At 45.6% G+C, this 144179-nt stretch overlaps 1 protein-coding gene across 3 annotated transcripts; it reads left to right on the plus strand.

The window, feature by feature from the left end:
- Positions 1–14386: 14386 nt before the first annotated feature.
- Positions 14387–67899, plus strand: LOC147700338 (uncharacterized). Of its 3 annotated transcripts, XR_015299406.1 has the most exons (5): positions 14387–14528; positions 18363–18442; positions 19289–19346; positions 35656–35828; positions 62118–62566. XR_015299406.1 is itself a non-coding variant. In XM_086935705.1 (4 exons), the coding sequence occupies exon 4, from the start codon at positions 63137–63139 to the stop codon at positions 64808–64810; it is 1674 nt and encodes a 557-aa protein (XP_086791831.1). In that variant the 5' UTR covers positions 14387–14528; positions 18363–18442; positions 19289–19346; positions 62118–63136; the 3' UTR covers positions 64811–67899. The 3 variants fall into 3 exon arrangements, 2 of the variants coding, with proteins under 2 accessions (XP_086791831.1, XP_086791832.1); XM_086935705.1 differs by lacking the exon at positions 35656–35828 and having other exon boundaries at positions 62118–67899; XM_086935706.1 differs by lacking the exons at positions 14387–14528; positions 18363–18442; positions 19289–19346; positions 35656–35828 and adding an exon at positions 57950–58263 and having other exon boundaries at positions 62118–67899.
- Positions 67900–144179: the final 76280 nt, after the last annotated feature.

Below are 144179 nucleotides of genomic sequence, written 5' to 3' on the forward strand. Positions count from 1 at the left end.
ATTGTCTGGTTTGGAGACAGGAAACAAAGGATTGTTCTTTGGTGAGGTGCATGTTTCAATCACCCCTTGGTATTCAAGTTGATTTAAAATCTCCCGACCTGTTTTTTAGCTTCCTGCCTTTGCATTGTTGTTTGAGTTTTCAACTGGATTTTATGGTGAGGGGAATCCTCATCGCATCCTACATGATTTTTGTATAATACTGGGGCCTGGGCCACAGCCCATTTCCTGGCATATGTGTATTTTGTATGTATTGGAATGTGATTTGAGGAGGCTGGGCATAATTATACATTCGAACACGAGGGAACCAGTTTCCGATTCCCATCAAGCTGCACAACCTATTTAAATGAGTCCAATGAATTAAATTCATCATCAACTCTTCATTTATTCCACTGTTTAATCCAATAATGTTGTGCAGCTTGATGGGAATCGGAAAGTGGTTCCCTCGTGTTCATACTAAATTGCAGTGCAAGTGAGCGAGCACGCCGACAAAGTAGAAATTGCAGAGTACATTAAACAAGGAGCACAAGTTATACAAAGGAGTACAAAGGAGTGCATCTCACCACCATTTATTTTTCATAATTATATCTTTGCCAGGTGGGCGCTCCCTAACAAATTCAGGTGGCCAGTCTTGTTCAGCTAGAAGGATGTCATAACCCTTAGAGAGCTTCTCCCAAAAGAGTGCTCTAATTATTCTTGGTTTGTTCCCCTCCATCCGGAGTGTTACTCCATATAACTTATGTGGTACACTAACCCTGGCATCTGCAGTTTCAACTTGGATACTTTCATTCAAGTCCACTGTCTCCAGATGATCCTTTAGGATCTTGCAAGCTACGGTTACCTCTGCTGTGCTGTCTTGCATTGTTTGGGCCCACTCCCCGTTCTTGAGCTGTGTCCTCAAGATCCTCGGCATCTCTGATTTTTAGACTTGCTACCTTCTTTTTGGTGAATTGAGTTTTCTTATTTTTTGGAACATGTTGTTCGTCTTTGGACTTCACTCGTTCTTTTTGTTCTTAACGTCCTCTTCTTTCGGATTTCTGTGAGGAAGTCTGAAAGGTACGAGAGGAACGTGTATCAATATCTTGATATCTATCAGGTTTTCTCAAATTATCCCTATTTCTAAGGTTGTATCTTTTTTCAGAGGGCTCCTGTTGAGGAGACCTTCCTCTGGACTCGGAACGCTTCTCTCTAGGAAGTGTCTGTTTGCTGTTTTCCCACTTTTTCTTTATAGTAGTGAGATTATTTTTGATAAAAACTTTTTCAGGATTTTCGGTTAGTTGGAGTTTTACTGGTTTCCCATCCAAACTATCTCTGCCTAGTTCTTCATAATATTTTTCAATAATTCTGGCAAGCTCATATTGTTGCTCAGTAATATCTGTTTCTTTTAGTTTTTGGCAGATTGCCACTGATGCTGCTTCACCTTTGATGTTTGCTAATAATATAGCTGAGACCTGTTTGAAATCTTTCAGTAATTTCATACCCAGATTTAAGGCCGGTTCTGGACCGTATTAATTTTGAATCTGTCTCAGAACGTCTGGAATTACCGCCATAGACGGTACACCATGTGTTTTAGTGTAGATTGAAGCAAAGACTGTACCCCAATTGTCACAATCCTCTACCTGTGGTGCAATCCCCATTGATAAACAGATTGTTAGATTCCTGTGTTTCTCATGAGGTGTACTATCAGGGAATACTGCATCTATTTGAGTAATTTTTTGTGCTAACCAGAACAGAATTTGTTCTCGTTTTGCTGGTAATTTACCAATGACTAACTGTATAGACTGTGGTGTAATTTTGTTTGTGTTCCCTTGGTGTGGGATGTGCTGTAGAATTGTTACAGCTGGTTGGACTGTTAAAGTCCTCATGACATATTGAACCAACTACCTGTGTATTTTAATGAGCTGTTTTAGCTGAGCTAACAGTTCAAGACCTGTCATTGTTTCAATGTCAGGATGTGGTGTATAGCTGGCTAATACCGGCCATGTTGCTCCTGGTCTACCTAGTGGACCGAGCCTGGTAATGTGATTTTGATGTTGTAGGGCGCCATTAAACCAGAGCTGATGCTCTTGGTAAGTTAGTGGAATTTCAACATCCTCGAAAAGAACATATTCCGCTGGTAGTTTCTCTAATTTATAGTAGTGGAACTTGTGTGTTGCTGCATTTGCTACAGGAAACAGAATCCATGAATAGAATACCTCTGTCTGCCGATATTCATGTGCCTCTATAACAAATATTACTTTACCACCTCTTGGTGATACTCCGTTTCCTATAAGTTTTATAGTTATGGTTTTTCTTATATTTCCCGCAATTATTATTGCAACTGGGTCATTTTGTTAGAGATTTGTGTCATCTAAGACTGCTTGAGATGCTGCTGCAGCTCTCTTCCTCTCGTCGTCAATATCCGTCATTCTGTTATGGTTATGTTTCCTATACCTATATTAGGATATGATATTTTATACCTACATAAGGTAAGGACAAGCAAGGTCCAGTGAAGGTGATAGGACCGAGAAGCAAGGCCCAGGAAGGCACAAGGAGAACATGCACTGCGCACATACCCCAGTGGCTGTCTGAAGTCACCGCTAGCAAGGGCAATGTGTCACACGCCTTGAGTGGCAAACAGCCCCCACTACAAGTAAACCCAAACGCAAGCAGCAACGACAACGACCGCTACCACCAGCAAAGATAAAAGGTGCACAAGATGCTAACTTCTAAAGGTGGCTATCCCTAAAAAAGGGAAAAGAAAAGACTGGTGCAGAGCACGCACCACACATGGCTGCCCAATGCCAGCACCGGAGAAGAGATCGCACTATCCGCTCCAACTGGTGAACAGGCACAACCACAAGCGGCACCACCGGCACCCCAAGTGCCAGAAAAAAAGCATCCAGAAGAAGAGGGAGCGCCCAGCTCTAGATGCGTGCAGAAGGCAGCGCCAGTGGACTGGGCGCACAAGCGAGCGTCCAGGAGATAGACATCGCCACAAAACAGCACTTCTGAACGCAGGTAGGAGAGCATCCACGTCTCCACCACCCCAGCAAAACCCCACAGTGGGCCAAAGGCATCCCAGAGTGTTCTCCCTCCCACTGCCTCAAGACGGAGTCGGAGGTGACCCACGACAGGCAAGAGAGGAGTTGCACACCCCACGTGGGAGGCCGCCAAAGCAACAGGTGGTTCAACAGCACAGCGACACGTGACCAGACGTCACTGCGCACAGCAAGCAAGGAGCCCTTTACGCAGAGTGAACATTCCAGACGAGCGCACTGGAAGACAGAAAGAGCAGCCACCAAGACGGAGCAAGCCCGAAGCTCCTTGAGCAAAGAGAAGAGAAGAGGGACCCTGCGAAATCCCTGAGGAGGGGATGGTGACACAGGAAGTCCCCAAGAGGTACACGCAAGTCCTACCAACAGGGCAGGCCTGCAGTAGGCCGCAATAGAAAAGGAAGACTGTCACAAGAGAGACGTGACCAGTGAAATGTCCATGTGGAGCAACATGAGACAGGTGGCAGGTTGCCACATCCAAAGTAGAGCCTGGTCGGAAGAAGGAGAAGAGCGCGGCACAATGCCATTCCGCAAAGGAAGAAAGAAGAGTGGCATGAGGCCACAGGGCAGACAACCGACACAGGTGCGCAAGATGGGGCAGAGAAGAGCGACAGGACCAAGGACTCGCATCAGTACTGAGGAAGGTGTTCATCCACACAAGCCAGCTACCGGGGTGCAGAGACGTCACTGGAGACAGCTCCGCGGGAGGACCTACTGTAAGCGCTAGTAGCGCAGTCTGCATCCCAGCTCCACGCTCCTTCTCACTCCCTCAAGTCACCCCGACAGAAGATCGCCGCCTGTCTGCCTACTGAAGAAAACTACCATCTTGTTACCACCGTCCAGGTGCATCACCACCAAGGAGCATCACACCACCCGAGTAAATCCACACACCCAGAACAACCGGAGCTCAGAGAACAGGAACAGTCTGTATACACCATAACACCCAAAGCCTGCCGAAGTCGAGCCCACCCGGTGTTGGACAGGCCTCGTGGCCGGCCCGTCCCCTCCCCGCATGGCGCGTCGCGGACCCCTGCTCCTCCTGTTCCCCGGGCAAGAACCACCCCTGCAACCTGCCGGGGCAACCCCCGGCCCTTCCCCGACGGAACCCTGGCTCCTGAACACCACTGTATCGGCTGGCCCGGGTCCCTTCCAGAACCCCTGTCTCCGGCCCAACCGCCATTTTGGACACTACCCAACCAGGCCTCGTGGCCTCGGATCGACCTCGGCCTGGGGCCCAGCCAGGCCCCGACATCGAGGCACCACCATCCACCCAGGGGGTGAAGAGACCACTTGGCAGGTCCATGGGAGAAGGAGTGTCGATGGCTCCCCTCCGCCAGGTGTCGATCGCCCCCAGCCTCCCTGGGCGCTGGCTCCACCCCCCTGCTGGGTGTCTGGACTCCCTCATCCCGGACCTCCCGACCTCCAAGTGCGAGGGTCCGGACATCAAAGGGCGCCAGACCTATAACTGGGGCAGCTCCAGAGCAGGAAGGCAGTTGTATCCTGGAGTCGAGAGACACCGAGACGAACTCATCTTTGGAGGCCTGCTGGCGCTGCCGCGGCTCCTCTTCGTGAACTACCTTTCAAGGCCTGCTGGCGCTGCCACGGGCCTACTCGTCGTGAACCATCTTCAAGGCCTGCTGGCGCTGCCGCGGCCCTCCTCGTCGTGAACCATCTTCAAGGCCTGCTGGCGCTGCCGCGGCCCTCCTCGTCGTGAACCATCCGCAAGGCCTGCTGGCGCTGCCGCGGCCCTCCTCGTCGTCAACCATCTCGAAGGCCTGCTGGCGCTGCCGCGGCCCCTCCTTGCGAACCCTCCAGCTCGAGGATTGTGAGCACCACCTCTGCTGCTCCCGTACCAGACCGGTACTCAGACTGTCCCGCTACCCCTTTTCCCAAAGAGACTAGAATTGTCGAGACCCTCGAATCCGGGTCCCCTCTGTATCGTCAACGTAACCTACTCCAGAATACCTATAAAAGTCTACGTAACCTACCTTGGTGTGGTGTCCATCTGTGGGGGGGAAGTTACTTGTCTGTACGATTACCGGCGAGGGCCCTCATCAGGAGGCCTCTCCCCCTCTACTCGGCCGACCCTCCGGGTCCCCGTCTAACATTGGTGGCCAGCGGCGCGATCCGAGCCGACGCATAATCGTACAGAGAGTTATTCACCCCACGATACACAGCCACCATGACGACAAAGGAGAGTGGAACAACCGAAAAATTTCAGATAGAAAAGCTGGAAGAATACAGCAACAAGGAACTAAAGCAATTCTGCATAGAGCTGGGCATTGCTACCACGGGACTGAGCACGAAAGATGACCTCAAGCACGCCTTGGAATCTTGGGTGGAGACGGAAACATCCCCACCCCAAAATCAAAGCCTCGAGACCACCTGAAACAAGTACCACCCCTGTGGACGAAAGAAGATTGGGCCTCTCGTCCGAAGAGGCCCGAGAATGGGAGAAAAGCCGGCTCCACGAATTGGAGCTGGCTTGACTACGCTTAGAATGAAGAACTCAAACTGGCAGAACAAAAAATAACCCTCGAACACTTACGGCTCAGGGAAGAACGAGAAGAGAAAAAGAGCCAGAGGGAGCTGGAAGAAAAAAGACTAGCATACGAGCATGAGCGCAACTTAAAGGAGCTAGAAATTCGATGGCAGAACAAAGTCCTCGGCGTCTCCGGGCACCAGAGCCCCACTGCCCCTACGGACCCCAAGTTCCACATCCCCAAGGACGTCGTCAGGGAATACTAGCGGAACGATGATATCCAGCAATGGTTTAAAGCCTACGAGGTAGCAATGACCTCCCACCGAATCCCGCGGGGCGACTGGGGAGCCGGATTATGGGGAAAATTCGTCTACGAAGGAAGAGATGCCCTGCTGCAACTCCCCGACCACGAGATGACATCCTACGACCACATGAAGGCTGCCCTCCTCACTCGCTATGGGCTCACGCCCGAGATGTACCGGCAGCGGTTTCGAGACTGCAAACGAATCCCTGGTACAACGTGGGTGGAGTACGTGAACTTTTTTAGCCGAGCCTTCGAGGGATGGGTCAAGGGCAGCCGGGTCACCACCTACGAGCAATTATTCGACCTTATTGTATGGGAGCACCTCTCCAATAATTGCTTCGTCGAACTAAGACAGCACCTCCTTGATAGTAAGCTGACCGAACCTCGGACACTCGCCATCGAAGCAGACCGATGGGAGAGCACCCGAGTCCCTCGGAGCTGGACCAGCGAACAGAACAGAGCCTCCCAAGGGCCCCACCGCCCACGGGGGGAGGAGGAGGCCAGGGTCGGGGCCGGACACCGTCATGGTGCTCTCCGCTAGCAACCCCCCGCCCCCGGCCGGAAGAGGAAGCCCTCCAACGCGACCAGGGTTCTGCTCCAACGTTACCTGCCACAAATGCCAGTGACCCGGCCACTACGCCAAGGATCCCAACTGCCCGAAAAATCAGAGCCCCATGAACCGCCAGATCAACTCCGCCGCCCTGGGAGAAGAACCGGGCCAAGAAGACGCCGAAGAGTACGAGCAGCACCAGCCCGAGTGGGACCCAGCCGCCATGTCCCTGGTCTGTCTAGGGGAGAGGGACATGGTCCCGCGGGCGCCCATCCCCACCAACACGCAGAAATACAGCCAGTGGGTCACCATCAATGGACGCCGGGCTGAAGCCCTCCGTGACACAGGGGCCAGTGTGACCGCAGTCCGCTGCCATCTGGTGACCCCTGACCAGATCCTACCCAATGTACTTTGTCCAGTGCGGTCGGCAGACAACTCCGAAAGCCTGTGCCAGATGGCCCGCGTCCCCTTCGAGTGGGGAGGGTTGTCCGGCATGCTAAAAGTGACTGTCCGCGACGATGCCCCGGTGGACTGCCTTCTGGGGAACGACCTCGAGAGCTCCCCCTGGTCAGCCGCTGAGCGGAGGGAGCACCTGGGGATGCTTGGTCTCCCTGAATGGGTCTGTGTAACGATCCGATCCATGGCCGCCCGCGCCATCTCCAGCCCAGAGGAACAGGAGTGGCCCGAACCTCCTCCGCCAATCGTCACAGAAGAAACCACCCCTGAGCCTGGTCCTCCGGGGTTCGGCAACGAAGAACCGGATCAACTCCAAGACCTCCCGGAGCTGGCCCAGTGGCACCAAGAAGGTGGCCCCACTCAGGAACAGTTCCGCCAGGAACAAAGAGCGTGTCCCTCCCTCGAGGGACTCCGACAACAAGCCATAGCACAGAGCGCAGGGGATGCCTCAGGGGCCCACTGGATCTACTGGGACAACGGGCTGCTCTACAGTGAGCAAAAGATTGCCGAGCTGGGAGCCAGCCGGGTGCTGGTAGTCCCCCTCCGATTCAGAGACTTCCTATTGAACCTGGCACACGATGTGCCTCTTGCCGGGCACCTGGGGCAGGACAAGACGTACAGCCGCCTGGTGACCCACTTCTACTGGCCGAAGATGCGGAACGATGTAGCGAACCACTGCCGGGCCTGCCCCACCTGCGAGGCCAGCGGGAAAAGTGGCCGAAAACTGAAAGTCCCCCTGCAACCCTTTCCCATCGTCACCACCCCCTTTGAGCGGGTGGGAATCGACATTGTGGGGCCCCTGGAGCCCCGAACAGCACAGGGACACCGGTTCATCCTTGTCCTGGTGGACCATGCCACCCGCTATCCCGAGGCCATACCTCTCCGGACCGTGACGGCGGCCGTGGTGGGCCGAGCCTTGATGGGGATCTTCTCGCGGGTGGGCTTCCCCCGAGAAGCCGTCAGTGACAGGGGCACGAACTTTATCTCCAGGTACATGAAGTCACTATGGCAACAGTGCGGGGTCACCTACAAATTCACGACCCCCTATCACCCGCAAGGAAACAGACTAGTAGAACGATTCAACCGCACCCTCATGGGGATGATCATGGGCCTGGAAGAACCCCTACGTCGCCAATAGGACGTGCTGCTCCCGTGCCTCCTGTTCGCTTACAGGGAGGTCCCCCAGAAATCCCTGGGCTTCAGTCCGTTCGAACTCTTGTATGGACACCCCGTCCGGGGCCCCCTCAGCCTGGTCAAAGAAGGGTGGGAGGTGGCCCCTCAGAAGACTCCCCCTGATGTATACAAGTACCTCTTGACCTTCCATAACCAGACCCGGCGGTTCAGGGAACTTGCCAAGGCCAACCTCGAAGCCAGCCAAGAAGACATGAAGCGCTGGTATGATCAGAATGCCTCATCCATCGAGTTCGAGCCGGGACAACAGGTCTGGGTGATGTCCCCGGTTGAACCTTGCGCCCTCCAGGACAAATGGACGGGAGCCTTCAAAGTGGTGGAGCGCAAGGGCCCCGTCACCTACCTGATAGACATGGAGTCACCCCGAAACCCCCTATGTGTCCTCCACGCCAACCGACTCAAGCCCCACTTTGTGCGCTCTGAACTTAGCCTCCTCATGGCTACCGACAGTGGGGCTGAAGAAGACTCCGAGCCCCTCCCCGATCTCCTGAAAACGCTCGAGAAAAACGGCTCCGTGGAGGGAGTCCACCTCTCCGATGCCCTGTCCCCAGCGCAACGCCACGACTGCCAAGAACTGCTACTACAATTTGCCGACCTGTTCTCCCTCATTCCGGGGGTCACGCCCTGGTGCCTCCAGGACGTTGACACCGGGGATAGCCCCCCTATCCGACACAGGGCGTACAGGGTGCCTGATCGAGTACGCGCCTGCATCCAGTCGGAAGTCTCCAAGATGCTAGCTCTGGGAGTGATCGAGCCGTCCGACAGCCCCTGGGCCAGCCTGGTCGTGCTGGTCCCCAAGGCCGCCGCCCCGGGCGTCGCCCCCGAGCTCAGGTTCTGTGTAGACTATCGGGGTCTGAACGCCGTCACCAGGACCGACGCTCACCCCATTCCACGGGCAGATGAACTGATCGACCGCATGGGGGCCGCCCGCTACCCGAGCATCTTCGATTTGACAGCGGGCTATTGGCAGATCGGCTTCACTCCAGGTGCCCAGGAGCGATCCGCCTTCTCCACCCCGGATGGCCACTACCACTTCAAGGTGATGCCATTCGGAATGAAAAACGCACCCGCCACCTTCCAGAGACTAGTGAACAAAGTCTTGGCGGGTCTGGAGGAATTCAGCGCCGCCTATCTGGACGATATTGCTGTGTACAGCCACCACTGGGCAGAACACCTCCACCACCTCCGGGAGGTCCTGAACGCCCTCCGGCAGGCCGGGCTAACCATCAAGGCCAGCAAGTGCCAGATCGGCCAAGGGTCGTGACCTACCTGGGACACCAGGTGGGAAGTGGCCTGGTGGCCCCCCTCCAGCTCAAGATTGCCGCCATCCAGGCCTGGGAGCCCCCGGTCACCCAAACAGAGGTCCAAGCCTTCCTGGGACTCACCGGGTACTACCGGCGCTGCGTAAAAGACTATGGCAGCATTGTGGGGCCCCTCACAGAACTCACGTCCAATATAAACCCCCAGAAAGTCAACTGGACTCCTGAATGTCAGGCGGCCTTTGAGAACCTCAAGTCCGCCATGTGCACCGCCCCCGTGCTCCAAGCCCCCGACTACAGCCGGGAATTCATAGTACAGACGGACGCCTCAGACCATGGTGTGGGGGCCGTCCTCTCCCAACTCAACACCGAGGGAGTCGATCAGCCAGTGGCCTTCATCAGCCGACGCCTGCTGGCCCGAGAACAGCGCTGGAGCACCATCGAGCGGGAGGCCTTCGCCGTAGTGTGGGCCCTCAAGAAGCTCCAGCCCTATCTCTTCGGTACCCACTTCCGGGTGCAAACAGATCACCGACCCCCTGCAATGGCTGATGCAGATGCGGGGAGAAAACCCGAAGATGTTGCGTTGGTCCATCTCCCTGCAGGGGATAGATTTCACTGTGGAGCATCGCCCCGGCCAAGACCACGCTAACGCAGACGGCCTGTCCCGCTTCTTCTGCCTCGGCGAGGAGAGTACCCAAGAGGACGGGTGACTCTCCCTGCCTTCAGCTGGGGGGGACGCATGTTGGACAGGCCTCGTGGCCGGCCCGTCCCCTCCCCGCATGGCGGGTCGCGGACCCCTGCTCCTCCTGTTCCCCGGGCAAGAACCACCCCTGCAACCCTCCGGGGCAACCCCCGGCCCTTCCCCGACGGAACCCTGGCTCCTGAACACCACCGTATCGGCTGGCCCGGGTCCCTTCCAGAACCCCTGTCTCCGGCCCAACCGCCATTTTGGACACTACCCGACCAGGCCTCGTGGCCTCGGATCGGCCTCGGCCTCGGGCCCAGCCAGGCCCCGACATCGAGGCACCACCATCCACCCAGGGGGTGAAGAGACCACTTGGCAGGTCCATGGGAGAAGGAGTGTCGATGGCTCCCCTCCGCCAGGTGTCGATCGCCCCCAGCCTCCCTGGGCGCTGGCTCCACCCCCCTGCTGGGTATCTGGACTCCCTCATCCCGGACCTCCCGACCTCCAAGTGCGAGGGTCCGGACATCAAAGAGCGCCAGACCTATAACTGGTGCAGCTCCAGAGCAGGAAGGCAGTTGTATCCTGGAGTCGAGAGACACCGAGACGAACTCATCCTTGGAGGCCTGCTGGCGCTGCCGCGGCTCCTCTTCGTGAACTACCTTTCAAGGCCTGCTGGCGCTGCCGCGGCCCTACTCATCGTGAACCATCTTCAAGGCCTGCTGGCGCTGCCGTGGCCCTCCTCGTCGTGAACCATCTTCAAGGCCTGCTGGCGCTGCCACGGCCCTCCTCGTCGTGAACCATCAGGAAGGCCTGCTGGCGCTGCCGTGGCCCTCCTCGCCGTCAACCATCTCGAAGGCCTGCTGGCGCTGCCACGGCCCCTCCTTGCGAACCCTCCAGCTCGAGGATTGTGAGCTCCACCTCTGCTGCTCCCGTACCAGACCGGTACTCAGACTGTCCCGCTACCCCTTTTCCCAAAGAGACTAGAATTGTCGAGACCTCGAATCTGGGTCCCCTCTGTATCGTCAACGTAACCTGCTCCAGAATACCTATAAAAGTCTACGTAACCTACCTTGGTGTGGTGTCCATCTGTGGGGGGGAAGTTACTTGTCTGTACGAATACCGGCGAGGGCCCTCATCAGGAGGCCTCTCTTCCTCTACTCGGCCGACCCTCCGGGTCCCCGTCTAACACCCGGCCATTGGGAGATCCACCCTTGGGAACTTCACAAGACTTGACCGTGGCACTGTTGAGAGTTCTGCAGCATCGCTAAGCATGGCCTACGCAACATCCCGCACAGCCCACGCGGTCACATGGCAGTCCAAGGGAGAAGGGGCTCGACGGAGTCCCTGTGCGAAAGGAGTCTGAGTAGGAGAGATGTGTCGGCCGCCGCTGCATGTCAGGCGTAGGAAGCACAAAGGTTACGGCTGAAGACTGGTCACCCACAAGATTGGCAGAGGAAGACGGAGCACCCAAGTCCAGACGGTGAGGACGTCCAGACCATGATACCACCCTCGGAGGCTACATGAGTGACTTGGCCGTGAGTCCGTTTGCAGTTCCTCAGCGACGCTTTTGCACGGCTCATGCGAAGCCCCGCACAGTCCACACGGTCCCATCTTAGCCAGCAGGGAAAGCCCTCCAGGAGGCTCCAGTGGCAGTAGAGTCCAGGCAAGAGAGGCAAGTCGAACGTCGCTCAGCCGTCAGGAGCAGGGGAGTCACCAAGCGCGACACCCCGCAGGAAGGCCTCACTCACCGAGATCGTCTCCGACACCGAAGTCGATTTCACCCCAGCTCCAGATGCATCGACACAAGATTTGTACATATGAACTTCACTACTGCGAGACCAGGCCGGTCTACAAAACGTCGCCTAGGCGAAAAAGGCATCCTGACGATGCTGTCCAGAATTTGAATTTAAAAACATTTGTACAGCGCTCGCATACCCAGCGGTTTCATGGCGCTAGTGGTGATCAGTGGATGGCAGCAACAGAGAGATTAAGGGTACGCTTGTGTAAACAGAAAAGTTTTGAGATTTTTCCGGAACAAGAGGTAGGAAGGTGAGGTGCGTAGAGTAACCGGGAGGGAATTCCAAAATGTTGGAGCCAGGACAGCGAATCTCGCTCCGCCCGCCCTCTGCTTTTTAAAGCGGGGGATGGTAAGGAGGGCCAAATGGGCCGAGCGAAGTTCTCTGCCTGGACAGTATGGCAGACTGCCGCACTGCCCAGCAGACGGCCTGAAGAGACTCATTTGGTGGTGATTTTTGCTTAGTTGTTTTTCTTACAGGTTGGACTTTTGTTTTTTTTGCTTCATTAAAATTTAGGAGGGATGTAGTATCCGGCTGGATACATTCTAGAGGTCTGCCAGTGATGTCACACACTTTACACCCACCCACCACAGGCGTCATCAGTCAGGTGACCCTGTTAATGAAAGGGACTGGAGTGCACGTGCTCCAGGCCAGTGACCAGCACCCCACTCCTGTGTTCGTGTGTGTAATTTTCAGGTATGTGGACCCAGGCCCGGTTCTAGAGGGTGGGCCGGGTGGGCCAGGCCCACCCAAACATGAGCCTGGCCCACCCAAACATGAACCTTGGCCCTCGCCGTGACGACAGGCTGACCCCTTCAGCTGTTTATCAGATCCGGCTGTGGCACAGAGTACGAACAGAGCAGGCAAAAGAATGTGTGGCTATTGCTTCGTGTTTTTTAAAATCTGCAAAGGCCCAGCTAGATATGTACTTTGTGTATGCTTCGAGGATGTGTGTATATTAGTTAATATGCTAAAAGTCTGTGAGGGCCCAGCAAGACATATACTTCGTGTATGCTGCGTATTTTTAATTTATATTGTTGTATCATTATCATGATGGATGCAAGACACAACTACTAAAAAGCAATATTTTGTCTGTTCATAATTTTTAAATGCACATAAACTGTATTTTATGTGGATAGCTCAATGGGTTACTTGCAGAACAGACGTTACAATCCTAAAATAGGACAGTGATCTATAAACTGACATCAAAGAGCTGAGTACAAACCTGAATCATATACTTAGATTTTTTTGTGTGTTTCAATATAGTTAGAATTTCCCTACTCTTTCATTACTCTAATGTTGCTAAAAAGAGTTTGTTTTGGCAGAAATACATTTTAATCAGTAAAGCCAACCCCACAAATACTGGGGTATGCTTTCAATCCTGCTTTTGTGCTTTTCCAGACCAAACCCTCTTAAAACATACTGACCACCAGTATGGATGACATGCGATTCCTACACCTTGTAATCCTCATTGGTATATGTGACATTCCCTATAGGCTGATTTACATACTTTTATAATTTATTTTCAGTGCATAATGTGTGCATGATGTAAAGTACTGTGACACCCTACACTATGAGTAGCGCTATACAACAAATGAAATCTAATATGAGAGAGTGGCATCGGAGAGATGACACAGTTGGAGGGTGGCAATTAGGAAATCCGAGGAGGAGGTCATCAAGGGGAGAGGCTATGGAGTGATGAGGGGCACTGTTAGAGGGTGGCAGTGAGGGAATCCAAGGAGGAGGCCATGAGGGGCTGGGCTAGGGAGCGATGAGGGGCACTGCTGGAGAGTGGCAGTAAGGGATTCCAAGGAGGAGGCCATGGGGGGCTGGGCTACGGAGAGATGAGGGGCACTGGTGGAGGGTGGCAGTGAGGGAATTCGAGGATGAGATCATGAGGGAGAGGGGCTTTGGAGAGATGAAGGGCACTCGTGGAAGGTGGCAATGAGGGAATCCGAGGAGGAGGTCATGGGGGGAGGGTGGGAGATACAGAGAGGTGAGGGGCAATGGTGGAGGGTGGTAGTGAGGGAGTCTGAGGAGGAGGTCATGAGGGGCTACGAGGAGATGGAGTGCACTGTTGGAAGGTTGTAGTAAAGGTATCTACAGAAAAAGAGGTCAGTGGTGGGGCACCAATAAATAACTCTCCACATGTTCTGTATGCACACAGAAGCAATCCTTGTATCCTAGTGACTGTTGGCAAGTAGATATGATGTAATCTATGGCTTGTAGAATACCTCCCGAAGCGAAAAATTGGGACGGTGGTGGCCCGCCCGAATGTACCCTTGGCCCACCCAAATAAAAATTCCTGGAGCCGGGCCTGTGTGGACCTAGCGCCGGCAACTTTACACTATCGACAAGGCCAGGGTGACATTTCTTGCCCCCACCCTCTTTTTGCGAATATCATTCATGGACTCTGCGCGCTTTCAAAAGGAAATCGTTTTTGTAATCGTTTTTACTGTTCCTTTGCCGTTTCTATTCCCTAAATGACGTGCTTGGGCCTGTTACCGCTCTCATCAGATACTGCGGCTCTGTCAGAGCACATGTAGCGCTGTGTTCACTGGGCGCATTGATTCCACACGTTCAGAACTCGATGCTGGGGCGGATGGATATTGTAGTCCTAATGTGTATATCAGGAAGAGGAAGCTGCATTAACACGCGAGGCGCGAGGCCCGGGACCTGCCTGCGTTTTGAGGCGCTAGAAAGAAACTCCCGTGGGAGGAAACCCGCGCCATCAGGCCTCAGAGCGAGAACACGGCGGATGGAAGAAGTGCAGGTATGTTGAGAGGTCAGGGGCAGACTCCATCGCCTCGAGGCGCTACAATGGAACATATTAGTTTTGAACGAGGATCACGGGTGAGCTGCCTCCCGGAGCCGGGATTTCCGGTCCCTGTACTTTTGAAAGTACTTTAACCGCGCATTTGCCCTCACTCAGGAGAACGGGCTTCTTTAATTATACATAAAGACCGAGCAGGGGCGGCCCCGGGGGCTGAGTCATGACACAGGATGCTTCCGCTATTCATACTCGAGTGGAAACACATTCAGAGCGAATACACTTCAAATATAAAACTACGATTTATTATAATTATATATATATATATATATATATATATATATATATATATATATATATATATATATATATATATATATATATTATTAATATAATATATATTTACTATAATCGTTTTTTTTGTTTTCTCTCCCTTTTACCCCCCACATTTCTCACAGGCCTAATTGATTAAAGTCTTGATCTCCAATAATCGAACCTCCAGACTTTAAAATCGAAGCCACGGACGATCGACTTTATAGACAGAAGTTTGTTCTCTTTGAGGCCAGACTTCTTTAGTCTGAGGGTCGGTGTTATTTCTCAAGTGACCTCAGTGGAGGTGCTGAGATGTGGAATTAAATCATCAGTTTGGTCTCATTAAATGTTGTTCTGTCCTGTGGATTCCGTCCTGGACAGGGTTAAACGAACGAGAGGGGCGGACGCCGCCTTTAGGGCCCTGGACAAAGCAGAGTTGAGGGACAGCATCAGGGGTTTGGAGGATAAAGTTTACCCAAGATGAGGAATGAAATACACGAAGAAAGAGATTAGGATGCTTGTACCCCCCCCCCCCTCCTATGTAGAATACCGAGGGGAGAAGGGGGGGGGGTATGCTCTGTACCCACACCGGGGTATAAGGACAGCTGGACCTGGAATATGGTTCAATTACATTCTGTTCCACTTACATATATGGAGGGTGTTAAAGGTTGAATCCATATCTTTAAGTTTGTGAGGCCACCACGGGGCATATGCCGGGGGCTCCTAGTTTTATTAAAACGACCACCAATCAAAAGGAGGTTTCCACCCAGTTAATTATACGGATGAGGTGTCTGTGGACAAAAATCCATCGAAAAACATCCGAGAATAGGATGCTCGTGTCCATTGGAAATAACAATGGGATGATGAGATATGGAGGATGAGAACGGGGGTGATGGATGCTGGCATGTTGTTGGTAAGGAGTCTTGGGTTGTTTGTTTTTGTTTAGGCCCAAAGTTCAAGAAACATATACAGTCTGATATATATAATTTGATGTGTTTGTATGTAGGAAAGATCATAAAGTAATCTATGTAAGCTATTAAGACAGTGGTATATATTTAGTAGTGATGATATGGATATTTATCTATATGTTTTATAAGACAGGTTTAGGACCAACTCTTGGGCACCATAGAAGGCAGAAAAAGAGAAAGGTCGGAAGTTACGTCCCTATGAATGTAGAATAGATGCTCTGTGGGCCCGACCCTGATTCCAGGTCGCCTTGGGTTGGCGTGTCTCGATCTTTTAGTCATTGTCGCTGATAGGGCTATCTTTTTCACTGTCCTTCTCTGATTTTTTTACTTTCTTGATTGTCAAGAGAGAGGTGCTGCAGCAGTGACCCCACTAAGGCTTATGGCACGAGGCAGTCAGACCCTATGCCACGCGGGCGGTGAGAAACATTAGTCTTGCAGCAGTCCCTCTTCAATGTTTAACAGATGGCAGACTGCCTGCTTTGTTGTGATGCAGCCTTCATGGCCATCAGAAACTTCCAGTAAATGCTTCAGGCGTCCTAGAAAAACACACCAGTGAGCACTTTTTACCTTAAATGATGCCAATAGCACTTGCAGTGACTAGATTGATATAAGGCAGTTGTTCAGGATGTATGACATTACAACGCATGCTTTTACCACACATTCCTTTACATCACAGTTTTTACAACGCATGCTGTTACAACGCATAGCGTTAAGGGGTGCTGGATAGTGAATAGTTTAATTTACTATTCCAACTCCAGTCCCTGTGGATAGTAGGGAAGGTATTGGATAGTAAATTAAATCTATTCCCTATCCTAGAGCGCCCCCCAGCGCAATGCGTTGTAATGACATGCGTTGTAATAGTTGCGTCGTAAAGGCACTGCGTGGTAAAAGTTGCGTTGAAAAGGATGTTCCCCGTTCAAAAGTAGTGTAATTAAACAGCCCCCACCCCATTGAAGGTGCAACTAGTTTAATGTTCTAATGAAATTAGTGAAGCTCTTTGTGAAACTGTTGTTATGGATGAGCTAAATTGTGCAGCGCAGGGCGTGTAGTGCTTGCTTATTTCCTGTACTGGCTGGGTGTAGATACATGGTCTCACAATAGTACTTTTTGTGGCAGAAATCTCCCCACCCGAGCCAAACCTTCTTTTTGAGGTTGTAAGTTTTGTTTGCTTACTCACTGCATTTCTACTTAATTTTTTCTGTCCCTTATTTTCAAATTTCACCAGCTACCACTGGTCTGCGAAATGACTCCGGGCTACAGTGACTTGTAGGAGTAAAGCTGCCTTTTCTCTTTTGCCTTGTCTTGGGCCTATCGCCTGTCTGTGTATTAGACAGCGTGGTTTTCTACCTGCTGATAGAGAGAAAATAATAGGCAAGACACTTATAGCGACCGTTTCGCGGTTCACTCCAACCACGATGTTAGGTTTGCCTAGTTCGCTCAGACTCCATAGATCAAATATTAAGCTAGGTGCAACTAAAATGTAACAAGCATCGGTGACTGGAGACGGCGGAGGCAACAAACTACAGGAGGCGTGCGCTGCAAGCAACAACAGGCAAGCAACAACAACAAGGAAGCAACAAAAACAGGATGGAGCAAGGATTAAAAAAAAGTACCTGAATCCAAGCTTCAGCCTTGGCAGACACCAATAAAGCAATTAATCAGTACTTTGTCCATGCTCCATGGAAGGGACAAACATACAATGAAGAAAGTGAAACCGACATAAGCAAGGAAAGGAACAAACAAAAGATCCAGCAAGCGAAACACAGGAGAAAACGAAAAATGACAAAGAGAAGCAGCGTAAGACATGATGGAGATGCACATGGATAGATGTAGGACACAAACACCCCTTCATCAAAAATATCAAACACCAATACTTGCCTCCAGACCAAAGCCTTGAGTGCTCTTATCTTAGCATCCCAGGGGTCTGAGATAAATACAGAGACTGACAGACTAGGCCAGATGCAAAGACAAACCAAACACAAGAAGATGATGGCCTGAGCTCTGAAACTTTTAGACACTCACTCCCAGGTACTATTAGATCAGAGTTGAATCCATCATCGTTCTTTAGCTCACTTCCCCCACCCCACCCCACTTCAAACCCAGCCATATGCAAATCAGTCTTTACCCTGTGACTCATGGGAACTGTCCAGCCCAAACTGCCAAGCCAGGCCTTCCCTGGACCCTAAGCAAGTATCATGGGACCGGTTTCGGGGTAACACCCCTCATCAGCCAGGCTAGCTTAAATCCAGTGGCAAAGTGAGCAAGGTACCACGTCTGGACATACCCTGCCAATTGCAAAGACAGATGGATGTACACACACACTCACGCAAACACTTACACAAACACACTTTAAAAACACACAGACTGTACATGGAACAGAGGCTCTTGGGGCAAAAAGAAGGTGTGTTATGTCGGTTTATTTTTTAACTTAACACAGGCCAACTACAAGCCTCCCTGAGTAATTAAACGTTTTATTGTTCTCCCTTTATCATATAGGCTCAAACTCTTCAAAAAGTCTGTCAGGATCTCACAGAATCATTTCTTTTATTTTCCTTAGGCTTTGGCCCTGCAGGCTCCTTCCTCGCTCCAGAGACTGAATGGGGCTCGACCTCTAGTGTCCTCAGATTAAAGGAAAACGTGAGTGTCTTTTTAACTAGATAAAAAAATCACAAAGTGATTGGCTAGACATTTCCTCTCAAATTCTCATCTATGGCTGTTCTTCCCAGCTCTATTGATCCAGCTATGTTCTACTTTCTAGGTACAGTTATATTACTTTTTCTTTATTTACCCTGTCTGCTTTATTCTTTCTTCTGCTGTGCTCTTATTCCTTCGCACTCTCTTTGCCTGAACCCCCATTACAATTATAAGGCCCTTAGTTAGGCCATCAAGACTTGCTTCTAAAAGAAAATAAACCCAGAAGATTTCAGGGCTCACCCTGTAAGCAGGATTCTATGCACGATTGTCATTGTTCGCCCCCACCCCCCCATGTGTCACTCATGGGCTCTGCGTCAGCCTCGATGCCCGTACTCTCCATGACCCGTACCTTCCCTGTGCTACCGCTGTCACGCACCTGGTCAGTCATAGTCCTCCTATGAACCAAGGTGGGACCACAGCATTTCCAGGTGAGTGCCGGCTCCCGTCTGTGTCGTTTGTCTGTATTTTCAGGTCTGCCTCTTGGCTCTGTGGTCTCTCTCTCCAACAGAGCTCCTTGATTTCGACTCCTCCTGGCTTTCATCCATGCTGTACCTCCTCTGTGTTCCCTGTGCAGCTGGGTATCCTCCCCCATGAGTCGACTCCTCGTTGGTGGTCCTCCGCTTCACAGGTCTTGGGGTCAAAGATTGTCAGAATGGTAACACTTTTCATAGACCTTTGCTAGTTTTCTCTCTCTGAGTCTTTCTTCTCTATTACTCTTTTAATATTCTGTTTTCTTCCTTATTTCCATTGGTCAGTTTTTCTAAGTTATCCTCTGTTTTTCCTTTGCAGATCCTCGGCCACACTACTAGCTGGACGTAATTAAGACCACATGCTGAAAAACAAGCAGGTATTCAACCCAGAAGCTGAAGGCTAGTTTTGCATTTAAATTACTCTTGACACACAAATAATATGAAACAAATATATAGGCATTTGCATTAACACTGAGACTGGTGACTACCATATTTCAGACCCTGAGCAGACTACAAATGGTTTGCATTGCCTGGATGCATGCACTTTTTTCCGGCAAGGCTATGCCAAGAGTTATTTGATAACAAATGACTGCCCGTAGCTAAGAAGCCCTCTAGTGGACTCCCAAGCATTTGCCTTTCTAAATTACCATATTGTCCTTTGTGCAGACCCTCCCTCCTTCTCTCCCCTGGATATTGCGGCACAGAGTGGCACATTTTAAAACACCATAAATGTGGCACAAAACGAGGTGTTTTGTTGGCATTTTACCAGCGCTTTGATGATCCATACCTGGTTGTCCTATACCCCAGAAACACTGCGTAGCCAGTTATTCCAATTAATGTTTTTGCTTGCCCCACCTTCCCTCCCTCCTTTCTGTGTCAGTGTTGCTTGCAGCCCCACCTGCCCTCCCACCTTCTGTTGGCCTTCCTTGTTACTACCCCCAGTTCTCTGTTATCCATGATAGCCTCCCACCATCTATTGTCCGTGTTGCCCCACTCACCTGTACAGCCTCTTTCCTTCGTTCCACCCACCGCAACAAAACAAAGACACTGACACTGGTATCCGCGTCATAGTGGTTTATTTCCTTACACCGTTCGTTTTCCGTGTTGCACCCACACATGCCCTCCCCCATCTTGCCTCGTACCCACCCTCCCGTCTGCCAGTAATATAAAAAGCTTTTTATTTTTGGTGCTGGACTTCGCTTTCACTCTGGCAATGCCAAGTCTGCAAGGAATCAGGCAGATACTTAGGCGGTGGATTGTCAGCTTGGGGTCATTTGTCTCTATGTGGATGCTGTGCTCGGAATGTTCATCAGGCAGATACTTAGCAGTGGATTGTCAGCTTGGGATCATTTGTCTCTGTGTGGATGCTGTGCTTGGAATGTTCTTCAGGCAGATACTTAGCAGTGGATTGTCAGCTTGGGATCATTTGTCTCTATGTGGATGCTGTGCTTGGAATGTTCCTCAGGCAGATACTTAGCAGTGGGTGGTCAGCTGGGGGTCATTTGTTCTTATGTGGATGCTGTGCTCAATATGATCATCAGGTAGATACTTGGGCATTGGATTGTCAGCTGGTGGCCATTTGTCTCTATGTGGATGCCGTGCTTGGAATGTTCATCAGGCAGATACTTAGCAGTGGATTGTCAGCTTGGGGTCATTTGTCTCTATGTGGATGCTGTGCTCGGAATGTTCATCAGGCAGATACTTAGCAGTGGATTGTCAGCTTGGGATCATTTGTCTCTGTGTGGATGCTGTGCTTGGAATGTTCTTCAGGCAGATACTTAGCAGTGGATTGTCAGCTTGGGGTCATTTGTCTCTATGTGGATGCTGTGCTTGGAATGTTCCTCAGGCAGATACTTAGCAGTGGGTGGTCAGCTGGGGGTCATTTGTTCTTATGTGGATGCTGTGCTCAATATGATCATCAGGTAGATACTTGGGCATTGGATTGTCAGCTGGTGGCCATTTGTCTCTATGTGGATGCCGTGCTTGGAATGTTCAGCAGCCTGCTTGGTTCTGGAAGCCACATTAGATTCCCAACAAATTCAGAATCTTACTTTGAAATACACACTTTCAGAGGCATCTCATACACTTCCCAACCCACAAAATCTTTCCAAATACATCGAGCGAAGAGCTTGAATGCCCAGAGTATGTGCACCCCTATAAATGGGCCTTTTACTGAACGTACCTGTTCATGCAGGCTGTAAGGGAGTATTGCATCAGACTACATACTAGAAGAAAATAAGCTTTGGGAATGCCAGTGAATCTCGCTTTTCGGACCCAGTCAACTTGCATTGACAGCCATTCATATTTGCAGAGGAAATGTGTATGTATATTTTATGTGAGCAAGACTTTCCAGGTACATGTGTCTTTGTGTGTTTGTCCATTTGTAGAAAATCATTGAAATTGACACATGAACTGTGGTGTCTTTCCCAAAACAAAATGTCATATGTGTCCTCTCGAGGAAGCTATTCTCAGGATGCTCCTTTCTTTTCTAACTTTCGAAGACTGCCTGCTGATGTCCTGTATCTGTCATTAATTAGTTGAACAAGCTATTGTATTTCTGCATTGCATAAAATGTCAACAAAAGCAAGATGTGTGATGGAGTGATTGAATCAATCTCGGGCAGTGTCCCAACCCACATCCCAATCCATTGCTTTTTTCCCACCATGCAACCTGAGTTTGGACTCAGCCATTTCAAACTTTCTGAATGCATGTTCTTTGTATTTAATAGAGACATGATCCCCCTCAGGCCTGCCGCTAGGCCCCAGGGGTCCTATATTCTATGAAATAGGAGTAATACCGACGATGTTACAGTCAACTCTGTTTACTCCTTTCTACCATTTGCAACATGTATCTTGGGCAAATCCTCTACCGGCTCCTGCATCTAAAAGATTGGTGCTGAGAGTGACATCTCACTCCTCTTTCGGTGCCCAATATCAGTATGACCAACCATCTCTAGACCCCACTTACTGGGGTCTGAAAATGCAAGTGCCTTGGATACAACTCCAGAGGGGGAGCTAATATCTCCGTCAGGCATACCTCATCCAGAGGTCACCTCTCACCATTCTGTCCTAAGGAAAGCTGCTGGTATGTTGGACATAAATCTACCTACAGCATAACTAAGCCCTAACATTTTAACTGAAGTCCTTCATTCCTCTACAGATTCACCTGAGCCTCTTCTACCATTCAGTGAGGTGAGCGCTGAGACCCCTTTGATCACGCTGGCTGAACAACTAGGGGCCAAAATAATAGCTTATGCGGACGACACACAGTTGTTGTTTACTTGGCCCGGCACTGACCTGGACACGGGTATGATTCGGTCCTGTTTGTCCTCAGTTTTCAACTGGCTGGCATCTGCCCAGCTGAAATGTAATGAGGATAAAACGGAAATTCTTCTCTATGGTCAGTTTCCTCCCCGGTTCAGAGAATCGTTATGGCCGGCCGGCTTTCCATTGCCCTGTTCTGTGAATATCCCAGCTAAGAATCCGGGAGTTTGGTTTGGGGAAGATCTTTTATTTGAGGCCCATATCATTAAACTGTCCGGTGGGTCAAAGCTCTATCTTCCAAATGCAGCGAGAGAGACAGTGGCTAGAGCATTGATTCTCTCGCGTCTTGACTATGCCAATGCTCTGCTGTGTGGTTCTCCAGCTTATTTGGTTGGGCGTCTCCAGATAATTCAAAATGCGACAGTGAGGCTTTTATGCAACATCTCTAAGCGAACGAGCGTCCGGGGCCACTTGGGGAACCTGCAGTGAGGTGATCGCTGAATCTATTCTACCAATGTGGGGCAAAGCAGCTATCTCTACTGCTGTCTCCTGATCATTCACAAAAAGATACAACCCAGCACCAGGAGATCCCACATTTCTATCAGCTCACCCTTCTCTTGATAAAACGAAAACAAGAACAACATGTAGGTCCCATTGAGGCATAATAAAAGGAGAAGGAGAGTTTCAATTTGCAAGACCCTTTAGAATTCATTAAGCAATTGGGATTTTAAACAGTAATAGTTGATCCGGTAAGTGTAAGTAAGCCGCTAAGGCAGACAAGTTACCTTTAGCGGTCCCAACTGAAGTGGAGGGCAAACAAGGGAAGTTCAGGTGAATGGGCTTTAATGGGATCTATGGATGGACCTATTAGCACACCATTTTACAAACCTAGACCATCTACCAGAGTACACAGATCTGGTGGACAGATGTCTATAAGAGAGAATGATGTCCACAACCTCAGGCGGTATATAAAAAGGTTTCAGGTTGCCCCACTAAATCTCCAGGCATGCAGGTGGAGGCTCTGGGATAGAACCCCCACCTGTGACTGCGACAGGAGGTCAAACCTGTGAGGGAGAGAGAGCGGAGGGCACAGTGAGAGATAAACATGGTCGCATACCACATCCTTCTCTGTCAGTCCGGGGCAATTACTTGGGCCCGGTCTACGTGAATCTTCCTCAACATTCAAGGAAATAAGTGTATGGGAGGAAATGTAAACAAAAGCGGAGCAGTCGACTTGAGATGAAAGATTAGTGGTTTGGGCCTCACGTCCATCCAAAACAACCCAGAATCATTTCCCTCAACCCCAGTGGATAGAGAATGTACAAAGATGGCGCATATTGCAAATAACTTTTTCTCAGTCTTTATCATGCCACTAAAAACCCTCAATGCCACGTGCTTGCTAGGCAGATATGTGCATCATCTTAGGTATTACTTCTCAGAGTTAGTTGCAAATGGACAAACACATTATCCAGTCAGACCTGAATTTGACTGATTCAGTAGCCAGGGTTACGGGTTCGTCAATATCACTTCATCGCCATACATGGTTCTGGAATTCGGGCTTTTTGCAGGACGTCCAAACATTATTGGAAATACCATTTGATAGCTCCTGACTCTGCTGTGAATGATTTAAGGATAGGAAGGCAACAGCTATATTTTTAGGTTTTCAATCTCAATTAAGATGCTACAATGTAGAGGCGTTAGCCAGGGATCCTCCTTTCAGATCAGTATAGCATGCAACAGTCCAATCTGCTTTACATGCATTGAAGGGGCCCTGGTTGAGGATGAAAGCGAGCTATTCCTCTCCTCTCCTAACCTTCTCTACCTCCACTCCGGAAGTTCTGCAGGGGAGCAGCTCTAGTTCTGTTGTACCAGATCATTTTCAACCACTTGGAGGACGGGTACCCCACTTTCTCCAAAAATGGAAGTCCATCATGTAAGAACTTTGGGTCTACAAATTGTGGAAAGGTGGATACTCCACTTCCAACAACAGCCCCCTCCAATACCGCCCTGAACAGACTCTATGGCTCAAACATTTGCAAATACTCCAACAGGTATTTAATTCCCTTCTATTCAAGGGTGCAGTGGAATTGGTTCTAGAGCAGGAGAGGGACAGGAATGCTATGCCAGATATTTTCTGACCCCGAAAAAGGAAGCTGGTTTATGACTGATCCTAATCCTTAGGATTTGGAACTGGTTGCCCAAAAAGAAGGAGTTCAGAATGCTATCCTTCGCTCAGGTTCGGCTAGTGCTGAATGCCGAAGACTGGATGGTGTCTGTCGATTAGCAGGATACCTATTTTCACACAGGAAGTATTTCCACTTCACTGTAGAATCAGAACACTATCAGTTCAAAGTCCTACCATTTGTCTTCACTTCGGCACCACACGTCTTCTCAAAGGTGATGGCAATGGTATCAGCTCCCTCAGAATGAAGGTACTTTCTATATTCCTGAATCTATCCCAACTTCCTGGCAAGGCTCAATCTTACACCCTATCTATAAACATGTCCTGTGTCTCTCCATAACAGCTATTGGCACATTGCACTGCTGGATGTTGAGGCCAAATACTTTGCATCGCTACTGTTGGAGGATTTTGAAGAATGTGCAGCTACAAATAACATGCTGCATTTTAACCAAACCGGCTTTAGACCACTGTGGCAGTATCGATAGCCTTGTGGCCTTAAGGATGGGTGTAGCAAAACAATTAAGGAAGAAGGAACACCGCTCCACTGCTGTTTTATAGACTATAGCAAGGCTTTCGGTCATGTTAACCGCAAACTACTGTGGTCCAATCTCATAGCCTGACCAATCCCAGAACCACTAGCACGAGGCATTTTGCTGCAATATTCTATTACATTGGCCAGAGTAAAACTAGGATGTCATTCAGCAGTCTCAAGGTGTCAAGCAGGGGTGCGTTTTAGCACCAGCTTAATTCAATTTGTTCATGTGCAATATGGGACCTGCATTCAATTGAGCAATCAGTCATGCACCAAAATTACGAACCCTCATATCCCCTTGCTCGTCTATGTGTACGATGTCCTTTCTATCAAAACTCCGAATGGGCTTCAAAGACTGTTAGAATCTCACACAATCATTGTTGCTCAAACAGCATGATAATCAATTAGGAAAAAACTAACATCGTGATTTTTGGCAGGAAAAAGACAAAACGGGGCTATTGGCACCTTAACAATCATTGTCTGACTATTTTGAACAAATATAAATATCTTGGGTGCTGGCCACTTATTACATCTAAACTCACTAGCGACCCTTGACCCTGTTTACAGACAGGTCGCTCCCCACACCGCACAGCACCACCTGTGTGTCCGTGTCCCTGAGCCCGCTGCTGCCGCTAGCTGTAAGTTCGAGGCCCTCCTCCACCCGCAGGCTACCACCTGCACCTCATCCCTGGTGGCCAGCGGTAGGCCGTAAGCTCCTGCGCTCACTCTGCCCCTTTTTCCCTGTTGTGACTGTGCTTCTCCCCTCACATTGTCATTAGTTGCCCTCGTATTCCTTTTTTATATTGTTGTACTGTTATTGTGCCCTTTTTAGCCTTCTGTATTCTCCGCCCGCTCTACCCTCTTGCTTTTCCCGCCACTGCGTCCTCAGCGGCCCACCCTCCTGCTCACCCATTCACCGCTCTGCTCCCGCCTCCCAGCTTCTTCTCCCTTCCACCTCCCCTTATACGGCGGCCTCGCACAGTGGGCACACCGAAGGCATGCCTAAGGCAAGCCCGTCTGCACCTGGACCATGCCCAGCGCCAGACCCCCTGGTCCCCGCGAACGCCACACCACACGCCGCCAGCACCCTCCACGCACTCCACACCGTACGACTGCACACGTGCTTCCTGGCAGCCCCGAAGCACACCAAAGGACCCTTCTCCTGCTGGAGCTGCAGCTTCACCAACCTCCGAGCCGTCAAACCGCTTACTGCGACAGGGTGCAACCACCTCAGACGCATACCACTGAACACCCGCTCCGCACGCAAACACGACGTCGAACTCTGGGACCTGCTCGACACATCCTTCCCGGACGTCGCCTTCCTGACAGAGACCTGGATGGCCGCCTCCTCGGCACCTGACATCACCATAGCCATCCCCGACGGCTACAAGATCACCTGCAGGGACTGCACCAACAGAGTTGGAGGTTTAATCACCATTGTCCACAAGAACACCCAGGTCACAACCAGCACCGATGGAACCCTCAGCACCGCCAAACACCTGCACCTTCAGATCCACTCTGACCCCAACACCACCCTCAGAGGAACTCTCGCCTACAGACCCCCCGGCCTCAGTTCAGCGACTCCCTCGGCAACATTCGTCAGCATGCACGCCCTTGCCTAAACAGACTACATCCTCCTCAGAGACCCGAACTTCCACCTCTAGAACAACAACAACACCAACTCCACCACCCTGATTGACAACCTCGCCAACCTCGGTCTCAGACAGCTCGTCACAACACCCACCCACAGTGTCAGCCAAACACTTGACCCTATCTTCTCCGCAAGTTCCCACATCACCTTCAGCCACACCACCGAACTCCACTGGACCGACCATTGCTGCATCCACTTCACCTTCCGGAAATCCACCACACACCACCGCACTCAACAGATCCCCGACTGCAGCTGGAGCAAAATCACCAAAGACCAGCTAAACACCACCCTCGCCCGAAGCCCACCCGCCGACACTGCCGTCCGTAACCTCAGGCGCTGGATGGATGACTGCACCAACACTCTCGCCCCGATCAAGAAACCCTCCAACACACTAATAAGAAAGCCAGCTGCTTCACCATGGATCTCTAGGCATCCAAGCAAACCTGTCGAAAACTAGAGAAGAAATGGCACCGAGAACAGACATCGGACAGCCATGCAGCCCACAAGAACGTCATCCGCAGACAGCATCGCCTCATTAGATCCGCCAAGAGGGCCTCCTTCAAGGACCGCCTCGACAACAACACAGACAACAGCAAAGAGCTTTTCCACATTGTGAAGGAACTCTCCAACCCTAGCTCAAACACCAATGACATCCCACCATCGCAAGACGTGTGCAACTCCCTTGCCACCTTCTTCCTTCGCAAGATCGCAGACATCCACGACAGCTTCAACAACCTGACCGCCATGACAACCACCGAGACCTCCGACCCTACGGCCACCACCCACATCAAACCCCTGCTCACCATGACCCACATAAACGGTATGAAATCATCAAAGTCATGAACTGCATCCACTCCGGCTCTCCGTCAAACCCATGCCCGCACCACATCTTCAACAAAGCTAGTGCCACCATCGCACCCCATCTCCGCAAGTCTATCAACATCTCCTTCGATACGGCGACCTTCCCGGAGAGCTGGAAGCACGACAAGATCAATCCTTACTCAAGAAACCCAAGGCAGATCCGAGAGGACCTCAATAACTTCCGGACCATCTCCCTGCTCCCGATCCCGGCGAAGGTCATCGAGAATACCCTCAACAGACAGCTGACCTGCTACCTCGAGGACAACAACATCTTGGACCCGCCCAAGTCCAGGTTCCGCAGCAACCACAGTACCGAAGCTGCCCTCATTTCCCCCACCGATGACATCCGGGCCCTGCTGGACAATGGCAAAACCGCTGCCCTCATCCTCCTGGACCTCTCAGCCGCCTTCGACACAGTCTGCCACCGCACCCTATGCACATGCCTCTACAACGCAGGGATACGAGACAAGGCTCTAGAATGGACCACCTCCTTCCTCTCTGGTAGAACCCAGAGCGTCCACCTCCCCCTTTCTGTTCCAAAGCATCCGAGTGCCCCATGGATCATCCCTCAGCCCAACATTGTTCAACATCTACATGGCACCACTCGCCCACTTCGTCCGACTGCACAACCTCAACATTATCTCTTACGGCGAGGACACCCAGTTGATCCTCTCCCTCACCAAGGAGCCCCTCACTGCCAAAACCAACCTCCACGAAGGAATGAAAGCCGTCACCGAGTGGATGAAGAACAGCTGTCTGAAGCTGAACTCGGACAAAACATAGGTCCTCATCCTCAGCCCCACCCGCTCAGCCTGGCACGGCTCCTAGTGGCCGACTGCACTGGGAGCAGCACCAACAACCACCGATCACACACGCAACCTGGACTCAACACTCTCCATGGCCAAGCAAGTCAATACCGTCTCATCATCCTGCTTCAACACCCTCCGCATGCTCCGCAAGATCTACAGGTGGATCGCCACTGAAACAATAAGAACGGTCACCCAGGCCCTCGTCAGCAGCAGGCTGGACTATGGAAACGCCCTCTACGCAGGAGCCTCGGCCAAACTCCTGAAATGACTACAGGGCATACAGAACGCCTCTGCACACCTGATCATCAACATCCCTCGCCACAGCTACATCAAACCCCAACTGAGAGACTTGCACTGGCTTCCCATCAACAAGATGATCACCTTCAAGCTCCTGACCCAAGCACACAAGGCACTCCACAACACCAGAACAGCATACCTCAACAGACGACTCACCTTCTACACCCCGAACTGCCAGCTCCGCTCCACCGACCTCGCCCTCCACAGTCCCCCGCATCCGAAGAGCGACCACCAGCGGCAGATCGTTCTCCCACCTCGCTGCCAAGACCTGGAACACCCTCCCCTTCCTTCTATGGCAGACCCAGCACCTACTAACCTTCAGTAGGCTACTCAAGACCTGGCTATTCGAGCACTAGCAGCACCCCTCCCCCCAGCGCCTTGAGACCCTCTCGGGTGAGTAGTGCGCTTTACAAATATCTTGATTGATTGATTGGCTACAACCAAAATTAGCTTAATTACAATCTGCCTTTCAAGCAATAGTTAAAAGCAGAAAACAGTACACTTTTGACTGGCTTCTGAAAATAGTTACTGCCAAACTTATTCCAACTCTGGAATATGGGACAGAGGCTTTCCCAATGAAACTTGTCACCTTCTTGAACATCTCACAGAGTGCAGTATTCAGATCACTGTTTAAACTGCAGTATAATATCTCTGCGGCCCAGATCAGAATGGAATTCGCATTGAGTGATTAACTATTCATACAGAAGGCTTGTATCTTAAAGTTTATGCACTCCGCACGTGCAGCAGAATCAGGATCTCTAAAACATTTCAACTGGCATGAAGTCTCACTCGCCAACAGCCTGTGTCAATCAAACGCTTGGGCCCATGCCCTTTCTGACCCTCTGGAGCTAATAGGTGCTGTAGATATGTGGAACTTTACCACATGGACATTTCAAGTAGCCTAAATAGAAAGGTTAAAATGGCATCTTTTGCATTAAACCACCAGACGTTTATCAAAAGAGAACAGGCTGCCTAAGTTCTTATCAGCTATTACAGATGAGGGCTTCAAAAATATGTCACAGAACCATTCTCGTCGTATTATGAAGTGACATGTTGCCAATTCTACTGCCCCCATGGGCATGTCAACCTGACACCAACTCATGCCACTTATGTGGCTTGCTCCAGGAATCTTTATCACACTTTTTCTGCATCTGCCCCACCCTTCTCGAGGAGCTCAGAAGTCTTCTCCGGTATCTGCTGATTAAAGAAGAGATACAGACATTTCCACTGGCTGTTCATTATCTCCTGAACAATGCTCAGCCGCAGGCGATTTCCAGACTTCTAACATTTCTGGACACTGCAGATACATTATTAAGGAAAAAAACATCATTTTAAATGTCTTGGCACCTTAGGGCAAGTATTTAAAGTCACAGTTACAAATTATGTAGTCACAAAGTTTGTTGTAGAGATTACTTCCTTTACTCAAATCACTGCTGCACAGTTAATATAAAAACACGCAGAGACAATAGAAACAATTGACCCACTTAGAGGCTCCATCTGCTAAAGATTTCTACTCTCAGTTATTAGTGATGAGTTTAAATCATATGGCTGCACCAGGAAACTGTATTGATTATCAGGTTATGCTCACCTTAAGAGGGGCCATAATGAACCATTAAGAGTCAAAATATTTTATCTTGTATCTCCTCAAAAAGATATGTTTTAAATACTATGTTATTTTTAATCCAACTTGTGTTTTAATCCACCGGTTGATAGAATCTGTATTAGATGCTGCTATTTGAAGATCACTTTTTAATATAATATGGCTACATTTATGTAATGCGATGTTGTGTTTCTTCTTACCTTTTCTGGCACTTTAAGGGATTTGATTGTCTAAATAAAGTATTTGAAAATTGAATTGATATACGCCCTTACCTGGATGACTGGCTAACCAAAGCCAAGACTCATGATTTGATGATTCACAAGAAAGAGCTCAACTTTTATACAAACTGTGCTCTCCGGTCAACAAATGCTTTTTGGTGCAAGTCTCACCTATTCATAACACAGTATTGGAGTCAAGCCTTTCCTCTACCTCAGAGAATTCAAGACTATCCGGCTATGATTCTAATGTTTCCTACTGGAGCGGTCATTCCAGTTCTGACGGTCTTGCACCTGTTAGGTCTTTTAGTCTCCTACATTCTCTTGGTCACACATGCACTCTGACACATGAGAGCCCTCCAGTGTTGCTTCCACAGGCAGTTCTTTCAATGCGTTGGAGATCTGTAGGCATGCATAAAGATCTGAAGGGACACAACTGAGGGAATACAGCGGTGGAGTGTAAACGACAACATGCATCAAGGAAAAACGTTTCACCCTCTTCTTCCGGTGGCACAGTTATCACAGATGCCTCTACATGCTCAACTGGAGATCAAAGGGTTATATATCAATCTGTTGGGATTACAGGTGATACATCTACCTTTCAAGGCTTTCCTTCATGGCATGTTTGTCTAAATCTTGACAGGCAACACAACTGATGTGGTACACCAACAAACAGGGAGGAGTAGGGTTGTCTTTTCTCTGTAGAAGCTCTGTGGGAGGACGACTATCAGATTTGTGTAGTAGCAAGTCATCTGACCGGAGTTCTCAATGTACGAGCAGACAGTTTCAGCTGACGTCATCCGGCAGACCACGAGTGGGGTCTAAGCACAGAAGTGTTCCAGGATATCTTTCAGTTATGAGGGACTCCTCTTGTGGATCTATTTGCACTCAAGAATATTCTCACTGTCCAGACTTCTGTGCCCTCAAGTATCCGATGCATGGAGCCTTGGGGTACGTGTTTTATCTCAAGTCGACTGCTCCGCTTTTTTTTGCATTTCCTCCCATACACTTATTTCCTTGAGTGTTGAGGAAGATTCAGGTAGACCGGGCCCAAGTAATTGCCCCGGACTGACCGAGAAGGATGTGGTATGCAACCATGTTTATCTCTCAGTGTGCCCTCCACTCTTTCTCACTCACAGATTTGCTCTCCTGTTGCAGTCACAGGTGGGGGTTCTACACTCCAGCCTCCACCTGCATGCCAGGAGATTTAGTGGAGAGACCTAAAATCTTTCTCTGTACCGCCTGAGGTGGTGGACATCATTCTCTCTTTCAGACACCTGTCCACCAGATCTGTGTACTCTGGAAGATGGTCTAGGTTTGTAAAATGGTGTGCTGATAAATCCATTCATAGAGCCCATTAAAGCCCATTCACCTGAACTTCCCTTGTTTGCCCTCCACTTCAGTTGGGACAGTTAAAGGTAACTTGTCTGCCTTAGCGGCTTTCCTCCACTTACCGGATCAACTATTATTGTTTAAAATCCCAATTGTTTAATGAATTCTAAAGGGTCTTACAATTTGATACTCTCCTTCTCCTTTTATTATGCCTCAATGGGACCTACATTTTGTTCTTGTTTTTGTTTAAAAAAAATAGTTTTTATTGGCATTTATCAATGGAGAACAATACAACAACTGTAATCATGTAGGGGAGGGGGCCTGTAGTAGAGGATGGCAATGGTGGAGAAAGAGGGAAAGCAGAGGGAGCCCAAGGGAGGGGAGCTACAGAACTCGCAATCTGAGGTATTGCATGATTCATGTGATAAAGACTCCTATGCAATACACCCAGAAAAGATAAAGAACAAAGGCTAGAATATAAGGACATTGGTTACATGAAACGTGGTTTTAGCGACCTGTTACCATGCATAGTGAGTGTCTGATAGATAGGCTACCCCCCACTCACAGGTCCACAGACAATTGGACAGTGCTGCAGCTCAGTGATGCACTTAGGGCATTAGAGCTGACAGTATTCGTAAAGAAGTATGTTTACCCTCAAAGATCTATAATTTGGCTGGGCAACAGGAATGCATAGGGAATTTCTGCTTTTTGAGAATCCTTTTGGTAGGCAGGAATTTGCAGCAGGCAGCCTGAACTGATAGTGTGAAGTCTGGATAGAAGGAAAGGCTGTTTCCCAGATATTGAATAAATCTGTGCATGTGCACAAGCTGCAGGACCAGATCCCAATTCCTGAAGTTCAATAGGCGTGCAACTATAGGGGCGAGCCGGTGTGCATGGGGGGCCCCGGGCCCAGCGAGTGGTGAGCCCACTCCATGATGAAGCCCATGGACAAGCCCTCCCCAAAGAGGTCGCGAAGCATGGTCTCCACTAGGGGAGGGCGGAAGTCGCCTAAGGGACTTATGCGGAGAGGCACGGAGATTGAACCAATCTCCGTGCCTCTCCGCATATTTCCGTTACGTGACGCCTGCCTCCCGCCCGCCTTCCGCCCGCAATATTAAATGTGATTAAAAAGCCTTAAGATAAGATTTCAAATAAAACTTATCTTATCGTGAGGTCATCCTGGGCCATCTAGCCTTCTTCTTGGAACTGCGCAGGCACGGGAGCCTGTGCATGCGCATTCCTCGCCTGGTCATACAAAACAAGAATGAAGACCTTGAGGCGAGATCGAGAAGGAACCACCATTGTATCCTTGGACTACCCGAATCCATTGTAATCGGCAGTGCTATGTGGAGGAGATGCTGCGAACCAAATTCGGAGACACTCGCTTGGCTATGTTTTGGGTGGAGTACTTCCATCGGTCCCTGGGCAAAGCCTCCCACTGGATCGCCGGCCCGAACTTTCATTGCCCGCTTATTAAATTACAAAGCTACCATATCCGGGTAATCAACTCTCAATATATCCCGAATTCACGATGATGATGCAGGCTGCTAGGCATGACTTTGTGCCTGTGAAGCATGCTCTTCAGCACACAGATGCCAAATACTCTCTGTTGTACCCCGCCAAGTTGCAAATTCACCATTAGAGGAAGGCCCACTACTTTATGGACTCTAAGTTGGTGGTAAAGTTTGTCAAAAACCATCTCGGTTGAGAAGATGAGCACCTGACCCACCTCCCGGCACCAAATACAGATCAACTCAGTGACAATGATTAATCCACTCTCTCCTCTAAATGTGATGTAACTGCCACAAGATCTAGGTTTGTATCCAGAGTGGCATCAACTCTGGGGGCATGGCTGACACTCCCCAAGACACTGGTGCTTTTGGTGGTGCTTCAGTGGTGTAATACTGCATTGCTTCTTCACTTTTTGGTAAGAGGGCCTGAGCCTGTGCTAAAATGATGTCCTACTGACTGCAGTTTGAGCTGTTGCAGTCGGAGGTGAGACTTTGAAGCCCATGCTGTGTCGTCGATGCAGTGGGCTTGGTGTACTTGTGTATTTCTGACTCCAACCCCAAGCGCGTTGAAGCTGGAAGTCCGCTGAACCTCAGGCTTGCCCTCACAGGATGAGTCCCTGTACACATACTACAATTCATGGTTGGGTGTTGCAGAAAGGATGGGTTAGTAATATTTAACCCGAATGTGGGGGTGGTCAAAGTTGGTGATGGGTGGAATGTTTATGAACATTGTAAATTGCAGCACCTTAGATGCTATACTCCCTCCCCCTCCCTTTTCTTTGCCTAAGTCTTCTCAGCTCATTCTTACTATGTGTAGTGATTTCAATGCAGTCGGTTAAGATTATCACCTGGAATATGCAACGGGTACGAGCAGAGACAATTGGTGGATGTTTGCTTCTTGCAAGAAAAGCACCTCACGGAAACTACACAGACATGCCTGCAAGCTGGATGGGTGGGCAAACGTAACATGGCATGCTAGTTCGATTTTGCTTGTGGTGTAGCCATACTTTTTGAAAAAAATTAAGTTTTTTTATAAAGGTTACAACCAAAGAAAAGAAACATAGCAGTACAGTGCAGTGTAAGCAACGTAGATAAAACAAAAAATTACATAGTTTAATGTCCCAGTGTATGCATACCTAGATCTATTCCGCACGGATACACAGTTTAAAATGTATACAATCAGGCCAAGCTCACATTTATATGTACAACGGTCTCTAAAATGATACATGGTCCCCAGATACATCCCCAACCCCTACAGGTCTAGTGAGTGCAATCCACAGTTGTGCAGTGAGGAGGTAGAATTGGAATGGCTGACAAATATCAACGGGCCTAGCAGCAGACGGCTGGAGTTGTGCGTATGTGTCACTGGTGGTGTTGCAGTATGTCATACTGTGGAGTCATGTCTGCAATGTGGGGGCGTACCTACCACCCCAATTAATAGCCGCCTCACGTTTGGTAACTAGGAATGCTATTACAACAAATCGACGCCTGGATTTGGGGAGATCATATGTGTACTCCAGTAATGCCAACAAAGGTGTGGGTGTAACCTACATCTCAACCATACGAGAGATTTCCCCAAAGACCGACCTCTATCTTGGTGCATGTCCAAGTCATGTGTGCAAAGTCTGCCTCCTGGGAGCAACTATGGGGCAACTATGGGTATACGAAGGGTCCATACGATAAATTTTGTTAGGTGTCATGTATGCTCTCTACCAAAATTTTAAACGTGTGCTAGTGGTTAGGGAATACTCTACATGTCTGCGTACAGCACTGACCCCACTGTGCGTCTGTGAGCGGGTGACCAAGGTCGCACTTCCAGGCCACCCTTACCCCCGCATTGCGACAAGGGAGCCGTAATGCTTCACAGTGGGCATGTGTGGAGGACGGCCCCTGGCCGTCCGAAGCCCACCCACTAATTGAAATGCCCGCACAGCGCAAAAATTCACCCCATGCAAGGGGTTAATAGAGCTGCCCAATATCAAGGAGTGGAGCTCCATAAAGAGCCTTTGGACAAGGATGTCCAAATACTGGGTCAGGACACCAGCGCTCACTCTTAGGGGATTCCTGAGTCGGAAAGCCGGGAATCGTAGACGCTATCTGTTTTTAACTTTGTATTTTTAAAATATCTACCTCACTGTTGCACTCGCTTCTCCCTCAACCTAGCGCTCCTCCCCGCACCCGATTAGGAGCTGTCCGGGGACATAGGATCTATTCCCAGCCACACTTCGCCAGGTGCCATCTTGGGGGACTAGAGGTCGGTGGGCTAGTGGTGTGAGCTCCACTGGCCCTTAGAGTACAAATACTGGGTCAGGACGCCAGCGCTCACTCTTAGGGGGATTCTGAGGCAGAAATCGGGAATCGTAGAAGCTATCTGTTTTTAACTTTGTATTTTTAAAATAACCTACCTTTGCACTCGCTTCTCCCTCAACCTAGCGCTCCTCCCCACAGGGGGACGGTCCTTCTCCTACCTCGCCGCCAAGACATGGAACTCCCTCCCCACCCACCTCCGCCTGGCCCAGGACCACATCGCCTTCAGGAAGCAACTCAAGACCTGGCTGTTCGAGCAGTAGCGGACCCCCCTCCCCCAGCGCCTTGAGACCCTCTGGGTGAGTAGTGCGCTATATAAATGCGATGATTGATTGATTGATTGAAGGCCTGATCACATGTAAAATTTGTAAGTTTAATCCCTTCCCAGTAATGGCTTGTCCGAGTGGTCGTGGTATTGATTACTCTACAACACGTAATAGGCCAACTTATATTTTATGCAATACCAGATTCCTACGGAAATTTGGGATATGATCCCCACCTTCACCCCTGATTTATGTTTTTTAACAGAAACATGATTAACCCCCTATAACGGTCCATCTATTAACCTAGCTATACCTGACAACTATAAGTTTATTCACTTAGATAGAATAGGAAAGACCGAAGGAGGTATCGGGCTGGCCTTTGAAGACCATCTTAAAGCCCAATGGCTGTCAACTACCAGCAATGACACTATGGAATTGGGAATTTTTAGGGTCACCATGTCACCAACGGAGACTTGGGATGATGCCCTACTTTATCGGCCACCAGGTTCAAAAGCGAATTTCGTCAACTACTTGACAGAATTCATAGCAAAGCAGGTCCTGACCTCCAGTAAATATATCCTGCTAGGTGATTTTCACTTTTACAGAGAGGACCCTACGAACTCGGACGTTATTCAGTTAACCTCCAGTCTGAGTGACATGGGTTTACTACAACGGGTGGTGGGACCTACTCACTGTGCAGGCCACACGTTGGACTTGATCTTTACCAACATAGGATAGGATAGGATGTACATTTGTAGAGCGCGGATTGCTGCCCGGAGGCGTCCAAGCGCTAAGAGAACCGAATCCCCACACCCAGCCCAAAAGGAGAATTAAGAGTGAAATTAACTAGACTGGATGAAATAGAAAGGTCTTCAGTTGTTTGCGGAAGGTTGAGAGGTTGGGGTTAGCTCTAAGGACCAGTTAAAGGTTCACTCCCCTCTTACCCAGATCTGGACAGATCACTGTATAATCCTATTCACTCTTCAGCCGCTAACAGAGGTGACCTATAAAATATCTGGCAAAACGCCAAAGACACAAAAGCGTAGACCGTGGCAGAAACTCACTTTAGAATTGTTTGAGGAGAAGTTTTTACATCACTATAAAGATATGGAGCAAAGCAATCAGGATAGCTTTGAATTGGTTAAGAAAGCTCGCATGGGAGGCAGGTCCTTTAGGTGCCTAGCGGCAAACTTCTGGAACAAACTCCCAGTGGACGTGCGCCTGGAACCTGAGGAAGCGAGGTTCCGAGCGAAATTAAAAACCTACCTCTACGCGAAATAACTGTCTGCTCGGTTGCTGTGTTCCCTGCTTGCCGCCTCTCCCACTTTTCACCGCGTGGACACGCCGGTGCGCGTAACTCAGCGCTTTATAAATGTCCCTATTATTATTATTATTATTATTATTATTATTATTATTGCTGGCTAACTTCAACTCAGCTTTGAAGAATACCTTAGATATGGTTATATAATCGGCCCCCTGGTATTCGGGTGACCTGAAAACTGACAAATCATCCTGTTAAGCTCTTGAGAGACGATGGAGAAGATCCAAAAGTGGTGGAGATAAACAGAACTTTAGATTAGCTCTATCCCAATACCATCAAAAAATTAAGCTGGCTAGATGTTCGTATATTCACGACCAAATTGAACCAGCCAGCAATTCTTCTAAAGCATTGTTTAATATAGTTAAGGACTTTGCTTCTCCTCAAGCCTGTAAACAGCCACCACTAGAAATGAAGGAACTCTGTGACTCTATAGCAAACTTCTTTCAAAATAAAATTTCACAAATTTATGCTAACTTTGATACCTCGAGTACAGATCATACTAGCCTTACCAAGGAACAGTAGTTCCTGACAAGACCGTGTACTTCTCAATTAAAGCACTTTGAAACGATCTCACTGGAGGATGTAAACAATCAATTGTTGGCAGCAAAGTCTGGATCTCCGGGGGACCTATGCTCTCCTAACACCATGGCGCTCCTGGCCCCGGCCTTCGCTCCGATAGTTCAAAAAATTCTTAACGCCTCCATCCTAATGGGTTCTACCCCGGTCTCTTGGAAAGAGGCCTTTGTCCGGCCATAATGTATGAAGAAAAAGTCAAAGAACATATATTGGACACCAACACATATATGAAATTGGATAACAATCCAACAATGGAATACATGAGAAGCCTGAAGAACATTGTTGAGAATGCTTACGAAATGGGAACAATCAATGAGAAAACTAAGAACTTTTTGATTAAAGCTAATCCCAAGAGTCCGGCATTACGAATGGTACCAAAAATACATCCCCCATTACGTTCGATCGTCTCAACCTGTGGGAGCTTACACGAACCTGTAGGACAACAACTTGACAGATACCTTCAGCCCATTGTTAAAAACATGAAAACTTATGTTAAAGATACCACTGACTTCCTATTAAAGCTAGAAACAGTGTCAATTGAACCAGGAGAAAAACTAATTTTGTGCACAGCTGATGTTCGTTCACTTTATACATCGATACCCCACTCATTGGGAATTGAGGCAGTGGAAAAGGCTCTACTTAACTCGGACCTAGAACTATCATTTCAGATGTTCCTTATGGAGTTGATGCTATTTACTCTGTATCAAAAGTTATTTTCGTTACCAAGAAGACTGGTATCAGCAACTAGTTAGAACAGCCATGGGCAATTCAGCGGCACCGGTATACGAGAATATATTCATGCAGGACTACGAAGAAACACATATTCTTACGAAAACGGAATGGCAGGACAACTTGAAACTCATAATAAGATATATAGATGAAATTTTTATAATTTGGAAGAACACTAGGTAGAAACTGCAAGAAAAACGCCATGCTTTTAACGAAATTGATGACCGCATACAATTAACTTGGGACATATCAGAAACAGAAGTTACATTCTTGGATGTGAAGATTACGATCACAGACAAAGGCTTTGAAACGGACATATACAAAAAAAATACAGACAGAAATAATATGCTTCTTTATCAAAGTTTTCACAACCCGAGTTTAAAAAAACATTTACCTTTTTCTCAAATGGCAAGAGTGAAAAGAATTACTTCTGACATACTCAAATTACAACTGAGAATGGATGAAATGGCCAGGAGATTTTCCAAAAGAGGATATCCTGAACAAATTATTGAAGAGTCACAGAAACGAGTCAATTCAATATAAAGAAGAGAATTATTGAAAACCAAAGAGAAATTAGAAGAAACCAGAATAGTGGCAGTTTCAAAATTCTCAACATTGAGTGAACGTTTTAGAAAAACAATCATGAAAAACTGGCCTGTATTGAACCTCGAACCAGACTTTAATGGAATTTTTGAAAAAATACCATTATTTGCCTATACAAGAGCTCGCAACATAGGGGACATCCTCAAAAACAAGCCAAAAAAAGAGCAAGAATATAAAGGAACAAAACCCGTCTCAATTGCGGAAATTGTAATAATATCATCAAAGGCAATAAGATCAATCATCCCATGAAAGGAAATTAAATTAAACTGAAGACAAACGCTACATGTGATACAGCTAATGTTATCTATGCTCTGAAATGTCCCTGTGGAAAATTATATGTTGGTTAGACAGAAAGACGTATAAAAATCAGACTGACTGAACATAAATCTAATATCCGCACGAAAAATATAAAAATCGATGGTTGCTGTACACTTTTTGAAGAAACAACACAATATATCGCAGTTAAAATTCATTGTGTTAGAAACTGTGAATAAGATGGAAGGGAGAGATAACACGAAATATCTCCTACAGAGAGAGAACTCATGGATTCAGAAATCATGCACACACAAGCCAAATGGGTTTAATGACCGAATAGAACTGTCATGTTACTTGTGAAATCAGGACCTTGCCTTGGTGCTACAAAATTGATTCTAGCGATGCTTATAATGTACATTTACCTTAGTATCTTGCTTTAAAATAACACATGTACGATTCTATTAATATGATGCTACAGCCTCAGGTTTATATGTTCATGTTTATGTGTTTGCAACTGAAGTATTACGCTCATCGTAGCTCAGACCTTTAAACACCCCCAGAGAGATACTTTTGACACCGTAGGGTTCGTATCCCCAGGCTGCTTTATTTGCTTTCAACTCACCCTTAAATTTTCCTAATGTTATTAGAATTTAGACAGAATGGGCAAGTTATTCAGTTGTGTAAATACACGATACGAGCTACAGCCTGTAAGGTTTTCCGGCAAAACAAATGGAGCATTAAGTTATGTTTTTTATTTTCACACCACGTGATCGGAAGGGTAAACAATGATTGCTAGCAAGGATTAAAACAAGATGGACACAAAGGAATGTTGTTTGAAAGTTTGGTCCATACTCGAGAAAGCGGGTTTGCAAGCGAGAACACAACAGGTTAGTTGCGAAAATGGGTTCATGGCAACACATGAATAGAATGATTTTATGCAGTGTTTAGACATCAGAATCTTGCCCCTAACGTTCACGTTTATTGTTTCTACTTTGGATAGCTTTCTATAATACGGTGACAAGTTAGACAGCAGAATCGGCATGTGAGTGGGCCAAACGGCCAAATTTTGGAATTTTCACGGGTTATAAGGTCATAGGAGGTGACAGACTAAAAACACAATACCTGTTACTAGTCTTGCGACACAAACATTTTAGAAGCTCTGAATACGTTGTATTAGGAGGTGATAATAGAATTGATTACAACACTAGGATACTATATTAGAAATATGCAAATCGTACAGTGTTTTCTGATTTCGTTTTATTCTTTTATTTTGTAGTATTATTCCCTGATGAAGGGCAGTGTGTAATGCCCGAAATGCATTGGATCTAAAATAATGCCGTTTGTTACAAATTGAATTGAATGGAATACAACTGATTAAAAAATGAAACTGATTTAAGGAGAACATATAAGAGAAGTGAAATTTCAACTATATGTGAATAAAACATGGAGAATCTCAAATACTAACATTGTCAGGAACCCTCATTGCACATTGAGGGGTGGATGGTGTGCCTACGGGGATGCTCCTAATGTTCCATTAGAAGCACATTTTTTTCTTTTAGTAACAAAAGCGCCTCAGGACATCAGGCGCCACCTGTAGAGCACCCAAAATTCTCGAAATTTAACATAAACTACAACAACCAAGCAGTGCACTTGCCTCAACTATTTATCATGATTGGTGGCCTCCCCAGTTGGGTGCCGCCCCCATCCCATCCTCCTCGGTAAAAGGTCTGGGAATACAGCTGGATGATAAGCTAACGATGAGGGACAATGTCAAAAACATCATGGGCTCTTGCTATTATAGCCTTCGCCTGCTACGTAGAGTGATTCCCTATCTGTCACTGGAACATCGTAGAACGGTGGTCGAGGCGATAGTTATGAGTCGCCTGGACTACGGTAATGCCCTATTGGCAGAGGTGGGAGAGACTATGTTAGCCAAGCTGCAAGGTATCCAGAATACTGCAGCTGGGATGGTGTTAAACCGCCCTCCAGGGACACCATGACTGCCCTTGCTTAGAGAGCTTCACTAGCTTTCAGTTAAAAAGAGATCATTCTTCAAGATATGTAGCCTCACCTTCAAGGCCATCAAGGGTATGAGCCCTGGTTATCTGAAAAATAAGATCTGTAAGCAATCATCCAAGTGTAATCTTAGGTCAAACTCTTTGGCACTGTTGAAGGTCCCACGTATTCGCCTTAGCCGTACAGGGGGCAAAACATTCTCATACGTAGCACCCAGATACTGGAACACGTTTCCTGAGGTTTTACATAAATCCACTTCCGATCTTGTTTTTAGAAAACATCTGAAAGCTTTTCTGTTCTAGTGTACTTTTTCCTGTTCTATGGCTTTTGGTATCTGGCTTCTCCGTCTCGTTGCCCCCCTCTAGGTTTCAGCGATGAGATGCCCCTGGGTGAGTCATGCGCTATATAAAAGGTCACTAACATAACATAACATTTGAGATACTCAGTTATTCACAAAGATCTACTCACACTTTAACCTTGCTAAAAGGCATGCTAAAGCACACGGATGAGGTATTTAAAGACCCAATTAGAGCAAGAATACTGACACCCAGAGTAGACAAATATAAACCCGTTCCTACAGATCCTGCTTATATTCAAGGTGCATATGGACTCTCTCGTAGTCTCTAATGCTTGCATGAGAGCTAACTCTCAAACCACAGGTGAGGCTCCCCCTCCTGACAAGGAGTTCAAGCTCATTGATGCCTCAGGTAATAGAGTGGCTACACAGACTGAAAATTATTGACGTATTGCCAACGCTCAGGCTCTGCTAGCACACTATGACAAGGCTCATTAAGGTAAGTTAGAACAACTCATGCAACACTTACCCTATCAGTACAAAGCAAAAGCTAATGAACGTATCCAGAAAAACAAACTTATCACTAACACTTCCATTAAATGTGAACTCGATGCAGCAGACACAGCAGCTCGTGCAGGAAATACTAGCGTGCTACTGTGCAGACATGCTTGGCTTAGAATTTTGGGATTTAAACAGGAGGTACAATCCTCCATACTAAACCAGCCTTTTGATAAGGAACATCTTTTCGGGCCAGCTGTAGATGCCTCCCTTGAAAAACACTGAGGTTGCAAAGTCCATGGGGGCTTAACAGTTACCAACTAATAGGAGGTCCTTTCGCTGCTGCTTTTACAGGGGTGGTTCAAAAACAGAGTCCACCAAAAATCCCTCCTTCTCTTACAAGGGGAACAACCACCCACCTCTTCCAGAGGCTATTTTCGAGGAGGCTGTAGAGGAAACAATAATAGGGGAAGAGGCAGAGGCAACTCCACAAGCACTTCCCCCGCAAACAGTGACTTCCCTCTGCAGCCCCGATCAATCCACACCTGTCTGGGGACGTCTCTCACAATTCTTGCCTGTCTGGAAGTCAATCACCTCGGACAAGTGGGTACTACAAATTATCCAGTATGGTTATTGCCTGGAGCTTACTAAGCACTCCCCTCAACTATTCTTCCTAGACCACATGCAATGTCACCATAACTTCTCACTCTCTTAAAACAAGAGGTTCTCTCTCTTGGAAAAACATGCAATAGAACCTGTCCCATTTCATCATCAAGGAACAGGAGTATACTCCCTGTACTTCCTAATCCCCATGAAGGACGGCTCTCTCAGGCCTATATTAGACCTCAGAGAGCTAAATCTCTACATTCAATCAGACCACTTCCACTTGGTCACACTCCAAAAGGTGCTCCCACTGCTTCAGCAAGCCAACTTTCTATCCACTCTCGATTTAAAGAACGTCTACTTTTATGTTCCCATTCACAAGGCTCACAGAAAATATCTCAGGTTTGTGGTGGACGGAACACACTATCAATTCAAAGTTCACCCATTCGGGGCAACTACAGCACCCAGAGTCTTTACCAAGTGTCTGGCAGTAGTTGCAGCTCATTTAAGAAGACAACACATTCAGGTCTTCCGTTACTAAGACGATTGGCTAATAAAAGCCAAATTGCAACACAGCTGCCTATTCCACACTCCAGGGAACAGTTCAACTACTTCATTGCTTGGGGTTCACTGTCAACCTCACCAATTCTCATCTCCAGCCATCCAAACACACGCATATCTAGGAGCTGCAATAGATACTTGGAAAGCTCTAGCATACCCCAACCCAGTCAGGATATGCAACATGCAAAATCTAATATCACAATTTCAACCTCAACAATCTCTACCATCCCGAGTGTTCATGCAATTGATCGGAATGATGGCCTCTTGCACTCTAATCGTTCCTTATGCAAGACTCCAAATGCCTCCACTACAGGAATGCTTAGCACGTCAGTGGAACCAGACTCAAGGACAGTTAACAGATCTAGTGTTGGTAGACAGCCGAACCCATCGCTCTTTGCATTGCTGGAATATACAAAACCTTTCCTGGGGACGGCCGTTCATCGACCCGGTTTTACAGATAGTTCTAACAGCAGGCGTACCTCTCACTGGTTGGGGAGGGCATATTTGAAAACATATCATTAAGGGCATGTGGACTGTACAACAAAAACAACTCCACATAAACCATCTAGAACTACTAGCAATTTTTCTTGCTCTCAAAGCTTTTCAACTGCGTCTCCATTTTCAACTGCATCTAGTAGTAGTTGTCTTAGTTCGTACAGACAACATGACAGCAATGTACTTCATACAAAAACAGGGGGTCACACTCCCTACAGCTTTCACAACTAGGTCAAAGCATCTGGATATGGGCCATACCTAAAGAAATATATCTCCTTGAAGAACACCTCCCAGGAGTAAACAACCAGATTGCAGATCTGCTCAGTTGTCAACGACCATAGATCCACGAATGGAAACTTAATCTTGAAGTTCTCCTCCCATTCTTCCAAATGTGGGGCTACCCATAAATAGATCTATTTGCCACACACCTCAATGCAAGCTGCCCAAGCTTTGGGTCCAGGTATCCAAACCCATTATCCAAAGACAATGCGATATGGATGAATTGGTCAGGAAGATTTGCTGATACTTTTCCACTTCTCCCGCTAATTCCATTAGTGGTTCGGAAACCCAAACAGCATTTCCTGACACTCATCCTAGTTGCGCCAACACATGCTTGACAGCCATGGTTCACAACCCATTTGGAACTATCAGTAGTTCCTCACCAAAAACTACACCTCTCACCCAAGCTTCTCACTCAAAGCCATGGAGAGATAAGACACCCAGATCCCAGTCATCTCAACCTTCCAATCTGGCACCTGAAATCTAGAGTTTGGCTACCTTAACACGCCAGACTGCATGAACATCATTAAAGAGGATAGACGCCCTACCACAAGAGCATGCTACGCAGCAAGGTGTAAGCAATTTGTAGTTTACTGTACCAACAATCAAATCAATACACTAGATGCTTCAATCCAAAACATAATTTGATACCTATTACATCTACAGCATTCTAATTTGGAGTATACATCCATACTCTTACATCTTGGGACAACAGCTGCTTACTTACAAAACAGACAACATTTGCCTCTGTTTAGAGTACCCACTATCAAAGCTTTTATGGAAGGACTCAAAAGAATCATTCCTCCTAAACTTCCACCTTCTCCAGTGTGGAATCTCAATATAGTTCTTACTAGGCTCATGGGTCCACTATTTAAACCTTTATACAAATGTGAACTACAGTTTCTCACCTGGAAGGTAGCCTTCCTTATAGCCATCACATCTCTTAGAAGAGTGGGTGAGCTTCAGGCATTAACTATGGGTGGGCGGAATTTGCGTAATTGCGTTACGTAAATCTTCGCGAAACAGTAGAAAATCTCCGCGAACACGCGGAAGTGCTTGTTCGCGATACTTTTTTCCTGTTCGCAATTGCTGTTTGCGTGCTCGGGATGAAATATCTCAAAAACACGCATTTTGAGAACACGAACAAGCAAAAAATGTTGCGAAGTTGCGGAACGCAGAATTGTGGGCAATTTTGCGTTCTCCGCGGAACGCCAAATTACCCAAATATCGTAAAATTCCGCGAGCGGAACGGATTTACTGCCCAGGCCTAGCATTAACTATACAAGAACCATTTTTACAATCACCCCTAAATAAAGTGCTTTTTAGGACTAATCCCAAATTTTTACCCAAAGTCGTATCTGTCTTTCATATCAACCAGTCTGTTGAGTTGCCTGTGTTATTCCCTCAACCAGATTCAGTGGTAGAGCGTGCTCTTCACTAATTAGATGTCAAAAGAGCCATACTATGTTATATAGAAAGAGCAAAACCTTTTAGGACAACAAACCAAGTTTGTGTTGTTTTTGCGCCACCGCATAAAGGCAATACCAAATCAAAAGCAGGTATTGCACAATGGATAGTTAAGTGCATTCAAATATGCTACATTAAAGCTAAACGCACATTAACAATTCCCCCTAGAGTGCACTCTACATGCAAACTGGGGCTTTCTTTTGCATTCTTAGGGAACATACCCTTAGATGACATCTGCAGACCTGCAACATGGTCTACACCACACACATTCACAAAGCACCATAGTGTAGATGTGTTAGCAAGACAGCAAACTAGTGTGGGCTAGGCAGTTTTACGAACATTATTGCAAACCACTGCAACAGCTACAGGTTAGCCACCGCTTGGGAGATAACTGCTGTGTGGTCTATGTTAAAGCATATGATCTACAGCTCAAATGCCTCGAACGGAAAATGCTACTTACCCAGTATGCACCTGTTATTGGCATATAGAGTTGTAGAGTAATATGCGCTCACCCGCCTCCCCAGGTACCTCTAACTGTTGCAGTGTTATCTTATTTAGATACATTATACATGGACATCTATCTTTACTACTTTACTAACTCCATCATCACCCTTTGTGGCAAAACAATCTAAGGATGGAGCCGATGCCCATGCGCACTATCACCGAAAGGAGGAGTCACCTACCTCATGACTTTAAAGACTTAGAAAAACAATAAAGTGCAAACATCTGGACCCAACACTAGATGGCAATCTATGCTAAAGGATATAACTCTAAAGCTCTATATGTCAAGAACAACTGCTTACTGGGTAAGTAACATTTTCTTTTTTTGCGTCTTTATGCCACTTTGTAAGTTTTACTATTAAGTTGTTTTCATCTTCCGGATTATTCATTTCTATTTCGGGTTGTAGTGCAATTGCTACAAATGTGGCGAAACCTCCCTTTGGATGACAAGCTTTGTTCATTTTCATAGCCGGAGAGAAAAAACCTACGTAGCTGTTGATTGGGAATGATTGTAATGCCCAAGTCTCTTGGAGGAATATTATATGATTATTTTCCAGGAGTTGTATAAAATGTTTAGTCTGACTTTAGGGTAATACATCATTGATATTCCAAGAGCAAATTGTTAATACACCTACTTCGTTAGCAAATTTAGATCCTTCTATTTCGATACTCTTCTTCCCATGCAGGGCATCAGTTAGGCAACTTATATTTTGAATTTATCTTTCCCATTTGATCTGATGTTCTCTTGTTTTTTTTGATGCAGGAGGAGATGCTTGAAGTACTCCCTACTAGGTTTGTCAAACTTGAGTAATGTTGTCTGACATTTCTGTGATTATTCCTCATTGGTACCGGGTTTACTGAGGCAAATAGTGCTGGATAGGAAGGAGAAGGGGCCATTTGACTTGGATACCCCTGGACTATAGACTGTCCTATTTCTGAAGTACCATTTTAGCAGTAGGGCTACATGCCTACATAATTAGGATTTGTTCTTGGGCCTTATCATCTCGTGTTTTGATAAATTCAAGGACATCTATGTCGGCTGATGTAATTTCCGCTAGAGAAGGCACTGCCTGCAGAAGTTTAAGAATATTGTCTCTGTTCAGAATTTCATACCTTCATCTTGATTGATATGTAGGCGTAAACATTATTTTGGAGCTTGTACTACCCTCGTCTTCATTTTGGATTTGGTTAACCCCACTCCTGCAACCCTGTCCTTGCGGGTTAGTACATTCTGTTTGGGCTCCGTCTCCTTTTGTTCCTTTTCTTTACCTAGTTGTTTACTTTTAGTACTATCCTTTTTAAGAGGGGATGATATTGCTTGATTTCTCTCATAGTCCAGATTTTCATTTATCTCCTTCTCTTTTTGAAATCCTTTTAGTTTATCAAAGATTGGGAATGGCTCAATATTTTTTACCAAGGCTTTGTCATTTTCACGTTTTACATCCGATTCCTCTTGCATTGTTGCACTTTTATTACTTTGCTGGATTATTGTAGTGACGCCTTGTGCATTACACTGTTTGCTGTTTGTATATTTCTTGCTTTGCACAATTTTTTCTGTTTCTTAGAATGTTTTGGGTTCAGATTGAGTTAGAAGCACTGATGAGATTCATTGATATCCTGCTCAGTGGCGAGGGCAGGAGAGAGATGCTGCTTTTAGTTGGGATTTGGCTTCAATATTCTCTGTGGTTTGAAGAGGAATTTCATCTGTAGTGGTTATTGTTTTGGGTGTGTGCCCGTCCTGCATGGGAGGAGGGTTGTTTCTTTCTTCATCTTTCTATCCTTTTATTTCCTGGGAAGATGGACATTTTTCTACTGGGTGATTTTGTTGACTGTCCTGGAGATGGACTTTGCTGTTTCATGGAGATATTAGATTTGGTTTTAGATCGTCTATTAATGCATACATTGCCTCAGGAATTATAACAAGTTTGTTTACCACTGGAGTATATGTGCAGTCTATTGTGCCTGAGGCTGCACATTTTGTGTATGTTTTATCAAAATTTTTAATTTGGCCATGTTCCAGTCAATTCCAGATACTGAAGCTGCCATTATGTTTAATAAATCAATGTGAGCATTAATTTTCCCTGACTGATAAGAAAGGGCGTCCAGTGTTAGCTGCGATGTTCTAAACAAAATGTCCCATACAGAAGCTAGATTTTTCATTTCCGATGAATCTTACTGGGGGGCAGGGGGTTATTGTTTTCTCTTCGCTCCTCTCAGTTTTTTTGAGTTGTTGGAGGGCCATCCCATACAAGTTTAAGATTTACATGTTCGGGTTCTATTTGCTCGGGACCTTAGTAGGTCGTTAGTTCTACTGAAATTGTTCCTCTACTTACTTCTAGAGTCAGAGTCAGAGTCAAAACCACTTTATTCGATTATTAAAAATCATAAAAGCATGCTATACAAAAGATAAAAACAGTTGCTCAGATTTACTTCTACTTTAACTTCTATTGGAAGTCGGTTTCCATTTGTTAGAAACTGTGTTGTCAGATCCACATATACGTTGGACCTGGCTGTTCCCTAAATAGTGAATGCCTGTAATTAAGTGCTATGCTGAGGTTTCTTCCCGCTTGTAGGCAATAACTGCTCTTAGCGCCAAGATACCTGTCTGGTCACAGTGCACTCTACAAATATTTATAATCCATACTAATATTATAAAGAGAGAGCCTAAACCTTTGAGGTGGGTAATGTCAGTAACCACAGCACCAATCACAACACCCAATACGGCATTGGTAAGGCCAGTTGCAGCAGAAGGATATAGGCTATGCAGACTTCCACCATATTTCTTTTTTGCAGAGTTTTATATAGCGCGAACTTGAGCCGAACTGAATCAGGTATCAGAGCGCTTTACATAGCACCAGTGACGTTACATGAGGACACACATTCATTTTTGTTAGGCACTGGGAGATTAAGTGATTTGCCCAGAATCACAGGATGTTTGGCGTCGTTACCAAGACTCGAACCCAGATCCCCAGGTCCGAGGTTGAGCGCCTTAGCCGTTAGGCCAACTCTTCTATACATTTAAAAGGTAAATGAACCGTGCCAGCAAAGTAGTCTCTTGTGAGCGTGTCTGCGTTGTGCTGTGGACGTGGACTGGGGGCGTGACTAACGCTGGGGGCGTGTGGTACGGCCATCACATTGTGGGCTGTGGGCGTGTGCTGGGGGTGTGACAAGCGCTGGGGGTGTGACAAACGCTGGGGGCGTGTGTCTGCCCTTCATGCCATGTGAGTCGTACATACAAGCGCCAATTACGTTGCTGCGCAGCATCAAGGGGCATGCTGGGGGCGTGACACGCTGGGGCGTGACACGCTGGGGGCGTGAGAAACGCTGGGGGTGTGTGTCCGGCCTTCATGCCATGTGAACACAATTGCGCAGCATCAAGGGGCACGCTGGGGGCGTGTGCTACGTTCCGCCCTTCATGCCAAGTGGGTCGTACATTAATCAGAAGATCGTCTGCTGTGGCCGTGTGCTGTGGGCGTGACAAACGCGTTCACCTGGAGGCCTGGTAAGTAACTTTACTGCAGCCTCTCCTGCGCGCTGTTACTGAACTCTCTCATTCAACGAAATTACACGCGCCTGCTACCATCAACCAGGGCTCTAGCCGGGCTCAGGCGGCGGATCAGAACACTAATTACACGCGCCTGATAACATCAACCAGGGCTGCAGCTGGGCCTCAAGCAGGGGAACACATGCCTACTAACATCAAACAGGCCTGCATCTGGGCCTCAAGCGGGGGAACATGCAAATGAGCGTGTCTGCGGGGACAATTACTGCAGCCTCTCCTACTCGCTGTCACTCAACTCTCTCATTAAACGGATTTTCCCGCGGCTGATAACTCTCTCATTAAACAACATTACACGCGTCTGCTAACATCAACCAGGGCTGTAGCCGTGCTCAGGCGGCGGATCACTACACCAATTACACGCGCCTATTAACATCAACCAGGGCTGCAGCTGGGCCTTCTCCATCCCTATTCTAATGAAACAAAAAAATGTGTCTACCGCAAGATTTTAAAATACATTTCCCTTGCCACACATTCTATTTCATACCCGGACAACGTCAGGCCTGGCTGCTAGTATAATATTAATACAATGATATGAATATAAAGTATATATAAATAATAAATAATATAATAAAATAAATCTCATCTTCCACAGCCTGTTTCATGTGATTTTGGCCCTATGTATGTATTTCATATGTATGATCCTAATCTGTGATTCAGTCACTACTACCTGGGGGAACGCCCATGCCTCCCTTGATTCGTCTTACATTAGGGAACCCTTTCCCCATACCAACTCCTCCTACAATTGGACAAAAGAGTCGGGTGAGCAATTTGCTAAAGAGCTATAGGCTTCTGAGATTTTATGACCTCAATTCCTCCATTAAAACTTCTCTTGCCTTATTTGGGGAGCTTCTCCAGGTCTTTTATGTGAGGAATAAGAGCACACGGGCGGTTCGGAAGTCTAATGAATTGACTACAGTGGAGGTTATATTCACTATTGAGCTCTGTAAATAATTTCAGTGTAACTGGACATGACATTCCCAATCTTAGAGATTGCGTCTCTCCACCGGAGTCCCTGTAACCCAGACATCTGCCCTAGCCAACACCCCACCTGCAGGAGTGTCTTGCTTGTCATGCAACATATCCAGAGACCTAATAGCTTCATTCCAAACCGGAAACGCCACTCTTGTGGCAAGAGGGAGGGAAGGGGGTCTATCCCTAAAAAAACGATTCCCCTTTGTCCTCCACATCAGCCCTTTGTCAGAGGCAAAGGCAGGGTACCCACCAGATATCAAACCACCATTCATTTCTAATAATGAAATGGGTTTACCTATGATATGAGGTCATTATAGCCTCTATACGTCCCTCATACATGGATTTGAAGCATTTTGACATTGTAATTCTGGGGCGGAGGGAACCGGAAGTAGTGCCCCAGAACATCTAACAAGGGAGCGTCCATTCAAGTGAAGAGGTAGCAGGGAATAATATATGGATAATTATGTAGTTGGTATAATAAGTGGAGCAAGATTACCATCTTAACGATTGAGGAGAATCCCAAAAAGGACAGGGGGAGTCCTGTCCTGAGCCCCAGGCTGGGTCAGGCGATCTAGCTGCAGTTAAATGTTGGTTCCAGGCCCTCTGCACAGTCTCCATAAAGTATACCCTGAGCTTTTTAAATCTGTTAGGACCTGAAAGCGCTTTCCAACAGTGAAGGGTGGTACCTGATGAGATACACAGAGGATTTATCTTTCTTGAGAGGAAGCAGAGAATTTCCCAAAGATCTGAAGGCCCCAGAGAGCTGACTGCTGAGGTTCATCAAGGAATGTCCGGACCTCATCAGCATACAATGCCAGTCTGTCTGACACCCCATACAAGACTCCCAAAACGTGCATCAACACTGAGCTAATTGGCCATTAACCTTGATATCAGTGTACTTTTTTTCCTCTCTTTTGGTCACATGGGACCAGCAGCCACCCTGCGCAGCACGCACCGACCCACCAACTCATCAAGAATGGAGCGATCTTACCTCTGTCTGGTTTGCGCTCAGCAAACCCAGCGCACTGCATTTTGATGATATTTACTTTCTAAAGCAAATCAGGATTTTCATTGGAAAGTTGACCAAAGTGATAAAAAGCAGCACTATGCGCTACTTTGCTTCGAAGGGTTGTTCCATGGGTGTTTTCATGCAACCATTCATGGGTATTGATGCGAATACTTCTCTATTAGCAGTTTTATAAAAAGGTTTAAAGCAAAACATTATGCTTCCTGGAGGCAGGCGTAACGGAGGAGAAACATTTTAGTTTGTCAATACTTTGCATGTGTGCTGCATTATACAGCAGACAAACCAAGTGGGTAAAATATTAAAACATAATTTTTGAGCAGGAAAACGATCCTATCAGTATTTAAACTATTCTTGATGGAATGCACACCCTCTTGCACCATGGTGCACAAGTGTGTTTCGGGAATGGCAGCCTGAAGTTCACCAGCGCTGGGGGGGATGAAAAGCAGCGCCATATCATGGTAGAAATACCACCGTTTTTCACACTCCCCTTGACGCAACGAAGTGCTGAAATTTTGGTGCTGCATTGCGTAAACATTTTGCACATTTCTCCCGTAGGTTTGAGTTTTCAGACTCTCGCAGATATATCTTTCAAGCCAATTGGAAAGTCGTACTTTGACAGCACATCTATTAGTTCAAATATATGATATGTCATCTTTATCCGGTGCATATTTATGCACATCTTGGAGGTCAGCTTGCCATTGATGATTAAGGACTCGATATATAATTTGGAAGAGGGGCTTTTACTCCCTCAGGGCAACAGAGTAAATTACTCCATCCCCGCTATCCAAATTTAGAAATGACCACCAACCCAGTGTATTGTAACAAGTACAGTGAATTCAACAGTAGAAAAACGCTGGATAGCGTAGGGGTAAAAATTACTATTCCCACTCCAGTGGGTGCAACAGTAGGGAAAGCGTTGGATAGCGTAGGGGGTTAAAATTACTATTCCCACTCCAGTGGGTGCAACAGTAGGGAAAGCGCTGGATAGCGTAGGGGTTAAAAAGTCTATTAATTAATTAACAATTAACAATTTTAATTAATTTACATAATTAATTAATTATTATTAAATAACTTCCCACCCTATCCCCACAACCCACTACAGAAAATAAATTACTAAATATTAATTATTTATCAATTAAATATTTATTATTAAATACCAATTATATTTTAATTAATTACCAATTAATAATTATTTACCAATTATTATTAATTAACATGATTAATTAATTATTATTAAATTACTTCCCACCCTATCCCACCCTATCCCCCAATAAACCCACAACCCGCTACAGAATATAATTTACTAAATATTAATTATTTATCAATTAAATGTTTATAATTAATTACCAATTATATTTTAATTAATTACCTATTAATAATGAATTAACAATTAAACGCCTTTCTTTTCTTTTTACTTAACCCGCAAAATGAGGATAAAAAAAGGGAAAAAAAATATATATATATTATTAATGTACATAATTAATTAATTATAATAAAATTACTTCCCACCCTATTCCCCTATAAACCCACAACCCGCTACAAAAAATAATTTACTAAATATTAATTATTTATTATTTATTAGTTTTTTACCAATTATATTTTAATTATTTACCAATTAATAATTAATTAACAATTAATAATAATTTACATAATTAATTAATTATAATTAAATTACTTCCCACGCTATTCCCCTATAAACCCACAACCCGCTACAGAAAATAATTTACTAAAAATGAATTATTTATTATTTATTATTTTTTACAAATTATATTCATTATTTACCAATTAATAATTAATTAACAATTAATAATTATTTACATAATTAATTAATTATAAATAAATTACTTCCCACCCTATTCCCCTATAAACCCACAACCCGCTACAGATTTATATTACACAATTATTAAAAATTATTAATAACTACCTTATTTTCGATTTTTTTTTCTATATTCTATCTAGTCGATATTATGTCTAGTCTATATTTTTGTTTCGATATTTTGGCTATTAATATCGATATTACTCGATATTTTTGTAGTCTATATTATGTCTAGTCGATATTTTGGCTAGTCTATATTTTTTACTCGATATTTTGTCCAAACGATATTTTGCAATCGATATTATGTCTGTTTACCATTGAGAACACCTTTTAGGCTGGCATTGTAACATTCAGTGCTGGCTCCTGGTTTTCCTTTGTATTGTCAAGTAGTATGTGCACATTTGTGGCTACCTTCATCATTATGGTCATAGACTCTCCTAGAGGTCTGGTGTTTACACTATTACAAGCCATTCTTAACCTTTTCGATGCTGATGACGAGCTCAGCTCATCATCAGCCACGGGTGGCCTGTGCTGATGACGAGCTGAGCTCGTCATGTATCGCGGGAAAAGGAAAACAGCCGCACAGCGCAATAATCACAGCAGCAGCGATGCGGTTAAAGAGGTCTAAAGTGTTTACTTTCTTATCTATAAAGTTAGAATTTCACACTTGCATCTATGGTGACCATACTTGTCATGCAGAGATCTGTGTAGAAAGCGTTGTTCACGGTTTACAATTGTATGTGTAGATACGTGAATTAATGCACCTAGGGTAATGTGGTCAATGTTTAACTTTTGTTTCACAAGTTGTAATTCAAGAGGAATACTCCCTCCCCATAGTTTACTCATAGAATGAGCTCCAAGTCATCAGAGTCCTACGATACTTAAAACATGTGTTTATAAAATGCACTGGCATCCAAAGACCTCCTCAAATTCCTCCTAGCCCCAGACTTGTGCAAGAGCATACAATGTGAGCATTGTTTTGCAAAAGGACACAGCCGGTACTACAGCGATCAGGTAATTCTAAAACATAAAAATACTTTTCTGTGCTGTTAATCCCCTTTTAAAGACTGTGCCAAGGACACCGCAAGATATTTACGGATCAGGGCTGTAGCTCCAATGTCTCTGCTTGTCAATTGATTTGAAAAGCGACAACACCCATTATTTGCACCCCTGCTGTAAAAGGAACAAATATACATACACAGACTACATAATTTAGTGTTTCAGGCCAGTTCCTGCATACATAACGCAGGTAAACTGGACGTCCTGAGAAAGAAGGTGCTCTCAGTCCCCACCCCAGTACCAAGGCCATCCTTTGCCACTAGATTTAGAAGTGTCATCCATCATAAGCACTGACTGATACAGCCATTGTTTTGTTTTTAAATGTATTTTATTTGCATTTCAAAACAAACATAACATAACAGTCAAACAATTAAATAATTGCACAGATATTTGCACGTTTACAATTCCCTAACCCAAGTGGTGAATGAATAGTTCCACTCTGTTCAGAATGGAGAATCTGTATCGCAATAAGACTGGGGGGTGAAGGGGTTGAGCACCATCTTAGCGGTCCATAATCTCCATTAGCACTGCTCTGTCCCTGTCTCTACTCTGGGCCCAGCTGGTCACCCATGCAATCCGGTATACCAATCACCCCAAATGGTCCCTCCCAATCTCCCCAAATGTTCTCAGATTTCATCTCCACACCCTTTCACTTGTATACCAGCTTTTCCTTGGCACAGTATATGTTCACTTCCCTTTCCCAGTTCCACACCTGCTGGTTAGTTGGGTTCCCCCATAGCCATGCACTCTCCCTTTTTGCCAGCTGGAAGTCCAACTTAACCAGCGATTGTTTTTATAAGAGGAGACATCCGAGTCCTGCCATATCCCCAGCAAGCCTAGGGCTGCCTGTCTGTCAGCGGGTGCACCTGCGGTGCTTTCCAGCCTCTCAGTAACTCCCTCCCAGAAAGGGCGTAGCTTGGAGCCATGTATGAATGTACCCTCCTGGATGCAGGTGCGCAGGCACGTTTTGTCACTGGCCATCCGTATTTTATGTAAAAATAACTTACTGTTAAAGCTTCTTTGTTGTATTTTCAGCTGAATCAGCTAGAAATGTGCCTGAATCTCTACTGCACACTAGTTCCCACACATCAGTTTGCCAACGGGACCTCAATCGATCACGCTCCTTTTGCATGTTAGTCAGTAAAGTGTCATATCTAAGGGACATTGCCTTCGTGGTCCAGTGGAAGTTCAGCAACCTCCTCTCCAGCAGTAATTTAGTTTCCTCCCTAGATGATATCTGGGCTTTCAGTGTGTGGCACAGTTGTCCCTTGTTAAATACCTGTGTGGGTGCACTGTTATACTGTATCCTTAGATGTGCAAAAGGTACATTACCATTTGCATCCACACATCTTCCAAGGTGGAGAGGCTGATGTCGCCCCATTTTGTTAAGCCTGGTAATGTAGTCACCCAGCCCAGTCTTGTGCCCAGCCACAGTGGTGTCTTTGAAGTCAATCTCCTCTCCCATTCCATTTCACTTGGTTATCTATGCCACGTAGTTGCCAATTTTGCATGGGGGCATCAGCTAAGCATTCTCCACTGTGCAGTGCATGCAGATAGCCCCTCATGCCCAGTCAGACAATCCAGTAGGAAGGCGGGATACTCTAGCGGTACGTAGCCCATTTGTTGTCAACACTGATCTGTGCCACTTCAGCCAAGCCTAGTATTTGCATATGTTAGATAGTGCTATACCCCATCATAGGAAGACCGTTGAATTGTTTGGAGTGCTATTTGTGGTGGGCTGTCTAGCCAGAATAGGAATCTCAGGAGCCTATTTATTGCGAGGAAGAAAGTGTTGGGCAAGGCACATGTGCTATTCTGCAGTATAAAGGTGAATCCAACAGTGGTAGTGCCCTCCAGTGTTTTACATCTTTGTCTAGCTTACTAATCAGTGGGATCAGATTATCCTCATAGTGGGTATCATCTTTGTTTGAGATCCACAGACCCAGTTTTTTAAAGCGCTGGGTGGCAACATTGGTGGCCCTTGGCTTCCCAGCCGCCCATCGGAACTATTAGGGAATTCTCCCAGATTATCCCAAAGCCGGAGTTCCCATAAATAGTGACGATGTCACCTATATGCAACAACAAAATCCGGGTTTGCTAGGTGCAATATTGAGTATCATCCGCATCAATGGATAGACGTTCCTCCCATGGGTGATCTCATCGCCAGCCCAAGATTTGGGCATCAACACGAATCAATGCCACCATCACCTCTATCGCTAGGGCAAATAGCACTAGTGATAGGGGGCAGCCCTTCCTCGTGCCGCTCTTTTATGGTGAATTCCCGAGAGAGGACACCATTGACTTTTAGCTGCGCCCTAGAGTTAGTGTAGAGCGACCGGACCCATTTCAAGAAGTTGGGCCAATTCCCATCTTGTTCAAATATATATAGGAAGGGCTAGTCCACTGAATCGAACGCCTTATTGGTGTCCAGTGAGGCTACCGCCAACAGGACCGCAACTTCTTCTATTGCAGCAATGTTATTATAGAGACAACAAAGGTTAACTTTTGTTGATCTATATGGCATAAATCATATCCAAGATTACCCTTCTGAGTCAGTTTGCCAGTACTTTAGCCTGTATTTTGGTGTCCGAATTAAGCAAAGCTATCAGCCTGTAGGAGGCCCACTAATCTGCACGTTTCCAAACACTGGGTATTAGGACACTTGTTGCTATGCACATATGGTCAAGGAGCGCCCCCAGCCATTGATAATGCAATATTTTCAGAGCAGCCTGTCCAGTTACATGGGCTGCATCTTGCCTTGTGTTCTGTGATTACCAAGCTACCTGAAATTACCTTTTACAGAGCATTTATGTTAGATGGTAGCATGTTTTGCACAGACAAGAATAATACCACTTTCTATTACAAAATGTTTTGTTTTAGCATTGTTGCAAAGCATTTCATTTGAGCTGGTTTTATTAAAACAAAAGTGAAATCTATTAACGTTTTTTTGCACAAACATATAATTAATTTAGTGAGTAGATTTGAGTAATACATTTCTATATAAGACCCAATATGTTTCACTAGCATTTTGCCCTTTGGATACGTTTATTGTGTAAATAACGCCATTCACAGCAAGTTTGATGGAGTGTGTGGACACATATTGATAATGACTGCCGTATGACTAGGAGCGGGACAGCCGAGCACTCACCAGGGGCAGGGAGAGGAAGCCCCACAACGAAGCCGCCACCGCCACGAGTTATCACCTGCTGGGATCAGCGCCGCCACCCCGGGACCACAACTCCCGGCTGTCACAGCGGCGGCGCAGCTTCAGTGACGCAACGCTGCGCCAGGAGGCGCCATAAACAGCGCTCTGCCCGGCGGAGCGGGGGGGACAGCCGAGCACTCACCAGGGGCAGGGAGAGGAAGCCCCACAACGAAGCCGCCACCGCCACGAGTCATCACCTGCTGGGATCAGCGCCGCCACCCCGGGACCACAACTCCCGGCTGTCACAGCGGCGGCGCAGCTTCAGTGACGCAACGCTGCGCCAGGAGGCGCCATAAACAGCGCTCTGCCCGGCGGAGCGGGGGGGACAGCCGAGCACTCACCAGGGGCAGGGAGAGGAAGCCCCACAACGAAGCCGCCACCGCCATGAGTCATCACCTGCTGGGATCAGCGCCGCCGCCCCGGGACCACAACTCCCGGCTGCCACAGCGGCGGCACAGCTTCAGTGACACAACGCTGCGCCAGGAGGCGCCATAAACAGCGCTCTGCACCGCTTCGCGGGACGCGAGCGGGACGCCGAGCGAAGCCCGGGCAAAGGGTGGGCCCTCTGTGGCCCTCAGAGGCACGAAGAGGCCGGGTCGGGCCACCCCACTTGGCTGTTACGAAGTTGGAGGTATTGTATCTCTTCATTATCGATTCTGACACTGCAATGTTCCCACATCATGTCCATCTGGTAGGAGCTGAATGCCCTGTGTGGTACGAACTATGTCCAGGACGTATCTACCCCCCCTATAGTGGGTAGAGATGCTGATAAGGTAAATGATAAAGACACCGAGAATACCGACAAAATGTGCACTAGTCCCTCACTACAACCCTCCAATCCACCGACAATATTGCCGACTGAGGTGGTGAACAAAACATCTGACCCAACATCACCACTGCAATTGACCCTACTGGCCCAGATCGAGCAATTGTTAATTACTGCACTATCACCCCTGATTACTAAAATCAACAATCTGGTAGATAGGTTGACCAGTATCGAAAATAAACTATTAAGGAACCATATTTCAACTGCCACACCCATTCACCATATTTTCCCCAGCAACAATGACAACTTCAAACCCACAACACTCATGAAAGCTCAAACTCCTGTACCCCTCATCTCTCTACCTAATCCAAGAGGCCGGAACATTACTTTTAACTCCGTACCTGTACCCCATAGAGTTCCCAGGATTGTACATGAAAGCAGGAATCGGATCAACCTACCTCCAGAAGCTGCCCCTTATGTGACTGTTCTTTCTGGGGTCCCTGCATCTAGTCAGGGCAAATTTGAAACTCACCAAGACTTGTTAAACAAAACCATCTCCTGGCTAAAACAACACAGACCATTGCCACCTGCTTTAGATGGCGGCATCTTGAGTGTCAGGAGGGTGGGGTGGCTAGGCACATCGCCCAAAGACATCCCGGGCGATCTCATTCTAATTAAATTCAAGTCTATGAACATTGTCCCCTATTTGCGATCCTCCCAACCCAAAGAGGAAGATGGCCCCATTCGCATCTGGGACTTGCACGATTTTTATCCCGGCCCCCGACCCTATCCGTCCCTAAGGCAAACAACATGGAACCATAATTCTTGGTAAAAGGGGATGCCATGAACCTTGTGCTACCAACTCACTACCCTTTTTTCCTGATTTTTGTACGTACCTTTTTACTCAGCTGAATGGACAAACTGATTTTAGTTTGCTTTTAATAGTTGTTTTTTCTTTTTTACTTTGCAAATGATATGTTGAGTCATTTATATATGTTTTGTATTTCTTTGCTGCTTTTATGGTTTTAAACAAAAACCGAATAAAGCTTATTTTGATTGATTGATTGACTAGGAGCGGGGAATACTGGGCATATAACCAAGACTAGCACATGATGGGTATGACAGGGTAGGATACAGAAGTGGACAGAAGAGCACAATGTAATCTTGAATTTACAAAATGGTTTTAGAGCAGGTAAAGGAACCATTGAACAAGGCTTAAACCTAGCCCTAATAATAGCCAAATATACTCAGGCAAAAAAAGGAAACTTCTTCGTGACCTTCGTGGACTTAAGTTCCGCATTTGATTGCATAGACCTTGAGCTTCTCTGGGCGACACTTTCTGAGATCGGCTTAGATAAACATATCCTCTTGTTCATAAAAGAACTTTACAGGGGGGCAGGAGCACGAGTCAGATATGGAAGGGGGGGGTGAGTGCTCTGATAAGTTTCAGATCCACAGAGGAGTAAGACAGGGGTGCATCTTAGCACCCCTGCTCTTTACCCTATATATAAATGCAGTTGGTCAACATCTTAACAGAGCATACCCCACCATCATATGCGGATGCTGCTGCTATAATGTCATAAACAAGGGTAGGACTACAAAGGGCAGTAGGGAAGTTCACCGAGTTTATGAAAAATAGAGGTCTACATGTAAATGTCTCCAAAACCTTCACCTGTGGAACTGGGACTAGAAAGAAACAATGTCCAATCTTCCTGGACGGTAGAAAGGCGGAGAACACAGATAGGTTTTCATACCTTGGCATCAATTTTGATAAGAGATGCACTTGGCAGGCAGCCGTAATGGCAAGAGGCATAGCGTTCTCTAGGGCTACGGGCGCACTGATTAATTTTGCGAAAAAATTGGGAGGAAGGCCAGTTAGGGCCCTCTTACAGATCTATAAAGCCAAATGTATATCAACTGGCACTTATGGAGCTGGGATCTGGGGGATCGAGCACGTAGATAGTCTGCAACGCTCCTAGAACTCTTTCCTTCGTTATCTACTGGCTGCCCCTTGGGGCACAGCAACATAGGTTGTCCACAGTGAATTAGGTCTCACATATATCATGGACATCATCAATTCCTCACCTATCTTACTGTGGCATAATGTCTAGGCAAAGCAGGAGACTAGCTTGAACAGGGAAGTTATAAAACATTGCCTTAGCTTGGCCGGTGCTGATAATATCAAGTGGCTTAAATACGTGAGAAATACACTCAATGACATTGGGCATCCGGAATTCTTCTCTACTCCGGCAACCATGAACACCTTGCCCAGAGCTACTCTTAAAAAAACTGGTCTTACAGTACCTGGACAGCAACAGATGGTCTGTAGAAAAGGGTAAGAGTATGGTTGCAGAGCACCAATTGACCATTAACACTGAAGGGGTACAACAGTATTTAACCCTAGAACCATCCCCCTTCATTCGTATGCTCTTGACCCGCTTTCCAGTGCTGCTATTTTTACCTATGCTTTTTATGCTTCTGGCCCAAAGGTATTGTGTCTGTAAATCACTGCGTGTTGCCGTCTGGGCTGTTGCGATTTATCTCACAACATGTCTTGGAGGTTGCATCTTGAACCTCATATCAGCCCCTGCATTTTAGGATGTTTGGTTTGTGGTTGGAGATGGTTGTGTCCGTGCTCCTGAATCTGCAGGTTACTTTTCAAATGTAGTATGATGCCCTTTGGTCTTGTATGGTGATCCGTGTCTGTGGCATCATTGTGGTTAGTTGTTTCTTGGATTAATACCTCTCACTAGCTGCTGCTGTTTTAGACTTGTAGGTTGGGTTGGGTGGAAGTCCGTAGTTAGCAATAGATTTATTAATAGGTGATAATTTTAGTTGGACTGGATGCACAGTTAGAATGTGCTTGGTTCCCTTAAAGTACTAGACATTTCTTTAAGTATTCTGAGTTTTGTTTGATGATCTTTAAGTTCTCAATTTCTGATGCAGAGACATATGTCTTATGTTTTATTGATCTTTAAATACAAACAGCAAATATAGTATGAAGTTTGTGATCTATGAACCCGACGAGCCATCAGTTATAGCCTAATGAATACTTACAAAGTGTAATAGTTCTAAATTAGTCACTCTAATTGTGAACAACAATACTCTATAGAAAGACTGACAGGGACATAATCGAGCTCTGTTCTGTTTCAGGAAGGCAACATTTCCTATGCATACAGCACCTTAGACAGCATTTTGTATCATCTTCCCAGGTGCTGATTAAGTTTAGGGGCATTTCCTGTGCGCCTCATGCGAGTTTCTTCAGCAACTGTCCTATGAGCAGCAGCTTTAAGCCACTTGCTGAGCCTGATCAATGACTTTCATTGTAACGCTATTCTTTCCTAAGTTATGAACAGGATGAGGTGAAATGTATTAATTGATAGTCTTGCTTTACCATAGGACATACGCCACAACTCACTGGCCTAGGCCAACTCTGTAATTTCCATTATGCATGGTTGCCTATGTTACTCTTCAGATCCAGGTAAACTCTGGTACATACTTGGTTGTTCATTTTGGAGCAAGATCAATGCTGAATTCCACAAGAATGATTATTGTCTATAGTGGCACAGTGAGCTAAAAATATAGACTGGATTGCTATCTAGAGTAATAACCTGTGGTTGGAATTTATTCGTGTTAATTGTTTGACATTTCATCGGAGACATAGTGTACACTTGGCTGCTTATAGATTTTGACATTACATTCTTGTATCCCCCAAATAGGAGATTCCTGAACACATAATAAGACGAAGAGTAATGAAGAAAATGTGACTTGAAAGCTATCTGATACTCAAGAAGAACCAGAAATTATGCCAAACTGTAATTCGAAATAGAACATCTCTGTTGGAAACAATGACACTCGTACATGAACAGACAAATCCTGCAAGAAAATAAAGTGCAATCTGTCTACTTCAAGAGGCTGAGGACATACATGCTGCTGGACTCTAATGATTGAATTAAATTAAAATCCCAAAAATTAAACTGGCAGAACACAACCATTATTAAAATATGCTAGATACCACCCTTTATCTTAGATAATTATCAGGTAGTTACAACAATGCTAGCCTCTCTAACATGATAATATAAAGGCTGTGATGTTAGTCCATCATAAACACTGTTTGGCTGGCCCCTACAATCCATACATTAATCTAGAACATAAAGACTTGGTAATGAGTTTGTTTCTTTGTGTGTTTATTTTATAAATACCGTGCAGGAAATAGACTTTGCAGTTCTACCTGAATGTTCTTAACACAGTTTGAAGACACAGCTCCTTATAGGAAGACCATGCATATGTTATCAGTCTTGCAAGAATAACAGTAACTATTCAACATTATTATTAAGAACAGATACACTGCAAATAGTATACATATCTAGTGACTATTAAAATATAGTTAGTGGTTCAGAAAACACAATGGTCAGTCAGCAAACACATTAATATGATTTATGCCAAAATATAGCCAACACTTTGACTTTAAACCCCAAAGTAAAACACATACAATGGAAGACAAGCTTTAGCTTCTCCTCCGTGTTATAGTAGCATCACCAATCATGCACAGGGGGAAACCCATGAGGACCCAGTTAATATGGCAATCGATTTCAGCATCAATTCACAACTAAGAGTTAATTATTAAGAGAAGAAATAACATAAAGGTTCTGTGTTTGTGAGAAGAGTTTTAATAACTTCTCATCGAAACACCGACACCAACTCAACAGAACTTTTATTTTGGTGCAATGAATGTAAGATGACCTTTAACGAGTCATCGACTCTGTGGGGCAAATATCACACACATAACGCAGAAAACACAGAGAGAAGTAGTGAAAATGGAAAGAGCTTTACTCACACAGCGAGCCTAAAGATCCATCAGCAAACACACACAGAGGAAAAATCATACACATGCAGTGAATGTGGAAAGAGCTTTACTCGTGCATCAAACCTAACAATCCATCTGCGAAGGCACACAGGAGAAAAACCATACACATTCAGTGAATGTGGAAAGAGCTTTACTAAAGCATCAGAACTAACAATCCATCTGCGGCTACATACAGGAGAAAAACCATACACATGCAATGAATGTGGAAAGAGCTTTCGTTTATCTGCAACTCTAAAGCGCCACTGGCTAACCCACACAGGGGAAAAACCATACAGATGCAGTGAACGTGGAAAGAGTTTTACTCGAAAATCACAGTCAAGGAGCACCCAGCGAATGCACGCAGGGGAAAAACCATACACATGCAGTGAATGTGGAAAGGGCTTCACTCAGGCAAGACACCTAGCAGTCCATCTGCGATGGCATATAGGAGAAAAACCATACACATGCAGTGAATGTGAAAAGAGCTTTACTGAAGCATCAGCTTTAAAGAGCCACAAGCGAACACATACAGGAGAAAAGCCATACACATGCAGTGAATGTGGAAAGAGCTTTACTGAAGCAGCAGCTTTAACGATCCACAAGCGAAGACACACAGGAGAAAAACCATACACCTCCAATGAATGTGCAAAGAGCTTTCGTATATCTGCAACTCTAAAGAGTCACCGGTTAACAAACACGGGGGAAAAACCATACAGATGTAGTGAATGTGCAAAAAGGTTTACTCAAGCATCAAATTTAAGGAGACATCTGCGAATTCACACAGGGGAAAAACCTTACGCTTGCAGTGAATGGGGAAAGAGCTTTAGTACATCTACACATCTAAACAGATGCCAGCTAACACACACTGGGGACAAACCATACCCATGCAGCAAATGTGGCAAGAGCTTTACTGATGCATCAGCTTTAAAGATCCACAAGCGAAGACACGCAGGAGAAAAAACACACACATGCAGTGAATGTGAAAAGAGCTTTACTAAGGCATCAGAACTAACAATCCATCTGCGTCGGCATACAGGAGAAAAACCATACACATGCAATGAATGTGGAAAGAGCTTTCATAGATCTGCATATCTAAAGAGACACCGGCTAACACACACAGGGGAAAAACCATACAGATGCAGTGAATGTGGAAAGGGCTTTACTGAAGCATCAGCTTTAAAGATCCACAAGCGAACACACATAGGAGAAAAACCATACACATGCAGTGAATGTGGAAAGAGCTTCACTGCGGCAACAACCCTAGCAGTCCATCTGCGAAGGCATACAGGGGAAAAACCATACACATGCAGTGAATGTGGAAAGAGCTTTGTTAAAGCATCAGACCTAAACATCCATCTGCGATGGCATACAGGAGAAAAACCATACACATGCAGCGAATGTGGAAAGAGCTTTACTGAAGGATCAGCTTCAAAGAAACACAAGCGAATACACACAGGAGAAAAACCTTACACTTGCTGCGAATGTGGAAAGAGCTTTGCTCAAGCATCAGCTTTAAAGATCCACAAGCGAACACAAGAAAGAGCTTTACTCGCGCATCAACCCTAACAATCCATCTGCGAAGGCACACAGGAGAAAAACCATACACATGCAGTGAATGTGGAAAGAGCTTTACTAAAGCATCAGAACTAACAATCCATCTGCGGCTACATACAGGAGAAAAACCATACACATGCAATGAATGTGGAAAGAGCTTTCGTTTATCTGCAACTCTAAAGCGCCACTGGCTAACCCACACAGGGGAAAAACCATACAGATGCAGTGAATGTGGAAAGAGTTTTACTCGACAATCACAGGCAAGGAGACACCAGCGAATGCACACAGGGGAAAAACCATACACATGCAGTGAATGTGGAAAGGGCTTCACTCAGGCAAGATACCTAGCAGTCCATCTGCTATGGCATATAGGAGAAAAACCATACTCATGCAGTGAATGTGAAAAGAGCTTTACTGAAGCATCAGCTTTAAAGAGCCACAAGCGAACACATACAGGAGAAAAGCCATACACATGCAGTGAATGTGGAAAGAGCTTTACTGGAGCAGCAGCTTTAAAGATCCACAAGCGAAGACACACAGGAGAAAAAACATACACCTGCAATGAATGTGCAAAGAGCTTTCGTATATCTGCAACTCTAAAGAGTCACCGGTTAACACACACAGGGGAAAAACCATACAGATGTAGTGAATGTGGAAAAAGGTTTACTCAAGCATCAAATGTAAGGAGACATCAGCGAATTCACACAGGGGAAAAACCTTACACTTGCAGTGAATGTGGAAAGAGCTTTAGTACATCTACACATCTAAACAGACACCAGCTAACACACACTGGGGACAAACCATACACATGCAGCAAATGTGGAAAGAGCTTTCGTTTATCTGCAACTCTAAAGCGCCACTGGCTAACCCACACAGGGGAAAAACCATACAAATGCAGTGAATGTGGAAAGAGTTTTACGGAAGCATCAGCTTTAAAGATCCACAAGCGAAGACACACAGGAGAAAAACCTTACACTTGCTTCGAATGTGGAAAGAGCTTTGCTCAAGCATCAGCTTTAAAGATCCACAAGCGAACACACACAGGAGAAAAACCATACATATGCAGTGAATGTTGAAAAAGCTTTACTATTGCATCAGAACTAACCATCCATCTGCGTCGGAATACAGGAGAAAAACCATACACATGCAATGAATGTGGAATGAGCTTTCGTATATCTGCTTTTCTAAAGAGTCACCAGCTAACACACACAGGGGAAAAAACCATACAGATGCAGTGAATGTGGAAAGGGTTTCACTCAAGCAACACACCTAGCAGTCCATTTGCGAAGGCATATAGGAGAAAAACCATACACATGCAGTGAATGTGGAAAGAGCTTTACTAATGCATCAGAACTAACAATCCATCTGTGCCTGCATACAGGAGAAAAACCATACACATGCAATGAATGTGGAAAGAGCTTTAATATATCTGCAACTCTAAAGAGACACCGGCTAACACACACAGGGGAAAAAACAGATGCAGTGAATGTGGAAAGAGCTTTAGTAGATCCTCAAATCTAAAGAGCCACCAGTTAACACACACAATGGAAAAACCATACACATGAAGGGAATGTGAATTGAGCTTTACACGTTTATCAACTATATCCATCAATGCATGCACACAGGAAAAACCATACACATGGACTGAATCTGGAAATGTCTTCACTTGAGGGTCAATCCTAACCATCCATCTGCAAAGACATGTAGCAGAGAAACCATGCACTTGCAGTGAATTGTGAATACATTTTGTAAATCCATGCATCCCAAGAGCCACCATCTAACATGCAGGGGAAATAAACATACAAAAGCAGAGAATGTTGAAAGAGATGTACACAAGCATCAGACCTAACCATCCATCTGTGATGTCATACAGAAGAAAAAGCATAGAAATGCAATGAATGTTGAAAGAGCTTTAGTAAATCCATACATCTTAATAGTCGGCAGCTAACATAGAAATGAAAAAAACACACATGCGGTGGATGTGGAAAGAGCTTTACTGTAGCATAAGTCCTAACCATCTATCTGTGAAGGCATTCAGAAGATTACCCATACAAATGCATTGGAGGTGAAATGGGCTTGCCTAGCTCAACATACCTAAAATGCCACCAGCAATTACACATAGGAAAAAAACCATGAAATATGCAGGATGTTTCAGTTATTAATAAAATGTAAGACGCCTCGTGTAAACCCCCAGGTGTAGTTAGTGAGGGAAGAACTTTCATGATTTATTATGTCTAATGGTCAATTAGTAAACACACACAAAGTGTAAATAACATTCTGTTGCAATGGGTGTGGGAAGAGCTTCCATGTTTTTCCCATATATGCATCGGCAAGTTTACACACGATTCTCATACAGGAGCATCGTATAGGTTGTGTTTCAGTTTTTCATTAAATTATAAGTTGCTGTCAGCAACACATCTAAGAACATAATTTTGGCTACAGTAAATGTGGGAGGCCTCCTGTATTGTCATTGTTATGTAATATAAAGAACATCAATTGCACGTTCGTAAAACAGGGAAACGCTTTGTCTAATTTATGCATGGTATTTTAGCTCAATAGTTGCTAAAAAGGGTTTGAGTTGTCAAGTAATTTAAACAGTCTCCTGTATTTTCGTTGTTATATATTATAAGCAAAAGAAACACTTGATGGACGGAATGCTGGACAATGCAAACATTCACCCCCAGTCACAAGGATCTGGGTTTAATCCATCATACTTATATATTATAAAGCATACCAGCTGCACATTCTTAAAACAGGCAAAGTGCAGTTATCTAGCAGCATTCGGGTTATGATTTCAATGGTGCAGCAGATGCAGTGGCACCGGGATTTATTATTACAAAAACCTTGAAAAAATGCAGTATTTGTTACAACATACAAACTTAAAAGAATATAGCATAACAATTGAAAATGTCACATTGTACTGTTTAAATAAAGAAAAATTGTAAACCATAAGTATCACAATGCTAATGACACTGCAAGTTTATATTCATGTTTTAAGTTTTTTTGCAATAGTACAAATTTGTGCAGTGCAAAATAAAAAAACTTTATAAGAGAAATCTGTAATAAATTTAAAAAAAAACTGGCGCATCCCAATAAAACAATATCACTTTCAGTTTGTTTCTTTCAAACATCGAACAACTGCGCAAATGCTCCTTTGAAAAATGAAAAATGTAAAGTTAAATGTCATTTGTTTATCTTAACAATGGACAATAACCAAACAAAACCTTTCATCTAGTTTTTGTAATTTTGTATTTTTGGATGTACAATAACAGCGCTTACGATTTACTTTCATGTTTTTTTATCCACCCTTTACCTACTCTCCCCATAGCTGCACCACTTTCAAGCCTACTTATCAGGTACATGGTTATTTTTATCTTTGTCCTCCACCATTTACTTAATCTCCCCAATTTATGATACCCCTAGTAACAGAACAATATATTGCCTTCTTGTACTAAAACAAGTCTTAACACTTTAGCAGTCTTTTTGTTACTTATATTGTACAAATACTCAGTAAGCTATAACTTGCAACAAAATCAGCTTCTTATTAATCGCCTAGGCAAAAGGTAATGCATTTACTACTGCGTGTTGTTCTTTCATATGGCTTTCTTGGATGATTGAGTGTTTGCTGACCAATTGGAGGTAGTGTGGGTGGGGGAGGGATGCTTTGGGCATAGTTTTATTCACTAGCTGAACAAGCATTAGCAGATTGTGAAGCATGTCACATGATCAACATGGTATTACCACACTCGTACATGGTACCCATACTCACATGCCAAAGATTTTGCAGTGTAGGAAACAGTTGCTTACAACTCATATAAAGCTCCTTTCATGGAATGTAAAGAGACTTTTCTGATAGAGACTTCTAGCTGTGTTATATTCCAGGGTTAGGCCCATGTAGCGAGGCAGCTTATTCCGTACAATGTCCTAGAAAATAACATTTCAGCAGTGAACTTTTGCTCACAAACATGCACGAGGCTATTGCTTCTGGCCCACCCTCATACATAGCCAGCCCTCTTGACAACAGGTCTATCGCGGCTCCTATTGTTCCCTCACCTCACACATCACCTCTTCCCCAGATCCCATCTCCGCGGGTCCATAGGAAAAGGAAAAGGGGAATCAACACTAGGAGGGGGAATTATTCCATGCTTCATAAGCGTTCCAGGACAAAACTAAACAGGGGCACTACACACCAAGGCACTGGGGAGTTGGAACCCCTTAGGTCTATAGGCCCCTTCCAGCATGCAGTCGAGCCCCCGACACCGTCCCCCCTGCCCCCAGCCACACCGGTTCTTGCTAATCAGGTCACTTCTCTCGAGTCTCTCGAGAATTTGTTAAAATCTCTGTTTAACCCGTTACTTGACCAAGTTAGGAACCTGGGGGTTAGACTTGACAATTTTGAACAGGCAACTAGGGACAACTTTTTCTCCTTGAAAACCCTGCTGAAAGTGCAATCTAAACCTTCTGAAGTCATCCCAGATAGGAATGTGGCTAGGGAGGCCCCTGTTGGCCAAACAACTAGAGCCCAGCCGTCATTGCCGGCTAAAACACCGGCCTCAGGGAAAGCCCTTGCCTCTGTCCCTCCGGCCGGTGCGAAGCGGCCGACGACCAGTGAACTCACCCATGTAGCTCAGGTGCACGTCACTACCCCCTCAGCAGTAACGGCACCTGTGCCGAACCCTGCCCAAAAGAGTCAACAGAAGAAAGGGACTGGCCTAAGTGCCCACTCGGCAAATGCTGCGTCTGATAAAACTATCGGAGCAGCACCTACCGCTAGGGCTACTAAACCAACCTTCCCTCCCAAAAATCCGCCTGTGTCTAAAACCCCCTCTTTGCCAAAAAATCCTCCCCTAGCGGCCCCGGAGCATATTCCGCCACGCAAGTGCCCTCCGGTAAACCTCCCACCAGAATGTCACCCTTATGTGGTTGTCCTCACCAAAGTCCCCCTTTTAAAAGAATCTCAACAGGAAACACCCCAGGCGCTGAAAAACAAAGTCATTCACTGGATGAAAACTAATAGACCTCTTCCAGTGGGTGTAGATGGCCTGATCCTTGGGGTGCGCAGGGTGAGCTGGATCGGCCACGGGAAAAAACTCTTTGAGGGCGATTGCGTGGTGGTTAATTTCCAAGATATAAGAGCTGCCCACGCAATATGCTCCCAAGGCCGTACGGCTGGAACGGGGGTCGATGTTGTCGACCTATCCTTCTTTTACCCAAGAACGTTCCCGACCACTCCACTATGCCCTGTCGGGCCCCCTCCTCTAAACATCGCCCACGGCCTTCCCTCCCCGGGAGTCTTCGCGCAGCATCTCTATCCAGCGCCAGTGATGCAGAACTGGGGCTTCTGGGGCTGCTGACTCCTTGACGTTCCCGGGGATGATCTTGAGGTCCTAAACCCTGTTGCTGAGCCCATCCCCTCCCCAAAAACCTGCTGCCCCTCGACTGCACTACAATCCCAGGATACCGCCAAGCATGCCCCAGAGCAAGGGGAAATTGGGGAAGTTCCCGGCTTACTGGTTGACCCTCCCGTTGTGGGGGCTGCGGAGACGCTGCCCCCCGTCGAGAACCGTAGCATTGCAGCTGTGACGGACCCCTCGTTTAGGGTTTTCAGCTGGAATGTGGCGGGTCTCGAGAGGAAGTTAGCGCTCCCAGACTGGAACTCGCTGGTGGAGCAATACTCCATATGCTTGTTCCAGGAAACCTGGAGCGGGGTGCCCCTGCATAAGGCAGGTTACTCCACCCACTTTCTGCCAGCAGCCCCTAGTGCAACCGGCAGGGGCCGCCCTTCGGGTGGCCTCCTAATTTGGGTGGCTTCAGAACTCAACTGCAGGGTGGTGGAGCGGGACACTAAATGCCCTGATCTCCTGAACATAGTGCTGAAAAACTCCCAAGGCCGAGTTATTTTAAATATTTTTAACATTTATGCCCGAGGCACAAAGGGGGGCAGAGAATCTCCAATAATATCTTGCTTAGAAACCCAGCTCCGCTTATCACCTCATAGGTCTGAGGAAATATAGATTTTTTGGTCAAGTAATGTTCCCTAACGCGTACCCCACCGTCTCCATGTACTAGCTTGAAGTGCATGTAATTTCCCTCCTGTGCCAGCTATGAAGACGCAAATACATTTGCGTCCATCTTTAACATGTCCTCTTTCAGATCCGCCATGAACGGATTGAATATTCAGTTTCTAAATATGCTATGCCAACGTCTTTTTGTGGTATACCTTACACGTTTTTCAGCTCTGGCGAAGTAGGCCCTGATTCTGCCATCGAGCCTCTTTTTCCTGCCTTCTGACTCTGAGGGCCTCAACCCAGACTGCTTCTGTACCAGTGACCCCTGCCTTACTTCTTGCGCGGCTCACGGCGCTTGGCTCAGCCTGCTGCCTGCCAAGACTGTATTCAACCTTCGATTTATCTGCTCCACTCCTCGAAAATACATTCCTGTCTCGTCGTTCAAGTAAACATCCTCCCAGCTGCAGGAGCAATGGGCCCGGCCTTTCTGTCTCCGTGCAAGTAATTCATAGACTCCGTTGCCATGGTAGGCCCATGCCCCCTCACCTCTCATGCAGACACGTAGACACAAGACGCTTATACACGCACTCACAACCAGTATAGAATAGCCCCCGTCCGAGAGACCTTTCCCTTCCAGATACTACAGTTCCTTAAACATAAGATATCAGATACGATTTGGGATTAGGTTGGTCTGACATCCCAGACTTATGTCTGCACTTGTAGGACCAAATGTCAAGTCCCCTTCACCCTCCAGTTACACGTCAGCCACACGTCATGCTGCTGCGCGCGCATCTCTGCCATGTAATTCTGCTGACACTGCAGGATTCTCTTATGGATCCACCTACTTGTGACATCATGATAAATGACGCCTTCATGCACGCCTATTGCAACGCCTTTTTCTGTTACGTATGAGTATTTTATCTCTTTTCTCAGCTGTTACGCCTTCTGCATATGTCTTACTGTAATGCATTGACTATATATATGAATAACTGTCAATAAAATGTTGTCTGTCAGTCCCTTCCCGAACCTATGTGGTGACGGAATGGTATGCCACCTTGGCTCGAGCCAAATACCCAATTCCTTTTTAAGGAATAAAACCCTTTTGAGTAAACCTCAATATCACGGATTTTGCCTCTTATTTATCTGAGTTATTCTTATTGATTTTACCGCATAAATTAAGCATGGGTAATTAGATTTTACCACAGAACTGGCGCCCGAATAGGGACCCCTCCCCCATCTCACGCGCCGGCGGTGCGTTACAGGCCTGGCCCCCTGCCACAGCCGGACGGACAACTACGCGTACCCGCAGGATTTCCTGTATCTCCCTCAGGCCAACGGAGGTGACTGAGGCTGCGATCGACACCCAGACGAGGCGGTGAGGAGTGCGGAGGATCCCGACCAGAGACTAGCTGAGAGAGCAAGATCCGAGGTATACGGAGGCCCACCAGGTTCCGAAGTTCCGAAGTATCTGCGTCACGAGTCGAGTCCGAGTCCAGTCCAGGGTTTCCGAGGCCTTCTGTTTCCGTGCTTCCCGGTGAGTACCGTTGCTAGGGTTGCATCTAGACGTGCGCATTAGTTTGTGCCGGTCGAGACGGGCTTGGGTACACAAGCCTGGTCTGCACTGTTTAGCAGTGTATCTGTACTGTTTAGCAGTATATCTAGTTTGCACTGTTTACGGTGTATCTGAACCGTTTAGCGGTACATCCAGTTTTTCTCAGTTAGTAGTTTTGTTATAATTATCGTTGTTCTTTTTGAAATGTTTTAATGTGTCATTCAAATGTCGTGGTATGAGTGAATGTTCGATCTTCTTTATTGTGATTATTATGTTCATGTTCAGTGTGTTCATATCTGAGTGAGAACCAAGTAGTCAGGTTTCAGAATGCAGTTATTCTCCAAATTAAGACAAATAAAAACTAGAAAAGGGGTACTAGAAGAAGCCGTCCCCATTCCACCTAGGGACACTCCAGGGTACTTTATGTACCACAAGCATGGCCTAGATGCCGTTTTATTTCTCGACTTATGGGTGGATTACACTAAAGACCTATCAGAGAATCAGAGATGGCCCGCTGCTGGGACATGGGATGCAGATTGCATCATGAGAGTAGAAGAAGCATTATGGAAAAAGAAAGCCAGGCAGTCACAGAAAGATGCCATTGAACTATGGCGTAAAGAATCGCATAGGCGCACAGAAAAAGCACACAGATTAGAAGAGAAACATAAGGAGGAGCCTGAAAAGACTCGAGAAAACGCATTAGTTGAGGAAGGTATTCGAGTAGAATTAGAACAAGTAGACAGACAGCGAAACACACTCATGAATGGCATGTATCCCCTCTTGATTGAGGGTTTGCCTAAGGCCACCCCGGAAGTCCCGAAAAACCTACCACCTCCACTGCTCCCGACTAAAAAGCACCAGAAAACAGCAAAGGACGTTTTCCTTTCTTCCTATCTAGATGATGTAGCTCCTGCATATGTTAATACCGTACCGCCACGCACACCTCCGCCTGGCGGCCAAGATGGTCAGCTCCTACCTCCCCGACAAGCTACTCCTCCTCCCGCTGTTCTTCCTGGTCTTCCAATCCTCCTTCCACCTCTTCCTGGACCTGCACCCCTTGATATGGCCCCAACTAACCCCTTCGGAGCCGGCGCCTCAGGTGGCGCGTCCGGAGGAGCGGTAGGTTTCCAGACCCCGCCACCCACCCATCGGATGACTTTTAGAGAACAAGCACAACAACGTACACCTAGAACAGGCGATATTACCATCTATGGAGATCGTCTTGGAGATTGTAGATATGATCCAGTACCTGGTAAAAAGAATGATGAAAGAATGTTGCTCGCATCAGTACGATTGCGGAGAGTCACGAACTTCTTATTAACACTACCTGGAATGATAGATCATCTAGATCGAATATATCGGTTTGTCCAGACAGGAGTAGGGCCTGAAAGTATTAAGGAGGCCATGGCCTACCAGAAAGTAGATACTCAAGCCAAGATATTACGGTTTCTTATAAACTGTTTCATAAGAGAAGTGGATAGGCCGGGTATGAACCCGGATGACGTAAAGGCACTCCACAGGTGGGGCCAGAATATAGCGGACGGGAATCATGATAAACAGGCCTGTATAGAAAATATGTACCGAAGAATCCGAACTGCAATAAATAAAATGCATGAGAAAAGACAGCCACTACCGGAAGTAGATTCAGACAAGCATGAATCCTCGGAGGAGGAGGAGGACGAACAAACAGAGACACCAGAGCACACACAGACACCGGCTAGAGAAATGGTAGCTTATGTAGGTAAAGGAAGACAGTTCAATAATTCAATGCGCCCAGTGCGTCCAGAAAGTAAAAGGATTTTTCAGGAAGCCATGTGTAATCCGAAAACCCCCGAACACTTATTCCAGGCCACTGATAAAGTACTTCAAGAACGAATGGGGTACCATGTACTCGATTCTATGGACGAACAAGAATTAGCTAGGTCAGCCGTGCAATGGGCTGACAAGCCTGAGAAATATGGTGATGATGCGTTAGCACATACGTTTTTGAACCTGACACCGAGTGAACAGCGTTTAGCTGGTATATACATGATACAACACCTGCTCTTATTGTATAGAAGCCAACATTCCGATCCAGGCCCTCTTCCTGATATATTAATAGAACTGCTCATGAACAGATGGAGTGGTCTGGGTACTGATCTAATTAAAGTAATTCTAGAACATCGTCACAAGTATAGTACCTTCTTATGTCCACAGATCAACCCAACACATGTCATGGAAAGAAAAATGTATTATATGGACAGACAGAATCCGTTGCGAGAAGTGCACCCAGTACAGAACGCAGACAATACGCTTAGGCGCGTGTTTGTGTACACACCCATAACTAAAATGGAATTATTGGAGATGAAGAAATTAGTACCTAGTCATGACAAAGATCCCGCAGGTTTTCACCGTGAAATAAAGGATATGTTATTAATGGGCGATTACACTTTTCCAGACCTTATGAAAATATTGAAAGTATTACTGCCTCCAGGTATATACGAGAAACTGAAAGAAAAAGAGTGGGAGGTGGGAGACGCAAAGATTGAATGGGCTGCATTAGAAGATGAAGAAAATACTCGAGTTCCAGGCCTAGGGCTTGGAAACAAAGTCAAGGCGTTACCAGGGTTGTTAGTACAGGTATTGCCACGTTTATTGAGTACGAAAAAGGAAGATTGGGGTGCAATCTCAGCCTGCAAACAGAAACCCGATGAAGACACTAGTGATTTCTACACCCGATTTGAGAAATGTTTTGGTATTAATAGCGGTCTGAAAGCAAGTAGCGATTCATATCCACATCTTTTTGTAACGAAATTAGTCGAGAATTCCCTGCCCCAGGTCAAGAATAGAGTACTGAAAGTAGAAAGCACTTGGCAAGCTAATACTCCTTCACAAATGTTACAAATGTTACAGTACCATCAGAATAGACTTAGAGAAGAACAAGAACACGAACAAAGACGTATGAAAGATACAAAAATGAAAATGTTAGTTGCTCAGTCGGTTCCTGCCGACGGTCACAAAAAGGGTGCGACCCAGCCCAGTAATTCAACGGCTCCTGTTAAAGGGGTATGTAACTATTGTAAACAGCCAGGTCATTACATAAACGATTGTGCAGTTCTGAAACACAATATCTCCACGGGTAAGACCAAGGAGAGACCGCGTCCACCTAGACAAGATCAGGTTCAACAACAAGTACCCCAGAATATACAACATATTCCGCCTATGCCAGCTTCATCACAGACCGTAGCGATACCACAACAACAGCCTATCACCGCAACACAAAACACGACACAGCAGATGTACCAGTATGCACAAAATGATTACCCCGATTATCAACGATACACATGAAACAGCCTAGAGAGGGAGTTCCGCTTGCCTTTTTTTGAGGTTCCTGTAGATCAAAGAGGTCCTTATGTACACAGTCAAGTATTAGGAAAAGACAGAAGGTTTCTCATTGATACAGGGGCAAGCAGAACCACGATAAGTCACAATGAAGTACCAGGGGCACCCCTCTCAGGCTCACAGAACGTGTCCCTTGGATTTTCAGGAAAACCCATTATTAATGAGATATCATTACCTCTTCCTCTTGCAGTTGGTCCTTTGACACGAACTACAGATTGATTGCTTACGAAATCATGTCCAGAAAACCTGTTAGGCATAAAGACATTGAAAGCTCTAGGAGCTATTATATGCTGTTCTCCGGAAGGAGTACGATTGTTTTTGCGAGATTTCAAAGGCCATTATGTATTGAGAGACATGGATCGCAGATTACAGGATGTCCCTGCACACTTGTGGGCGCAAGGCCCCACTGATGTAGGTTGTATGCGTATTACACCATATCGAGTCACACTCAAAGCAGGAGTGATATTACCACGTATTCGACAATACAAGTTACCCCCGGATGCTGTAGTGGCTTTACTGAGAATCATTGACGAGCTCATTGCACAAGGAGTGGTTGTGGAAACTGACTCCAATGTATGTAATTCTCCTATTATTCCAGTTCTTAAACGTACTGACCCAAATGCACCTCCTGTTTATCGATTAGTTATTGATCTGCGCGAATTGAATAAATGCATTGTACCACAGTATCCTGTGGTCCCAGATATCTCTTCATTACTGACAGCTATTGATTCAGAAGCGACGTTCTTCACTGTAATTGACCTCAAGAACGCCTTCTTCAGTGTCCCGATCGATCCGGAAAGCCAATACTTGTTCGGATTCAGTTTAAATGGACGATCTTTCAAATTTGCACGCGCACCTCAAGGATTCACAGAAAGCCCCAGCATTTATAGTCAAGCATTGAAAAAACAACTCGACAGTATCCACATGCCAGTTAACACTGCCCTGCTTCAATATGTCGATGATCTGCTGATCACCGCTCGAAGCGTACCTGAATGTGAACATGCCTCACTGACTGTTTTGAACTTCCTGGCTGGCAAGGGGCACAAGGTGTCCCCTTCGAAGCTGCAATTCTGTGTTCAGCAAGTTGTGTACCTGGGTCACTTGCTGTCCAAAGTGGGGAGACAGCTCACTCCTGATCGCATTCAGTTAATTGTAAACATGTCACCACCCAGAACACAAAAGGAGGTGCGGGCTTTCATAGGCCTCACTTCATACTGCAGACAATGGATTCCCCAATATGCATTTCTAGCAAAACCATTCAGTTGACAACACAGGAGGCAGCGACTTCGACTGTCCTCCCTTGGACTCAGGAACATACACAAGCTTTTGAAGACTTGAAGAAAGCCTTATGTCAAGCACCTGTTTTAGCGACACCATGTTACAGTAAACCTTTTACACTTTTTGTCACAGAACGTGAGGGTACTGCCTTGTCAGTCCTCACTCAGGAACAAGCAGGTTCACACAAACCGTGTGCTTACTTTTCTAGCACATTAGATCCAGTAGCACAGGCCCTTCCGGCGTGTTTGAAATCAGTTGCAGCAACAGCTTTAGCAATCAGACAGAGTGATTCCATCGTATTAGGGCATCCATTGACAGTACAGGTTCCACATTCCGTGGAAGTCCTTTTAAATCGAACTCAGACTCAACACCTGACCATAGCAAGATTGACAGGTTACGAACTGACATTGTTTCAACCACACATAGAAATCAGACGCTGCAACACATTAAATCCTGCCACGTTATTGCCACTCAATGGAGTAGATCCATTGGCACATGATTGTATTGAAGTCATTACTATTACAACAAAACCCAGACAAGACTTGACAGATGTTCCATTATCAGATCCAGACCTGACACTTTATGTGGACGGTTCATGTATGAGAACAAAGACAGGTGAATTAGTGGCAGCCTACGCAGTCACGACAGACACCGAAGTTATTGAAACCAATTGTATCGACACCTTGTCAGCTCAAGCAGCAGAGCTCATCGCTCTGACACAAGCATGTATCCAAGCCAAGAATAAGAAAGTCAATATATACACTGATTCACGTTATGCATTCGGAGTCGTTCACGACTTTGGAGTCCTCTGGCGAGAGAGAGGTTACTTAACTTCTCACGGTGCCAACATCCAACATGGTCCCCTCATTCAAGCTCTGTTAGATGCAATACATCTACCCACTGAAATTTCTATTATGAAATGTAAGGCACATACAAAAGTTACTGATACCATCTCCCATGGTAACGACCTGGCAGACCGAACAGCAAAGCAAACTGCTCAAAACCGAACTCATGTAACTGACCAGACACAAATAGCAGTACCGACACACTGCATGACAGTCAGGGATCCCGCACATGATGTAATTGACATACAAACACATGCCACGCCAGATGAAATTAAGAAATGGACTGAATTAGGAGGGATCCAAACAGACCAGGGATGGATGACGAAGGGAAAATCTACATGGTTTCTCCCCGACTCTATGGTTCAGGTTATCATTAACACGATACATAGTCCTGCACACCTAGGAGAGAAAGCAATGCTAGACAGTATTCAACACATATGGTTCAATAATAACTTACGAGCAGCAGCCAAGCAGAAAGTGCGTACTTGCATGATTTGTGGTCAGTTTAATCCAGGTAAAAGCATCCCCGTAGAGAAAGGTGGATTTCAGCCTCCCGAACACCCTTTTGAAGTCCTCCAGATGGATTATATCCAGATGGAACGTTGTCGAGGATTTAAATATGTCCTCGTAGTCGTATGTGCTCTTTCCCGATGGACAGAAGCATACCCGGTCCCAGATTATACTGCTCCGACCACTGCCAAGCAGCTGGTTCGTGAATTCTTCCCACGGTATGGTTTGCCCCGTATCGTGTACTCAGATAACGGTCAGCCATTCTCATCCGAGCTTGTGAAACACATTACACTCCTGTTAGGCTATCAGTGGAAGTTCCACTGTGTCCGGCATCCCGAGGCAGCAGGTCTCGTGGAGCGCCATAATCAGACTTTAAAAATCCGACTTTCCAAGATCTGTAGAGAGAAGGGTGTTGACTGGATAGTTGCTCTGCCGGTTGCCCTCTTCTATATGAGGATGGTGGCCCATTCTCGAACTGGGCTATCCCCGTATGAAGTGGTCTTTGGTAGGCCACCGAATATGTGGGGGACGCCTATTCCACGTAAAATTACAGATGTTGACTGTATTATGCTGACAGATTACCTTGCCTCCTTGATGTCTGCACTACAATCTTGTCGTTCACAGGTAGCTGCAGCCTTTCCCGACAACACTGAGGTGAAACCCCGAAATTGGTCCTTCTAACAACCAGGACAGCTATCAAGGTAGAGGGCAGGAAAGGGTGGCTGCATTCCAGCCACGTCAAGAAATTCCACGGACTTCCTTCGGACTTGGACTCTAAGCCCTGCCCTCCTACACAAACTGATTCAAAACTCCCTTTGGTTGAAAAAACCGCCTCTGAAGAATATAGACTGAAATTACGATCTAGCAAGTCAGACAGTTTAATTGTTTAAGTCCTCCCCTAGGTGAATCGGTTAAATTAGTTTCTGACATGTATCCCCTAGATCGAGATAGAGAGAGAGATAGACAAAGACAACAAAAGAAGCGTGCATATTGTAAATCACTTCGTAGTCACTGTATAGTGACGTTACTGATTATGTTTTTCTTAAGCCTTCTGATTATTGCTGCAAGTATCTTGCTACACATATATTACCCTATTTTCAAGTATGCACAATCTGCTTATAACGTCACTGCTGAACATTCTTTTAGTGAATTACCGCCCCATGAATTGTCTTACAGACTTGCGCTGCGCAACAACACTTTCATTAGTATGTTACATCACTCCCATCAGACTAATAACGCCACCAATTGTTGGATATGTGGCCGACTCCCTCCCTACCAGAAATACAAGGGAGTTCTGCCCCTCTTTCCGTATCCGTTCACTCACAATGGCTCATGTGGCGCGTGGTTTAAATTAATAAATGCCCTAGATCCTGATACTGCTGTATATAAAGGAAGCTGGGTTTGGGGAAACCTGAACTTAGTCTTGCTTAAAGCCTGTTACCCTGACAAGGAGGGACTTCCCGTTGGGACAGGAACTGATCTAGAAAATGAAGTGTATGGGTTAGGTAATTACACCGTTAATTTCATGATTCTAACTATTGAATCTGAAGCTGCACCAGTCTTACCAGCTATGTCAGTATTACCAGTCACAGGCGAATTATGTGTCCGGAAAAATGGTTCAGTACATTTAGGTCATAGCAAATGCACTACTGTGGTCGAATTCAGTGACCAAGGCAAATCTTCATTCAGAGCTTCACGTCATTCCTATTTTGTTTGCGGCCATACCGCATACATACGCTTACCTCTAGATTGGGATGGTACCTGTTACATTGCATTCCTTTTGCCACCTGTCTTCCTAGCCCCTCCTGATTATCATAGAAATACTAATCTAGTGAACCATCGACTCCGAAGAGATCTCCCGCTTGTCGACTACACTGAAACGGCATGGGAGCAATATACAGACTTCAATAAAGGTTTCTTCCCCTATCTAGGTGCTGTTTTTAATAGTAAACTGATACGTAGACTAACCAGAACTCTCGAAGCAGTAGTGAATGAGACTACTTCAGCTCTAGGTAACCTAACGGAGGAGCAGTCCGCCATGCGGGTTGTTGTTCTTCAAAATCGTCTTGTAATCGACGTCATCTTGGCAGATAGGGGTGGAGCTTGTAAGGTCATCGGGTCAAGTTGTTGTGTTTTCATTCCAGAAAACGCGCCAACTGTATATAAAGCTATCACACGTCTTCATAAAATTGCAAATTTGATACACCAAAATCCAGGCACCTGGACTTGGTCCGGTTGGTTTTGGACAACGTTAACTGCTTGGGGATGGAAGATCCTATCCTTCCTAGGCATTGCCCTTCTCATAGTATTCAGTTGCTGCCTATGTCTACAATGTGGGCCGGCGATTTGTGGCCTGTGCGCCACATCATGCATTCCGCATTCAAATTCTCATTCAAAACGCGAAAAGAAGAAAGAAGAGCAAATGATGTTACGTGAACAGATTGATCGATTCATGAGGATTGATGTATCATGAAGGGTCCGTAGGGAACAAGGAGGGAATGAGGAAATATAGATTTTTTGGTCAAGTAATGTTCCCTAACGCGTACCCCACCGTCTCCATGTACTAGCTTGAAGTGCATGTAATTTCCCTCCTGTGCCAGCTATGAAGACGCAAATACATTTGCGTCCATCTTTAACATGTCCTCTTTCAGATCCGCCATGAACGGATTGAATATTCAGTTTCTAAATATGCTATGCCAACGTCTTTTTGTGGTATACCTTACACGTTTTTCAGCTCTGGCGAAGTAGGCCCTGATTCTGCCATCGAGCCTCTTTTTCCTGCCTTCTGACTCTGAGGGCCTCAACCCAGACTGCTTCTGTACCAGTGACCCCTGCCTTACTTCTTGCGCGGCTCACGGCGCTTGGCTCAGCCTGCTGCCTGCCAAGACTGTATTCAACCTTCGATTTATCTGCTCCACTCCTCGAAAATACATTCCTGTCTCGTCGTTCAAGTAAACATCCTCCCAGCTGCAGGAGCAATGGGCCTGGCCTTTCTGTCTCCGTGCAAGTAATTCATAGACTCCGTTGCCATGGTAGGCCCATGCCCCCTCACCTCTCATGCAGACACGTAGACACAAGACGCTTATACACGCACTCACAACCAGTATAGAATAGCCCCCGTCCGAGAGACCTTTCCCTTCCAGATACTACAGTTCCTTAAACATAAGATATCAGATACGATTTGGGATTAGGTTGGTCTGACATCCCAGACTTATGTCTGCACTTGTAGGGCCAAATGTCAAGTCCCCTTCACCCTCCAGTTACACGTCAGCCACACGTCATGCTGCTGCGCGCGCATCTCTGCCATGTAATTCTGCTGACACTGCAGGATTCTCTTATGGATCCACCTACTTGTGACATCATGATAAATGACGCCTTCATGCACGCCTATTGCAACGCCTTTTTCTGTTACGTATGAGTATTTTATCTCTTTTCTCAGCTGTTACGCCTTCTGCATATGTCTTACTGTAATGCATTGACTATATATATGAATAACTGTCAATAAAATGTTGTCTGTCAGTCCCTTCCCGAACCTATGTGGTGACGGAATGGTATGCCACCTTGGCTCGAGCCAAATACCCAATTCCTTTTTAAGGAATAAAACCCTTTTGAGTAAACCTCAATATCACGGATTTTGCCTCTTATTTATCTGAGTTATTCTTATTGATTTTACCGCATAAATTAAGCATGGGTAATTAGATTTTACCACAGGTCCTGCACCCTGGTGGGGGGCGATTTTAACTGCACTTTTGAGCCCCTGGACCTTGAAATCTTATCTGATCAAGAGGAACTCGATGCCAGGTGGGGGATCCCATCTCTTGAACTGAATCCCATTAAAAGGTGGTCAGAAGTGGCCCTCCAGATCAATTCGATAGCCATGGAGTTTGGCCTGAGGGCCGCTAATGGCAGGACCGGGTCTGACAAAGCCGGGGTCCACACTTACAATAGGCCAGGGCACACGTCACGGATCGATTACCTTCTCCTTGACATTCATCTGTGGAGCTTGGTGGAGGACATGGTGGTTATACCATCTGTCGAGAGTGATCACAATCTTCTCTCTCTCACCATGTCTCACAGGTGGATATCCTGCCCCGTGACTAGAACTCCCTGTAACCCCCCCCCGGACCTGTCAGTAGTTGCCAACTGTGGTCGGCGGCTAAAGTGGGCAAAGTTAGCACTCTCTGAGGAGAAAACCTCTGCCATTAGGCAGCTTCTTGCTTCAGCCCTAACAAACTTGGACATCCAGGTGGACGGGTTGTCGGAGGTGACCCTGAGGTTCTGCACTATAACCCAGGCTATTGGCGATCTTTTCGTAGTGCCAGTCAATACAAATAGAAGGAAACCTAGCCCACAAGGCAGATTGGGCTGGTTCAATCAGAAGTGCAGGGAGGCGAAGTCACTTCTCACTGAAGCAGTAAAGTCCAAATTACCATCTAGGACTAGGGTGGCCAGGAGGCACTACGCACTCTGTCAAAAAAATGCCAAAATAGAGTGGGAGGATAACTTCTGGCAGGACCTTCTGACCGCCAGTCGAGGGAAAGACGCAAAACGTTTTTGGGACCTGGTGGGCATTAGGAACCGTCCTGACGATACTTTGAGGCCCTGTACCATCAATGCCCAAACTTGGTTCTCCCACTTCCAAAAACTCTATTCTGCCATTGAAGGCCCACTAAATGACCCCTTTGTCACCCCGCCCTCTAGTCTGGACCAAGACCTGGAACCCTTTACAGTTTTGGAGGTCACAAAACAGATCAAAACTCTGGTCCCACTTAAAGCAGCTGGCCCGGATGGCCTCCCAGGCGATCTCCTTCGAGCATACTCGGAAGAGTGGGGGGTAATAGTTTCTGCACTCCTCAACGCAATTGTCGCTGGAGGTCCGGTGCCAGATTCGTGGAGAGGTGCTGAGGTGGTCCCCATTTATAAGAAGGGCAGTAGGGACCTACCAGGGAACTATAGGCCTATAAGCCTAATAGATTTGTCCCAGAAATTGGCGGGGAAAGTGATTTTGGGGAGGATTTCGCAATGGGTGGATGAAAACCACATCCTGTCCGACATGCAAGCCGGGTTCCGCTCAGGTACCGGAACCATCGAACAGGTATTTAGGCTCCTGCTACTACACTGGAAGGTGGTGGAGCTAGGCAAAGGCAGTCTTTATTTGGCCTTCATTGACCTAAAGACTGCCTTTGACCTGGTTCCCAGGGAGGAACTCTGGAGGGTGTTACACAATCTAGGGATGCCCCGGTATTTATTAAACCTCCTTATCAAACTGCACAATAACACCTATGCTCAGGTTAGATGGGGGTTGAACGGGGAAAAGACCGATAAGATCAGGGTCGAGAGGGGAGTAAGGCAGGGCTGTGTTCTGGCTCCTACCTTATTTTCCCTCTATATCAATGGGGTGGTAGACCACCTACTCGGCGAACCAGCAGACGCTCCCAATCTGGGAGGCGTAAAAATTCCAACCTTGCTGTTCGCCGATGACACCCTCCTCATCTCTAAAACCCCCCAAGGTCTCCAGACATTGCTAAATCGCTTCCAGGACTTCTGCACCTCCAGGGGCCTTGTCATCAATGTGGAAAAGACTAAGTATTTAGTTTTGCACCCGCCCCGCAAGCTTGGTCGTCCCCCTATTTTGAATTCGATACCCCTAGAAAGAGTGGCAGAATTCGATTATTTGGGAATTCGACTCAACGACGTGATGAACTGGAACGCCCATATCAACAAAATGGTATTGACCCATAAAAGGGTGGGGGGGGCTCTTCTCAAAGAGTTTAACAACTCAACTAAACATTGTGTTGCCCCTCTACTTGATATTTACAAAGCTCGTGCGGTCCCTGGGTCACTGTATGGAGCCGAATTATGGGGTCTGGGTAAAGTGGATCTACTGTGCAAGGCGGAAAACAAATTCATCAAAGATCTCCTTGCCATACCATCAAGTAGTCCGACTATCCCAGTGCTCATGGATGCTGGCTGTAAAGCAATAGGGGACCAGGCTCGCCTTCGACCCCTCTTGCTCTGGGCCCGTCTGTGGAGGGTACCGGAGCTAAAACCCTACGCTGACGGCCTCGCTGAGGTGATGCACTCCGACGGCTGGCACAGAATCAAATGGCTGAAGAACATCAAACACCTTCTAGGGGATCTAGGCTTGGACTTTTGTTGGGATAGTCACTCCGCTCCCCCGAAGGAGACCCTAAAAAGACTGTTCTGGGAGTGGGTCCGCATGAAGCGCAACAGTAATCAGCACCACTGCAAAGCCACCGCAGCTTTTCTGCTGATAAAAGATGTTGTTGCCTACGAGCCATACATGGACCTAATAACAATTGCCATGGACCGGTCCCTGTATATCAAATTTCGGCTGGGGCTGTTACCCTTGGCTGATCTTTGTTCCAGGTGGAATAACTCCCAGCCCTCTTCACGATACTGTGCTCTCTGTCCCGACAAACCAGAGACTGTGCCACATTTTCTCTTTGAATGCCCTGATTACGGCCGACCAAGAACACGCTGGCTCGGCCCTATCTGCAGAGAATTGGGTACTCGCCAGCACTCTGTTGCCCTTCGGATTCTTTTAACTGACACAGCCCCCCCGATTGTTTGTGCCGTTGCCAAGTTTTTAAAATGGGCCTGGTTGATTAGACTCAGAAGACTGTCCATATCAATTTAATCTTCTTTTAACTAATTTATGATGGTCTAATGTGTTTTAATGTTTTTACTTATTGTACAGTCATACTCTTTTCGACATGCTGTTTTAACTTTTTGTATCGCTTTTATGATATATGCATATCGAAATAAAGCAATCAACCAACCAACCAACATGCACGACAATGTTGGACTAGTTTCACCGAAGCTACTTGTTTTACACATCCAGCTTCGCACAACATTATCATGATGCCTTGAACATCATGTACTAGGCCTCTCTACCCACTAGGTATAAAAGTCATCGCTCTCAGCCATCGGGTAACTTCACTGATGTAACTTCACTGATGTCCTGCTCGGAGCCAAAGCCAAGCCCTGCACAGAAGTGACTGTGCAGAGGACAGTTGCCCCTGACCGCCCCACTCCTAGAGACCCAGCTTTCCCCACACAGCACACAACCCCAGAAAGTTGGGTTGTCCAGTCCTCCATAACCAAGATCAACCCTGGTACGTTCCGTACCAAAGCTCCAGATAGGGAATCCAAGAGGATGTTCTCTTTCACCAGCCTTTCACTGTGGTCGGTGAACACTGTGTGCCTTTTGGGCTTATATAACCACATGGTTTGGGATTCAGTTGCAATTGTGTTCCTCTTGGCTTGGAACGAGGCCCAGCCCACACAGGCTATTACCAATGGCAGAAATGAAGCAAAGTTCATTATTTTGCTGTGAACTGTATATGACTGACTCCTCGCTAGGCAGATTGATTGTGTTATCATCATCAAAACTTTTATTACAATCACCAAGATCCAAAAGAGTACATAGCCCAGGCATAAAAACAAAGACGTAAAACAGACTTTGTGTTTGTTCACCCCTTGCAAATGCTAATGAGTATATTTACCTACTTTACCTAACAGAGTAACAGCTCATTGTTGGGGCTGTGTCCACGGTGCTGGGGCTAGAGTAGGAGGACCGGTTGTTTGCCACAGGATTATAATATGCCTAATCGAAAGCAAGATCAAACTACTGAACTTAACGTTGCCAGACTCTTGGATGTTGTGTTTAGCATCAATATCAACTAAGAGCCTCAAAGCCTGGTTATGAGTGGATCGCTTAATTCCGACCCAATGGTAAACCACTGATTATGCACTGGTTAGAATTATGATCTAAAAGCTATTTATTGTATCTGATAATTATCAGTTGTATTAAATACCTCAAGCTTTATTAAATTTCGGCAGGTCAAACCTCCCAAAATTAACTGTGGAAATATGTATGTTATTTACCATACCGTGTGGATTTTGGTGTACTAAACACCAAAAGGTGCAAGTTATTCTCCACAAACTCTTAATAGGTGCTATTTATTGCACCTGATAAATAACGCACCCAGTGGTATAATTATTTATCAGGTGTGATAAATAGCACCTACACTCATAATCAGGGCTTTAGAATATTAACACAGACCTGCAAATTCACCCTCATAATGGCGTGGGTCTCCATGATCACAAATGAGCACCATCTTACTTGAACATTATAAACAGATTCTGAGGACCTGCGAGTCCTAGCACTCAAAAAACCCACTAGTCACAGGAAAACGACTACCACACCCCATGCAGATGGGGGATAGCAGAGTCTCATCTAATCAGATGCTGAATCCAGTGGATCTTCTGAAACCAAACATGGGTAAACCAGATCAGTGCCAATCCAAAGTGTTCTACAAGCAAATGGGTAAGATGAAGCAAGAAAACACAGATACAGGGGTGGGAGGTTACAGCATTGGACACAGTCTGTAGCAAAGCTCTTCTATTGGACCTGGAAACTGCCCATCTATCATGGATGGGAAAAACAACTCATTGTGCATGTAGAGCATGTAAAGGCGAGAATGGGCAAATGGTGAGGAAGAATTGAAATGGTTGAGCAATGGATGCCTGACTGTGAGGACAAAGTGGTAGTACATAACATCCAACTAACCAAACAAAGTAACTGACTGAAATCAAAACTAAAAATAAAAAGATTTGGAAGTCCGCTCAAGAAGAAATAACCTCTGGCACTGGGTATCCCCAAGACAAAAGTAACCCATAGCGTAAAACATCATTGTAATAAAAGCTGTATCCAGGGGCAAGGCCAAGCCGGCAACCAAAATGGCCGCTCGGCTGTGAAACTCTGGAGAATTTGTCCTGATAAACGAATGCCTGCCGGCACTGCTAAGTGCTCTCTGTTTCCGCATAATGCATGTTTGCAATGCTCTGAGTGAAAGGGGTCTTGATTATATGACCTAGTGCTGCTTGAGGTCACCAATCTGCACCTTGTCAGCAGTCGCGGCATGACACAGCCCTCGGAGGCCTTGTGGTGACATGCACTGTGGCTATGATTTCAGTAAAGCAGCAGGTGCATTGGCACCGGGACCAAAAGCTCCAGGCATCCCACTAAACACAGATTACTGCTGTATTTTACAACTAAACAGGCAGTCACAAGTGCAGTTATCCCCCAGGCACTAGGTTCATGATTTGAATGGTGCAGCGGCACCAGGCCCAAAAATAGTGGAAATCTTTTTCTTACATTAAGGCTGTTTACTGATATTTATCGTACCCTGGCTGCATGTATTTAAAACGTGGTTGTTTAACTCTACTTTAGTGGGTGGAACTTTTAACCAATATTGTTCCACTAATACATTTTTTTTTCTGTCATGTGTTTGTCGCTAATAAAAAAAAAAATCTGTGTCATGTGTTTGTTGTTGGCGCATTATGTAGCATAAAACCGAATTAAGAGATTGCAGTGCTTTACATGAGCACGCTCCGTAATGCTCTGTAGGGATGTTTTAACGTACTTTATCCGTAGGGACAGTTTCAGTATAAAATTACAACTCCAGCCAACTACCTACAGTCTTGAATTGTAAACACAATCATGTGTCTGTTCTAAAAGTATTCCTTGAGTTTTGTGAATGCACCCTGTTCCGTCAACTGGCTGGGAAGGGAGGCTTTGTAGTTTCTAGACCAGTGAATTTGAAGATTCCAGCTGCTGGGCATTGTTTTCACATTGCGTCGAAGCTTGTCTTTGTGATCTAGCATGTTTGGTAACTGTATGGGATTTGTGCTGCTGTTCTATTTTCAGAAGATATCTTATTTTGGAATAATAAAAAAATATGTTTTTTCTTCTTTGGTGTTGGTGCTCTACTTTTTTAACACAGAGCGTTTTAGCTTAGTAAGCAAGTAAGTCACGCATCGGCTGCAGAACGGTGTTGAAATCCCCCCTACCACCGTAAGTCCCTGCGGGATGGAGGAGATTACCTGTGTAAGATGGTGAAGTGTTGGAGGCAGGAGTGCAGAGGGAATGTAAAGGCTTAGGGGCGCCCTTCAATTGTTCCCAAGACGGCCACATAGCGGCCCTGTACATCTGTCTCGGCTTTATCCAGGGTAAAGGGAAGGCCTTTCCCCAGTAAAATAGCCACCCCCCGGGAGCCCCGTGTAAAGCCAGAGTGCCAGACCCTGTCAAATCCATAGCGAGCTAGGAAGTTGCATTGTGTACCTAGGAGGTGCGTCTCTTGGAGGAAGAGAATGTCCGGTGTGTGGCGGTGAGCAACGCGGACGACAGCCGTGTGCTTGATGTGGTCTAAGAGGCCATTGACATTCCAGGAATGGATTTGGATAGGTCTAGTGAGGGCGTAAGTCATCTAAGGGAATGGAATATGGAGGGGTGGATATCTACATGGGACCATGCCCAGCCTGAGGAGAGCACCCACCCGAATTCAAGCTCAGAAAAGGGGCCATGGAGATTGGTGATCTACTCATCAACTGTGGAGGCCAAGAGAGGAGGGAACACAACTATCAACGGCAGCCCCCAATGGCAGCCCGTAGGCGGCCAAAAATAACAAACCGGTGGAAGATGTGATCTGCGTGTCAGCTGTGGACCAATCTGAGAGACATCGCTATCAAGAAGAACTGCAACCAGCGGCCCGTAGGCTGCTAAACAAAACAAACTGTCGAGGAACAACGGTCCCCCGTCCCTCCCGTCCCCCCAACTCCCCCCACCCTACACTTCTGAAGTGGAAGCAACTGTCGCCCCAAAACCCCAACTACTAACTACTCCACAAAGAGGTGATTCGCTACTCTAAAACATTTAGCAACAATCAGTCAGGAGCATGACTGAGTTGGACCCTCCTCCATGTATACGAATGTATGCCGTCAGTAGATAAACATGGAGTGGATAACAAAGAAGTCACAAAATGTTTCAGATTCAGGATGGCAATGAGAAGGTAACTCCTGGCCGGGTCATCCAGAAGAGCCAGGGGAGAGCCCCGTCCGCGGGGCCGGGGACAGGCCAGAAAAGGTAGAGTGGAGGCAGGCAACTTGTAACATGTATCACACCCCCTCCTCCCCACAGGAGCCATGGATCACGGGGCTCCCAGACAGGTCCAAGTCCGACATGGCCCTCCGTCGAGTGACGTCTGATCGCGGGACCCATGTCGATAAGTGAAGACACCAGAGCAGGGGAGGAGGCCCTTTGGCTTGAGGTCTGAATCGGAGAGTGTCGGGACCGTGCCTCCGGCGACAAAGAGTTCCCCCACCCCCGGCGGTTGCCTCATCTTCTGGATCCAATTTGGCACCGCTGTGCCTTGGGTATCTCCTGGCCGGGTTGGGTCGTTGTTTTCCGGGCAGGGGAGGGGGCCGCACAAGATAGGAGGGGCCGCTCTTCCGTAAGCCAGGTCCATGCCGCCTGTGGGGTGTCGAAGAAGAAGGTTTTGTCCTGGAAAAGCACCTTAAGGAGAGCTGGGAAAAGGAGTCCATAGCGGAGGCCCTTGGCCCTGAGTTGTTGCTTGACCTCGTCGTAAGACCGGCATTGAGTTTGCACCACCCTAGAATAATCCAGGAAGACCATAATTTTGGAGTTTTGGAAGTGCAGTGGACCTAGCTCCGTGGCGGCCTCCAGAATCGCATTCCTGTCCCGGATTTGAAGATACGGAGGATAATGGGGCAAGCGGGAGCTCCAAGAGGGGGTTTGGGAGCGGTGAGCTCGCTCCACAGCAAACCAGGGGGAGAGTTTCTCTTTGGGGATCCAGGACCAGCCCCACGCCTCGATAAAGGTGTCAGTACGTCCCTTCTCCACTCCCTCCGGAAAACCCAGGAGGTGCAGGTTGTTCCTCTGGGCCCTATTTTCTGCGTCCCTGGCCCTTCGATGCAGCTCCGCGGTATGTGTCTGCAGGCGGGCAACTTGAGATTTGAGAGTGAACACGTCATCCTCCATCGTGATAAGATGAGACTCCGCCTCTGTATTACGGGGCGTGGCATTAGGGAGGTCTTGCCGAATCAGTGCCACATCAACCCTCACCTCCCCGATCTTGGTTTCTACCGAGGCCTTTGATGCACTAATCGCTTGCAGGATAGTGGATAGGTCACCTCCAGCCGCCCCAGGCACAGCCATGGACCCAACTGCTGGGTCACGGTCAGGCTTGGTGTATTGGTCCATTCTTGTTTGGGTGGAGGGAGTGGTGGCCTGAGTAGCGTGGTTTCTGCCCATGGTCCCAAAGAGTCAGGTGGAGGTGCTTGATGGGGGACAGGGGGGGGGGGGAACGCATCAGCGCCTCTGTCACAGCCCCCGCCAACCAGTATGGTGGCCAATCCTCCTCTCACTCCCCTACGAGGAAGGGAGGCGGCAGCTCTCCAAGGCAACACCACTCTTCGCAGCAATGGCGGCCCCCAAGGCAGCCTCGGTGGGCCCACATCCCCAGGGCCCCTCCCCAGGCCTCAATCGCAAGGTCCTGGGACTCCAAGGGAGAAGAAGGAGGGGACAGGCACACAAGTGCGCCACCCGACACAGCAGCCGATCTGTCCCTCACCAAGTCTTAGTGTACCTCACAGCCCACAGCTAGTGGATAAAAACGGGCCTCTCAGACCGCAAGTCAAAGGCAGGCCAGGGAGCCTGCCGGGCCCCCGGAGTCGGGCACTCCATCTCCCTAGCAGCAGGGCAGGTAAAGAAGGTGGCCCATGTCACTACAGACCCTGCCGTCAGCAGATGACTGCCCCCAATGCAGGAAGAAAGACTGCAGAAAGTCTCGGGTCACCCGCCCCACCCCCGCTGCGGGTCCCCCAGCACTTATCTCCCCCTCGCCCCCCAAAGGAGCAGGGGGCACGAAGAATCACCACAGGCCAGAGGGGGGAGAAGAGCGCACCAGCGGGGTCATATAGTGAGTTTCAATGGGGGCTCCACGCAGGTCTCAGAGCAAATCCAGGCCCTAGTGGCGGCCCGACCAGCCCGCCAGCACTGCAGCGCAGAGTCCCGCTGTCCGCCTCGGTCACAGTCCCACCGGTCCACGTCACCGCAGCCCGGCACAGCCGCCGAAGGGTTCAGGGGGAAGGAGGCCCACACAGCAAAACCCCGCCTCCTCACCTCCTCCGACCGCAACACCAGACAACCCCGGCTCCAAGCACCTCCGCAGTCGCTCCGGTGGCCACGCCACCCAGTGCCCGGTGACCACTCCTCACCAGCAAGGCGGCAAGGCTCAGACGTGGCGCGGCGATCGGGAAGCGCCACATCCGGCACCGCTCAGCCGCAACCTCCTCCGGTCACCTCTGCCGCTGGGAGGCCACGGGCACCGCTCCGTTCCCTCAAGCACCTCAACTGCACCCCGGAGCCGGCCCACTCCACTCTGCAGGCACCGGGGCAGAAGGTCTGTCTGCTTATCCAGACCGCTGTCACCAAGGGGGCAAAGCGGATGAGGAGCAGCCGGGGCTCCCGGCTGAGAAATCAGGCCCAGAGAGCTGCCATCTTGAGGGAGGAAGGCCGCCCAGAGCAGAGGACCAGCGAAGACGGCACGGGCATCAGGCAGGCCACCAGAAGGGTCAAGGCGATGCAGGTAGGGTGCAGGATTCGCCCCTGAGACTCTGGGGCATCAATGGCTGGAAATAGTGGGCTGATGCGAGGTGGATGATGGAGGGGGTCCGGAGCACTCTTAAAGTGCGAACGCCATTATGACGCCTCAAGCCACGCGTCCCCAATGGGCTTATTTTAAAAAGTAAAAAGTCTTTGGTCAACTTAGTCGTTGGTTCTGACAAGTCCAATGCCATCATTTTTACCAAAACAGTTCCTGCAGCTTCACCCTCGAGATTTGCACCATACATTCAGGATCAGTCCAAAAGATCTCCATCCCCAACTTCCCTCGCAATTCTCTAAGGGAGATGAACCACCTAATCAAAAACATTACGTTTGGGAACTTCAGGAGGTCCTTCAAAGACTCATGACAGGTTTCTAACTCTTCGACTGACCATAGCCTATATGAGAACATTAGCAACTTACAATTCAATTTATATTTCAGCTGCCTGTGGGCAAGGTCCAGGTGCAAAGGTTTCAAAGGGAAGCTAACAGGGAGATCGACCAACGATCTTTAAAAGCAATTCTCCACAGTTGTTAGGGAGGATTGGATGCCCATGCCCCATAGCTCAGCACCTTAAAGTACACATCCCAAAACCTTGGTGTTCTAAATTTCAAGTGCTGGGGCAATTTGACGGGACACCAACTTCCTGTGTATTTGACTAATATGGGCACATTGATAAGTTAATTGTAGCTTTGCTTTTTCCATCTGTGCTCCCCAATCAATCGAAGACGTCCGACGAATGCCCAAGTAGTCAAAGACTTCTACTTGCTCCATCTAAACACTAACCTCCCACACAGATCTGGAAGTTTGGTTTATGTACTATGTGTTTTTGCCTCATTTAAAATCAGGCCCCTGTCATCACAGAACCTTATAAAATCATTCAAGAGTTGTTGAAGACCCTGCTGTGATTTAGATATTAAGAGAGTGTTGTCTGCAAACAACAGTGCAGGCATTCTTCCTGCACCAATCTTGGAATCATCACAGCTCTCCCTATCTGTGGTCAGTGAACACGGAGTGCCTTTTGGGCTTCTATAACCACAAGGTTTATAATTCAGTTGCAATTGTGTTCCCCTGGGATGAAGCCCAGCCCAAACAGGCTATTGTCAATGGCAGAAATTAAGCAAAGTTCACGATTTTGCTGTGAACTGTATATGACTGACTCGCTAGCCAGAATTGTTGTGTTTTCAGTGGGACTCAGATACCACTCCTAGCTGAGGTCTACTGGCTTTTCGGTGGACATACAGGTATCCCTTATAGACATGCCCTTCGATGATGCCCACATCTTCGGCAACAAAGCAGATTTAGCACTGGAGCTCATTAAGGACAGCTGGGCCACTGCCAGGCCCTTGGGCCTCTCCATGCTCCATGCCAACCCTATTCTGCCTTTCACCCTATTTGTGGATATGGTAGGGGTTACCAGCCACGTCCATTCCTGCCCAGCCACCAAGGCCCAGACGCGCCCCAGTCCTTTTGTGGCCTCCACGGACATACAGCTAGAGGTCCACCCAGTCTGCCACCCCTCCGACCCCTCAGCAACCGCACCCTCCAAACTACTTTAGTTTGCCCTCAAACTATCATGATTTGCAACGTGAGGGCACTCAATTGTGCCCTCAACCATGGCACAGTTGCAACTGCAAATGCGTCTTTTAAACCAATGTTCATCATTTTAAACTTTTTTTTCTTTTTTTTATCCATGTTTATCACTTGTTACTTTCTTGTTGGTTCATGAATCGTTTATTCTCCACATGTAGAGCAATGCTAATTTTCTATGTTTCCAGTATTTCTGATGGGCCATCCGAACCTCTTCGTTCAAAAATACGCGCTGAAGCTGATTTCATTAAAAAGCAGTTTATTTTTCAAACCCAATGCATTTCGGGCCTCCGAGGGCCCTTCGTCAGGGGTAACTAGAAAAACAATTAATTAACAAGTATTACTAAACATTCCGCCATTACATGTAAACATTTTCCATATTTTACAATAAGTGCCTTGTCTACTGGCATCTTAACCGAGTTCCCTATCGCAAAAAATGTTAAACTTTTAACCTCAAATACTTCATCTCGTGAAAGACTAGCATTAAACACTGGTTACATGTTCACTCAATATCTGTTAATAACGTGCACCTAATCACCGTTCTTCCTCAATGATAAAACCATCATTCTTCCCCCTCCCCACATGACTTCTACCCCATTGTTTATAGCGGTGCTCCGTTTGCTTATGCCCTATTTTCCATGGCTTGCTTAGCTTTTCAATACCGCCAAATCAGATACCCGCCCCTGTCAGATGTTGTAAATATCCATACTAAACATTTTATTTCGTACTGCGCTGTATTATTATTCTCGCCTTTGCTTCCTGAAACAAGTTTCCTCAACAAATAATAATATCACATTCCCCCCGCAATGTAGTCTCACACATCTAAACTGCGTAATTCACCTCCTCTCTTCCCACTTATCAACCAGGAGCTGCTACACGTACCTGCTGGCTCATTGTCGAGCGTTTCTTTCAAATAACAAAACAGGACTCCCAAGCTCTCACCCCACACCGGATCTTTAAAGCCAGCTCTTGCCACACCCCTCACTCTACCCCTCCCACTCAAGTGATTAGTACACCACCTGTAGCGTGCTGATACTGCTATTTGGTCTCACACACTACATTGCCCAGGGTACACCATAAAAAAACATCGTTACATGTCATTTTGTTTAGCAAAATCGTTTTGTTACTGCACATTCGTTATACATTACTACAGTTTCAGTGTCCCAGTAATGTGCTTTTTAAACCTAATCCCGTGTGTGATTGTCGAATTCCAGTTACTTCTAACACTTCGTGGAAAGATAAATGAATAAACCTCTCTCCATGAAATCTGATATTCCGCCTAACATGTGGTACGAGACTTCCTTTGCATTATTTCTTTATTTTCCATTCTTGGTGATCCGTTCTTTGTGGGTGCATACCCGGAGGGGCCGCAACAGTGAAAGCTCATTAGGTTATGGGCTGCACTCCATAAGTATTCCATATAATCATGCTCATCCTTCAGATGAAATAAGCGTGCTTATTGGTATCGTGCCCAGCCCCCGTGGCACGTTTAAACAATAATTCGCAACGTGAGGGCACTCAGTTACAGTACCACTGGGAAACCCTTTTAACAGAGCTTTCTGATCACTCTAAGGTTTTCTGGGGCTGGATGGAGGCTCCCGGTTCAATATGTTTCTACATAACAGATTAAAAGCTTCACTAAAATAGAAACTGCCCAACTTCTGGAACTAACTCAACGTTCATAACTTATAGCGGCACCAGGTTCGAAACAAATTGTTTCAAAACTATATCAAAATGTCCATGCTAGCCAAGCCAAAAGGCCAGTTAAAGTTACGCAAAGGTGGAACAGGTGTCTTCGTAAAGAGCTGATAGATGAACAATGTAAGTACTGTTGTCATCAACCACAAAAAGTTTCAATGAATGGTCACCACAGAGTTTTTGTTCCCCGCATCCGGGATCTGGACGCTTTCTCATTTTTTATTCATTTGTCTCCAGATTTTAGTTATGTGTTTTCTGGACTGAGAACCCTGGGGATTACTCCCTTACAGGTATCTTGTTTTATTATATTTTCTTCACTTTGGTCTTTATATAAAAAAATTCTGTCCATTTATTGTAGTTTGTTTACGTCTTTTTTCACCTGTCTCGCATTCTGTTCTCTGTTTCGTTGGCCCCTAGACTTACTTTGGAAATAGTCCTTGTTCAGCTACATTTACTTGCCGGAGTAACTTCTATTGGATTCTTCATTAGAGTATTGGCTCACGTCCTTCGCCATGTTTTTTTTCTTTTTTCATTACAGCAGGCTTTTCTTATGGTACTTGGTCCCACTTCATTTTATGTACAGATATTTGTTCGTGCCTGGATTCATACTCCTTGGTCTCCTGATTTTACAAATGGATTTCCATCTCTAGCCCTGTTTGGACTTCCTTTTGACCGTGGTGTATATCTTTTATCATGTCTCTTTGTTTCAGCATTTGCCAACCACTACTGGCTGTGTGTTGTCTTTCATCTTATCTGTTTTATTTGATTGTTCCTATATTTTTTATTTTTAGATAACTAAGCCACCAGTGACGATTGATTGTAGCTACATGTTGTATTCTTTACCTCATTTTGGATTTCGAGGTTTGTTTATTTAATCTATATTTTCTCTATTTATATTTCCACTTTTGGATCTATGCTTTCTATTACACCTTGGGGCTGTAAGGTTGACCTTAGTCTCACATTATGCACATTTAGGAGGTACAGTGTTTCACAAATTGTTGATGGCTTATGTTTTTGATTCTAGCTGAATCTCTTGCTCAGGTTGACTATTTGTAGCCTCTGTAGTTTTATCTTATGTAATCTCCTTAAAATTATTTATTTTCCCCACAGACAGTTCGTTTAGCCCTGCCTTTACACTATACATTGTGTATTGTTTTGATTGAAGACTGCCTTCTGGCCACTAAAAATTAAAACTATGAAGTCTGCGCCCTGATGAAGGAAACTTGAAGCAGTGGCATTTCCGAAACACGCGTCAGCGCTTTTCACCCTTGTTGTCTTATTTGTGTTCATGTATTTCATTGTTTTTCATTGTTCTATGTTGGTGCCTAGTTTTATATTGATGCATTAATGTCATTTGTGCCTGGTCTATTTGTTAGTTAGTTGGTCTTCTGTATAGTGTGGTTAAATTGTATTTCTCCTTTGGCTTTCTCCTGTCTTGTGATTATAGTTTTTTTGCATAATTGACTGTTATTTATTATGTTTTCATATTTATATATTTAATATACTTATGTATAAAAAAAATTCTACCTAAAGAAAATAATGATGATAAATAAATGGTGAATTGTCAAGCTATTCTATGGGTGATTACGTGCATATTTGGAGCTACTGCCCATTTCATTTATCTCAGTGTGGGAATCCGTTCATGTTCTCCTTTTGCATTTACCCTGGTTTGGATGTTCACCTAGAACTAGTTTCTCAGGGTCCCTCTTATGTTTCTTTAGTACTATTGTCATCAACTACAAATAATTTCAATGAATGGTCACCACTGAGCAATCCAGGATAAATGATTGCTCATGCCGTGCTTTAACCCAGCCAGGGCATCTGTAACTGTGTGCGGAAGCAACTTGTAAGCGATGCGGTCACCCTGAGGCAGGCGTCTTCCACATGGCCTGGTACTTTCTGAATATATTGCAATACTGAAGAAAAATCTTTTAAGATGTATCCATCATGATAGAGTTGAAATTGGCACTGGAGCCTGTGTTGGTGCTTCTGGAATATTGTAAAGCTTTATCAAAACCTGTGCGTAGGTTCCTTACCTTAGCGCTGCTACAAGCCCAAAAACTAGTGGCATAAAGATTTATTTACAGTAACAAAAATACTGAATTATACACACAACTACAGCTTCCCAGCACTCACCCTAGAAACCTTTGGTTCCCAATACGCCATTTTATGGCTAATAGGATATGATCATAGAACATATATGCCGCATTAACTATATGATGTGCCTATCCAGGTCCTAAGCTACATAGCAGTATAGATGTTTACTGAATATTCATATGTAGACCTGCCTATGATTTACACAGATAGACACAACATAACCCCATGTAGCACAACCAGCAGAATTTGTATACTGGGCATAAATGTGCAAATGTAACTATAATTTATTTGAATTTAACTCTCCTACATTGCCCTATTGTTATCATTGGACTGTTTGACACAATTCTCGAATGGCAAGAGACCTATTTGTGTATGTTTTTGTTTCTTTTCCTTTTTGTTGTACGCCAAAGTTCAAATAATAAAGTTGAAAAAAAAGGAATACGTATGGTAAATAGGCTTGTGTGTAGGGCCAAGTTGATATTTTTTGTAAATTAATTTTAGAATGGACTTACTAAGCAATAATCATTGCTTCCTCAATGCAGTAAAACTGCAACATAATTTAGTTGTGCATTCTTCCCATTACCCTAGTAGCCCTGATAAAGATAATCTGCAGAGTGGTTTCTGGGGTTTCAATATGTTTAGAAAGCTATATTTCACAGTGAAAAATAAAATATTTTCCGTATTTCACAGTTCTCTTACAAATATTGATTTGAATAGGAACAAGAATACAGGTTTCGAACCACCCGTTATCCAGAAAACTTTTCCTTTGGATGAACCTTGCTTAGAAGGATCGTTGGTGACATTTGAACAATCTGAGTGTACTAAGGATTCCGAGACAAGTTTGCAGGGTCTCTATAAAGTATATTTCCAGCGACTGTTGTAGAATTATTCATGAGCCTTGAAAAAGTCATATCAAACAACGAAACATGTGTCGGCTGTCCGCTCTTCGAGTCAACTTCATCAAGACTCATGACTTTCAAACATTCTGTCAAAATTGCTGTTGATACTTGTTTTTTACAAATTGTGACGTACTTTATATCTGAATTTGGGTCTATTAAAATCATACTGACTACTAAGTCAGATAAAAGATATATAAGTGGTTGTGCTCTGTAATTCTTATTATGCTTATATTGAATATGGGAAGGAGTTCTCTTTTCTGCGCATAGGACAGACACTGATAAATGGCACTGTGTCCTACATAGAGCACACCTAATAAGGGCATACTGTTAAAATACTGGGGCAAAACTGTGACAGAGGTGCTGACTGTTCTTATAACCACTGCCATTTTTTTCTATATAATAGTTACAATATTAACACCTGGCGCATATAATGAAATTGAGTATGTACTTTAGACTATCTTTTGGAATCTGCTTTATATTAGTAGATGTTATGTATAGATGGTGCCCATAATATGAACAAAATCAATTTAAATTGGTGATTTTATCTGATTTCACTCAGAAGGAGAGCTATAGCAATCGTTTTTTTTTTGTTATGTTCTACATTTTATTAAGATCATTGCTACCAATACAGGGGTGCTGGCGCTAAGAAACACATCTGAATGTAACATGGAGTTAGAGCCGCTGCCAATAAAGGCAGTTCTCCAAGGATTTCCTAAAATGCAACAGATCTTGCTTCCTGAGCAGAGTTACTGGAAGAGTGTTCCACAGTTTGGTGGCAACCACTGAAAAAGCTGTACCACTTGTACAAGTAGAATTGACTCTAGGTATAAGAAGAAATGTGTCAGTGGAATGTTGGGTTTGACCTGGAACATAACTGGTAAAGTTATTCCTGAGATAAATTGGCTGTACGCAGTGCAAGGCTTTATGAAATCGAAAAGGGATTTAAAAGCAAAGTCCAAGAGATCTAACTAATTTCACTAAAGGTCGGATGTGCATATTGAACAAGGTGAGGCTTGGTGCATACCCTTATGGGACTACCTGGTGCAGAGTTTTACATTCTGACATAAAAGGTGGAAGGTACACGCGGCCTGAGAGCCACCGATACCGGCCTCAGACAGTCTGGACAGAAGTGTGTGATTTGACACAAAAGCAGCAGACAAATTCAATAGCACTAAGGCCACTAGACTAACCGTATCCGCTGATAAATGCAGATCATCCAGGACAGACTGCAAAGCTTTGTCTGCACAGTGTCTTGTTCTGAACCCACCTGTGCAGTCTTTGGAGACTAATTTTCTTCCAGGAAGATGGAGTTTGACCTAGTCACATGCTTCTCCAGGATTTTAACTGCAAAGGATAGCAGAAAGATTGGGATAATGTTGGAAAGGAAAGTTTTATCTGCATTAAGTGTTTTTAAAAAGGCAACAATCAGTGCCTTTTTCCAATCTGGCGGAACCCGGGTATTATCTAAAGAGCTATTGCGGACATCAAGTACAGGACTGGCAAGTTTGGAAATAGTTGCTTTCCACATATCTGGTGGAATCGGCCCCAAAGGCAATCCTGGTGAATTGTTCCAAACAAAATGAATCAAAGTGGCCCAAGTAATGGACTAATGACACCTCTCTAGACACTGCATCCCTACCAGGTGTAGGTGGGACTTCAGCAGCATAGACTAGACCGAGGTTGGACGGCCCACATTACGACACATTGAGAACCTGAGGGCATGATTAACAAAGGCCTCGGTATAGGACTGCATATTCTGTGTCAGAGACCCCTGCGAGTTACAAATAATGTTTCCTCAAATAAATGTGAAAGCTTAACTGCTAGTCTCTTGAACGTTCAGCAGCAGATAATGCACACCTTGGGATAAACAAGGATCAGACTTAAAAACATTTATGAGAAGTTTTTAGCTGCTAATATCTTTTTAACTTCGTATTCAGCTTTAGCTGCTACTAGCATCCAATTATAGTGAATTATGTTTTTTTTTAAGCTCCAACTCGGTGGAAGAAGAGTAGAGATGCCAGATTCTTTGCAATTCCTTACAGGCACACTTGGCCTGTTTTAGTGAGGAAGTATACCATGGGTCTGAAGGCCTGCCGCTTTTGGTACTAGCCTTTTATAAAGGTAAAACTGCATCTTAGGCTATATCATCCAAGTGGCCATAGCTGTTATAATCCTCAGGAGTGAAGCCCGGTCTATCGTACTGAGTTCAATGGACAAAGTCTGGAATGGATAACCTATCCCAGGGATGTGCCAGCATAGTCACATTGGGTCCACCTGTGTAGGAGCGACGTACGTCTTCGACTTGATAGCAAACCTGACCAAACAATGAACAGATCACACTTGGGGCACATTTTTCCCCACACTTCACTGTCTCAATTGGACCAAAAATTAGGTCTAGCATATAGCCTTTTCCATTCTTATTCCTCAGAACAGTTACATAGCTCTAAGGAACCCATCCCATTAATACATTTAGAATCCAGTTGACTTTACAGGGATTCCACTCCTATAGTAAGAGTCCCAAAGTGCTATGAAGTTGGTATGGAATAGTGACACAGGAAGAAGATCTATGAAGGAATCTAAAAAGGTCTCCACCCTAGTGTGTGGACGGTGAAATTATTTGACATTAACTTTCAGAATAGCCCGGATTTTACGTTTGTGGTTCAGAAGGCCAGAGCCATGTTCCAAGAAGTTAAGAAGAAACTGAGAACGCACAATTTGCAATATGCCTTACTCTTTCCGGCCAGATTGAAGGTGATACATGGACAAAAGTCAATTTTTTTGAGAACCCGGAGGAGGTAGCAGACTGGCTAGAGATCACTTTCACCCCCCCTGCCACGCAGGACTCCCTTCCACGGGGTGGCTCTATGCGTTCCCCGCCGAGACGGGGAGCTACATCAGCTTTGGAAGTTACTGAACACAGGGGGACGGATCCTGGGATGACTCCATCTGTGGAACAGATCACAAACAGCCAGAGGGATGCTCTACTGACAGCGGCAGCACTGGCGGAACATGATGCCAGGACCCGAGCTGTATCTACTCACTCGTTGGATGGAGCAACGGCCCGCTCGGAGTCCGAATCCAGCTTAACATCGTTCCCTTTAGTCACAGCGCAAACAGCGGACAACTATTGAACTGATGAAGGGGGCCCGACAAGAGTGGTATCATATAATGTACTGCCTAAGTAGATTGTTCTGCTGTTGATGTAATACGTTTCCCTGTTCGGTATGTCATCGCATTGGCGTATGAAGGGTTTGTGATGGAGCAATGCAGGTATGGTACACGACCAAGGTAAATAACATATACTACTATGGCGGTTGCCTCCCCCCCCTTGGTGACTGCTTTGTGGTATGATTTCAGTAGAGTTCTGGTTGGACTGTTAGTTCTGGTTTGGTCCTCTGCTGTTCATTAGGGGACCAGAGTATTGGGGTGTTTTATTGGTTTTGTGGGCTCAGCGTTTGCTAATATGACTCTGTTCAGACTCAGTAGTTCCTGTGGTCCTGGGTGGCCACCTTGCATAAGACCTGATGGCACACCCTGATACTTATAAATACAACTCCTGGTATGTTCAGAGCCTCGGCTCAATACAGAAAAGACATATACTGTTAGCCCAATTGAATAGGTGGAAAGTGAACGTGGCGTTTTTACAGGAGACTCATTTAAACCATGATGAGGCAGTGAAGCTAAACAAGAAGTGGAGGGGGCAATTATTCTTCACATCATATTCGGCCTTCTCTCGGGGGGGCCGCGATATGGCTTAGACATGGCACACCCTTTAAGCTGATAGAGCAAAAGATTGATAAGGATGGCAGATATGTGCTAATACATGGGTTACTCCATGGGGAACACATTGTACTGGGGAGAACACTCCAAATACAGAGCAGGACAAGTTCTGTGAGGTTTTGAACACATTGCTGGAATATTGGGTAGGATATCCGTGGGTGATAGGGGGTGATTTTAATGTGGTGCTAGATATTGAACTAGACAGGTCACACCCGCCGCTGCATACCGCAATCAGTAAGAAGCTTGCGGTGGTACTGTGAAACTGGGCACATGGTTGGGGGATAGTAGACACGTGGAGGGCAACGCACCCGAGGGACAGGGAATATTCTACTCTCCAATGCACAAATTACATACCCGAATTGACAGGATATTCTGCTCGGCCACGTTGGTGGATGCAGTCCGTGACTCCACTCTCCTGGGGAAAACCTTATTGGATCATAACCCGGTGGAGATTACGCTGCAATGGGGAAAAATTCTGACCCCAGTGCCGACATGGAGACAACAACCGCAGCTGTTAGAAGACTCAGTTGTTAAAACAACACAAGCTACTGCTATAGACGCTGGACAGTGACAGTGCACATGACCTGCTGTCGCTCAGCCCGTTCCCAGAGCATGTTGCAGGAGGTGCACTTTGTTTAATTTGCTTAAAGATACCGTCGGCCAAGTAAAACACTGGAAAAACAAACACAGGATTCGCCATTGCAGCAGCGCTGGTTCGATAAGGAAACCTAGCTGTCTTATCAACTCCATTTGTGTTTTATGGGATAGGGGAAGGAGAAGACCCAAGCTGCTTGCAAGACACCGTTCAGAAACAATCTTAAATATTACTGTGGTCAATCCATCGGAGCACAGGAGTATCAGTGCCGGTCCCGGACTCTGCATTCCCCACCCGCCTCCCTCCGTGACACCTGGCGGGGGAGCCTCATCTCGGACCGCAGCGCTTGCACGGACATCAGAGGCTACAAGGGATCAGATGCGCAGCCTGGACTTGGAGCGGCCGCTGCTGAAATGGTGAGTGCCAGCCAAGCTGGACACTTCTAGAACTGTACGCTCGGCGCACATTACCACTACCAAACAGGCCGGGACCTGACAGCGCACTTTTTCCTGTCTGGCCCCTCCACATCTGCATGACTTACCTGCCCGGGCAAGGGTAGAGTGGGAATAATAAGGGCAGCTGAGCAGGGACGCAAGGGAACGGCAAACTGTGAAGAAGAAGGGCTGGGAGGCCGCTTGGGAGGCCGCCCTCTACGTTTGACTCGGGACGCGCCGAAACCTGGTTCTTCTGCCGTGAGGGAAACAGCTTCTACATTTACCCTTCCAGCTTGTCCAGACCTCACCTGCTTTCTCTGGGGGCCATCTGCTTCGCTGTGCTGCACCACACTGCCGTGAGAGAAACGGCCAGGCAGGTGCAGACTACATCATCCAATAGGCATTGTGGGGACGCTCAGAGAGGACGTCATCAGATGGCGCCGGAGGCCCTCTTAGGCAGCATCATCACAAGGCAGAGGCAGGGCAGGGCCATCCCTCTAATGACCAGGACCCCATGTGGAAAACTGGAGTTGAGGAAATGAACTGTGTCTGTGAGTGACTAGAGTTTTGAAATCCCATATTTGTCGTACTCCAGTGTTAAGTGAATATTAAGTGAATATTATTTTGAATTGCTTTTTGCATTTTAACCCTATTTTTAATGAACAATACTTCTGGACCTATTACCCCGGATCCATGCTAACTTTTAATACTGCGTGCCGTGGAACAATTGTATGCCATATTTGCATTGTGTAGCACATGCCACTTTATTTAAGGACAAACTTAATTAGTATTCTATTCTTAGTGGGCCACCTAAAGCGTTCAGCTTAGTGAGGACCCTCCCACTGCAAAATGTAGCAGTTTAACAATAAGTACAATAAGTACAAGTTATAAACACGATGGGGAAAAGGAAACAGGCTGCAAATTATACTCCAAAAGGACCTAGTAAACATAGGAAAGTTACTATGACCCTATTGAACTACCTAACAGGGGCTGTTGGAGAACTAGAAAGACAGATTAACATGGTAGAAGAGGCACTAAATAATGACACGACAGGCCCGTCACTATCGCATCAAAAGCCTACAGATATTATAGAGATACGTGAAGAAAGTGGCGCAAGTGTGTGTGAGAAAAACCCACCCAAAAACGTCATTTGTATTCAAGCAAATAATGGATGTGCGCAGATAATTTCGGACGACATCTCCGAAGGGTGACCAAATAGTGATCAATCTTCATTAGAAAGTCAGCAAAACCCCCCTAAATTTGTGGCATCCTGTAAAACTTTACTAGATATTATCCAAATCCATCCGACCCCGGCTACCATGTTGAAAGCAACCAAAATTCAATCAAGAAAGGTCACGGGGAACCAGCAGGGAGCCAAAGGGAATACACAGAAGGAAGCGTTTACTACACGCACTTCAAGGGGGAAGAAAACGTGTCCTGATTCCTTGAATGTTATGAGCAACCTGCAATCTGAGCTCAATGAGCTTAAGGTGCTCATGACACAGTTCATTAATACTTTAGCGAGCAGGCTTGATAAAATTGAGTTGGGCATAGATAAAATCTTAGCGGAGCGCCACAAATCTGTAAAAGATTGTGGTGCTCCGCTTCAGGCGCCACTGAATAAGCAGACGCGTCTAGAAAAACCAGCTCTGAACACTATCCCAGTATCTTTAAACAGTTTACATACTTCTAAAGAACAGGGTGGGAGTCAGGCTTCCGGTCAAAATACCCCTGCGATTTTAGGAACAGCCACCTTCAAAGAAGTAAAGGGAATTAGATCCAATGAACGGGGTGGGGAAGGTCTGGCACTAATGGACGATTCGTAGCAGGGGGTTGATTATTGACTGTATTCAAAAATTATACCAGATTAAAACATAACACACAAACACTTAGCCTCCCACCAGCAGCCACTCCATACACATTCATTTTAACAAACGTCCCTCGGCTACCTGCATCAACCACGGAATCCTGGCAAGCCCTTAGAAATAAAGCTATCCACTGTTTGGGAAATAGGTCAGGCCTAACTAGTGCCCTTTTTAGGGAATTTAAGATGGCGAGAAGAATAGGCTGGGTGGGTGAAAATAGAAAACTATACGGAGGCGATTGCATAGTTCTCTCGCTGGGCTCACCAGCGTTGTCGAGGGAAACTCTAACAAGAACTCATAACCTGAACTCACTAAATGCCGGTATTCAAGTTTACCCACGGGGATTTTCGTATCAACCAGTAATTACAAACTTGGGCATGTCCAGACACACATGGAACAGCCGACGTTATAATTTACCTGTGTCAAATAGCTTTGAATTTCTAACCACTCTGGATGAGAATGATTGACAATCAAAAAGGGTACACTTATGCCGGAGCAGTAATATCGCCCCTACTGAAATTATTGATCGACCTCCCTCAAATATTCTGACCCCCGACAAACGCATCGAAGTAGGTGTGAGTATCTTAAATGCCCATGAAGTCGCACAGGGGGTTCCTAGCAAAATTAACATACAACAGCTGGGGGCATGTAAAATTCTATTCTGGAACGTTGCAGGACTAAAAAGCAACGTGACTGATTGGCCTGGCAGAACTTTATCTGTAAATTTGACATCTTATGTCTGCAAGAGACCTGGGTCACGGACTGTATACATATTAATGGGTATAAAACATATCAAACCCCCACAGTAAAATCACTCAGCAGGAGGCCAAAAGGGGGTCTATGCATTTATATTTCAAATCTGTTGGGGGCATATACCATCATGGTTAGTTCAGAAACCTATTATCAAATTGTCCGTATACATATGGGAGGTTCCTGTACGCTAGCTGTGATCAACTTTTACAATAACGCAGAAAGTGCGCAGCTGGGTGACATACTTGAGAAATTAAGTGGGGACATACCCAGCCTAAACTTAAATGGGCAATCGGAGATAATTCCTATTTGGGGTGGTGATTTTAACATAAGCTTGTGCCCGCTAGTTGAAATAGGGAAATGCGGCCTTACTCTAGATAAAGAGGATCCACCAATCTGAAGAACCGGGTATTTTAAACCCAGCGGCGCCAGGGGAAACGCCCTAGTCTTCTTGGTTCACCTGTCTTAGAGTAGAGAGACACGGGATACTTCTTGATGACATCAAAGATCAAATTTATTGGCTGCAGCCAGTAACAGAGGTCCTAGAAGTACAACAGCATGTAGGTTCTCAGGAGACTGCTCAATCTTACAAAGCCAGCCTTCCCTTTTTATACAAAATATTATGCTTCAGGCAAACATTCCTTATTTTACAGTTGACCATTCACATATTTTCACTACAAAGAAAAAGCGGAGTCATGATGACAAGCCCATATTTCAGTTTGTCCAACCCATAATCAATTACCCGGCAAGGTCCAGTGTAGTGTAGTTCCTAGTTTCCCACTAGGCCCTGCGCATTGGAATAACATAAACAGTAGTATCGACGTGGAACTGCGGATATTCCAGGCCTCCACTGACTATGCTAAACTTAATTGGGTTGTGTTACCAACTAGCTCAGAGGTCACTGGAAACTTTCTTCTCTGCATAGGAAGTGATCAGCTTCCTTGGCACAGACAAGAAGGGATTCAGCTTTCCAACAACCGTGCAACATGACAACTTTGCTCCTCAGATCAAGAGTCAATCTCTAGGGTCGTGTGAAACAATAGACATGTATTTCACTCAGTCAGTCTAGTGCAGTTTACTTTCACGAGATGTAGAGAATAGAGAGACGGGCGTTTGTCAATAAAGGGTTAACATTTATTGAACAGTCTTTCTTCTCGTACAAGAGAAATGTATTGCCACAATTGCAAGACTTGTTATGGAGTGGAGAAGTGTGGCTAGTGGAGAAGTGTGGCTCAGGGGTTAGAGGCGGCAGGCCCGGTATCTGAGATCGATCATGGACCAGGGTTCAATTCCCCGCCCCGGCGGGTCTTGGGCTAAAAATTCCACGGACTCGATAATTCTCGTCCCGGTGCCTCCTAGACTCATGGGTTCACACTCTGCGACTCTGGGCAATAGCTTGCTTAATCTCCACAACGGCCCCTCGCGGCGGGATGCCTGACTTTCACCCTGTGGACACCCTGTCGGGACTTCTCACAGGGGAATACCAGGACGGGTTCCCTAGGCAAGCGCCAGGATGCCCTTTGTGGTGACAGGTTGCGCTATATAAGTATACCTACATTTACATTTACATTTACATAAAAAGTACGTACAGTAAGATAAGTATTGCGAAATAGAACTGTAAAAGCATTGATATGGTTTCTTAGCCATACAATGGTTTAAAAGTAATAAAACATATATACAGTCATATATACATTAGGCTAACATACTCAACTGGTGCTTCTAACTAAGCCTACCCCAGTGTGCCTGACCTAAGCCTAACACGTGGAAGGGGAGTAAGTAAGTAGCTTTAAGTTAAGTTGGTTTTGCCAAGGTTTGTTTCAAGAATTCTCGTCTAAGGGTTTAGTCAACACCATACCTCTGAATAGAATGATGGAGGATTGGTATCTCCTTCAGGGGTCACCCTCGATATCCCAGTCACCCGCGAGGGCAGACCGGAAACGCCGGAGCTGGATTTCTCTGCACGAGAAAGGCAGCGGGCCTCTTCAGCGCGTCGAGGAAGGAGGGGGGACAGCGTCCGCGGGCAGCTGGAATCTGCTGGATGTCTTCACAGAAGGACGGCTGTTCAGCTCCTAAGCGTACTGCACCATAGTTCGCGCTTTAGCAGCGATAATGGTATCAGTAGCTTCACCACCACAGGGACAGCAGGCTGCAGCGACAGAGTGCTAGATTTACCAACACGGGGTCTTGCAGGCAGCTGGCATCAGCAACAGTAGCTCGCATTGCTTAAGGCAACGTTGGTAATATTTATACCTGACAGGTGCCGGGTTTGACGCAAGTTTGCTGGACATAAGACGTCAATTAAAGATGTCACTAGGAAGTGATAGTTATCAGTTGCTCATTAGAGTTCCATTACTAATCAAAACACAGCAATCAGGGTTTTCCAGGTTTGCTGAGTTTTTATCTTGTTGAAGAACTCGGAGTGTTAATCTAGGAATATCAGATAGTGACTTCTGCTCTGTCATTGCACTAATTGGTCGCAAAGGAAGTGGCAGAGAACTATGCTGGAATGTGGCTCTGTTCGTGTGAGGCCAGAGATGACTTTTCTGAAAATCGCACTCGAACGGTTATGCCAATATAGGGAATAAATGGATTTATAGCCGAATAGGGGCATAAGGTCACAGTATCGATCAGGAACCTAGATAAACACGCAACACCCACTCCACGTATTCATGTCCATCAAATTACTAAAACTAAAGCAATTAGATGTATGTGTAACATTGCCCACCCCTAAATACATAAATGCATTCGAAATAGGCGTACTTGAAATACATGAAATTTAGGTACTGTACGTTTTTTAAAGCATAGAAATCATTCAAAAATTATTGCATATGAAATCAATGAACGATTATGCATAAACAATTACACATGAAGTATCTCTGACAGAAGAAGGGCGAGATAAATCATCACATAAAAATGCATTGTAATAACATGTGCTAGAGGCTGGTGTAATATTGTTATGTCTCTAGATGTGTTTAGAAATAGGAGTGTGAAGCTTCTGTTCTCTAAGAATAGTTTTTACGTTAAGCAAAGAATTGTTCGTGCCAAAAAAAAGTCAATATTAAAAAATGTCCAATTCAAAGAATTATTGCTTGAACGGGGAGAAATAGATTTCCAAAGCTCTTGGCAGTTTTTGTTGATCAAAACTGAAGGCCGAATTCAGAGTTCATGGGAACGCTGTGTGTCGGAAAGGCTTCTAAAAGTTATTGTTTCTGTAGGGGTGAGAACATCGTATCAGACAGGCTCTCAAAGAATTGGTCTACAAATTCAGGTGATAGTTCAACCAAATTAGATAGCGCTGTAACTTGGCAGGTGTGAGAATGATTGCTGTCATCATAGTCGGGAGCAGCAATGCTCACAGAACATTGTACCTGGATGATGTTGCTTTTGTCACTCGCTCCACTGTTACCACTTGGTTGTAGCACAGGAGTCTCCACGAATGCCGTCATCAGGATTGGTAGCCGCTGGGGACAACACAATGCGTGAGCCGTTATTGGACTGAGCAAAGTATCGACGTCCATTGGTACTGCTGATGGAAGTGAAAGACAGATGTCCAACACGCATTCATCGCCGCAAAGCATACACCGTAGCACAGGTAAAATGCCACTTTGCCATATCGGTCTGAATGAAAGGAACCAGGTCATGTTTAGATCTCTCAGCCTGGCCAATCCAAGGACGTTAGTTATCCTGTCCCGGTAGCGCATTGCTAGGATTGTCTCTTCCATTCCCATGGGAGCTATGTCTGAGCCGAGGCTTGCCATAACGAAGCAGGAGGGTCAAAAATAAAATCCCTGCTACGAGTCCCAAAAATAATGGTATGCCGCCAAAAACAGAGTGTACAAAATTAGGAACGATTCTCAAAATTGCCTGGAAGGGTGTTAGCAGTCCCGTAAAGACTGTCTTAAATATGCCTGGGATGCTTGTTGCACTAGACATGTTAAGGAGTTGGCTGAACATTTCTACGAAATGCACGGGGCAATTTGTTGATAAAAGGTCATGAACTTCAGTAGCTGTCCTTGCAACTAGAAGATCATACGTCTCTTTAGATGACGTTATAGGCACTGTTGTCTGTAAAAGTACAGATTTCATTTTGCTTAATGTATCAATTCGTATAGAATAGAGATTCAGACGAGGCCAGATGGGAGTCACTGTGTCTGCAGGCCCACTCGGAAACAATGCTTGCATACAGCATTTGACCATGGATGTTACTTCTACTAGATAACTTTTCCCTGGCACGAGGCCACAACATCTGTGATCCGTTCTAAGAATGTAACTCCCGTTCGAAAGTTGCATAAAGAAGGGCTCTATCTGAGTTGCAGGTGTGACTAGCTGGTGGCATGAAAGGTTGTTTGAATTTCCATCACATGCTCCGTGTAAATTAATACCCTGACACAAAAGTATACCGCTTAGTGAATGTTTACAGTTCTCACCACTAAGAAATACATTTCTGTCACTGTCACTATAGCAAGAATGAGTGTATGGTAATTTCCATTCAGATTTTACATATCCTATACCCAATTTTTCATATTGGCCAGCAGGTATGTACTCAAGGCACTTTTTAAATCGGAAAGTTGTTATCGGAATTGTGATAATTCCGTGTATTATCCATTCAATGACAGGACTCTCTGACATTGTCAATGGTAATCTCTCGAGTTTTTCGATGCTCAGGATTGTATAGTCTGCTCCTTTCTGTGCCAAACTGATCTGTTTATCAGTAAGGTTAAAAATGGAAAATAATGACGTTGTGTTGATTAAACGCCAAGGCACATAGCCTGAACGAAGATTTTGCAGCGTCCAGCCCAATTCTATAATAGAGCGTAATTGAGACTGGCCATGTTGTAACATTAGCAAGTCTCTGTCTATCACATCAAAGGCAGAGAATACAATATTGTCCAACGAATATATTCTGGAAGACAGAGTCATTAACCCATTGTCTACTACAGAAAGTGATTTCTCCAAATTAATACGATCAATTTCTCGTATTTTCTCAGCAGTTTCAATTTGCTTTACTTTCCAAGCCTCGTTGTAAGCAGCATAGATACTGGTCGCTATGAAACGCTTTTGACGCTGTTTGCGTGGTCCAAGAATGAACTTGCGCAAATCAGCACCATCTTTTAGTAAAGACAAGTGTTGCTTAATTTCAGCCAGTGTGGATGTTTTTAGCCATTCAAGGCAGAGTTTCCCTACACTGTATGTTGTTATAATCCCTGGATGTTGTCTCTGGGAATATCTTGAGTCTAATCTGGTCATTTTTAACCCCTGTGTTTTATTCAGGAATCTATCTTGACAGCTGTTTGTGTCAGTAGGCCAGATTAACCACTTTTTCCAATCAGGATGTGTTCTATTGAACTGTAAAATTTGTGACACGTCTAACTCAATATCTGCAGTTATATTTTCAGGTATTGGCTTCGGTATAGACGGTGTTTTAAGGTCTTTGTTTGGTGTATTGTGTCATTTAAAAATAACATTTGTTTTGGTATCATGCAGGTTCTAAATAGTGCTTCAATGCCTTGCACCTGCCAATCTTTTGTACCCCAAATTGTTTTCGTTTCAATATTATTTTTCCAATAATCAAAACCAAATGTCATCATTTTGTCATAAAATGCTTCTGAATATATCAATTTAGAATTTGTCAGCATTGTTTTCATTCCTGTTTTATCTAACAGTTTGTAATAAAACGTTTCTGCATCACTGGTGTTAAACCCTGAGAAGTATTTGAATTTCTCAAAAAATGCTTTAGAACTGCTTTTAGGTGGTGTAGAACAATGTTCCCATTGATTATACATAAAACATTTCTAGGCTGTGCAGATTTATGCAAGTAATGATCCCCATAGTGGGTGTAACAGAATAACTGCTCATAACTAGATGAACCTTGTAAATAATCATGATCTGTGAATCTAGCTGACATTACTAAATCAGACATCATGTCATTAATACTGTTAAAGTCCCAATCATCAGAGAATGTACTAGGTGTTACAAAGTCACTTAAGGAAACCTTTAGTTGATGAGGATACTTCAGGATTTCGACCAGACCATATATCTCATAGTCTGTTTTCTCCCATACTACCCCACCAGGTATTGGAATTGCCGTGACATTTACTGTTGACAGTTCTCTTTTCTTCACATGGGATGATCTGTGTGGTTTCAGGACTAGGTTGATGTTCTGACTTGCTGTGTCCATTCAACTGTAATAAACTTTCCTAAAATCAAAACTAAAATTAGGCATAGTAGGAGTATGAATACCCCTGAAATAATCCAATGCTCAATCAACGGTGAATCCAGATATAATTCTTTGATTTGTTGAAGGAGTCCTGTTGTATTTTCTTTAGAATACTTTTTTGTTTCTGGCATCACTTCGGGGTCGTTTTGATCTTCAGAGAAGTTGTCGAAGTTGATGAAATAAACAGAGGCAGTTCTGTCAATTGATGGGATTGTTCTTTCAATCTGTCTCTCGGTAGCACTTTCTGATGCCACATCATTGTAGACTGGTGTTGTTTCTTGACGAACTGTTTCAATCTGTGTTTCAAGAGGCACGAGTTCCATGGCATTATTGCATAGTCCTTCATTGTGCACTGCAGGCTGATCGAATGTGATTAGTCTTTCAGTTTGAACCTCTTGGATTGTTGCCAGTTTGGGTATTCTGTTGTTTCTTGGGAGTCCACTGGGCCTACTGTTGATTATAGGCCACATGCTTGTGGTTTTACCAGATCGATAGACACGACTCTATTCTCCTTTTTACCAGCAAGGGGCGGTAGCACAACTGATCTTGTTCCGGTGACTGCCAAGACAGGTACTGCTTTTCTGTAAGAAGGCCCAAATTCCTTCTTAACCGCGATCTTTTCTCTGACTAGATCCCCAATCTTTGGAATCCAGACAGGCCTTGCTGGGGCTGTTGCTGGTGGTGCCTCGTCAGTGGTACTTGGCTGTTGCTTTAACTTTATGTTGCTTAATGATTTTCTTGTTTCATTCAGTTCCTGTAAAACAGCCAAACGATCCTTTACATCAAAGTGCGTTGTTTCTTCTTGTACCACTGACATCTGACTATCGAGGTCCTGAACAGGCATTCTAATTCCGAACAATAGTTCGTATGGGCTGAAACCTTTTAGAGAATTTCTTGGCATGTTATTAAGACTAGTCTGGACACTTATTAAATGTTTGACCCACCCAGCGCCTGAACCTAATACCGTCGCTGTTATAGATTGCTTTATGTCACGGTTTTTTCTTTCTACCACACTGTTCCCTTCCGGGGTATGACGGACAAGAATACCGCAACCCAATTCCCATGCTAGCCATGGCCTCCTTATAAGCTCGAGAGCTGAAAGCAGGACCCTGGTCAGAATGGAACGTGGTAATTGCGTATGTGCCGATAAAGACTCGCAAATCTTTTATAACCGTTCTAGCGTCAGCCGAGCGCTGGGGGCCTCATTTTTTTTAAGTGCTTTTCGTCTTAATGGTGTACACTGGGACGCGCTTCTCTTCTTTGATTGCGCAGATAGACCGCCTTATGCTGTCTAGAAGGGATCCTGAAACTACACTGGCCTGTTCATTACTGCGTTCTCTGTTGCAGTTTTCACAATTTTGAGCAAAACATTGAATATCTATACTCATTCCTGGCCACCAGTACTCTGATTGTAATTCTTTCAGAGAAACCTTAATTGTTTGGTGTCTCAGACCCAACCCCATGTGTGCTTCCAGTAAGAGGAAGCCCCTCCTGCTCCTGTTTGGAATTACTCTGTCCCCCACTCCAGGGATTCGAGCAAAAGGAACGGAGTTTGCATCGATTATGTATGCATTATTGAGTGGATAGTTTACGGGTAGTGCTGCACAGTCGCCTTTTACGGTCGTTTTTACTGCCAGCATGGTTTCCCCGTCTATGTATTTATCTGTACTCTTTTTTGTGGCTACGGAAGCCGGTTTAGTTGCTTCCGCTTTGGCTGTATTAGCCAATTAATTCCCTGCAACGTGAACGCCATCACGTTGAAGACTCTGTGCGTGAATCACGTGAGTCTTTTGTAGTTCTTTGTGTAAAAGAGCTACCTCGTTCCAGAGCAATTTATGCTTTATTGTGGCACCTGTGTCATCTTTGTAGTCGTTTTCGATCCAACTCTGCAGTTTATTGTTGTAAGAGTTGACGCAAAAATGAGAATCGCACACGATAAGTGTCGGGAATTCACGTTCTGCATTTTCGAGCGCCATCTTTAAAGATCTGATTTCAGTTCTTTGAACCGAACAGTTTCTTACAGATTCAGTTTTTGTTACTTTCGGTCTGAATTTACCGCACAGCCAATGACCTTTAATGATCGCACATGCTGCATCGTAGGATTTTCTCTCTACGTTGAAATGCTGTACAAATCTATCTGTATAGATTATACAGGCGTATTGTGGGAGAGGCAGAATTTCGATTGGCAGAGGATATTCTTCTTCATATCCTAAATCATTCAGTTCTTCAAATTGCGCGGCGAAATAGTATTTCACGTCTTCCGCTCCTAGAGAACCTATGCACTGTATCCATTTCGGATCCAGTGACACTCTAGGCAGGTTTACTGGGCTGAATAGCGCCTCGAAGGCGGATTCCGCTGTAAGGATATTAATCCGTTTGCCGTGTGCTAGTTCTCGTTCATTTGCTAATGCGATTTGCACTGCTTTCACAGTTCTTTCTGTGGGACTGAATGTTTTTTCTGCTTGTGTGTACAAGTGAGATTTAATTGAAATAGGTACCTTTTCTCCCTCATTAGAGGTCAGGTACGTGAATCCGCATCTTCCTGGGATGACTCGGATTACAAGATCACGTGTGTTGTCACGTGTATCTAATTTTGTTTTTGCTAACATGTCTGTTTGCAGTGATCTCAAAATTTCTGTGTGTTTTTGAGTCCAATTGATTTGTTTAACATCAGGTTTAATTAGTTCGTAGAGAGGTTTAACCCTCTCTGCGTAATTTAGTATGTAAGTTCTCCCGAAATTCAGAAAACCTAGTATGGATTGTAAATTCTTCAGCGTTTTTGGAGCTTGGAGTACAGCGCACTTCTCTAAGAAGTTGTCCGCTAGGCTTTTCCCTTCACTTGATAATTCGTACCCTAAAAATAGTACTGTCAGATGGGCAATTCGGGACTTTTTAAAGTTGAATTTGTAACCCTCTGCTGCGAACCCAAGTATAATGGTGTTCACTCTTTTCAAGTGAGCATCCAAGTCGTCGTCCGTGAGATAAATATCATCTACGTAAGATAATGCTTCATCATCATAGATTTGTAGTAACTCTGTTACCCTAGCTGAGAATAGTCCTGGGCTGTTCTTGAACCTCTGTGGGAGTCGACAGAATTTTTCTGCGACCCAAATGCAGAGAAAGCGGTCAAATATCTGCTTTCTGGTGCAATGTTTTGAAAAAGAAACCATTAGATATGTCTAATGTCGTTTTATATTTTTTCCTAACTATGTTATTCATTAGGGCTGCACTATGCGAGTTTTGTACTGCAAAAGTTTTGCAACATGTATTAAGATGTCTGTAGTCCAAAACTAGACGATATGAATTGTCTGGCTTGGAGACAGGAAACAAAGGATTGTTCATTTGAGAGGTGCATGTTTCAATCACCCCCTGGTACTCAAGTTGATCTAAGATCTCCCTGACTTGTTTTTTAGCTTCTTGCTTTATGGGATACTGCCGTTGGGCAGTTGGTTCACTTTTTAATTGGATTTTGTGAGGCGGTGAGTCCTCATCCCATCCTACATGATTTTTATATAATGCAGGTGCCTGGGCTACTGCCCATTTCCTTGCATAAGTATATTTTTTGTGAATCGGAATGTGATTCGAGAAGGCAGGCATAATCACTTCTTCGCCACGAGGGCACTCCCTGACAAACTCTGGGGGCCAATCTTTTTCAGCTAACAGAATATCATAGCCTTTTGAGAGCTTATCCCAAAATAGACCCTTAATTTTCCTAGTCTTATCACCCTCTATACGCAATGTTATTTCGTATATTTTATGGGGCTCGCTAAGTCTGGCGTCGGCAGTTTCAACCTGAATGTATTCATTCGTGTCCACTGTCTCCAGATGACTCATCAAGATCTTGCGCGCTATACTGATTTCTGCTGCACTGTCCAACATTGTCAATGCCCACTCCCCGTTTTTCAACTGTGTCCTCAGTATTCTCAGCATGTTCGATTACTCTAATACTGGCTACCTTCTTTTTCTGAAATTGAGATTTCTTATTTTGAGCAGGTTCCTTGTCTTTGGACTTGGTGTGCTCTCCTGGGTCTGACCGTCCTCTTCTTTCCGAATTCTGTGGAAAAGATCGAGAGGGACGTGTATCAATACTTTGATATCTATCAGGTTTTTTTAGATTATCCCTATTTCTAAGGTTATATCTTTTCTCAGAGCGCTCCCTCTGGGGAGACTGGCGTTCTCGAGTCGGAGTTCTTTCCCTCCGTCGAGGAGACCTTCCTCTGGACTGGAAATCTTTTTCCTTGGGAGTGGATTGTTTATTTCCATCCCAGCTCTTTTTAGGAGTGTTTAAATTATTTTTAATAAATATTTTTTCAGGATTTTCGAGCAGTTGGGGTTTTACCGGTTTCCCACCCAAGCTGTCTCTACCTAATTCTTCATAGCATTTTTCTATGATTTTGGCAAGCTCAACAGGATCTTTTATATCTGTTTCCTTCAACTTCTGGCGGATCGCCACAGATGCTGCTTCTCCTCTTATATTGGCTAATAATATAGCCGAGACCTGCTTGAAGTCTTTCAGTAATTTCATACCTAGATTTAAAGCAGGCTCTGGACCGAATTCATTTTGAATCTGTTTTAGCACTTCTAGTATTACCGCCATAGACGGAACACCGTGTGTTTTTGTGTAAATGGAAGCAAAGACTGTACCCCAAGTGTCACAGTCCTCCACGTGTGGTGCGATTCCCATAGGATGGCAGATGGTCAAGATTCTGTGTTTCTCAATAGGGGTAGTATCAGGAAATACTGCCTCTATTTGAGTGATTTTCTGTGCTAACCAGAAAGGAATTTGTTCCCGTTTTACGGGTGTTTTACCAAGACATGACTGTATGTTCTGTGGTGTAATTTTATTTGTGTTCCCCTGATGAGGGGTCAGCTGTGGTGTATTAACAGCTGGTTGGACTGTTGCAGTCCGCATTACATATTGTACTAATAGCCTATGTATTTTTATTAATGTGTTTAGCTGTACTAACAGCTCTTCTCTAGACATTTTTACAATGTCAGGATGTGGTGTGTAGCTGGCTAGAACCGGCCACGTGGCTCCTGGTCTACCTTTGTGGACCGAGCCTGGTAATGTGATCATTGTGTTTTAGGGCGCCATTAAACCAGAGCAGGTGCTCTTGAAATTTAAGTGGAATTTCAATCTCCTCGAAAGGAGCGTACTCTTCCGGAGGTTTCTCTATTTTGTAATAGTGAAACTCTTTTGTTCTAGCGTTTACCGCTGGAAAGTTTATCCATGAATAGAATACCTCTGTCTGCCGATACTCGTGAGCCTCTATCACGAAAATTACTGTACCACCTTGAGGTGTCAGTCCGTTTTCTATAAGTTTTAAAGTTATAGATCTTCTTAAGTGGACCGGGATGATTATAGCATCCGGGTCTGTGTATTCGGGACCTTGCTGAGTCGCATCTGCTGCGGCCCCAGTGGTTCCGTTATTCTCTGGCATTGTAAAAATGCAAGGTTTGCAGAGTAGGTCTCCAAGGAGACAAAGATTAGGTGCACAATATTTTGGAACACTGTATCCTTCAACGTTGAATAAACCAGAGCTTTACATAGGAATCTCTTCCTACTGAGTTCGGGCGGATTTTAACCTTTCACCCTCTCCAGACGTCTATTGGAGTATTTACGGGAGAAAGGGGTCTGTGAAATATGCACGACTGAGTTACTCTAACTGTCTTGCGTTAGTTTATCGCCTTACCAAACGTTGGGCGCCATGTAGTGTAGTTCCTAGTTTCCCACTAGGCCCTGCGCATTGGAATAACATAAACAGTAGTATCGACGTGGAACTGCGGATATTCCAGGCCTCCACTGACTATGCTAAACTTAATTGGGTTGTGTTACCAACTAGCTCAGAGGTCACTGGAAACTTTCTTCTCTGCATAGGAAGTGATCAGCTTCCTTGGCACAGACAAGAAGGGATTCAGCTTTCCAACAACCGTGCAACATGACAACTTTGCTCCTCAGATCAAGAGTCAATCTCTAGGGTCGTGTGAAACAATAGACATGTATTTCACTCAGTCAGTCTAGTGCAGTTTACTTTCACGAGATGTAGAGAATAGAGAGACGGGCGTTTGTCAATAAAGGGTTAACATTTATTGAACAGTCTTTCGTCTCGTACAAGAGAAATGTATTGCCACAATTGCAAGACTTGTTATTATAAAAAGTACGTACAGTAAGATAAGTATTGCGAAATAGAACTGTAAAAGCATTGATATGGTTTCTTAGCCATACAATGGTTTAAAAGTAATAAAACATATATACAGTCATATATACATTAGGCTAACATACTCAACTGGTGCTTCTAACTAAGCCTACCCCAGTGTGCCTGACCTAAGTCTAACACGTGGAAGGGGAGTAAGTAAGTAGCTTTAAGTTAAGTTGGTTTTGCCAAGGTTTGTTTCAAGAATTCTCGTCTAAGGGTGTAGTCAACACCATACCTCTGAATAGAATGATGGAGGATTGGTATCTCCTTCAGGGGTCACCCTCGATATCCCAGTCACCCGCGAGGGCAGACCGGAAACGCCGGAGCTGGATTTCTCTGCACGAGAAAGGCAGCGGGTCTCTTCAGCGCGTCCAGGAAGTAGGGGGGACAGCGTCCGCGGGCAGATGGAATCTGCTGGATGTCTTCGCAGAAGGACGGCTGTTCAGCTCCTAAGCATACTGCACCATAGTTCGCGCTTTAGCAGCGATAATGGTATCAGTAGCTTCACCACCACAGGGACAGCAGGCTGCAGCGACAGAGTGCTAGATTTACCAACACGGGGTCTTGCAGGCAGCTGGCATCAGCAACAGTAGCTCGCATTGCTTAAGGCAACGTTGGTAATATTTATACCTGACAGGTGCCGGGTTTGACGCAAGTTTGCTGGACATAAGACGTCAATTAAAGATGTCACTAGGAAGTGATAGTTATCAGTTGCTCATTAGAGTTCCCTTACTAATCAAAACACAGCAAGCGGGGATTTCCAGGTTTGCTGAGTTTTTATCTTGTTGAAGAACTCGGAGTGTTAATCTAGGAATATCAGATAGTGACTTCTGCTCTGTCATTGCACTAATTGGTCGCAAAGGAAGTGGCAGAGAACTATGCTGGAATGTGGCTCTGTTCGTGTGAGGCCAGAGATGACTTTTCTGAAAATCGCACTTGAACGGTTATGCCAATATAGGGAATAAATGGATTTATAGCCGAATAGGGGCATAAGGTCACAGTATCGATCAGGAACCTAGATAAACACGCAACACCAGTATTTCCATCAGATATCGGCAGACCCTAATAAAAATGGGCACCTCCTCCTCGTAAAGCTAGTCATAAAGAAAGAAACAAGGACAGGGGTGTGTAAGATTAGACATAGTTTGTGTGCGATGAAAGGTTTATGACATGTTGCGCCTTGATACTAATCTCATTCGGCCACTGGGAAAGGAACTGGCCGAACAGGTTTGGCTTCAGGCAGTGGAGTCAGCTTGCCCAGGTCACACAAAAGTCAGCTAAAGGTGTACGTGTCCCAAGGACTTGCACGGACACAATCATCCTGCAGTTCTCAGTCTAATGTGAGAGCAACCACAAAATGGCTGCCGCACACAAAATGGAACCCAAGGGTTCATGGCGAAATCGTCAACTGCATAGTGAATCCATCGGTGTAACATGACGAAAACACTCATTCATACCGCATTCGTCATTTGCGGTTCGCTGATACCAAAATCGTCATGATACGATAACCTTTATTGAACGGGTTCGTGATTCACGGAACCTCAAATCCACTTCCAACACACAGTAAATGGGGAATTATTCAACGAGATCAAGTTTAAACATGATCTGGGATTTACTAACTGTTTGTGTGGACCGATAGTTGAGTTTGGACCCACCTTCATTTGAAGAGGTGCTAAATCAACCATCGACTTTATTATTATGCCAAATCGCCACGCAACCCTTATAAAGGCATACGAAATCCATCACTATGTCATGAGTGACCACATGGCACTAAGCGTGAGTATAGCTACTCCAAACCTTGCTCCCGGCAAACAACACAATAAGATCTTGGGGGGTAAGAATATCGAGTTGGCCAGAAAAAAACTGATATACTATCCGCTGGGCGAGTCGGGATACGACGGATTTAAATAAAGCCATTATTAGTAAAGCATTAGATCAAATTCTCATTTGCCTAAGCGACAACCCCACCCATGATGAAGTTTTAAGTTCTTTTAACAATATTACTGAGGTGGTTAAAACTGTATTAACCTCAGTCAGCAAAGGTCCGCATAACCCTAGGAAGGGCTGGTTTAATAAAGAGTGTACTAAAAGCTACTCAGATCTAAAGAAAGCCCTGAATAGGTAGGTAAGGGATAACCAGGCGATTAGGACTTCCAGGAAGATATATAACGTAGCAACGAAAATAGGATGGCCGAGTTAAAAGAAAAGGCATGGAAGAACCTTACCGAAGCAGCAGAGCATACAGATGTTCGCAACTTCTGGATGGCAGTAAACGCCCCTTTTCTTAATAGTAATACAGTTGCACCTTCAATTGATGTGGCTATTGAGGAAAGAGTATGGGTTGACTTTTTTAGTAGCGTTTACTCAACACAGAGGGTAAATGGAGCTACAACCCAAACCCATGATCCTGATGGGGAAGACCAGTCTTTTTTTCCCATTGAGTTTAATATTTCACTTCATGATATTAAGACTGCGGTTAATAAAAGCAAGAGTGGTAAGGCTGCTGGCCCCGACGGGATACCTATTGATTTATATAAATCCAGTTTAGAGGTCTGGGGCCCAATCTTAACTAGAGTCCTACAAGCATGCTGCGCAAAAGGTTTTAGAAACACCTGGTCCGAATCAATTATTGTTCCTATTTTTAAAAAAGGTGAAGTGAAAATCCTGCGTGCTACCGACCAATATCATTGTTGGACTCCTTAATGAAGGCAGCAGGCAGGATAATTTTAGACAGATTACAGACATGGATTAATGATGAGGCATTTTAAGTGATGTTCAGGATGGTTTTAGAGCCGGGGTAGGAACAAACGAGCAGATTTTAAACCTTAATAATTTAATAGGTGAATACACGTAGGCCAAAAAAAGGGAAAATCTATTTGGCCATCGTAGACCTCACACCTGCTTTCGATTGCGTTGTACATAACAAACTGAGGGGGGTTCTTAATGAACTAAAGGTTGATCCTGTTTTAATTCAGTTTTTAAAGGAGTAATATTCTGGAGCTACAGCAAAAGTCAGTTATGGAATAGAGGGTGAGTGCACATCCCCATTCAAGGTAGAACGGGGCGTGAGGCAGGGGTGTGTCTTGGCACCTCTCTTGTTCTTATTATATACTAACGCCCTGGAGCAGGAGCTGGTGTCACACACCAGGGACCCCCAATAGTAAATTCGCGACCAATATCATCCTTATTATATGCTGACGACGCGGTATTAATGGCCCGTACCCAGATCGGCTTGCAGAGGGCGCTTTCCTTTTATACCTGTTTCATGGATAAGCTGGGCTTAAAACTGAATGCTAGGATAAGTTTTGTAATGTCGGATGGGAGGGGAGAGATAACGAACAAAAGCAATCGGGCAGGAGGGTATAAGTTGGAAACAACCAATTCGTTCAGCTACTTGGGCATTTTATTTGATCGATCCAGCTCCTGGGCCCAGCAGTTAAAGCCAGGAGCTTACTTTTTATGAAGTCTACTGCGGCCCTAGCAAACTTCCTAAAGAAACTGGGGAAAAAGGCCACCAGAAATTTTAATAAAAATCTATCAAGCAAAAAGTGTAAGTGTAGCTGTGTATGGGGCTGGTATTTGGGGTTTTCAAAACAGTATTTCAATTCAATGCATAGAAAATGCCTTTTTAAGATTTTCCTTATCAGTCGCAACAAGTGCCCCGGTTTTTAACTGTCACGCTGAACTACGGCTGGCTTATATTTCCGATTTAATCAAGGCCCAACCTCCACTTCTTTGGCACAGAATATGGTCTACATAGAGTACGGGCCTGAACAGAGAAATAATAAAAGACGCAATGAGCCTAGAAAATGCCCACAAAATTACATGGCTAAATTATATAAAAATATGTATGCACTATATTGGTTACCCGGAACATTACACATCTCCTGATATCATGAGGTCTATAAGTCGAAAAGAGTTTAAAAAGCTTTGTATGAACCATCTGGAAGAAATTAGGCAAACCCTCGAGTTGGTTAAACCTACGGTGGCTTTACATCAAATCATCGTTATCACGTGCGATATTCAACCCTATCTGATACATGTTACGGATAGGTATGGCAGAGATCTATTGAACAGATTTAGATTCGGTACCTTCCATCGTTTGATTTCCCTCCCTGTCATAAACGATTGGTCAAAGGAACTCTGCTGCTGTCCTTGCGATAACGTTTCTGTGCAGAGTACCATACACACAACTCTGTTCTGTAAGTTCTATAGCAGTAAAAGGCACAGATGGTTAATACCCCTATTGAAACAGGAAGGGTGGAGGCAATGCCGCCCAGACTTTATGCACTTACAGATGCTGGGTAATTTTCACTGTATTGGATCAATGGTGGGCTACTTAAAGAGTGTGATGAGGGCCAGGAAAGTTTGTTAATAGTTAAATCGATGTATTCAAAGTGTGTTGGCCCTCCTTCTTGTGAAATGGATTTATTAGGCCAGTTCTGGCTTAACAGGGAATTATTGCACTTGTACTTTCTAAAGGTTTGATAAATCGACTGCAATAACTATGTACAAATGAATTCTGTTTCTTTTTAATGTGATGATGTATTTTTATATGTATGCTTTTATGATTTTAAATCTTAAAATCGACTAAAGCTTGTTTCTTCTTCTTCTACTGCTATAGATACTTACAGAAAATGCAAATACAGCTTCCTCCAGACAGATAGAGTGGGACGCATTCAAGACTGTACTGAGAGGAGTAGCGATCGGCACAAGAGTAGGAATGAGACATACCCTTGCCACTCAACTTACTGACATAGAAAATACACTAGGGAGGTTGGAGCAGATGACTGCACTGGACGAGGCACATAGGGCACAGCTTCAAGAAGCTCACATACATTACGCTGAACTGTTGGAAGATTTGAGGTTGTTGGATTATAGGCTATATGTGCAGAAACAACATGCGGTAGAGGACAGAGCGGGATAGTTACTGGCTAGGATTATTAAGGATGCCCCACCGGTTGTCCCCATATTAGAGGTTAAGAATATAAAGGGTGACCTGGTGTGTACGCAATTAGACATAAAGGAGGCCTTTAGGGAATAATATGAAACGTTATATACAAGACCGGACGCCATAAGAGGAGCGGACCTGGATGCTTTTTTTGACGATCTGCATCTTCCCCAATTGCTACAGGCGCACAAGGAGGTGCTCGGACTCCCAGTGACTGCGATAGAAATTAAAACAGTGATTCATAGCATTCCCTGTAATAAATCACCTGGTGGGGATGGGCTGCCCATGGAATTTTATGCAGCGTTTGCTGATAGGTTGATACCCCACCTGCAGCGACTATATCACTCGTCCTTAGAGGTAGGCACCCTTCCACATACCATGCTGCAGGTCACTGTGGTTACACTGTGAAAGCCAGAACAGGATAGTACTGACATGGCAGGGTATAGGCCCCTCTCACTATTAAATGTAGATTATAAAATACTACACAAGATACTGGCGGTTTGGCTTTGTCAATACATACCGCAGTTGATACATAATGACCAGTGTGGGTTTGGCCCAGGCAGGAACACAGCCCTTACTCTCAGGCGGCTGCATCAGATAATGACCCATACCCTACAGCGAGCCGGTGCAATAGTTTGTATCTCGTTAGATCTACACCGGGCCTTTGATTCTCTGCAATGGGAGTATATGTTTTATGCTCTGTCTAAATATGGTATACCTGAAGAATACATACAAAGGTTAATGTTGTTGTATAAAGACCCTACATCACGGGCAAGAACAGGCAGGCACCTCTCGAGGTAATATGTGGTTGCGCGAGGTACCAGACAGGGATGCCCACTGTCGCCTCTGCTGTTTATACTGGCATTAGAAACCTTGCTACTGAAATTGCGCGCTACTAAAAGATCACAGGGGGATAGCGTTGGGTCCCACTACACATATTGTATCTGCATATGCAGATGATTTAATACTATATTTTAGGGACTTGGATAATGATTGTGAGCCTGTACCTTCGGTCTTTGCCGCATTTCAAACACTGTCGGGGCTATCTATCAACAAAAACAAATCCTATGTTTATTATTTTACAGAAGCGGCACGTACTGGTGCGCTGGCTTTTGGGGACTGGTCATTCCAGATCGCATCTAGCACTTTCAAGTACCTAGGAATCAATATATATAGGGATACAACAGACCTTCTAGAGGGCAACCTGAATCGTGCTATCACCTCACTCAGGTCCCAAATCAAATTCTGGGTCACCTTGCCCATATCTGTGGCAAGCAAAGTGGCAATTGCCAAAATGGTGGTGCTCCCTAGACTATTGTACTTTTTCACCAATTTCCCCATAATGGTGCATCCAAGACGTTTAAATTGCTCTCCTCTTTACTGATTGAACTGATCTGGTGTAAGAGCAGGCGGCATATAGGGCTCACAAAACTGGATCTAGATACTAAACAAGGGGGAATGGGGGTCCCTGATCTGAAAACCTACTGCTAAACAAGTCAATTGCAATGGTTGGCATATTGGCTGGCAGGGCAGAATTTTCCAGAAATAGATATAACACACTTAGAATGGCAAAGAGGTGAAGTACATACACTTCCACCGATGGCGCCACATCTTTTGAAAATTGCATTACTATACTGGAGACATTCTCTTAGATACACCAGGTCAGCGACTCCGTATGCCCCAACTATACCTCTGCTGGGGATCCCCACTCAGATGGGCAGGATTACTATGCGGAGAATAAGAACGTGGGAAGATGTGAGTATAACCACAGTGGGTGATTTCTTTAGGGAGGGTACCATGATGCCACATGATGTGTTCGTACGGGAACACGGAGCGCCTGACACATTGTTCCTCTTACATGCAAGTTTATACCACTACATCCTTACTAAATGGGCACCTGGGGGTGTAGAACCAGCCACGCACACATTGATCACAATGCAACATCTGATGGGTAATGGTCGACACCTTACGAGGTGGCTATACAAAGGTATCCGTACAGTGGCAGCCGTGTCTCTCCAGACTCTTCATGACAAGTGGGAAGTAGACATACGCTGGGCGCTCAGTGACAAGGAATGGAGTGTGTTGGTGGAATATCCTAGAAAGGTGTCGAGAAACCCGAAATTCAAGTTCATACAACTAATGCTCCTACATCGAGCCTATCTGACACCGTGCAAGTTGAAAGCCATGCTCCCTCATATATCGGATGCGTGCCCACGTTGCCAGCTGCAGGCGGCAGATTTGATGCACATGCTGTGGAACTGCCCAAGACTACGACACTACTGGGTGACAGTCTGTGAGATTCTAACAAATATAGCTCCGGTAAGGAATAACGACAGTCTGGAATACTGTTTGCTGGGGCTGGGTCCCAAAGGGAAGAAAGGTAGTCCGGTCAGTAAATTTAATATCCTTGCGCTCATTCTGGCCAAACGTAATATTACAATTAAATGTAAAGCTGCTAGACCACTGGCATTGAAAGATTGGTATGAAGAACGAATGAGGTGGGGCAGAGCTGAAGGGGTGGAATTGAAAAGGGAGGATTGCATAAGACGCCTATATCTATGGAATGCAATATGTTGATAGAGGAGCTTGGCGCTGTAGACACACTAGAATATTGTCCCTAGAGTGTGATTTGATGGAGCTTGGGATGTGTAGAAAAGAGGAGGCGCTAGGGCCTTGTGGAATGAAATGGGGGTTGCTGGGGGCAGCATACAAATGTATGTATATAACAAAAGGACAATATGCTGAACTGGACTATGTATACGATTGCACAATTTCTTATTCGCTGAGCCTACAAGTGAGAGAGTGGGTTTGAAAGCTGAGATGTTTTTGTTCTCTCTAAATATTTCACACTATGTCACATGTTGATGTAGCATAGTCTGGGTATGGTCCCTTATTCCAATATGTATCCTGTCTGAGAGGTATAAAAATTGGATATAGACAGGGGGGGATGTTTTTCTTAAAGATAAAATGAAAGTAGGAATGATACTGGGTATGTTTAGAGGTGTATACATGCTAAGATGCGGTAAATGGTGTAAATAATGGTTTAACATTTTATCTTCACTATCACGAGAAATGTGACTCGCATTGTTGGGATACTACACCCAGCGATGTACTGTATTGCAACCTTCTAATAAAAGTATGTTTTAAAAAAAAAAACTTTCAGAATAGGAGCCAGACCGTAAACCTTCTCTTTAACTCCTAGAGACAGATGTACAAAGCTATTTTCAATTCTTAAAATGATAGTATTTGCAACTCTGGTGTGGGGTTCAAAGAGGGCAGCAACAGATTTGAAAAGGACAGCTTCCCCTTTCTGAATAGTGTCGGGCGGAGTGAGGCTCAGGGGGATATGAACAACAGGCAGTGGTCAAATGAACCAATGGTGGTTCTGCCCCGAGGTTTAACAAAACAGGAAAACTTTCCTTTTTTTGTAAATTAGTATTAAATGAAAACGCTGCTGATAAAAGAAAAATAAATTCTAGTGTGGGAATGCACACACAGAGATGGTGTTTTCCTGTTTGTTCATAACAATCCCTGTGTTTATATCCACATATCACAGGAGGTCACAGATCGTAACCTGCCCAAATAATATACATTAGACAGCTCGCTCTGCAACTAGAGATATTGTGACCAATTACTACAAAGGATGCATCCAAAGAGATGATGCACAAATTGCAATCACTATTCGAAACTTGTCTAGTAATTCAGGACATTAATCTCTTAATAAAATGAAAACAAATACCCACGTTTATGCCTCAGTGAGCCAGCTGTATTGACTTACTAGGCTACATTGGTTTCAAGTACTCAACTCAAATATAATGTTTACAGAAGGGGTCAAATATATGGGAATCAGTTTTTTAACAAAACAAAATGAACAATAGATCATACTGCATCAGTCCTCATGGTGGGGCACAGTGCCAGATTACCACATCGCTAGCGCTATGGCCAACAGACTCAATATCTACCAAGTGATGTCATGGAACATACATGGCATGGGCTCTGCAACCAGACGCCATAAAATCCTGATGTATCTTTAAAGACGTGGTGTGCATGTTGCCCTGCTTCATGAGTCGCACCTCACGTTGGCTGAGGCTGATCGCCTCCGAAGGTGATGGATTGTTCAACTTTATGCTACTGCAAATTCAACATTTGCAAGGGGGGTGCTACTCTGGGTGCAGGCAGGAGTTCCTTGTGAATCAACTGCAATAGATAAAGAGCTACGACTTTGCAGGAGACCCCTGGTGCCGGGCAGTATTTAAGCACCAAATCATGATCAGGCCTTATTTCTTCATACCCTGTCGTGGCGAGTAGCTCACCTGACAGGGGGGCGATGCCTCAATGGAGGCGTTTTTCATTGTGTTTTAGCCACATCTTTGGACAGTTCGACTGTGCCGCTCTCTGGAGCATCAGCCCATAGAACAGCTGCTGGTTTGTCCTTTTGAATTACTCACTGGGATATGGAGGACCCCTGGCGTACACACATCCCACAGACAGGGATTACTCTTTCTTCTTGAGTCTTTATCAAGTTCCCTAGAGAATTGATTGCTTTGTTTGCTCTAAGTCCCTTAACAGTTGTATATTACGCACAGAATACCTGGGTCATGCACTGTCAGAGCATAGCCCTCTCCTCTTGATGCTGAAACCAGTGGATGAATGTCCACTTATAACATAAATAAGTAAATAAAGAAGCACAGCTGAAGCGGACTGCGCTGAAAAGGAAAATGAATGTGTGCTTACAGACTTATAATGGAGACCGTGTAACTCCGCCAATAAACGATCGAGTCCGGATGGGTGGGGCCAGAAGGAGACAGGGCAGCAGCAAGGAGGGACTAAAAAGCCTCACGTGCAATGAAAAGCCAGCGTTTTGCATGCACAATGATGCAAGTCAATGAAAAGAAGGGGCCGAGCCTACACTCACTTCTAACATTGTATCGATTACAAGAAGCCTCGAAGAGCGATCAGCACATGCGCGCTGCCACACTAGGCGAGACCTAAAACCTAAAACAAGTACCCACGTTTATGCCTCAGTGAGCTAGCAGTATTGACTTACTATGCTACATTGGTTTCAAGTACTCGACTCACATATAATTTTTCACAAAAGGGGGCAAATATATGAGAATCAGATTTTTAACAAAAACAAATAAACATTACGTCCTACTGCCATCAGTTGCATATTACACACAGAATACTGTCAGACCATAGCCCTCTCCTCTTGATGCTGAAACCAGGGGATGAATGTCCACTTATACCATCATGGCGGTTATGCTCAACTTCACTGGAGGATGCTGTTTTTAGAGACTCCTTAAACACCAGAATCGCTGAATTCTTCACCACTAACCTGGGTTTGGTGTTCAGTCGAAGCCTAGAATGGGAGACATTTAAGGTTGTGCTGCGGCAGCACTGCCTGGGACACTCAGTGGGTACCTGATGTGACCTGGAGAGATTCCTCCAGAGGTTTGAGGCTGATCTGCATCAGCGGGATAATGAGCTGGGTGGTAGACTGGGTGCCATTCCACAGTTGATAAAGACATGTGAACTATAATGTGGCTCTGAGTGGCTGCGATGCCATCACTATGCAAATTGTGTAATTAGAGTAAAGAGAATGGGAGGTCAGAACAGATCCTTGCCTGGTTGGTTTGTGCAGAGAGTAGGGATACCCCTATTACTCGCCTAACACCGACTGGGGAACGGGGAGTCCCCTTTCAGATGAAAGATATTAATGAGGCATTCAGGTCTTACTAGGTGACCCTCTATCGTCTGCTGGAGGTGGGCCTCCAGACAGCTTTGGAATCCTTCTTGGAGGGACTCCTACTTCGGTCTCTCCCTCAGGCAGAACAAGAGTCATTAAGAACCCGAGCATCAGACATGGAAGTCACAAACGATATCAAAGACATTGTGATAGGTAAGACGCCTGGCGCAGATGGTCTCTCTTTAGAGTTTTACAAGACGTTTGTGAGTGAACTGGCATCTAAATCGACAGAAATGTACGCCGAAGTCTAGGAAACGGGTATCCATCCCTCAACAACGAGGGAGGCTCTGGAGGTACCCCGCCCAAATCTAGTGAGCAGGATGTGGCGCCTTTCGACTTTCGATTCGACCCCTCTCTATGTTGAACTCTGACTTAAAAATACTCAGTAAAATATTAGCGTCTAGGTTACTACCCCATATGCAGGCCCTGATTCGCGGAGACCAAAACAGTTTCATACCAACTCGTAACACATATCACATCTGCCATAGACTTTATTCTACACTGTATTCCTATGGCTAGTTACCCAAATCCGCTGCAGTGATTTTGTTGGTGGACCTTGAGAAGGCCTTTGATACAGTGTGTTGGGACTTTTTGGAGACCACTATACATCACATGGAACCTGGTGCTAATTGGATAAGATGGGTCAGGCTATTCTACACTCACCCAATGGCTAAGGTTAAAACAGCCAGCATCATAAACAGGTTGCACAATTTCAGAAGCCTATGGAGAGATGTGGCTCACTGGTTAGTTGCGGCAGACCTGTAAGCAGAGAACGGCCCGGGACCAGGGTTCAATTCCCAACGCAGCAGGGTCGTGGACCAGGGGTCAACGGACTCGATAATTCTCGCCTCAGTGCCTACTCTAACCAGGGAACACACTCGGTAACTCTGGGCATTAAGCTTGCCTCATCTCTACAACGGCCCCCCACAGCCGCCGGGGATGCCTGGTTTCACCCTGGAGATACCAAGTAAGGGACCATCTCACAGGGAAAACCAGGATGGGTACCCCAGCGGTCTACAGCGCCAGGACACTCGGGTAGAGTAACAGTGTGCTTTACAAGAATCCCACATGAAATATTCAGGGGCATTAAAAAAGGTTGTCTCCTGTCACCCCTCTTATTCACCCTGGCCATGGAACTGCTGGCAGAAAGGTTTCAAACTAAGGGAATAGATTGGGGTATTAAACTAGATGGTTTGAACTATGTCATTGCATTATTTGCAGATGACTTGCTTATTTACCTCCGGGATGGTGTGAATGGCAATAACCAGAGTAAAATGTGTATTCCCAGTAGTCACTGGATCGGGTCGTCCTATTTCTTGTCCACCTGATTTACTTTGGGATCTGCAAACCTTTAAATGCTTGGGCATCCAGGTCTTCGATGATCGACAATGGACGATCTCTGTGAGGGAAATCTGGGGGGAGGGAGTGCATTCGGTCTCTGAAGTCCTGTGCCTCAATTTGGTGCTTGTTTGAAGCCAATTATGGCACGTATTGCGCTTTCAAAAATGTCATGCTCCTGAGGCTTTTTTTCTTATTCGTAAACCTCCTGGTGAAAATTACAGTATCCTGTTTTGGAGGTTTGATGCACTCCTGCGGGAATTGATTTGGAATGTTGGGCACCAGAGAGTTGCATTGGCTACCCTCCACCGCCCCCCACTTGAGCGTGGCCTGGGAGTACGAGACTTTGAATGGTATTTTCTCGCAGCTCAGCTTCAGTGGATTACGAAATGGCTGGATGGTAAGGGTTTACAGGAACTCGTCAGTTGGGTGCTAAGCCCTCCCAGGAACTCCTGCTGGTGAAGCAGTTGCGCCCAACACTCTGGATTACCTTTCCGGGCATCCTTTTGTTCACTGCCCTGCTGGTGATATTGACTGTGGCGTACTGGTACGGTGACCCCCTATACCCATGAACTCCCGCTGGTGGGCCTCCCTCACGGGGACCCACTGACTTTCTTTTCTGCAGGACAAATGGTCTCTTGGGTGGAGGTGAGTTTGGTGACCCTGGTGACTGATTTTAGTTAAATGTCTTATTCCCCTTTAGAGAGAGAGTTTGTAGATTGTGCACATCAATTGTTTGTGCTATTTAAGGCACTCAGGGAACGAAAGAGAACAATCAGTGTGCTGCGACTTCTGGTTGCTGCCTGGCACGCAATGTATAAACACGAAGGCCAAGCTGCATCAAACACCTAGGGCAAGGCATGCACCACTTTCAATAATCTATTAATGATATGTCAATATTTCAAACATTAATGATTATGATCAATCACATTTATTATAACCAGTTATTTACTTATTGTTTATCAATGGAATTTTTAACAATGAACATTACTCAGATTAAAAAATGTATGTACTTTCAATATAAAGAATCAAAATCATAACATTCTATGTATTCTTTTTTTTAAAACAACTTCAGATCGTAAGCCTAATGCATTTTGGGACTTGGGTCCCTTCTTCAGGGGAAAACTTGTAATGAAAAGAAAAATGACCATTTCAATATGTCAGAGTGGCCGAAAAGCTCCTTGTGTTCATGCATGTGTTCCAAATGGATTGAACAGTGCGTCTATCAGTGTATTTGCTGGCAGTAGAAAAGCTTGTTGTGGATGAATCCTAATACACCCCAGTGCGAAAGGTGTCAACACTGTGGTGGGCTTCTATCCCGGTTGCTACCCAGGACTTATCTATGCCAAACTCAAATCATTGTCTTAAACAATACATTGCAATTGTTTGCCATCAAACACGCGGAGAAACAAGTGAGCAACCATAAAATCGCATCCCGATAGTGCCCAGGTGAATCAGTAACACTCAATACTCACAATAGACACATAATTCTTCACATTCTAACTGAAAGGCAAGTCTGTGACAAAACCTTTTATATGGAAGAAAAGACCCAGGAGATGAATGACGTTCAATAACGTAGTGATCTATGACAATACACATGGGGTACAATCATCAATATTTGAAATATTGACGTATCATTAATAGATTATTGAAAGTGGTGCGTGACTTGGCCAGGTTGTTTGATGCAACTTGGCCTTCTTGTATATTTATTGCCCTTTGGGAACATAGTGGAGCAGACCGGCCTGCCAGTGGGCCAATTTCTTACCTAAGAAGTGCTTACTTATGCTCTACGGGGCCTTTGGGGTTTTGTTAGAGCAGAATCTCCCACGCATGCAGTACTACAGCTGGTCACCCTTCAGGCTCGCTAGGTGGTAGACTTGGTTCGGAACATGACTGATGATGAATGGGGAAGGGTGCTTGCATATCCACAGAAAGTCTTTCAAAATTTGCTTCTTAAATATATACAATTCAATTACACTGCAGGACCTACTACAGACTATGTATGGTGGGAAGCCTAGAGTAAGCATGGGCTGAAAATCCGTTCCGCTCGCGGAATTTGGGAATTTTTGACAATTTTGCAGTCTGCGAATCGTGCAAAATTGTCAAAGAATTCGCAATTTGCGAGTTGCCAAATTTTTTTTGCTTGGTCGCGCTTCAAAAATACAATCTTGTGCGTGCGGCGTTGACTTACCGTGATTCTGAGTTTGCCGAGTTGTTTCCTCCCAGTTTGCGTGCGCTGCCCCATTTTCGATCTTGCTGCATGATCGTGCGAGACTTTTCAACTGCGACAATGTATTAGCGTCCTGCCATCTTGCACTGCGAGACTTTGAGAACGCGAATACGTCATAAGGGCCCGTGATCACGCATCGATTGACATTTGGCTGCCATTTTTTGTGGAAGGAGTCCATTTTGGGGGGGGGTGGGTGTCAGGTTTTCGCTGTCTATGGCCGCTGTTCGCATAATGCGTGACAATGAGCGACCGTATAGGCCGAACTACATTACCCAGAAAGACTGGAGACGACGTCACGTTCTGATGCTAAGCAAGCAAAATCCCGGAAATAAGACTCAGCCATTATTCACTTGCGGTGCCGATAATTCAAGCCAAATCAATGGACTGGTCGGTAAGATGGAGTAGCTGTAAGCTCCTGTTTGGGGAATTGTTATCCGGCTGTGTCCCGTTTCACCCGAGCTGGTTGGGTGGAAGAACTTTAGATCCGAGTATTTAGTGCACACGGCTGTGTGCATTTGTCAGGTACATTGGTGGAACCTTGTGATTTAACAAAGGTTCTCTTTCTCTCCCTGTTCGACGAGACGTGGTTTCAAGTACTCATTGCGGGGAGAGGTTTGTTTCCTGTTTGTTTAGATTGGAACAATACTTCTAGGTCAACGGACATATTGGACAGTATTGACTTACATAAGGAAATCGAAACAGGGCAAACTGTCATTGTTTGTTGAAGGAATTGTCTTGGGTCCAGACACGGAGCGTGTCAAGAATCAGATAATATCCTCTGTTGGATAAAGCACCTCAGCCGACAGGAATTCGTATGAAAGGGTGATTTAACCTTGCCTGCCGCTTTTTTCTTTGTGATTCCTTTCATCTCATCATCTATTCTTCACCTTTTATTTGAACTACAGGGGAGACGATTCGGGGGTACGTGATCAAGGGGATTGGTTTAGCCTATAGAGGAACACCAGAATAGAGTGGTAGGTAGCATGCGTGTATGGTAATTAAGATAGAATCTTGTGATACCATAATCCCATTGTGTTCATATGTGTTTGTTTTTACAGTTGGCTTGCTTCCCAGATCTCGACCCTCATCCTTCCTCCCCGAAATACAAAGCCATTTACATTTTTCTTTTCAGGTAGGGGCATAGATTAATGTTGTGAATCATAAGGAAGGATTGTAGATATATTCCTTTGTGGTGTCCTAGGGGGGGTGTTTTCTAATTCCTTGTCCTTGTCGTTTCAGGTCTCCTTCCCCGCTGTCCCCTTCCTTTCCCGCCCTCAGGGGACGATCTTAGTAGTCTGTGTTTTATACGTCAGACTCTGGGAGAGTCGTGTGGGGGAGGTTATAGGATATTCAACACAGCCCCGAAGAGAACCAGCGCCAAGCCTGACAGAATTATCGGCCCACAATTGTTTTTCTCTTCTTGGCTGTGTTGAAGACGCCATGGCTACTATAGATGACGTTCTGGCAGCTCTGGTTTTGGTGCAGAATGAGCTAGCAGCCTCTAACAGAGAAGTGGCGGCCTCTAGAGCTGAGAACGCACAGTTAAAAGCTAGAATGGACAGAATACAGGGGAATCCCTTTGATGCAGGTTCGGGTCCTCCTCCTCCTTCCCCCTCCGTTGTGGTGGAAATGCCCACACAAATACCCTTGGCTCCTCCTGAGCAATTCTAATGGGACAACAAGAAAGGGCAAGTGTTTATGACACAGGTGTTATTACACTTTGTGTGCAAACCCAAGATGTTCGCCACCAACCAGACCATGGTTGCTTTTCTTATTTCCTATCTAGGGGGGGAGGCGGCACAATGGGCAGTCCCTGTGGTCCGGCGGGACGATCCACTACTCTACGATTGGGATGAATTCAGGTCGGAATTCGAAAAAACCTTTGACCGTAGAGCTGAAACATTCACCGCCGATCGGGAGCTGCTGGTTCTGAAACAAGGCACCACAGATCTAGTAACCTATTTGAATAGCTTTCGTCGTTTGGTAGCCAAGACTGATTGGCCAGAAATAAAACAATCGGCCTTGTTTTATCAAGGCCTCAATGATGAGATGAAGGATGTTTTGGCCCATATAGATCCACAACCTCGCTCCTGCACCGCTCTTATCGAGTTGGCATTGCGGTTGGATCACAGAATGAGAGAGAGAGAAAGGGGGACAGCAAGAAAAAAGAATAGCCAGTTATGCCCTATGATAAAGGAGGTTTGGGGGAGAAATCAGGTACCTCTTCAGAGTCTATGGAAATTGGAGCAGTAAGGGCAGCTCTAACGTTACATGAAAAAGAACACCGACTTTGTGTATACTGCGGTAAATGGGACACTATTTGAGAGATTGTCCAGTGAAGCCTAAAACAGGAAAGGCCAGGGCAGGGCAAACTGCAGCGGGAACCAGTGAAAAGAAGTCGGAAAACTCCAGTGCTTGAAGGCGAGCGAAGGGAACCTATCAAGCATGAATATCATCCCTTCAGTAACGCCAGGCTGTGACCAAGAATGTAATCATTTGTTTTTGGCTATGACATTGGTTGTTGATTCGGAAGAAAAAGACTTTAAAGCTATGGTGGATTCGGGTGCAACGGGATGTTTCATTGATTACACTGAAGCGAAAAGATTGGGGGTTCGGTTTATTCCAAAAAACCAACCAGAAATGGTGTATGCTGTGGACGGGAGTGAATTAATAGCAGGACCTATTAAGTTCCATACCCTCGAATACGTCCTCACATACAAAGGGAGCCAGCATGAACTATTGTCCTTCAATATAATTCAAGCACCCCAATATGGTATTATTCTGGGGCTTCCCTGGTTACAAAAACATGAACCAACCATACACTGGACCACCAAGACAGTACAATTTGCATCTGAGTATTGTCAGACCCAGTGTATGCTTAACTCGGAGGGTCCCTCCAAGGCTTTGGCTGCAATGCACGGAATAGCCACGGCTGCTGAGAAAGAGGTAGCTTTGCCATCCTGCTACGAAGCATTTAAGGAGGTTTTCAGTGATGTACAGGCAGAAGAGCTTCCACCACACAGAGCCTACGACTGCCGTATAGACCTCCTTCCAGAATCGGTGGTACCCAATGGAAGGCTCTACGCCCTCACGGTGCCTGAAAATGAATATCTGCGGACATACCTGGACAAATATTTGGCCATTGGGTATATACGGCCGTCAAGATCGCCTGCAGCTTCGCCTCTGTTTTTTATACCCAAGGCCAATGGAGAGAAGAGGTGCTGTATTGACTATCGAGCCTTGAACACCATCACGATTAAAAACCAATATCCTCTGCCATTGATTCCAGTGTTGTTGGAACAAGTTCGATCCGCCACCGTTTATACCAAACTTGATTTGCGTGGTGCATATCATCTTGTCCGGATACGGCAAGGCGATGAATGGAAGACGGCCTTTAAGACGTGGTACGGGCTCTTTGAATACCTGGTTATGCCCTTTGGGCTATGTAACGCCCCGGCCGCCTTCCAGTTCTTTCTTAACAAAGTACTGCAGGAGTACCTTGATCGTTTTGTTGACATGTGTATAGACGACATTGTGGTATATTCCAACACCAACGAAGAACACCCGAGTCATGTGTGCCAAGTACTCCAGGCCTTGCAGCAACATCGGTTGTATTGCAAAATCACGAAATGTGAATTTCACGTGACCACGGTGGAATTCCTAATGGTGATGCTAACTCCCTCTGGTCAACTCATGGCCGAGAGAAAAGTGAAAGCGATAAAGGAGTGGCCTCGTCCGAACACTATAAAGGACATCCAGTGTCTATTAGGATTCGCCAATTTTTACCGGCGGTTTATTCGTGGATTCTCTGCTGTAGTGACACCCTTGACCCGCCTTACAAGAAAAAATGTTCCATTTGTCTGGGACATAAAAGCACAAGGAGCGTTTGATGAGTTGAAGGAAGCTTTTTCCACAGCTCCCGTTCTGACGCACGCCAATCCTGACCTGCCTTTTTTGGAGGAAGCTGATGCATCTAAAGTGGCTTTAGGAGCTGTGTTGTCTCAAAGGGAGAATCCACCGGACAGTTACACCCCTTTGCCTTCATGTCAAGAAAGCTCAGTCCCGCTGAGGTGAATTATACAATAGCGGAAAAAGAACTGTTGGCTATACGGGATGCGTTTGTGGAATGGAAACGTTGGTTGCTGGGTGCTGTTCATCAGGTGACGGTCTACACAGACCATCGGAACCTTCAGTTTTTACGAGCAGCTCGTCATCTTACACCTAGACAGCTGCGCTGGATGTTATTCTTTGAGGAATATAGATTTATCGTCACGTTCAGGCCTGGCAGAGAGAACAAAAAGGCTGATGCTCTAACGAGACAAGAGAATCCGGCCATGCACGCATTGACCCCTAGCAGATCCATCATTGATCCCGCCAAGGTTGTGGGTGTAACTCAAATGGGGGATTTTCTGCAGGGTGTACGCAAGGGTATACAGACTTGTGTGTGGAGAACATGGCTTCGACATCATCCGGAATGGAGGATGAAACACGGGGTGCCTATGAGGGGATCTCAAGTACTCGTGCCTACAAAGACTCTGCAAAAGACAGTATTTGCTTGGTGTCATGAAGCACCTTGTGCTGGTCACATGGGTTTGGTAAAGACACTTGAAAAAGCCTTGAGACAGTTTTGGTGGCCATCGATAAGACTCGACCTGACTCAATGGGAAAAGGAGTGCATGACGTGCGCCCAAATGAAATCAGTTCATCAACAACCACAGGGACTCTTAAGACCCTTGCCTACCCCCGAAACGCCCTGGGAGAGGTTTTCAGTTGACTTCATTGTCGGGCTCCCCAAGGATCAAGGAAAGACAACTATCCTGGTGGTGGTGGACTATTTGACCAAGATGGGGCATTTTATTGCCTGCAATCAGGTACCTACAGCTGGTCATTTGGCACACCTCTTTTTGGTGAATGTAGTTAGGTTGCATGGTCTCCCGAGGGTAATAGTGTCAGACAGAGGGGCCCAATTCACTGCCCGGTTCTGGAAAACTTGGTGAGCTGCCTTAGATGTCTCCTCTTCCTTGTCTACCAGCTTCCACCCCCAGACGGATGGCCAGACTGAAAGACTTAATCAGACCTTAAAGCAATATTTGCGTTGCTATGTTCAGACCAACACAGATGCGTGGGTGGATTGGTTGTGGGTGGCGGAAGTGGCGTATAACAGCACGCAACATTCCTCGACACTACATTCACCTTTTTTCTGTTCTTATGGTCATCATCCCAGAATCAGTCCTTTGTTGCTCCCTAGTGACAATGTAAAGCTGCCAGACGTCAGGGCCAGGTTGTTGCACATACGCCGAATGCTCACGGATACGTGCAGGAATCTTGTCAAGGCTAAGAGTAAGTACAAGGCAAAGGCAGATAAACACCGCAGGCCTTGCCCTGTGTATGTGTAGTTTGCCTGCTCATATGAGAATCCACCCTGTTTTTCATGTGTCCCTGTTGAAACCCTCTCTTTGTCCGGTTCGGCGTGCCCCGTTACCAATCTGGGTGCAGCAGGACCGTGAATACGAAGTGCAGAGGGTTCTTGACTCCAGATGGGTGAGGGGACATCTGCAGTACCTGATCTCCTGGAAAGGCTATGGCCAGGAGGAGAACTCATGGGAGCCTGCGCGTTTAGTTCATGCTCCTCGGTTGGTGGCGAAGTTTCATCGGTTGTTTCCTGGGAAACAAGCTGCTGGCCAGCGCCCCTTGTGAGGGGGGATGTACTGTCAGGTTTTCGCCATGTATGGCCGCTGTCCGCATACTGGGGGACAATGAGCGACCGTTTAGGCTGAACTACATTACCCAGAAAGACTGGAGACGACTTCACGTTCTGACGCTAAGCACGCAAAATCCCGGAAATAAGACTCAGCCATTATTCACTTGTGATGCTGATAATTCAAGCCAAATCAATAGACTGGTCGGTAAGATGGAGTAGCGGTAAGCTCCTGTTTGGGGAATTGTTATCCGTCTGTGTCCCGTTTCACCCCGAGCTGGTTGGGTGGAAGAACTTTGGATCCGAGTATTTAGTGCACACGGCTGTGTGCATTTGTCAGGTACTTTGGTGGAACCTTGCGATTTAACAAAGGTTCTCTTTCTCTCCCTGTTCGACGAGACGTGGTTTCAAGTACTCATTACGGGGAGAGGTTTGTTTCCTGTTTGTTTAGATTGGAACAATACTTCTAGGTCAACGGACATATTGGACAGTATTGACTTACATAAGGAAATCGAAACAGGGCAAACTGTCATTGTTTGTTGAAGGAATTGTCTTGGGTCCAGACACGGAGAGTGTCAAGAATCAATTAATATCCTCTGTTGGATAAAGCAACTCAGCTGGCAGGGATTCGTATGAAAGGGTGATTTAACCTTGCCTGCCGCTTTTTTCTTTGTGATTCCTTTCTTCTCATCATCTATTCTTCACCTTTCATTTGAACTACAAGGGAGACGATTCGGGGGTACGTGATCTAGGGGATTGGTTTAGCCTATAGAGGAACACCAGAATAGAGTGGTAGGTAGCATGTGTGAATGGTAATTAAGATAGAATCTTGTGATACCATAAGCTCATTGTGTTCATATGTGTTTGTTGTTACAGTTGGCTTGCTTCCCAGATCTCGACCCTCATCCTTCCTCCCCGAAATACAAAGCCATTTACATTTTTCTTTTCAGGTAGGGGCATAGATTAATGTTGTGAATCATAAGGAAGGATTGTAGATATACAGCTTGATTCATCAACGGGCCGTTTTGCGAGCCCCTAATAGCGAATCATAGCGATTCGCTATTAAGGACTCGCAAAACGGTAATCATGTAGGAATCGCATAATAAAATGCGATTCCTACTGATTCCTTATTTGCGATTAGCAAATTGCTAATCGCAAATAAGTAATAACTCGCCATTCATTCCTATGGGCCAAAAGGCCCATAGGAATGAATGGGGAGTATTCCTTATTTGCGATTAGCAATTAGCTAATCGCAAATAAGATTGCGATTTGAAGGGTCCCAGGGGTGTCCACAGGACACCCTGTAGCACCCCTCAAATGAAATTTCACACAGGTTTGCACACACACATGTCCAAAGGACATGTGTGTGTGTAACATGCAACTCAGAAAAATGCATTTAAATGCATTTTTCTGAGTTTTCGCAATTTACCGCGAGGTCTGACCTCGCGGTAAATTGCGGCAAGAAATTGCGAATTTGCAAATTTAAATTGGATGTTGAATTGCATTTAAGGAATCTCTAAAAGAGATTCCTTAAATGTAATTCCTCGCACATTTGCGACATCGCAATTAGCGATTTTTGCATTTGGGATACTGAATCCCAAATGCAAAAATCGCTCTCGCAAAGGGCCGGATTCTCAGAATCCGGCCCCTTGCGAGCGCAATTTAGGTTCATGAATCGGGCGGATATTCCTTTGTAAGGTCCTGGGGGGCTGTTTTCTAATTCCTTGTCCTTGTTGTTTCAGGTCTCCTTCCCCGCTGTCCCCTTCCTTTCCCACCCTCACGGGACGATCTTAGTAGTCTGTGTTTTATACGTCAGACTCTGGGAGAGTCGTGTGGGGGAGGTTATAGGATATTCAACACAGCCCCGAAGAGAACCAGCGCGGAGCCTGACAGTGGGAGGGAGGAAGTGCCCCACAGTCTCCAACTTCCTGTTCCTGTCCAGCAGGCTCCTCCCAGTGCTTTGTCCATGTCCTGGTCACTTTTCATTTGGATCTGGAGCTGGAAGGATTACTCTTTGTGGCTGCTGCTGGAAATTTGTATTTGAGGACTTTTTTTTGGGATCACTTTTGGATTTGAGATTTTACAAGTAAGTTGGTGTTGTTTGTTTGGGGATAGTATCCAGTAGGCCCAGGGTTAGTCATGGGTGTGTGATAAACTGTTTCTGTGAGTTTTGTTGAACTTACATATCATTTATGGCATGTTATTGAGTTGCTCACTGTTATATGTGGAAGTTTTTCTAAATTTTGGGGTGCGTGTTAAAGCCACACTAGCCAGTAGGCCAAGGGGTAGTCAGTGGTGCATGGACCAAGTCTTTCTTGGGGTCTCTTGAATTTAAACATCATTTAGGGCATGGATGGCATTGGATTGGGATGATTTTTGTGTGTATTTCAATTTTTTGGGTGTTGTTCGGGCCTGGTCCAGGGCCTGGCCATGTGGGTGGGGGCCATTTTGATGCCTGGTCCAGGGCCTTGCCATGTGGGTGGGGGTCTTGGTCTCAGTTTCACCATGCCAAGTTAGGCCCAAGCCCATGATTGCCGCAGAGGCAGCCACTTCAATTGTTCTTTCACCATCAACCAGTGATGTTGGCGTTGACTCATCGCAAACTAGCATCCAATCAATGCAGGGTGTAACTCATCTGGTGAGTGTTCAACCACAGCCGCAAGGACAACCATAGGTGCAACAAGGAGAGGCGCAAGGAGAGGTGCAAGGAGAGGCGCAAGGAGAGTCGCAAGGAAAGGCGCAAGGAGAGTTGCAAGGAGAGTTGCAAGGAGAGTTGCAAGGAGAGTTGCATGGAGAGTTGCAAGGAAAGGCGCAAGGAGAGGCACAACTGCCCACAATGCTTGTTCCTCCAAAAGTAGTGGCACATGAGGAAATCGAGATTCTTGCGGAGGTATCAGCCGAGCAAGCCACTCTGAGTCCTGATGATCCATTGTTTCCAGATCCCCAGCAAGGAAAAGGAGGGCTAGTACAAGTTCTTCTTCAAGCCCCCTTCCTTCTGATGATCTAGATCTTGATTGGCACTCACCAATTCAGTCTGAGAGGGAGGCACGCCATGAGCTGACAAATCTAGGTAAAAGGAAGGTTCCAGGAAGGCTTCCACTTATGGGTGATGACGAAGAAGCAGTAGAAGTGGTGTATTCTGCTGCTGATGAAGAGTCTGACGATGACAACCCAGTCATCACATTTGTACCCTATCCCGAAATGCTGCTGTGTGGGATGTGGGCGGTGTGGCCCTGGTACCACCACCAACACAGGTAACTACTACACCAACATGACCTACAGCTGCCATATTTTCTCATCAGAAGGGCTGGCAGGGACCTCCATCCAGCTCGACTTCTGTTACCTCAAGTAGTGGTGCTGTAACTGTAAGTGCACAACAGAGTCAAATTCGGCCACGCCCATCCTCCACTTCATCTGGCATTGAAAGTGGCACCTCCACCACCACAAGAAATCTCAACTCCCCAGTTTGGGACTTCTTTAGTATTAGCAAAAAGGTGGAAAACCTAGTTATGTGTTCGATTTGTAAAAAAGTAGTTAGTCGGGGTAAGCTTGGTACCTACTATGGTACCGGAGGCTAGAGAGGTCATCTCAAAAAACACCATATTATCCAGTGGGAGGCACACCTGAGTAAGATCCGGGAAGCCAAAAGTACAAATCCAAATGTATCCATTGATATTGCATCTGATGATAACGAGGGGCTGATCGTGCAGGTGGGCGGTGAAGAAGCGACAGGCATTTTTTCTGGTACACACAGTACCCCTGGCAGCAGCACTGCAGTGGTAGCGCCCACACCCTCTACCCAAGCAACATCTATGAGGCACAGTAAGAGTCTGGTAGATACACCAATGTGAAAAAGTACATCAATGAGCCTAACTGGGTTGAAGAAGTCTGGATCATCATCACATATGAAAACGGTCCAGACCACCATCATGTTTTGGTTAGAGGCGCCATTTTAACGCAACCACCCAACGGCACCTCTGTATAATGCAATGCTGGCTAAAATGCTAGCGCTGGACCTTCTCCTGTTTTCTTTAGTGGAAGGGGTGGGTTTTCTAGAATTTTTGGCAACAGTCTGCCCTAAATGGAAGGTTCCTAGCCGGTCCTATTTTGCCAAAGTTGCGGTTCCAGCACTACATGAAGATGAGCTGGAAGTGATTGGGGCAGCTTTGCAGAAGAGTGCTGTTCACACTATTCACCTAACAACAGACAAGTGGACCCGTTGCCAAGCCGTTGATTACATGTGCATCACTGCTCACTTGGTCTCTTTTGCGGGGTTAGAGATAAGATAGCGGCAGGTGTTGACAGTGTCACGATTTTTCAAGCTACTCGGAAACATGCAACAGTAGGTATGTTTGCCATGGAGAAATCTCATACTGTAGTAAACATTTTGGAGGAGTTTAACAGTAAGGTCTTTAAATGGCTGCTGCCAAGAAGGCACATGATTGGTTATGTTTCCACGGATAATGGCAGTAATATTGTTAAGGCCATGAATGATGGTGGCTATTTCAGAGTGCCGTGTTTGGCGCACCGCATTAACATTATTGTTCAAGATTTCTTGAAAAAAGAAAACACTGTCAGCAAGTTACTGACCACCTGCCGAAGAATCAGCACACATTTCAGCCATTCTTTTAAGGCCCGGAAGCAGCTGAGGATCATTCAACCTAACAGTAGAGTGCCAGTCAGAGGACTCATCCAGGAGGTGGCAACACGTTGGAACTGAACCTTCTACATGCTTGAGCGTCTGTTTGAGCAGTACTTGGTAATAAATGAGTATGTCTTTAATGCACGGGCTGCTGCTATGAAAGACATGAGGCTAGAGGTGGAGGAATGGGACCTAGTTAAAAGCCTGAAAGACATGCTTTGTCCTTTTGAGTTGTTCACCCCTGAAGTCAGCAGGGAGGACTGTAGTTTGGGCAAAGCTATCCCATTGTTGCGCATGCTAGAGCACCAACTGAAGGCGGTGTCTTCAACGTTCCGAGTTGATGCTGAAAATCAAGAAGCATATCTGTTGGTGGAGAACTTGATAAGCCGCCTAGTTGACAATGCAAGGCTTAAAGGCATACAATCACAACAGCATTACATTTGTGCCACTATTCTGGATCCACAGTACAAAAAGGCACTGGCTAGCAATACATTCATTCCTTTTAATGAAGAAGATGTTTCAAAGTACAAACATTGGCTAACTCTGTCAGCCACTCGGTTCACACACACGTCCAATCGGTCACCATAACAACGCGAGGGCTTGTATTCCAAGACTCGTTCTCGTGCGTGCTTGCTATTGGGCACACCCCTATCCTCAGACACGCCTACCTCCCCGGGAAGCAACGCCCAACTTCGCGCGCTTTACCTGGGAGAGAGTATTTCTATGCCATTCACTATCCGAACACCCATCCACGGGGTCCGGTTCGAGGAGAGCGCTAGGTGCCTAGCGGGTGTTTGGCGTTGCGGGCGTAAGGATCTCTGCTTATACCACCAGGCCCTGCCTAACACTAAGCTAAGTATCCCCAATATCGCTCAAATCGCTAAAGTAAGTTTATGTCCTTTCACTCCTTTAGGGTGTGCCATTGTCGCCACCACCCCCCTCCCGAGACCCATGAGGTGTGGATCTTTTAACACACAAGTGAGAAATTTGCAATTTTTATTCTTTTATTCCTTTTAATTTGTAGACACTGGTTGAACCACTGGGGTCCAACATAGTCACCAGTCCAACTTTTTGGGCGCATTGATCATTTTAGCACGAATGGTACGTCTGTTTGTGTTGCCACCGTTCTTTGTGCTGATAAGCTGGATGCCCTGTGACAGCCTGGCCTCCACCGCTTCAGGTTTAAACATACCTATAAAAACTCACCTTGGGCACGCTTCTCATCCTTAGTCCAAGCACAGAGCTCCGTATACAGTTGTAGCAGAAAGACGCTCCAGTCCACTCAGTAACCTTTACGTTTTGTCTTTTCATGTGTGTTTGTCAATCTTTTTCAGACCACAGGTTCGCAAAAATTTAGCTCGAACCCTCTTTTTGGTTTGTTCTTTTTGCACCCTTTTTTCGACACATAAATCTGTCTTTTTACTTTCACGTCCTCTGGCTAGGGTAGGCCTTAGCGTGCCTATACCACCGAGGTACACAATTACATGGTCCTGACGAATGCCCAGTAACACACGTACACTTAAAGGGCAGAAACATGTTGACCCCGTTGTAAATCGTAAGGGGAAAACACCCAACACACTAGTTGGT

The sequence above is a fragment of the Lissotriton vulgaris genome, chromosome 8 (genome assembly GCF_964263255.1).
Source record: "Lissotriton vulgaris chromosome 8, aLisVul1.2, whole genome shotgun sequence".
NCBI lineage: Eukaryota > Metazoa > Chordata > Amphibia > Caudata > Salamandridae > Lissotriton > Lissotriton vulgaris.

What these genes read in the sequence shown, in the direction of transcription:
- LOC147700338 (XM_086935705.1), top strand. Translation starts at nt 63,137, where the DNA reads ATGACCTTTAACGAGTCATCGACTCTGTGGGGCAAATATCACACACAT.